The following is a 144,179-nucleotide window of genomic DNA, read 5'->3' on the forward strand; positions in this document are numbered from 1 at the left end:
TCCCTCTTTTTGTCTTGTGATACCTGACTCACCTCAGAAGACATTATATCCTTAGATATTCTATAGGAAAGAATGTAAATTTTTTTTAAATCGATCCCTCTAACTTACTAGACCCAGAGAAAGAGTAGACTGTTATTTCCTGACCTTCCCTCTTCCTTTATCACTACCTTCTCACTTCTTTGAGATTTGCTTCATCCAGATATATCATCCCATTGACATCCAAGTGCCATTTGTACACTGGCCCTAGATCATTCTGCCTCCCTTCTCAAGATGTTCAACATCCATATCTTCCTCTTGACTCTAACTCTTGTGCTTTTTCTTGGGGAATTCAATATACATGTTGTTTTCACTTCATACACTGTACTCTCCAGAATCTTTACATTATATTATTAGCAAACTTCCTTTCTTCTTGGACTTTTCCTGCTAGTGATATTTTTGGCTGCTCATGTTCATAAAGACCTGGCTCCCCTTAGAAGATACTGTATACTTGGCTATCTTCTGAATTCATAAACCTTGTCATCTCCTGTGATCTAAGTCTTCCCCTCACCACAGCCACTCTAGGGATTTTTATCCCTCAATCTCTCCATCACCACAGCCACTCTAGGGATTGTTATCCACTCAATCTCCCCATCATCCACAAGTACTCCACTTCCATGTTTAAGAAATCTGAAATTCCTCCCTCCAGTATCTCCCTGTGCTTCCTTCCTTCTAAACCAATTCTTCATCATCACAGGAAAATCCTATATTCAGATTCTTACTCTTTTTCAAGATGCCTAGAAATTGCCTCTAGTATGAATGAAATGCATTGTTCTCATCTTCTGTCATTATAATTTCCACTTCTCCAAATGACATTTCAAGGGGCTGGTTCTGAGGTACATACTCTCCTCTTTTGTAAAACCCTAAATCATTAGTAACAACTCCAAAGAAAGAAAGATGACATGAGTGGGGCCAAAAGAAATATTCTAGTTTTATAGCAAAATGTGCATTTTTCTAAGCCACATTCAATGTTCATAAGGCAAAAAAAAATGTGGGTGTGTGAGATCTCAATCAGTCAGTCATCACCCTCTCTAAAAGAAAAGTTTCATTTTAAAGAATATGTTTTTTTGGCTTGGTGTCAATAAATAAAATACCAGGGCTAGCAGCCTATATAGTCTTGTAAAAATGTTATGATTCAAGACCTACACAGTTAGTATAAAAGTCTTTCTCTGCTGACCCCAAAGAGATATCCATAGCTCTGTGTATATTTCTATGCCAGTCTTCAGTGGAAAAGAGGTGTACAAAAAGAGACATTCATTTTTTCCTTAGAAGTTTTATTTTTTGACCCTTCCAATAAGTTCCTTCCTTTCTACTCCTTCCTTTCTCTTCCCCTGTATCTAAATCCTACTTAAACAGGAAAAGAGATCTAGGAGTTAGAGTGCAAAGGTACATGAAACTTTCAATTCAATACAAGAAAACAGGAGGAAGATGGGGGAAAGGGAGAGAAATGATAGGAGTCAGGGGCAGGAGAACCAAAGGACTGATTTGTCCAAATGAAATGATAAAAAAATTTTTCCAGATGAATCCCAAATGGTTAGGCTCCACCAAAGATAGTTGCTAACAATTGAAGGGGCATTTGGAGACACTTAAGACATCACAAAATTTTACATTTTGAGCTAGGATTGCGTGAAGAAGGAATAACAACTTCTTCAGGGTGTTGAGAGTCTCCTAGAAATTGAAGGTAGAACTGGAAGTGTCTAACTGCAAAGAGAAAAGCTTGCTCGTTAATTAATTAATCAACATTATTAATATCGCTGAAAAACTATGAGTTTCTGCAAGTATATATCTCTGGATCTTCTCAATTCCCAGGATCTAGTAAATATTATTATGATAGAAACCCACTTCTTTTACCTCTCCTTGGGTTTCCTTCCTTCCACTTGTCAATAGCATCCCTAAAAGCCTGTGTTAAAAGCTTTGTGTTCTGTTCCAGTTTTCTCACCATAAACCATTCTAGGAGAAGACTAAAGGTAGACATGGGGAGTATTTCTAAGTGGGGATGGAAGATAATGAGCACACTCTGGGTTTCCATTTCATAAATGGAGAGAGATCAATGACTTTCCAGAGGTCATATATCAAGGGAGTGAAATTGAACCCAGCCATACTACTCCCTGCTGCTGGCCATTTTTGTTGGTGGATGTTAGCCAATTGGAAGGGTTTTTATCATGTGTACAGCTGACCCTTTAATGAGGACAGCATAGAAAAGTTCTAATTAAGTGCTTACTAAGTCACAGAACAATAGAACATTGAGACATATGGTTGGCTTCTCTTGTCCTTCTGCCTTTGCCTTTGTCACAATGATCGTTGTCTTGCCCTTCTTGGGAGCTTTGTAAACAGTTTTCTTGGAACCTCACCAAAAATAATTCTCTGCTCTCACAGTTTCCAAAGAGATTAGATCTTCCATTCCTTCAAGCTTTTTATAGAGTGTAACATTAAGGATATTCCAAAACCTGGAAATTGTAAAGGAAGCAGTTTCTCAAATCTGAATCAACGAGACCTACCTGTTGCCTTTAATCACCAAACAGACGATTATAAATTCACCCTCTATACTCATGCCAGTGGGTTTTAATTGGTGAGTAATGATGACAGAACTCCTTAGATCACATGCTCCTTGTCCAGCTACAGGTCAAAAGAAGCAGACATGTTTTAAATGCTATCCAAAGATCTTTTATTCTTCTTTCCCATTTCCGTGTGAGATGTTTACAATACTAGGACTAAAACTAATCAGTGATTACATGAATCTACCTCATTAGCCCCAAACTGGATATTATTAATACCCCAGCTCAGCTCTCGACAATAGGCACCCTTCAGGAGATACAATTAACATAATGAATATGCATGAGACCAATGGAAAGCAGAGAGTTTATTTATTTTCATCAATTCATAGCTCATTAGTGTTAACTATAAGCTCTCTTGCCACCAACTGAGAATGAATGTGTCAGGCTTGGCCATTCTTCTGACCTGGAAAGCAAAATTCAAAGATCAAAGAAACATGGAAATTTCTGGGCCAAATTAAAACTTGAATTTTGGACTAAACTTAATCCTATACTGTTCTATCTTTGCTTGGATCCTGGATACCCAGAACCTTTTTTTAAGGATCACAAGCTACAATTTACGCTTGTATTTCCATAAGAGGCATGCATGGAGAATGGGCCAAGTGTGCCTGGTGTGTCCTGTGTACCAGCAAACTTTGGAACAGGCAAAACTATTGACAATTCACCTAAAGGAAAAATTTTCCATTCCCTTCAAGGAAGAGAAAGAATCAGTGCTAATGTGTACCCCAAGTTGTGCCAACATACTTACATGTACATATATGTATACTTCTAATTCCTTCTTTCCTCCAAAATGACCATGCTTCAGATATGTGAAACTCAGTATTAGTTTTTGACACTTCCAGAAGTTCCTTCCTTTCTTTCTCTTCCCCTATATCTTTTCTACTAGGGTTTGTGTCTTCTTAGTTAAATGAGCTTAGCATATTTCCTCCCCAGATCTACCTCTCTCCGCCCTTTTGTAGAATTTCCATATTTTTGTTGACGATGCTACCTTTCTCCTAGTCTTCTGGTTTACAGTCTTGGTGTCATCCTCCGTTTCTCACTTTAATTCACCCTCCATAACTGATGAATTGTTGGATTGTGCTTCCACCTCCATGTTAGATGTTGTTCAGTTGTTTAGTCGTGCCTGACTCTTTGCGATCCCACTTGAAGTTTTCTTTGCAAAGATACTGGAGTGGTTTGCCAATTCTTATTGCCATTTCATAGAGTGGAAAACAGGGTTAAAGCACTTGCCCAGGGTCACACAGCTGGTAATTGTCTGAGGTCAGATTCGAATTCAGGTCTTCCTGACTCCTGACCTGCTCTATCCACTATACCACCTAGCTGCCTTTCACTTCCATAGCATCTCCCATATCCAACTCCTGTTCACTCATACTGCCACCAACTTAGTTAAGACTCTTATTTCCTTTCACTTTGACTACCGCAATAGACTACAAATTGGTCTCCCTGCCTCAAGTCTCTTCCCTCTCCAATCCATCTTCCATACAGTCACCAAAGTGTTATATTACTAAAGCATGGGTCTATGTCACTCATTCAATAAACTCCAGTGGTTCACTCAATAATCAGTCAATTAACATTTATTAAGCACTATTATGTGCTAGGTACAGTACTCAGTGCTGGGGACACAAACAAAAGCAAAAACCAAACCAAACAATCCCTGATTTCAAGGGGCTCACATTCCAGTAGAGAAGACACGCATAGATATGGCTATGCACAAACAAGCCATACCCAGGATAAAATAAGGGTGATCTCAGAAGGAAGGCACTTAGACTGACAGGACTGGAAAAAATCTTCTGATTCTGGGAAGATGGCAGAGTAGGCCAGAAAACTTTTGGCTCTTCAGATTTCCTCCATGCGCATGCAAAAGGCAGAACATCACCTCAGAGTAGCAGAAATAGACACGAGGTCCTCCTAAAACAATTTGCAAAGACCCGACCTCCAGGGGCAGAGAGCCCCGGTGAAATGCAAACACCTCCAGGCCAACTCTGCAGAATCAACAAACAAGCCCTGGGGGCAACTGGGTTGAGAAGCAGCCTCAGACCTAGAAACTTTCATCTCACAGACAACTTGGGGGTCTGAGAGCCGAAAAGTGAAAGACCGAAGGACCTTCTACGGTGGAGGGATGCCAAACACAGCTGTGCTGAGCAGACACACACTGGGCTGGCCTGTCTCTGAGGAGAGAAGGAGCTAGCACACACCTGGTGAGTGCAGTGGTGAGGGGCAGGGACCCTGTTGTTTGTGAGCACATATGGGACAGCAAGCCCCTGGTTTCAGTTCTGGGGCAGAGGACAGCTGTAGTTTGCAGACACAGAAGGGAACACAGGGGATAAGATCATTTGTAGGACAGTGTGGCTGTGGCCCTAGTTGTGGCTTAAAAGTGGAGAGGAGAGACAGACCTCAGAGAAAAAAAACCAATACGAATGACCTGAGGCTTGGGGAATTATTGCCCATACCTTGGGATTACAACTTGATTACACTAATCACTGCTAAAATTAATGAATGAATAAATAAATCTAAGTAAATAAAACTGAATCAATAAATGAAGAAGCAAAGGAGAAAGAACCCAATTATAGGTAGTTATTATGGGGATAGAGAAGATCTGGGTTCATATTCAGAGGAAGATAATGGAGCTAAAAAAATCTTTTTCAATAAGAAATGTCAAATAATCCCAAGCACAAAGAGTTCCTAGAAGAACTTAAAAAGGACTTTAAAAATCAAATAAGAGAGACGGAGGAAAAGTTAGAGAAAAAAAATAAGAACAATCCAAGAAAATCAATAAAATTATGAAAAAAAAGTCAACCAACTAAGAGAATCAAAAACTTAAGGAAGAAAATAATTCCTTGAAAACTAGAATGGGGAAAGGGGAAGCTAATAACATTCTAAGAAACCAAGAAATCATAGAACACAATCAAAAGAATGAAAAAATAGAAGAGAAAGTGAAACATCTCCTCAGGATAAGAACTAATCTGGAGAACAGATGGAGGAGAAATAATGTTAAGAATAGCTAGACTACCTGAAAATTACCATTAAAAAAGAATCTTGATTGCAAGAAATTATCAAGGAAAATTACCCTGAAGTTCTAGAACAAGAAGGCAAAGTAGAAATAAAAAAAAAAATCCACCAATCACCACCTGGAACAGATCCCAAAAGAAAATATTACAGGATATTATAACCAATTTTCAAAGCTTCCAGGTTAAAAAGAAAATATTGGAAGCAATAAGAAAAAATAAAACAATTGAAGTATCATGGAGCTACAAGGATTGCACAAGACCTAGCAGTTGCTACATTGAAGGACTGTAGGTCTTGGAATACAATATTCTGTAGAGGATAAAAGCTGGGCTTATGACTAAGGGTAACTTACCCAGCAAAGTTAAGTATAATCCTGGAAGAAAAATAAAAACAAAATTTAACGAATTCAAGGACTCCCAGAACAGAAAGGAAAATTTCACATATAACATCCAGGAGAAATATAAGGTAAACATTAAAGACCAATTATAAGGGACTCAGTAAGGTCAAATTGTTTACTCCATGTATGTGAAAATATTAGTGGTCCTCTCATGATTGTCATCATTATTTGGGTAGTTTGAAAGAAAGGTGTGGGCTGAGCTAAACATTATGGGGTGATTCTAAAAAATAAAACTGTTTAGGTAGAGATAAAAAGGAAGTAATCCCATAAAAATGAAGCATAAAAGGAAAAATTGATACAGAAGAATCTAGTAGAGGGGAGCAGAAGTTGTGCTGGGACCTTATTCTCATAGGGTATGGGTTAAGAGGGAACAACATATGTATATATATGGATACAAAAGTCTTCTAAATTCAGAAAGAAATAAAAAGGGAAGGTGATAGGGTGGGGCAAAGGATAAGGGAAGGACTTAAAACGAGAGGTAGATTAAGGAATAGAAAGGCAAAGTAGCAGCTAGAAGGAAGTAAGAAGAGTGAGGAGAAATAGGGTAATAGAGTGAGAAGCATAGTAAGGAAAAGTAGGAAGGAGGAAAATATACAAGTAATTGTAGCTTAGCATGTGAATGAGATGAATTTACCCTTCAAGTGGAAACAACGATTTAAAAATTTGAATTCAACAATATGTTGCTTTTAGGAAACATTATAAAAATGAGAGATATACACAAAGATAGGATAAAGGTTGGGGTAGAATTTAGTATGCAAAAATATCAGGGATAGTAATCATGATCTCAGACAAAGTTAAAGTTAAAATAGATTTAATCAAAAGTGAAAAATAGAAACCATACCATGTGTCAGCAATATTATTCAATATTGTTTTAGTCCATTTAAAATACCTAGACAGTATAAAATATCTGAGTGTATACCTGCCAAAACAGACACAGGAACTATATGAATGTACACATAAAACCCTTTATGCAAATAAATTCAGGTCTAAATAATTGAAGTAATATTTATTGTTCTTGGGTAGGGAAGGCCAATATGTGTTTTAAGTAACAATTTTGCTTAACTAATCTATGCATTCAATGTCATCTCAATTAAATTACTAAAAAATTATCTTACTGAGTTAGAAAAAATAATAACAAAGTTCATTTGGAAGAACAAAAGGTCAGGAACTTCAAAGAAACCAGGGAAAAAGATGTAAAAGAAGTAGATTCAGCAGTATGAGACCTTAAACTGTATTATAAGGTGAGAAAATTGCTGAAGTATAGAAAGGATAATTTAGATTATTTTTCATTAAAATTTTCTTGTATAAATAAAACCTGTATAGCCAAGAAGGAATGCAGAAAATGGGGGGTGGGGTGGGGCAGCAGTTAATAGACAGTCTCTCTGATAGCATATGATTGGGCTGGAATACTACTGTGGTATAGGAAATGATGAGCAGGTTAATTTAGAAAATCACAAAAAAACTTGGACTTACGAAGAAAGATGCCATCCATTTTCAGAGAAAGAGAAGATAGAGGAAATAAACATGGTATGGTCTTACATATCTATGTATGAGTATATGCATATCTATGTCTATATGACTCTCTCTCTCTCTCTCTCTCTCTCTCTCTGTGTGTGTGTGTGTGTGTGTGTGTGTGTGTGTGTGTGTGTATGTATCCATGCTAAATTGTAGCCTTCTTTGGGGGTGGGGTGGGGAAAGATGGGAAAAATAAAAGTGCACAGCAGAAAACAAAAGAAAATCAACCAGAAAACTAAGAAAAGCTAGGCAGTTTTGTAAACAATGTATAGTATTTATTATATAGGTTTTCTTGAAATGGAAATGTATTGTTTTATAGTGAATCTTCTCTTGTGATCTGCTGTGCATATGGCAATGTTTTTTTCTTTTTTCATTATGTATTTAAGTTTGTTTGTTTGTTTGTTTTTTTAAAAGGTGAGAATTTAGTTGAGTCTTGAAGGAAGCCAGGGAAGCTAGATGGTGGAGACAAGAAAAGTATGTGCCCTCCCTTAAGTATGGGGAATAACAGTGAAAACACTTGGAGCTGAGAAATGAATAGTCTTGTTTGAAGAACAACAAGGAGACCAGTGTCACTGCAATACAGAATAGGGGAAAGGTGTATAAGAAGACAAGAAAGAAAGGAAAAGATCAGGTTATAAAGAGTTTTGAAAACCAAATACGATTTTAAACAACTTTAACAAATTGGGTTTATTTTCCTAACAGTTAAACAAAACCCTATGTTACCAAAATTCTAGCGCTTAAACAAATTAGTACATATTAGTGCTGGGGCAGCTAGATGGTACAGTGAATACAGCACCAGTGCAGGAGTCAGGAAGATCTGAGTTCAAATCTCACCTCAGATACTTGATACTCACAAACTGTGTGACCTTGGGCAAGTCACTTAACCCCAGCTGTCTCATCCTGGGTCATCTCCAGTCATCCTGATGAATATCTGGTCACTGGATTCAGATGGCTCTGGAGGAGAAGTGAGGCTGGTGACCTGCACAGCCCTCCCTCACTCAAAACAAAGTCTAGTGCAAGTCATGTCATTATTTCTCTGATGGCGTGGTCTTCTTTGGCAACAAAGGATGAACACATATATTAGTGCTATGCATCACCATGACATATTCATAAAAGAAGATGTAATTTAAATGGATTTCATTGCTGTGGATATTTCTTTCTATGTGTTGTATTATATCCAACCCATGCCAACTCACCCTCTTCAATTCTTAACCATGGACTTCCATAAATCTTCCAAAGAACATCAATCCAAAATGCTGGTATGTCCTTTGAAGAATTCAGATAGGTTGGGGTATGAGAGCAAGCAGAATGCTCCAGAAAAAAAGAATCCTTGCTATTCCCAGGTAAGAGGTGGAGGAGTTTCTAGGAACAATGGGCTGGGAAGAGAAAGTGAACAATCTTTCCCGAATTTTACTGGGGGGCCTAAAATCTAAACTCATTCTACTAAATGCTACCAATATTCGTCTTGATATACTTGATAATTAATTCGAAAAAAATCTTCAAATTTGTGATCTGAAGTCACTGATTTCACCATTCAGTAATAAATACAAAATACTTCCCTCATCCCCTAGCTGTGTTTACTAATGCTCTATTTCTCCTTTTCTCTAGAATGGCCTCCCTTTTTATGCTCTCATAAGCTGAGAACTCAAGAAACTAACTGCAGCACATAACAAATTTACCTCCAAAATCAAATCCCCTTGAAAACCAGACCATAAACTTAAAAAAGGAGATAAGGTTTAGGCAACTTGATTTTGGCCTGCTGACTAATTTCCCTGAGGACCATTATTCATTAATTACTTATTCATTTGTTTGTGTATGTGTGTGTATATATATATATATATATACATATATATATATATTTTTGTTTACTCATTAGTGATTTGCTTGCTCATTTTCATCTCAAGCATACAATCATGGACTAAGGTTCTAAGGGGCTGATTATATATAAATGGATCTAAATCTGTCCATGGTAGAACCTGTGTTACCTTGGGCAAGTCACTCTACTTCTGAGAGTCAGTTTCCTCATGTGTCATAGGAAGGGTTTGGATTAAATACCCTCTGAGATCTCCTCCAGCTCTAAATCTATGATGCTATTACTCGTTCTGTTTGGCCCCAGAGAATAGAACTAGGAGCAATGGGTGGAAATTGCAAAGAAGTAGCCTTAGGCTTGAAAATTTAGGGAAAGCATCTCATAATTAGAACTACCTGAAAGTAGAATGGGCTGCTCCAGGAAGTAGGGAGAACCTCCTCAACAGAGGTCTTCCAGCAAAGGTCAAATGACCATCTATTGAGTAGATAGTAGAAAGGATTTGCATTCGGGGATGAATAGGATGAAATGGTTACTCAGGTCTTATAAAATTTGAAATTCTGTGATTCAGTGATACATACCGGTCTGTGAAATTTTTCCATTTTTTTTCTCCCTACTTCTCTAAGGAGGTCTAAGTGTTGATCCAATATTGACTCATTCATCTTCCCCACATCCAAAGGAGCAAAGATGACAAGCAGTGCTATCATGCCACTTTAGAAAATGATGAATCCAAGCTTCAGGGCTTGTGATTTGAAATCATAAAATAATTTGGTGACAATCCTTAGACCATTAAAAAAAAAAAAGAATTTCTTTGTGGTTCAGTTAACCTAGCTATGAAGTAGGTAGATGAGTATTTGTCTAAATAGGGTGTTATGAAGGTTTTATGGGGAAATCCCAAGGCTGGATCAATGTTCCAAGAATAAAGCTGTTGGATCAATATTCCTAGAAGAAAAAGAAGAAAAAAAGCATCGCACAAATAATTATTACATGGGAAAGTCTGGAAGCAATAAAAATCAAAGGGCCCAAAGAAAAGGATTATGCATCTATTAGCACTAAACAAGTTTTAAAAAATTTGTTCTCTCTGATTTTTAAATGTATGTTCATTTTTAAAAATTAATTTAAAATATATTTATTTTTCTTTAAATGTTTAAATTGAAATATGAATTAAAATATTTAAAATATATTTAGGAGGATGGAGGAGGGTCTCTAGATTAGGATTAATCGATAACATGTCATTAAAAAGGAAAAATAAGCAAATCAACCAAATAATATATAAATAAGAGGGCTTCCTATTTACTTGGGCAAAGATCTTGGGACAGTGAGATAAGCTGCGGGATTCCCTTCAAATATTTTAGATAGCTGTTGTGTCCCAGACCTCCACTACTCTTCTCCGAGCTATGCATCCTCTGTTCCTTCAACACATCCTCATATGGCATTGGTGAGCATCCTTTCAACATTCTTCTCACTCTCCCTTTGACCAATCTTTGTCAGCAACTTTCCTAAAATGTTTTGTCTAAAACTGAACATAACACTCCAGTTAATATGTGTGTATGAATATCTAGCATAAATTGGAACCATCCTCTCTGTTATTCTGGACATATGCAGCCTAAGATTTTTATCAGGTGTTTTTGTTTTTTGTTTGTTTTTGCTACATGTATCATACCACTGTCTTATACTTGGTAATTCATTGAAACCTTCAATTTCTTTTGCATGAACTCTTGTATAGATAGCCACATCTTCCTTATTCTATACTTGTACAGTTCATTTTTTATCCAAGCATACAACTTTACATTTATTCCCATTATGTCACCCTTCTAGATTCTGACCATTATTCTAGCCAGTCAAGACTTTTTTTTGTCATGATTTTATCATCTGAAGAGTTAGCTACTAATCACAGCTTTGTGTCATCTACAATTCTGATGACCTATGATTTCCTTTATATCACTGATGAAAATGGTGATGAACACAGGGCCAAATATATCCCTGGAGCACTCCACTAGAGACCTCCTATCAAACTGACATTTTAGTGATCAATCTCTGCATATAATCATTCAAACAATTCTAAATCTACCTGACTATATTCTCATCTTGCCCACATTTTCCCCATCTTGTCCACAAGCATAGAATGTGAGACTGTATTAAATGCTTTACTGAAATTCAGGTATAAAATGTTTGTCATAATACCCTGATAAATAGATTCAATAACCCTGTCATATACTAGGCTAATACGTCAAGAAATAAAACTGATTAGTTTGGCAAAGTCTGTTGACAAAAATCATACTGGCTCTTAGGAATCTTTACTTCCTTTTCTAAATATTCACAAAGTCATCCTTAGAATTATATGTTCTCGAATTTTGCCAGAAATCTGACAAGCTCAGCACCTATGAATGGTAGACCCCATTCTTTTCTCTTTTTTGAACATCAGTACGTTTCCCCATGTCTACTCTTATGGCAGCTCTCTCCTTATCTGTGATCTTTTTTATAGATGACAAACAGTGGCTCAGTAACCACAGCTGTCTTCTTCCAGTGCCTTTCACTATACTTCATCTGGGCCAAATGACTTGAGTTCATTTACATGTTCTCTTACTACCTCCTGTCTTATCTTAGGTTTCAATTCCCTGCTAATTTTTTTTATTCTAAGCTTCCTTGTCCAAAGATTGTTCTCCTTGACAAAGAAAACAAACAAAGAAACAAAAAAATCTCTGATGGGTTTTTTTTATCCTCATCTTATCCACTCTGGGCAATGGTCCAGCCCCTTCTTTGATCTTCCTCATGTCTCCAACAAATCTTTCAAAACCATTTTTGTTATCTTTAGCATTTATAGCCAGTACAGAGGATAGCAAACTTTAACACTTTGGCTAAAGTTCTTATAAGTCTGTGCTATTCTTTTGAAATTTTGTTCCTACTTCTATTTTCTGTTTATTTTTTAGAATTAGTGCTGGATGTGTTCCCTCAGTGTCATGCAATTCTTGTTTCTTCCTCATTCAAATTGCTCATGCTTTTGGACTCCATGCTTTTTAATGCAGTTTAACTTTGGGATTTACTGTGTTTCAGTACTGACTCTCTTAGTATGTAGTTCAAAAGTACGCAAAATTTAGAGTCAGATAACCTAGATTAAAGTCTAACTTTGCTACATATTTCCTGTGTGAACTAGGCCTTGGGCAAGGAACTTCCCCTCTCTATGACTTAATTTCTCCATTTGCAAAATGAGTTGGTGGTATTAAAGGATCTCAAAGGCCCCTAAGATCCTCTTCATCTCTAAAATTAAATTAAATGGCATTATAGTGAAAACACATTAAGCTGAAATCAATTGTTAATGCCCTAAAGTGAACTAACAGGATTCATTTCTTTCTTGAACAAATAAGTGCTAGCTGTGCCTTGGGGGAATAGGTGTTTAGAAAAGGGAGGAAAGAAAATGCGGGTGCTTCCTCAGGAAGAAAAACCTTGCTGAAGCAACATATTGAACAGGTAAAAACCCAGGAAAGGGTTTAGGGTTCTAGGAGAGGGCAAAGGATGCACTATGAGCCTATGAACAAAGTTTCTGCAGCTAAGAATCTTACCTTTGCTCCTAAGTCTTACAGAAAGAGGAACTGATGAGAAACTTGAAGTTCTCTCATTTCTTCCCCTCAAAAAGGATTACCTGAGGTCGCAGAGGACCCAAACCATGATTAGGTGAACCACAAATATGCTAAAGGGAACTGGTTCTATGGCTAGACAAAGGCACCAGGAGATCCATATAGGTGAAGCTCCAGCCTCCTTTTTTTTTCAGCCAACAAGACCTGCTCTAATGGCCTTGTATCTCTCTCTGAGCCTAGAATGGCCTATCTTAAGGGAACAGATGACTAGGGAGAAAAGAGTTCAACTGCCAGGGATAAAGTATTTCTTTCATTAAGCACATAGTATTTCTTAACTAATCAAGCCCACTGGGAGCTCTCCCTGGTACTGCTAAAATCTCATACCAGACCTTCCTTGTCTGCTTGAGCTAATCCTTATTTCTAACTAGCCAGGTCTCTTGTGTAAAGTCTCCCTTTAGAACTGACCAATCTGTCTGGCCAAGTTTCCTATGTCCAATTCTGCTATCTTGACCTATCTTGATTCTAACTACCTGTTTCTGGTCACCAGTTCCAGGAATTTTACTTGGGAATCTGTGACCATCACCCCAACCCAGTTCGTCATGGTCTTGTCATCGTTAGAGGAAGCTCTTTTGCAAAGGGTATGCCCTAAAAAGACTTTCCCTTTTGATTAGGACACTTTAATGTGAGGATAAGAGAAAGAATTAATGGAGTGGCAATCAATGGACAAATCAAACAAGCAGGTGAGCTTGTTTGCATACAAAGTATTGGCATACTGAGCTAATATAATAAAATATTATGAATATTACCTAAATTAATCTGTTTATTCAGTATCATCCCAAACCATCAAAAAAAGATATTCTATAGAGCTAGAAAAAAAGTAACAAAATCTGAAAGAACAAAACATCAACAATATAAAGAGAATCAATGAAAAAATGCAAAAGAAGGTGGTCTAGTCATACCAGATCTCAAACTTTATTATAAAGTAGCAATTACCAAAACAATCTGGTACTGGCTGAGAAACAGAGCAATGGATCTGTGGAATAGACTAGATACAAATTACATTATAGCAAATTACCATAGTAATCTAGTATATGATAAACCTAAAGATCCAAGCTTTTGGGACAAAAACTCATTATTTCACAAAAACTGCTAGGAAGACTGGAAAAAAAGTATGGCAGAAACTAGGTATAGACTAACATCTCACACCATATACCAAGATAAGGTTAAAATGCATACATGATATAAACCTAAAGAGTGATACTATAAGCAAATGAAGAGAGAATAGAATAGCTTATCTGTCAGATTTATGGATAAGAGAAGATTTTAGAACCAAAGAAGATACAAAGAGCATTAAAAATAAAATATATATTTTTTATTATATAAAGTTAATGAGTTTTTGCACAAACAAAACTAATATGGTCAAAATTGTAAGGAAAGCAGAAAACTAAGGGAAATTTTTGCAATAAATATCTCTGATGAAGGTATCATTTCTCAAATATATAGAGAAAAGAGTCAAATTTATAAAAATACAAATCATTTCCCAACTGATAAATGATCAAAAGATATGAACAGGCAGTTTTCAGACAAAGAAATCAAAGTAATCTATAGTCATATGAAAAAATGCTGTAAATCACTACTGAACAGAGAAATGCAAATGAAAACAATTCCAAAATATCACCTCACACAAGAAGGGTTAATATGACAAAAAAGAAAATAATGGATGTTAGAGGGGATGTGAGAAAACTGGGACAGAAAAATGGATGTAAACTGATCCCATCCATTCTAGAGAACAATTTGGAGCTATGCCAAAGGGCTATAAAACTATGTATACCCTTTGATCCAGCAACACCACTACTAGGACGGGCAGCTAGGTGGTGCAGTGGATAGAGCACCAGTGCAGGAGTCAGAAGGACCTCAGTTCAAATCTCACCTCAGACACTTGACACTCACTAGCTGTGTGACCTTGAGCAAGTCACTTAACCTCAATTGCCTTATCCTGGGTCATCTCCAGTCACCCTGATGAATATCTGGTCATTGGATTTAGATGGCTCTGGAGGAGAAGTGAGGCTTGTGACCTGCACAGCCCTCCTTCACTCAAGACAAAGTCAAGCGCAAGTCATGTCATTATTTCTCTGATGGCATGATCTTCTCCAGCAATGAAGGATGAACACATCTACCACTATTAGGTCTATATCCCATAGATATCCAAAAAAAGGAAAACAATCTATTTATACAAATATATTTATAGCAGCTCTTTTATTGGTGGAAATCCAAGGGATGCCCATCAGTTGGGGAATGGCTAAACAAGCTGTGGCATATGATTGTAATGAAATATTATTGTGTTATAAGAAATGACAAGCAGGAAGATTTCAGAAAAACCTGGAAAGAGCTACATGAACTGATGCATGGTGAAATGAACAGAACCAGGAGAACATTAACAGTAACAGTAATATTGTTCAATGAAGAACTGTGAAGGACTTAGGTATTCTCAGCAATACATTGATCTAAGACAATCCCAAAGGACTAATGATGAAGCATACTATCCACCTCCAGAGAAATAAGTGATATTTGAATACAGACTGAAGGCTGCAATTTATTTTCTTTTTTCCTTTCATTCAAGTCTTCTTGTACAAAATGACTAATATGGAAAAGCTTTACTTAATTGAATATGTATAACCTATATTTGATTGCTTACCACTTCAGGGAGGGGGGAGAGGGGAGACAGGGAAGGATAGAATTTGGAACTCAAAACTTTAAATAAAATGTAAAAAAATACTGCTAATAGGCAAAAAGGAGCGATCAGTGGATTAGCTTATACATATAAGACATCACATCAAATGTATCTAAAAGATTAATGTTTAATAGAGCTATGGAAAATAAAAAAAACAAAAAGGAAGAAGAATCTAAGACATGAATAGTTGCTATACCTCCAACTTGGGTAAGATGTGTAGACTCTAGTCTTCAAAAACAAAAAGGAAATTTTTTTTATGTCAAACTAAAATTTACCACTTTTCAACTTCAACTCACTCATCTAATTCTGCTATCCAGGGCTAAATAGATCAATTATAATTCCATTTTTTGAGACAGACATTCAAATACTCAAAAATAGCTACCATTCTCTCCCTCCTTTCATCATCTCCCCCCAAATCTCTTCTCCTCCTGATTAAATAATCTGCAGTTCCTTCAGTCAAAGACTTGATCTTAAAACCTTTCACATAGTTGACCCCTTCTGGACATTTTCCAGCTGTTCAAGCTTATCTTTGATCAACAACCTGTCTCCCATCTCCGTGCCCTTACACAGTCTTTCCCCCATTCTGAGAAGGAGGTGCACTCTCTTCTCATCTCCACCTCTTGGAATAACTCATTTCCTTCAACTTTATCTCAGACACAAACGCCTTCATGAGACCCCAGTTGCTGGTGCCCCATGTCACAAATTACCTTGTATTAGTTTGAATAGATTATGTATACCCTCAAATGTTTACAAGCTGAAAAGAGATCAGATATTATTTTCATCTATGTTTGTATCTTCATCATTTAGCATTGTTTTTGTCATATAATAAATTCTTACTAAAAGTTTGTTGATGGATTGATTGATCCTCTGAATGATTTTCTAGTTCATCTCATCTTGGGGCTTACTGGCTAGATTTCTTTTTTAAGGACCATGCCTTAAACTCAAATCACTCTAGTTCTCATTGATTAGCCAACAATAGGTCCCAGCCCCAACCTCACTTGGTCATTGTTTGGACCCTAATGATTCAGAGTGAGTGTAAATAGCAATTGTTTCTGTTTTGGTCAGAAACACTGAGGATCTTCACCTCCCAGGCTGATTTTTTTTTAACTAGGTAAAAGAGGCCATTTTTTGCCTCATTTCTTATGTAGCTTTAATCACTAAATGGACATTGTCTCTGACAAACTGAGACCTGGGAAAGACTTTAACTTAAAAAAGGCCAAGGTCTCCCATTGCATCTCAAGTTCTCTATTTTACCACTGCACCCAGATGACTCCAGAGGAGAGAGTGAAGCTGGTGATTTTGCATAGCCCTCCCTCACTTAAATCCAATTCACTTGCAAGTCATGGCATCACCTTCTAGATGTCATGGCCATTTTCAGGAATGAAGGTCAAACAGCAACAACAGCTCATCTCCCCACTGAGATTTCACTTGCCTCCATAGCCATGCTTGACCCCATAGTCTGCTACTTTAATGTCTAGAAGCCTAATGTTATGTCCTAGAAACCCTCACCACTATGATCTGCCATTCCTGAACGATAAATTATCATCCTTCGGGAGCTTGCACCAGCTCTGTTATTTCTCCAGGATTGCCAAACATTACACACACACACACACACACACACACACACACACACACCAAGAACATCACTTCACAGCCTACAAATTCATGCTATTTCTTTTGTTATACCTTTGTTTTCCCTTGACTCCATTTTATTGGCTCTACTCTTGTCCTCACAGTAATCGTTAGAAACCATTTCTTCTTTCTTTTCATCACCTCTAATCCCCTCCCCCCCAACACTTACAGAAAATGGCTTAGCCTCCTGTTAACTATTTCTTTGCTGTCTTTATTGCTGACCCCTTATCCTCCAATCTCTTGATATAGATATTTCCAAAGGTCTCTCTTTGGCTCTTTCTTCACACCAGTTCTCTTCTTTGTAGATCTAATTCAAAGCACCACTTCAGTTATCAACTCTATGCAGATGAATGCCCAAACCACATCTCCAGTCTTGACTCTGTTCTGTGCTCCAGACCTGTATCTCCAACTAACTGTAGTACATCACCTGAACGTCCTATCAGCAGTTTAAACTGAACTATCTAAAACCAAGCTCACTATCTCTGTACTTAAACCTGCTCCTCATTCTGACTTCGGGACCACCATTAAATAGTTTGCAGTGTTCATAATCTTAGGCTTATCTTTAGTTCTTCCCTCTTTCTTCCCTCATATCCCATCAATTTCTGAATCCTGTTGATTATAGATCTGTAATATCTCTCAATTACAAATGCAAATAAAAGTATGGCAAACTATTTGAAGTGTTAAAGATTTCTTTTAGTAAAAATCCCTCATTCATAAATCATAATTTTTGTTTTGTAACTTTTGATTTTTAAGTTCAGTTTTATATTACATATAAAACATACTTCCCTCTTCCCACTCGCTACCTCATGATACATTCACCATTCCAACTTTATAGGGTAGTCTCCAGGGAGACGTTGTACAATGACCATGCTTTTCAAAAGAGTATTTCAGACCATTTCCATTTTCTTGGATTGTATTCTCTTCCCTCTCAATCCAACCTATCACTGTAATGCAGACCTTCAATACCATCTCCCTGAACTAGTGTGATAAGTTCCAAATCATGCCACATATCATCACCAGGAAACTTTTTTTTTAAACAAAAATCTACTCATGTTACTCCTCTGTTCAAAAATCTTTAGGCACTCCTAATTGTCTACAATATAATGCTCAAAATCCAGTGCCTCACATTACGGCTCCTCCAAAATCTGTCACCAACTTACTGCTCTAACTTTATCTCATATTTTCCCCCCTCCTCCCATTCACTCTATGATCCAGCCAAAATGGACCATGCCCAAACCATCACTGTCTTCTAACATACACAGTCCTATTTCTCAGCGTTTTCTGTCTAGGAGGTCCGACTCCTTTGCCAAATTCCTGCTTAGTAAGCTTTTGACTAGGTAAAAAGGCCCTGTTTTGCCTCATTTCATACTTAGTCTTAATCACTGAATGGGCATTGCCTCAGACAAACTGAGACCTGGGAAAGACCTTAGCTTAAATAGGCCAAGGTCTCCTACTGCATCTGGGACTATCTCCAGCTGTCCTCATCTCTATCTGGCCACTAGACCCAAGTGACTCTGTAGAAGAGAGTGAGGCTGGTGACCTTGCACAGTCCTCCCTCACTTAAATCCAATTCATCTGCAAGTCATCACCTTCCTGATGTCATTGGTCCTCTTCAAGAACGAAGGGCAAATAAGACCAACTTAGTAAGCACTTTAATAAATATGTAGGCAGTCAGGTGGCACAGAGGATAGAGTGCTGGGCCTGGAGTCAGAAGATTCATCTTCCTGAGTTTAAATCTGGCCTCAGACATTCAGTAGCTGTGTAACTAGTCACTTCACCCTATTTACCTCAGTTTGCTGACCTGTAAAATGAGCTGTAGAAGGAAATGACAAACCATTCTAGTATCTTTGCCAAGAAAACCTCAAATGGAGTCACAAAGAGCTGTACACAACATAAATGTTTATTTTTCATTCTATTCCAGTACAGCTCCCTAGATTGGTACCTTATCTCCTTCTTAAATTGTAAGTTTCTTAAGGTATAAAATACATTTTAACTTGTTTTGTTCTGCCCTTCTTACCTATTACCTCATATGACGGTCTGCACATAATCAGCACTGAATAAATGTTCATTGTATTGTTTTGAAATCAGGAAATGGGAGTCAGGGCACCCACCTGATGCTGAGCATGGTTGCCTGGGTTGGTGTTAGGGTCAGCCATGGGTACTCTGAAGGCAAAGAAGAGACAGAGCCAATTCTGACAGCAGTTTGAGGTAAAAATATCAAGGGGAAAAGGAATGTACATGAAAATAAGAAGCAAACAGTATCACACAGCTTTGGATCCAGGAGAAGGATGTGGCTGAGAAAAGACACTGGGATAGTGGGGTCAGACTTCAGTGAAGGGTAGTTCCAATAATCACCTGCCTTCTCAGGCTGCCTGAAACAGAGCGTTCCAACATATGCCCTTGTTTTTGCATCACTGCGAAGGTAACAGCTGTTGTCATCTCTTCTGAAGCTTATTGAAAATTCTTTGTTCCCTTGGTTAGAGGAAAAAGAGAAACTCTTTCACTATTAAGAGGTCAAGGACCCCTGTATAACATTATATTCTATCTTCCTTACCTGTACCCCAAACAAAATATGAGAACAGGCTCCCTTAGTCATTGTCAAATGCAAAATAAAAGCTTTCTGACAAAGAGAGCTGACTTTTTGAATCCTCCCTCTCTCCCTAAAATAGAGGTGCTGCATGGGCAGCATCTGCTGTGGAATAACTGAAGACAGTGCAAAAAATTTCTGAAAATCTGATTATCAGTGACCCTGGGCTTTTCCTGTACTTAGTCTCTCCTAACATCTTATGCCAAACAATGTCTACAGATTACTTCTGTTACTAAAGGTCATGTTGTAATTCATATATACGGATAAAATGAATATCTTTAACCTGAGCACCTTCTGGGGTTGGAGGGGTTGGAGGGGGTCGGGAGTGTGAGGGTGGGGAGAGTGTATCATCTGCTATACTAGGTCACCTTCTAGAAGTGATGGGCAAGCCTTCATTTATTCACTCTAAGATTTCAAAATTCTCCCTTTTCTGCAAATAATTGTGGATTAGGGCCTCAGAAAATTGAAGTATAATTATATTGCTGATATGCTAATATTTGGGGGGAAGATAATGAGGACTGTTGAAGACAGAGCATGGCAATATGGTGGGTTGGGCTTTTGGCAAGGATAACCTGGAATTTGGAGTCAACTTGTGGATTCTTCAGAGGAGAAAGGAATAAAGAACTTTTAAAATGTAGGAACTGTTTAGAGGTTCTAACCCAGAGTCAAAATGCTGAGAAAAGAAGGAGTAGAGGTGGAGAGGAGGATCCCTTCTTTCCTTTCCTTCACTACCTCATATGGTCATTGTCCTGAGTTGAAACTTAGACTTGAGTTGTCAATAACTCCCAGTAAAACTCACTGATATTTTTCAGCTTGTTAAATGGATGGCAGTGGAGGACTATTCAAAATTAGCCCACCTACCTTCTTTACTCTGTGTTTAACCCTTCCAACATCCAGAATGTAACTAGTAAACATCTAAAGGTGAAGAAAAAATAGCAGAGAAAGAGCTCCTTGTCCTCAGACCTTAGATACATAGAGCTGGAAGGGAACTTAGAGTCCAGGCTTCTTAGTTTGTAGATAAAGAAATAGATCCAAAAACGTGAAATTACTGACCCAGGGTCTATCACCAGTAAATGTCTGAGACAAGATTGGAACTCAGATCTTCCTGATTCCATGTCCAGAATTCTGCTATCTGCACCATCAAGCTAGAGCTGTCAGAAATCACTTCTCTTCCCTAAACTCAACTAGTTGAATTAGCCCTTGTATTCAGGACTCAGCTCCACAAGTAAGACATCTGCTGTACACCTATCCTCTCCCAAGTTACTCAAGTACATGAAATCTTCATGCTTACTGTAATAGAGGTTGTGGCCTCGGCAGAATTCATTGAGCCTTTAGAGTAAAGGTGTTGTACCACGTGGAAGGGCAATCCAGATACAGGAATTTTGTGTTACCAGGTACCAGAAATATTTTTGGGACATATAGAAATAAATTCAGGCATGATGATGGAATGGAAAAATGTGTTTATATTTATGTATATGCATTCATGCTTGGAAAAACCTTAAAGTACTATGTCCATAGTTTACTATTATTATTGTTATTTGTATCCCCCAGGGCTCAGCAAATAACAAAGGTTTAATAAATACTTCTTATCCTGGACTGAATGTACCCACTGCCACTCCATAAAGCCCGAGGTAATAATACATAAAGTGGGAATCCTCCAACTACAGCTCATTGCCTCCTCAATAGCAGGGAGGAGGAACAAGGGAAGGAGAGATTTCTAAATGAGGCTTGGGTGTCCCCAAATTGGGGCAATTGACCCAGCATGTTTATAATTCTAACTGTAGCATAGTTCAAGGAAGAAAGGAAATCTTTCATTTCTGCCTTCCACAAACTCTTCTCCCTGACCTAGGACAGGCTTATCATTAGTCAATGAATTTCTTTTAACCCTGGTGGAGGCAGTGGCCCACTTCTACTCACTCCAATGGTAGATGCTTGGAGTTTTCAAATCTGTGGCTCTTGGTGTCAGAGACTATGAGAGCTTAGGACACCCAGAAGGAGTTTAGTTGTCTATTTTTGACTCCGAGACCACATTAATTGTTGAACAAGAGTCTAATTCATTGGCTGTAGAGGAAAGAAAAGTCTAATTTTCTCCCAAAGGCCTTCATTAACTCTCCTGGACCTACAGGAAACAAGCTGTGGTGTATAATTAGCAGATGACTTTGCTTTAGTTTTGCCTCAGTGTCATTTTTCTGTTTGGCTCTAGATTTTTAGAAGCAGAAAGAATGTAGGAAGCCTGAAGCAGTGATAGGAGCAAGGTCAGTTTTATGCACAGTAAGTAGAAGGAGGCGGCTACCTCTCTAATGGGATTTCAGATTTTCTTGGACCAAAAAAAAAAAAATGCAGAAGTATCCTCCTTCACCTGTGGGTTGTTGAATGAAATTCTACAGTCTTTTAATTTAGGCTCATAGACTGGAATTGGAAGAGATCTTGGTTCTGACTCTGAAAAAATTGCTTTGTCTCTCTATCTCAGCTTCCTCACCTATAAAATAAGGAAGATGGATTAGTAGATGACCTCTAAGATTCCTTCCAGTTCTAAACCTAGGATCCTTGGATCTGCCTACCTTTAGGTTTTGTAGAATTAAAATGTACCTTAGAGACCATCAAGTCTACCTCTCACTTCATAGTTAAGGAAAGTGAGTCCCAGAGAAGTTAAGTGACTCATCCCTGGTCACATAGGTAGAAATCAGTATTATTGTTCAGTCTATATCTAAGTCTTTGTGACCCCATTTGGGGTTTTCTTGACAAAGATACTGGAGTGGTTTGCCATTTCCTTTGCAGCTCATTTTACAGATGAGAAAACTGAGGCAAACAGGGTTAAGTGACTTGCACAGGGTCACAGAGTTAGCAAGTGTCTGAGGCCAGATTTGAACTAAGGAAGATAAAGACAATTTTTAACATTCACTTTTTAAAAATTTTGATTTCCAAATTATCTTTCTCCTTTCCTTACCTCTCAGCTCCCTAAGATAGTAAGAAATTTTATATAGCTTATATATGTACAATCGTGCGATGCACGTTGCCATATTAGTCATGTTGTAAAAGAAGAAACAGAACAAAAGGGAAAAAACATATACAAAAAAGTGAAAATAGTATGCTTCAATCCACATTCAGACTATGAACCTTTCTCTGGGTGTGGATAGCACTGTTCATCATGAGATCTTTGGAAATGTTTTGGATCATTGTATAGCTGAGAATAGCTAAGTCATTCACAGTTGATCATTGTACAATGTTGCTGTTACTGTGTATAATGTTCTTCTGGTTCTGCTCATTTCACTTTGAATCAGTTCATGCCTTTCCAGGTTGTTTTCTGAAATTATCCTACTTATTTCTCATAGCACGATAGTATGTTATAATCATATGGCACAACTCATTCAGCCATTTCTCAATTGCTGGACATCCACCTTCATTTTACAATTGAGAAAAGTGATACAAACAAAGGTTAAGTCACTTGCCCAGGGTCACATAGCTATTAAGTGTCTGAGGCTGGATTTGAACTGAGGTCTTCCTGACTGCATGCATAGCACTCTATCTACCGTGCCACCTAGCTGAATCATAGATTTAGAGTTAAAAGGGACTCAAAGGTCATCCTTCCATCCATTTTTCTCAATTTACAGATGAAGAAACTGAGACCTAGAGAGTACCAGTAACTTACCCAAGCTTACCAACATATTAAATAGGGAGCTTAGATCCAGGTTCAAGTCTTCTGATTCTGAAATCCAGTGTTTTTTCCACCACAACAAAAATAAAAATGAACATCTCTTCTCAATGTGAGAATACACTTCTCTGAATACATTAAGGCATATTATTGTAACACAGCTTCAGTGTACCATGGAGATACTATAAAGTCCTGCTCAAGGACAGATGAATGACCGGGGTAATCCATCAACATCTCTCCCAAACCTGTGATTGCTCATATCTATTATTATGATCAATAGTGGTTGCAATCATAGTAAATCCACAAGGCAGCACATAATGCTGTATACCCTAAATCTTTGTTGTCTGACTGGTTCTATTGCTGCCTTATTTATGGCAAGAACTCATAGGGTGCTGCTGCTGCTGGTTCTCCTAGTGTGGTCCCATCAACAAACAAATGGCAATAAACAAAGACCAAAGACCAATGGACTCTCTGGAGAGTGACAAGGTGTTCCATTTGACCTTTCTCCACTCAGCTGTTCATTTCTTTTCAGTTTTAAGACCAAATAAATGACATCTAACAGGTCCCTAGGGGAAAATGACAGGTTTCTTTTTTTTTCTTCTTTTGCCTCCCCTCCTCAGTCTGAACAAAAAGGAGGGAAAAGTTAATACAATGGAAAACTCCAGGCCTGAGGTGTCAGTTTGTTGACCTCCAGTTTTACACTGGCCTGGCAGGGGATCCAGTGCTAAAGTTTAACAGAGTCAACAGCTGTGTTATTTATTAGAGTTCTTTTTCTTGTGTGGCTTCTCTGGCAAGGATCTTCAAACCTCCAAAGAGTCTGTCTGGAGTTCAGGGAAGAGAGTTCAGCTGCATGTGAATTATAGGGAAGGAGTCATTAACAAGAAGGACAAACCAACATTTCCCATTCTTAGTTAGGAGGTACCTTTTTGAACCTCAAGAGCAATCCAACGAACTTTTATTAAGCTCCTATTACATGGAAGGTACCATGCTACACTCTGGAGTACTGTACAAAAGCAAAATTTAAAAGTTTCTATCCTGAAAGAGCTTATCTTCTGTCAGTGGGATATTGTCATTTGTCCTTCATTTTCAAAGAGCACCAATGACAACACAGGGTGATGTTTGACTTGTGTGTGAATTGGATTTAAGTGAGTCAGAGTTGTACAAAATCATCAGGCTAGCTCTCTTCCAGGGTCATAGAAATGTCCAGTGGCAAGACAAAAGTCAGGATGAATGGTGATAGCCCAGGATACAGTAGATGACCTTGATGTCTTCAATATCTGACTAAGATCTAAGCACTCCACAGCACCTGCTTCAGTCATCTTTATGGTCATTGGAACAAATTATTCTCATCTACCCATTTCACGGGGGGATGTCTTCAAATATTTGGGGTAGACACTCCCTAACTTGCTGATGGGTTTGAGGTTTGTTGGTTACCCTCAACCTGGTTTAGCCTGCTGCCAAGATGATTTACTAGGGTATAGCTGCTGAACATGCTGTAGATTCTTGGAGGCACAAGTGAGAGTTGAGTTCCAGGTAGACACCAAAAGCAGGTGAGCAGCCCTGAAAAAGGTGCAACAAGCCTTCACACCAGAGGTGCCAGTTCTTTTTGAACACCCCATATAGTGGGATACAATTTATATAAATGAGTGAATGAAAAATCATTTGTTAAACGTTTACTATGTACCAATCATTCTGCTAAACAGTTGGGATATGAATACAAAAAGAAGCTGGCCTTCTAATGGATGAGACAACATGCTTCAACATATGTAAGTATATATATGATCTCTTGAGGATGAGGGAGAGAGCAGTAACAATTCAGGGGACTAGGAATGGCTTCTTATTGGAAATGGCATATAAGCTGAGCCTTAAAGGTAGCTAGGCATTTTAAGAAACAGAGGTGAGAAGGATGTGGACTCCAGTCACAGGGAATCACTTATACAAAGGCACAGAGATAGGAGGTGGAGGGCAGAGTTTAAGGAAAAACAAAAAGACCAGTTTTAAAGAACTGTGTAATTGTAAAAAGGGAAGCTATAAGCAATAAGCCTGAAGCCAAAATGTGAACAGCTTTTAATGGCTAACTAAAGGTAATTGGGAGCCACTGAAGATTCTTGAGTAAGGAAATGACAGGATTTGACTTATCCTAGGAACGGAAGATATATTTGGTTCATTCAATCTTCATCTTAGAGTAGGATTTCTTAACATTTTGGCAGTCAAGTGAAATCTATGAACTCTTTCTCAGACACATGTTTTAAATGCATTAAATAAAAACCCTAGGACTAAAAAGGAAGCCAGTTTAATTTAAACAGAGCTATCAAATAACTTGTGCAAGAAGCTAAAATCAACTGAGATGACCTTTTGTATTATTAGTATGTACCTTCACTCACTAATGTCCTTCACTAACCAGTGTATGGTGGTAGCATGGAGGTCACTTTAGAATTTCAAAAGGAAATGCTGTGGAGCAAGCACAAGCCAAGGGAAGTTCAATCGAGGTGGAAAGAATTCGAGTATATATTGCTTTGGCTTGTGTGCCTGTCCTTTAAGCACCTGCTAAGCTAACAGATGCTTTTTGCCAGCAGGTTAGCCACCAGATAATGGGTTTTTTTAGCCTCAGCAACCATCTACCAAGGTTTGGAGAGCAATTTTTTTTGCTTCCATGGACATAGATGAGAGGGTTCCTGATCTATGTCAATCAAGGCAGAACTCACAGAAATAAAAGTTTTTGAAGAAACATTCCATACAGATTCATTATTGCTCTAATTTATGCCTCACAGTTATATACTGTTGGCTTTTCCTTTTTTCCTAGAGAGGCAATGGAACTCAAAGAGAATTGGCCTTAGAGTCAGGATGACCTAGATTTAAGTATCACCTCTGACATGTAGAAGCTGTGTATCCCAGGGCAAGTTACTTAATGCTCAGTGACCCCAGACAATTCTCCAAGGCTAGCCATTGCAAAGCAATTGCTAATCTACCTTGATAGAAAAGATTTCTTACCTGAAAGTTTTCTATTCCAATAAAATCACAAGTGCAATTTTGAAGGGGGGAAGAAGAGAAGAGGAGATTTATTTAAAGTTCATGATGCTTATTCTACCTCATCCAAAGTCTTCTCACTCATAGCTTTATGTACGAAATAAGCAAGGATTTCTGAGTTAACTAAGTTTGAAGACATTCTGAAATTTGTTATAGAGTACACATATTTTTGTTTTCCAACTATAGAAATTGCCAAATGGAACGTGTTCAAACTCCATTTTTAAAAAATCCTTTCTGGATAGAGTTCAAAAAAATGGAAGATTTGGGTCCAAGAAGGATAATTTTTCAGAAGGTCACAATCTTGGAAAAAATAGTAGATTCAAAGGAAAATGATCTTGGAGCTTTCATTATTTGAAGGAACGACACGTCTGGGAGGTGAAATGGTAAATTTTTTTTTAAGAGATTTTGCCAAATTCTCGAAGGTCCCCTTGAGCTTTCTTAAAATTGTCTCCTTTTTCTTTGCCTTCTTGGTTCCATCATCAAATCTATCCCTCCCTCTCGGGAGATAAATGCCAGCCATGAAGGGTACAGTAAGCCATTGTTTGAACAGGTATGCATGGAATACAAAATGAGCCCCATCTGCATGAGGTAATGCAATACCTTCCCTCACCTAAGCCCTAGACCCCTTTACACATGCTTCCTTTCTCACCACATTTTCTCCACTGCTCTTATTTTGAGACAAAATTAAGAGAGTTTGGCACACTTTGAGAAGAGGACTGGGTGAAGTAAATGAAACGCTATTATGAAAAGCTTAGGAACAATTATTCTCATTAGTCAGCATGAGTAGAGCCAGAACAAGAGTACCAAGTGCTGATCTCCATCCCCAGAAGCAGCAGTCTGGAGAAATTAGGTCAGTGGTTGAGAAAATACCTGAGAATAATTGGAAATAATTAACCCTCACCACCTGCTAGAGAGGCCTGGAGAATCAGTGGCTATTTAGTGCTCAGGACTATTCCCATCTACAAGGATGCTGCCTTTTAAACTCCTACTCCAGTGATTCATTGTAGTATAGCTGCGATCCTGATCTTTTGAAGGCTGTGCCAGCTGAGCACAAGCATTGAAGTTCTACCAAGCTAAAAGACTTTAGTTACCAACTGGGGATTGATTCATCAGCAGAGGCAACTATTTGTTTTGACCACAATAAACTCATGAAACTATCTAATTCAATTTAGCATGTATTTATTAACTTCCTACTGTGTGAAAGGCACTGAGCAGTAGAAAAAAAGAGAAATAGTCCTTACTTTTGAGGATGGATAAAGAGATAGGTAGATAGATAAATATGATAAACAGAGATGATAGACAGAGATAGATAGATGATAAATAGAAAGAACATTGATAGATGATAAATAGAAAGAACATTGATTAAGTGCTTAACATATGAGCATTCTTCTAAGCACTGGGGATATATTTACAAGAAAAAAAAGGTAGTCTCATTTCATGACCACCCTGCTAGGTTCAGAATTACTATGAATGGGAGCTTTGTTTTACATATTTGCCTCATAATCACAAGCTAAGATTACACATGAAAAAGAATAATGTAAAATAAGTCCAGAAAGGTAGACTGGAGTCAGAGGGCATAGGGCTTTGACTATCAAGATGAGGAGTTTTAGGAAATCACTAAGGCATGGAAGAGTTATCATTTGTATTAGTAGAATTGCAATCTACATGAAGTGAAAAGAGCACCCATTTACATCTATGAATTCACAGATCTTTTAGAACATTCTCTTATAAGGAAAGTTTCAAGGAAATATGAACCATTTTACTTTTGAGCCATAACTAGCCATTTGGGCACCTGAGGAAAATTTACTTGAATTGGGGATGGAGAAAGTAGGCTCCTAAGGTAGGACCAGTACTCCTGTGCATGTCTGAAGGAGATAAAGACAAAGGTCATGGGAGTTGAGGAGGGAGGTCAGGATGGTCAGAGAAAGCTAGATGGGATGAAGAAGACCTTAGCTGGTGCTAAATTTGTTAGAGAGGAGGAAGAATGTCTTGGAGATCCATAGGTGACCGCAACAAGGATCTGGACAGGATGGAATGAACTCTCAAAAAGGAGGAAACTGCTTGCTGAGAAATGGTGTCAAAGATAGGGTCTTACAGTGGCAATGGAGATCAAGGAGTCAGCAACCCAATTTCAAGAGTCACCTAGGTAGCTAGGTGGTATAGTAGATAGAGCCCTGGGCTTAGAATCAGGGAGATCTGAGTTCAAATCCAGCCTCAGACACTTATTAGGTTTGTGGCTCTAAGCAAGTCATTTAACCTCTGCCTACTTCAGGTTCCTCTACTATGAAATGATGATAAGAACAGCACCTACCTTCTAGGGTTGTGAAGATCAAAGGAGATAACATTTGTAAATGCTTAATGCATGCCCTAATACATAGTAGATATTTTTTAAATGCTTGTTTCTTTCCTATGTGACAAGAGGTATATAAAGGATCATATTACTTTGGAAAGAGTGCCAAAAAATTCAGGGGGAGGGGGAATTGCAAGAGAGAAGGTTGAATCTCAGTGAATACCACAAGGTGGAAGAAACGTGAGAAGTAAAGATCAAATCAAAGATTTAGAGCTAGAAGGGAAATTGGAAATTATCTATCACAATCCCTTCATTTCTTCATTACGGATGAGGAAACTGAGGCCTACAGAGCCAGCTACTGGAAGCCAGGAGTCCTTCAGGCTATAAATTCATGGATATTTCTCCTCCTCACCTCCCCAGAGGCCTTGGTAGAAGTGAAGGGCAGAGAAGAATGGTGACTCGGCAATTAGCACTGGGTTTAGTTTGCAGGAAGTAGGGAAAGAGGGTCAGCTAGCAGTGAGCTGCCTTCACCAGGCTGCATTGGCCTAAGACCTCCAGGCGAGATGACTCAGATACCTTAGGGTTCATCTCGTCTGACATTCTTATTTTACTTAGGTGGATGCTGAGATCCAGCTTGTTCAATGCCAAACAGCCAGCTAATGAGAGAGTCAAAACTAGGACCCAGGTCTTTGGATTCCCACTTCAATTCTCTTTTCCCATCATCAAGTTTCTTAGCATTCTCTTCTAGTCCAAATGTTGCTACCATGATCATTCTCATTATTTTCATTTGGAGCTTAGGGCCTCCAAGTTGATTGCTATATTTCTATATATTCTGGTTGTCCTGTGAGATACATCCGAGTTATCATTGTCTTCTGTGTTGCAGAGACAGAAATGGAAGGTGAGAAAGCTTACACAAAGTCACAGAGCCTGATATCCATTATTGTATAGTGGAAAGAGCAGCATACATGGAGTTCAAGGACAGGCTTGAGTTCCAACTTGAATAATTACTAGCCGAGTGATCTCAGCAAACCATTTTAGCCTTGTTAAGCCTCATTATGTGTGTGGGGATAAAAATTCTTATGCTCCCTATCTCCTAGGGTGGCTAGGAATCTCCCTCCTAGATTGTGAGCTCTTTGAGGGCTTAGCACAGTGTCTGACTCACAGTAGGTGCTTAATAAAGATTTATTACTTGATGATGTCATGTATGTGAAAATAATACAAAGGTAAGCTGCTATGCATACAAAGTAATGGTTTCTTCCTTTGGACACCACTCTGAGAGAATCCCAGATCCCTGTGGAATAAATTGTTTGGCTGTAGGAAGAAGAAAGACTTTTGATGATTTGGCTCGTTGGTCTTAGTGTAACTGACCTAGATACACTGATTCCAAAAAGACTGACTGAATAACTAAAAAAGGATTAATAACTTGAGGGAAGATAGGTATACCACTTGAGTGCACCCTCTTCCACCATTATCTGTGGGCTCCTCAGAAAGTTAGAGCAAGTTTAAAGTACTCTGTAAGTCAGCATTCACTCAAAACCGGAGCTCACAAGTCCTCACCAATGAGTTTATATTTATTAGTTGGCCAGAGGATAAGATAGAATCAGGACTCATGATTCCATTGGTATAGGGACTCCCTTGTGAGGAAATGCTTTCTACCAGTGCAGGTCAGCAATTATTCTGCAACATTTAGCCTTGGAAATTTGCCTAGAGCTCTGAGAGGTTAAAATAATTTGGCTAGGGTTACGTAGCTAGTACATATCAAAGGTATGGATTGAACTCGAGTGTTCCTGGCTAGGCAACATCTCTTGTATTAGTTAGAAAAGATAATTAATTCAAAGTAAGATTTTAAATGAAATAGCACAGTAAGAAAGTATCAACACAGCATTTCCCCATATAAACCTGTTTTCTTCTTCTGCAAATAAACAGTGGGCAGGGTGAGCAGAAATAGGAATCATCCACTGGGAGCCCACACACAAGAAATACATATGGGTGAAACACGTGTAGGGAGGAGGAGGAGGTAGATCATACCTACTGTGATGCAGGGCATCCCACAACCTCTGGTGATGTCATGATGCTGCTCGAGATCTAATCCCTGCTAGGAGTATAGCAGCATCTCTGCTACACAGAGCTACTGGGCAGTTATCACTATTGCCTTCTTTATATCCTTAATAAATTATATCCTTAATAAATTCTTCCGCTACTTCTTTCTTACATGAGGAAGAGTTATCTCTGATACCTCTTTTTTTTCCCATTTAGCTCAGAGGCTAAACTTCAGCATTTAAAAAAGCAACAGCAACAATGGAGACCTTCCATATCCAGTCATCAAAATATGAGTGTATAGCTTTCTCTCTTTTCATAAGAAAAAAGGGCTGTCCCGTCTTCAGCCTGGGGCAAACTCTTTTGAAACATAGGTCAAACAATGAGATGGTTAATTACAGCACAAAGGCATTTAAACTAATTTTTAACTGATTTTCTCCTACCAGAATACACAAAGTCCCTGACCCAAATGTCTGTCTGACTTAGGGTAAGAAAGTACCATTCAATGTGAGTTGATTGCTAGGGAGCTACATTCAAACAGCCAAACTGTTGTTTGTTGAGGTATGTGTGTAGGTATGAGGCATCAGGATTTTCCTCAGCTCCCTCAAGATTCTCTGGATCTTCCATGCAAATAAACAGATAAAACAGCAGTGGCAAGGGGAGATATTCACAAAAAGACTAGGTGGAGCTGCCTAAAAAGTACCACCACAAATATTCTTTTTGCAAATTCCTGCCCTCCACATGCAAATAGGACCAAAACTTCCAAGGTTTGGAGAGAGCCTAAATAGGGTTCTCTTCTGTGTTCTCAATGAGTATACAGACATTGTGATACAATTGAAATTAGTTTCAATTGTTAATGTTTGCAACAGAAGCAATGTAACTTACAACGGAAAGTCATATTAAAAAACATTCTTCCCACTCCCAAATCCTCAAATTATCAATCCAGTCTTTCATAAAAATTAAAAAGAACTAACACTACCCCTTTCTTTCTCATTTTATCAATACTCTGGAAATAATATACCAGACAACAGTAAATGCCAATCATCTAAAGCATTATAAAATTGTTTTGAGTTCTAGTTTTCATTTTAATTTTAGTTCTTCCTTATCTTGGTTTGCTTTCTGTTTATCTTAACCTATTTTTCCCCCTCAGGCTTTGAGGAATACATCCATATTAACTTGCCTGAATGTATTTAGTCCAGATGTGATACTAATAACCCCCATGACTTAGGAAGCTACTTATCATCCTGTGGTATTATTTCCTGACTTCTAAAAAGAGAAATCAGAACCATCCTACGGAAGTGGAAGAAGCACTGGCCAGAAGGTTGGAGACCTGGGTTCTGGGTCAGCTCTGCCTCTGACTTTGGTCACACTTTACACGACCTTGGGCAAATCATTTCATTTCTATAAACTTCTCTTTCCTTAACTATAATGTGAAGGGACTGGAGGAAATGATCTCTAACATCCCTTCCAACAACTGAAATATTCTGAAAATATTCTAATTCCTAAATATCTTTATGAAACACAAAACAACACAGTGACATGTAAGCACAATCCTATAGTGTAATCCACCCTCCTTATAGGGTCTCTCTGTGTGTCTTCTGATAAGGCATCCTTTCTGGTTTTTGTCAACATGGCATTTGTCAACTTCCTTCCAAATGAATCATAAACCTGAGTATTCAATCTAATCTGGAGGAAGGACAGTCAGTTCATGATGAAGATGTTTCAGATTTGGAACTTTGCCTTTCTTGTGTTTTGTGTGAGTGTGTGTGTGTATGTGTGTGATCAATGATCTCTCTCTCCCCTTTTAGAGTGACAAAATCTCAGTGGAAAATGACTTCAGAGCATCTGAACCTTCAATTATCTATTCAACCATCTGGTTGAACCATCTGGTCCAGTTCATACCTATCCAAGAGATAGAAGCCCTCTCTACATACAACATTACCAATACTGCTCATTTGGTCTTGGCTTGAAGATGGGAACCCACAACTTTCTGAAACAGCTCCCTCCATTTCAGGCTGATCTTCATTGTTAAGAAATCTTTCCTTACTTTGAACTAAAATTGCCTTTCCTCCCACAGCTCCTAATTCTGCCCACTGGACCCATCTGGAACAATTCTAATACCTGTGCCATACAATAGACCTTCAAATAACTAAACATACCTCCAATGACTTTAAATCAAGAAGTTTTTATTAAGCACTTACTGGGTGCCACACACTGTGCTAAGTATTGGAGATACAAAGAAAAAGTGAAACTTTAGTCCTAGTTCTTGAAGGGAACAAAAGAAGGGAAAACATGAACTTAGGTGTGTGTATGTGTGTGTATATATATATGCATATATATAATATTTGTGTGTATATATGTCTATAAAAGTTATACATATGTGTATATAAGTATGTACGTATATGTATACATACATATATGTATATAACATATACAGGGTAGTTTACAAGGAGTAGAATACAGAGAGCACACTAGTAATTTGGGAAAAGCAGAAAATGTTTCAGAAAACTAGGTGAGGAGGGAAGGAATTTTTAGGCATATGGGATGAGTCCAAAGGCACAGAGATGGGGAATGAAATCTTATCTATATAGAGCAGGTAACTGGCCATTATGACCAGATTAGAGCATGCATATCCTCATTCTCTTCTTTTCATCAGATTAAACATCTTCACTTTCTTCATTTGATCCCCATATAATATGCTCTTGATGTATTTTACCATCCTGGGTGTTATATAGTTTATTGATCACCATCAGTTCAGTTTCCAGTTCAGGGGGGTCCCTGGAAGATTTGGTTCTAACAAGGATAATAATGCTCTACACATATCCAATACTCTCCATCATAGGAACCTTCCCTTGTGCACACTTCTGCAAATGATTCCTCAGGCTCAATCCCTTAATACCAAAACCACTGAGGATATCAAAGCCATTGAACTCTATGGGTTTCCCATATTCACCCTCACATCTGGAATGAGGGAAAGAGCTGAGCATGGAAAGAATAACTCCAGATTCTTATTACTCCAGTTAGATGTTTTGCAACTGCAAACTCTTTATGGAAAACAATGATTTAAAAAAAGAACCCACTGACTTTGCTTGTTTTGCAAATGTAGTGAAGCAAGACCCTCAAATTATTGCTGATATCAGATAGACCCAGAGACTTCCTGGCCACTTTCCAAAAAGACAATTGTCTGATGGTGTAATACAAAGATAAAACTGACTCAGTAATAAATATTTCCTAAATCCACTCCCTGCTTCCCACCCTGGCTATCCACCCCCATACGGCCCCCATGTCAACTTCTGTTTATCTGTTCCTTTCTTCCTCTGTGGGACTGTATCTCTTGGTCCGGGAAGGAGCTAATTAAGCAGTGCTGGAGGGGAAGAGGTCCATGGTCATTGAACTTTTTTGCTTCCCTCCTCTATCTATTTCATAAAGCAAGGGAGATCCAAGCATAGGATATGGGAATTAGAAGATGGAGTTTGATATTACAGGGCAAATAATCTCCAAAGTGAATTATTTCGCCCCTCTTAGAAAGTGGTGTGCTAGTGTTCCATGGAAAAAATGACAAATGTTTTGGAAACTAATTATTTCACATCCAGTTCCATCACAATGGAGATTTCAATAGAGTGGACCACAGGCATTAGAATGAATTATTTTGAACTTCAAAGCCCTGAGCAAATAGCTGCTATCTCTATGGTTTAGGTATACACACTCTACCCCACCATCTACTTTGAACTATTGCTCCTTATTATCAATATTTGCCAAATTGTGGCTTAAGTGACTACTATGAGTTATGAATTGGTCTAACCATTCTGCAAAATGATTTTGGAACTATATCTTAAAAGTGACAAAGCTATGTATACACTTTGGCCCAGTGAAATATCAGAACTACTAGCTACTAGGCTTATACACCAAAGATATCAAAGAAGGAGAAAAAGGATCCGTATGAGCAAGAAATTAATGTTAACTCTTTGTTGTAGCAAAAAACAAAACTGGAAACTAAAGGGTGTCAATCAATATGAAAAGGCTAAACAAAATGTTGTCTATAATATAAGAGAATACTGTTGTGCTATAAGAAATAACAAAAGGACAGTTTCACAGAAACTTGAGAAGACTTGTTTGAATTAATAGTGAAGTAAGCAGAATCCAAAGAATAGTTTATACCATAAAAACAACAACTTTGAAAGACTAGAACTCTAATCCCCAAAGCAGCTCACCATGGTTGCAGAGGTCTGATGATAAAGTAGGCTACTCTCCTCCTAACCAAAAGACAAGGGACTCCAGCTGCAGAATCAGGTATACAATTTCAGGAATGGCCAATGTGAGAATTTGTTTTGCTTGACCATTCATATTTATTGCAAAGGTTTAGTTTTTGTTTTTGTTTTGTAGAGTATGGGGAAAGGGAGAGAAAGGAGAGTTAGTGATCAGGGTTGCCAAAAAGAGAAAGAAGAAAAAGAAGACCAATGAAGCATTTTTTTCTTTAAAATACACAGAAGAAAACAAACAGATTGCTGGGAGGAAACGTATAAACAAGACAGCTTTGAAAGTTAAAAGTGTTTGATTTATCATGTACTTAAAAGGAAAAAGCAAACTCATATCAGAAATTCATAGTTTCATGTATAATTCCTCTTTTCTCTTCTACTTTGCAATGCTCTTTGTATTTGGTATTTGTCTCCAATTCTCTCACTATGTCCTTGATTTTCTGGTAATAACGTCTTTTGTACTACTTCTAGTATGCCAAGTGACATTCTGATTCCTTATGTCCACCATGCATTTTTCTAATATTATTTGTCATTTTAATTCTTCCAAGATCATGAAGGTCCATAGTACATAGTAACATCAACAGGAGAATATTACAGTTAGAGTTGGGTTTTGTGGCAATTTGCAGTTTGTGATCGTTGAAAACAATGTCCAATTTCTTAAAGGCAATTGAGTCTAGTCTCCTGATAGGCAATTATGAGCCCTAAGGCTCACCATCCATCTGTATCCCCTGGTAATAATATAACTCTATGTCTTTGTCTTTGTCTCTATTTCCCATTCTCTTTCTATCTCCATATCCATAGTCTTTCTATTGATGAACTTATGCAATGGGCCATCCATAGAATTTCATGTCATAATTTAGGTAATATTCATTTTTCAGTCATTTGTTTTGTCAGTGTGAATACTTGAAACCATTTTTTCCCAAGAATTATGGGTTTCACTGAGAAGGCTTTGTAATGTTGAAATCCTTGATACAAAGTCATTTTTATATAGGAGCCTTTGGAGAGTCTTGGCATATAGGTAATGGGTTTTTGTTTTGTTTTAACTTTATTCAGGACATACTGAAAAAAGTGTCTAAAGCCAGATTTGAACTCAGGAAGATGGGTGAGTTTCTGACTCTAGCTCTGGCACTCTATCCACTATGCCACCTAGCTGCCCTATTGCCTTAGATAGTAAATAGTTTAAAAGTCATAGAGTTTAAAATCTGGAGAAGCACTTACTAGCTGTAGGAAGGGGAACAAAGTTAGCTGGCTCTGAACTCCCTTGGACCACACATCCTCATCTTCAACACACTCATTTTCTAGACTATGACTATACATCCTCGCTCCCATCTTCACCTTTATGTCTCCTGCTCTGAATTCAACACCATCATTGCCCCTGAAAAAAGTATGCCAATGGACAGCCTTATTCTACTCACCATCTTTGTGACTTTCCAAATCGTAACTTCTTCTCTGGGGTACCACTCTTCCCCATATGTGTCATTTGTCCCATTCAAGAGAGAAGATGTAGCATAGTGGCTAGAGAACTGATCTCGAAGCCTTGAAGTCTTTGGTCCAAGTCTCATCTCTACCCTATCCTGGCTGTGTGACCCTGAGCAAGTTACTAAACATCTCAGTGCTCTAGGCAACCCTCTAAGACTATAAATAGCAGAGAAGGTGCCACCCCACCAGAGAGGAATCCCCTAATCAGTGCTATATTAATGCTTGAGAGGAAGTGTTATATGGAGCAGAGGTGTCAAATACAAAACCAACTAGCCCCAAGGAGCCTGCAACACTTGCCAGGGTTGCTGGAACCAGATTAAAATAAAACTGGAAAATATTTTACAAAATTAATAAAAATGCAATAAAACATAGATCACATTATATTTTAAAACTAAGTCAATATGTGGTTTGCAGAATCCTTATGTATGGATTAGTGGCCCTCATTTCTATTTGAGTTTGACAGCACTGGTGTCCTGAATAGAAAGTTAGCCTCAGAGTCAGAAACACATAAGTCTGACCTCTGACACATACTGGTTGCATGATCCTGGCAAAGTCATTTATCTCTCAATATTCCAGGTAATTCTCTAAAAACATAAGTTGCAGTGAAACTACGGATCTATATTAGTTGAAAATGCCCCCCTATAACAAAGAAATCACTTATTCAAATGAGAGACAGAGAGAAGAAGGAGGGAAGGAGGGAGGGAGAGAGGGAGAGAGAAAGAGAGAGAGAGAGAGAGAGAGAGAGAGAGAGAGAGAGAGAGAGAGAGAGAGAGAGAGAGAGAGAGAGAATGAGAATGTGTTGGGAGGTACCGTACCAGGCATGGAGTCAGAAAGATCTGAGTTCAAATCCAACCTCAGACACTTACTAGCTATATGACCTTGGGTAAGACACTTTACCTTGTCTGCCTCGGTTCCTCATCTATAATAAGCTACAGAAGGAAATGGCAAAGTGTTCTAGTATCTTTGCCAAGAAAACCCAAATGGGCGCATGGGGAGTATGACAAGACTGAAAACAATTGAACAACAGCACACACACGCAAGCATGGATATGTATGTAATTACATCTATAACATATAATTAATTACACATTACAATTATTACAGAATGTGCTGTCTCCTTTTACTCTATAAGGTAGGTAACACCATTAGACTTGATTTACATATGAGGAAATGAAGATTCAGAGACTTGCACTAGCTCATATTGATGAGAATGGGTGGACCCCGGGCTCAGAACAAGGTCTTCTGATTTCCTTTCTAGTGCTCTTTAGTTCACTCTTTCCGTAGCGCAGATAGCGTCATCCCCAATAAAGAGCTGAGATCTCAGCATTTCCCAGAGAACTAATAAAATTCTCAGGTTAATGGCTTAAGGCAAAGTAAATCATTCTATCTTTATTCTGAGGGAAACAACTCGGGAACTCATCTCTTATTGCTTAATTAATGAACTGCAACCTTGCCAAGTAAGTTTGTGGCTCTCATACTCTCTAGTATTGATACTATTTTGTGGTATTTTGTTCATTAAGTTTCAGAAAGACGTTGGTTTGCTGGATCCTCAAATGTACACAAACCAAAGTACAGGATATTCTCCAAGAGTCTAATGTGTGAACAGTTGTCAATTTGGGCCTAGAGTTCAACTTTGTTGGCACTACAACACTGCCACCACCCCACAGCATATTATGGCAATGGTTAAGGAACAAGAGGTACCTTTAATTGTCAGAGAAAGAGGAAGGAAAAGAAGAAGGAAAAGGAGGAGAAGAAAGAATGGGGGGAAGGGTCAGCTATCTTCAATTTGGGAGCCCACATAGAAGGAAAAATATTTACCAACTGGACTTCTTTCAGAGGGTGGCAAACATGGTAAGGAGTCTTCAAAGCAACATATTAAGAATTGGCTAAGAGAAATGGGGATATTTAGCTTGGAGATGAGAATACTTAGCAAAGACGTGATAACAGTCTTCATTTATTTGAGGGGAAATCAGAGAAGTGAGAGAAAACAATCTCAACTTATTTATACATATATACATGCATATACACTAATCTTCAATGAGGACATAATTAAATAAGCATCTATGTAAATGGAACCAAAAGGGAAAGAAATGAGAATTTATCAAGTGCCCACTATGTGTCAGGGACTATGCTAAATGATTTACAAATATTATCTGATCTTCCCAACAACCCTCTGAGGTAGGTGTTATTATTATCCCTATAGTTGAAGAAACTGAGGCAGACAGAGGTTGATGTGACTTGCCCAAAGTCACACAGCTAGGAAGTGTCTGATGCTGATTAGAACTCAGTTCTTTCTGACTCCTGATCCAAAACTCTGTCCAGTAAGTTAAGACGGTCAATCTGTCATTTTGATGTATAGACTATATGATGTATAGACCGCAATTGCCTCATCCTGGGTCATCTCCAGTCATCCTGATGAATATCTGGTCACTGGATTCAGATGGCTCTGGAGGAGAAGTGAGGCTAGTGATCCATGCAAGTGCAAGTCATGTCATCATTTCTCTGATGGCATGGTCTTCTTCATCAATGAAGGACTAACACATACACATGTGACGTGTTAATATGTGTAATGTAGAATAAGATAAAAAGGCCAGTGCTAAGCACATAGTAGTTGCTTACTTTTTTTTTTTTTACTCATTTACTTAGATGAGAAAAAAAAAGCTGAAATTCAGGATTGAAAATATGGGAGAATGATCCACAAAGTGGATAATCAAGATTGACTGACAAGATTTATACAAATGAATGAAGAGTTTGGTAGGGGACAGTGTGATGGAGTGGAAAGACTGCTGGGTTTAGAGTCAGGAACACCTAAGTTCAAATCCAGCCTCAGACGCTTACTATCTGTGGACCTTGGGCAAGTCATCTCTGCCTCAGTTTCCTCATCTATAAAACGATGATAGCAATAGCACCTGCCTCTTCACAATGATCCTCCCAATGGTTGTGGTGAGGATCAGATGAGATAATAATTGCAAAGCACTTGGCACAGTGTCTGACCCGTCTGTTGTTGTTGTTCATTCGTTTCAGTTGTGTCCAACTCTTCATGACCCCATTTAGAGTTTTCTTGGCAGATATGCTGGAGTGGTTTTCTATTTCCTTCTCCAACTCATTTTACTCGTGGAGAAACTAAAGCAAACAGGATTAAGTGACTTGCCCAGGGTCCCACAGCTAGTAAATATCTGAGGCCAGATTTGAACTGAGGAAGATGAGTCTGTGTGGCACTCTCATGCTCCATTAGCTGCCCCTATGGCACATATAGTAAGCACTATATACATGTTAGCTATTATTAAATTCCGGCTCTACCACTTCCAACTTGTGTGTCATTGGGCTATTACTCTTAACCTCTCTGGGACTGAGTTTCCTCGTCTGCAAAAATGAAGGGGTTGCTCTAGCAATGAGCTGACTTCTAAGGTCCCTTCCTATGATTTATGCACTTTGGAGTGTGAAGAAACCTTTGAGATCATCCTCTCATTTTACAAATGGGGGAACATCTGTAGGAAAGTGAGTTGTCCAAAAATCCCATTGGTAGGTTGTATTAGAGGTAGGTCTAGAATCTATGTCTCCTGACTTCTTGTCTTGTCTTCTCTCCTATACAGAGCTCACACTCAAGAAGAGAAAAGTGATTTTTATTTCATAATATTCAGGGAAACTGGTCATTTCTTTAATCAAATAAAACTCCCTGGGCTCCAAATGGCTCCAACTGGAACGAGATCCACAAAGAGTTTCCTCTTCTTCCTGTTAGGCAGTTGACATGACTCTCATCTACATTATGTATGGTTTTCTTCCTTTAACTCACTGTATGTAAAGCACAGTGTTGGGCCTCTTAGAGGTGTTGGTAAAGAACTAGAAATCGTTCATCACTCAATCAACCACTGACTCCCAACTCAGGATAAGGCTTTCTGCTAGGAGCTGTGAGGGAAGTTAAAAGAGGGAATCTAAACACGTTTAAAATGTTCATCTAATTGGGAAAATGGATACATTTGTAAGCCAAAAGTAACAGGTTAATTTCTATGGGATAAATGCCAAATAAGTGAGATGGATAACAAACAGAATTGTGGAAATTTGGAAAAACTGGGCGGCCATCTGCATTAAGGAGTTTATCTAGGGAAAAACTGGAATAAAAGATTCATTAAAAAGTTGCAAAACACTTATCTAGAAACACGTAAAGAAGTGGAAATTAACATAGTGCAAACTATGTATAAATAAGAGAGCTCCAAAGATAATTTTAAAGGTACCTACCCTATTATGACTGGAGAAAGTTGCTAACTCAGAAGTTAGAACAATGAATCTAGAATCAGGAAGAAATGAGTTCAAATCCAGCTTCAGGCATTTAATAGCGATGTGACTCTGCAAGTCATTTAATCTCTTTCTGCCTCAGTTTCCTTATTTATTAAATGGAGATGCTAATAGTTCCCACTTTCCAGGTTTATATTGTGGGGATCAAATGAGACATCTGCAAAGTGCTTTGCAAATCTTAAAACACTCTAAAAATACTAGTTATAATCATTATTAAATAACAACTTACATTTAAATAATGCTTTCCTCAGAGAGTACAAATATAATTATTCCCACTTTTTGAAATGAGATAACTGAAGTCAAAAGAAGAAAAGTGACCTTTTTTTAGGGCCTTACAGCTAAAAATGTTCTTTTTGATAATTTATTTTATTTTTAATTTATGGAATAAAACAAGCATTTCCATAACAGTACAATAAAAAAGATGATTTCATATGAAACTGTAAATCTACTATGTACAACTTTCTATTCCTTTCAAACATATAACAAAATTATCATATAAATCTTTTTTCTTCTCCCAAAAGATGGTTAACAGACACAAATAAGTATATATGTGTGCAATTATTCCATACTATTTCTGTTTATCAGTTCCTTCTCTGCGTGCAGATAGCCTCTTTCTTCATACCAGAGCTGTTTCCATTATGTCTCAGTGAAAAGAGCAAAATTACAAAGAAGGATATGTTCCTCCCTGGTACCCCAGCTTTCCACTATCCCTCCTGATGTTGTGTATTTTGTTTCAAAATCACCCCAAGATTTACACCAATACCTCTCATCGGGGTGTTGATCTGATTATAACAATTGACACAAGAGTGTGAATGATGCATAGGCTTAATTCTGGGGCAAAGGGAGTGTGTGTAGGAAAGGGGAGTGGGGCTGTGTGCTTCTAAAGGAAGACTTTTTGAATCACTAGTTGGCCAAATTTTTTAAGAGGACAAGGTCTAGTAGTCATACTACATGCCTAATCCAGGCAAGGCATACGCTTTCTAGCTCTCCAGCCTCCCATTGCTTAGTAGATTTACCCTCCTCCCCATGTCTTGCTCCTCAGCAAACACCTTTATAAACTGGACCTCCACCCTCTGAGGTTCAGGGATGGCCAAGAGCAACGGCAGAGGGAAATAGTGTGGGTGGGCTCAGGAATTTTGGAACTGGAAATTGGGAGGGGTCTCCTCAATTTAAATTCTGCATGTAAATACAAGGGGAAATGCTGTGGGGGGAGGTGGAAAGGCTGGCTCTCTCCCCTCCCTTCCCCACCTCCCTGCTAATTTCCAGAGACCTAGCTAGTGCTCTGTGGGAATCAATTGGAATTGCAACTTTAAACATTTGAAGTCTTGCTAGAGCTGTTATCACCCAGAAGACTGACATTTTAATGACCATCTCCACAAGCTGACCTCGGGAGAAAATACTCCTGCTCTGATTTATCCAGTATGTCATGTTGCTTTGATTCTAAGGAATATGTGGGAATGGAGCCAGTGTCAGACATTTGGCATGAGCTCCTGCCTGGGCCTTGACTAACTTCAGCTGTGTTGTGTCAGCAAACTGCAAATGCAGCCCAAATGCAGCCATGGGGATGCTGAGCCCATGAAGAGAGAAGAAGGGTTTGGGGAGGTCTGCCTAGGACAAAGTCCTTCCCTAAGGCTAAGAGGTGGGAAAGAGCTTCTTCAGGGAAATATCCACGGGATATTTCTTTAGAAATGTCTTGGGAAACAGCTCCATCCAAGGACAGATGCTTGCTGAAAAGATCAAACTTAGTGGTTTAAAGAGGGCCAGGGATTCCAAGGCTTTTCTTGGGTTATAGAGATTTCTCTTAAGTTCCTTGAGAGCAAGTATTTCTGATACCTCTGTTCAATCAGCACCTAACACAGTATGTACTCTCTGTGGTGTAGCCTAGGATGGAAAGTCAACATATGACAAATACTCAACAAATGAATAAAGGGATAAATCTTGTGAATGATTGATTCTGAAGTGTTATTAGCAACAAGACTGATACCAAACTCAGTAATTCCAGCTTTAAAACCACCCAAATGATATTTCCTATGGGGAAGAAAAGGTAGATAAGACAAGCAATTTTTTAAAAAAATCAAGATTATTTTCTGTAGTGAAGACCAGCTAGGCTGACTTTATTAAAAAATAAAGTGGTCCAACAGTGATCTGCTTCCCCAGTAGACAAATTAGTTCAATGGTATGATTTCTGAGGTCAAGTGCTTGGAGCCCTCATTTTGTACTTGATGCCTGAGATTCTACAATTAGAAATTCACTCCATAGGATTGGGGGCAGGGAGACCGAAGGGATGCTAGGTGTGAATCTGACCTTGAGATTCCTGGAGTACAGGGAGTTTCAAGTATGGAAATTATGCCCTTTGGGCAAATCAGCACCTCAGTCTGTAATTTACAGAATTGCCTGGGGCAGCTGGAAGTTAAGTGATTTAGGCAGCTCTATAGATAGGGCAAGGGACCTGGATTCAGGAAAACATAAATTCAAATCCAGCCTCAGACACTTAGTAGCTGCGTAACCCTAGGTAAGTCATTGAACCTGTTTACCTCAGTTTCCTCTTCTATAAAATGAGCTAGAGAAGGAAATGGCAAAGCGCTCCAGTATCTGTGCCAAGAAAATTCCAAATGGGGTCATAAAAAGTTGGACACAGCTGAACAACAGCAACATTTCATTGGGTCTCTATCTCCCATAGGCTGAACTGATCAATGAGACCACTGAATAATTAGTAGTGAATACCCAATCCCTGAGTTCTTCAAATAGTGACTGATGAACCCTTGCTGAAATGTTAGAGAAGGGATTTCTATTTGGACTACATGATCACTGAGGTTCTAATTCTGATCCTGCAAATTCCGATTCTGAGGTTCTTAAGCAAATACATGTGTTCTTTCCTAATAGAAGATTTAGACCCTGAGAATCTGGGGGTGGGGAGAAGGGAGGAATCACATCCCTAAGAGTTTAGGGAGAGACTGCTAATTCCAAGGACAAACTTCTCCTTGACAATTTTGCTTGGGACTTGCCTTGGGGACCTAAAGCAGAGGTGCCAAGTAATCTGGGAGCCCCAATCCTTATCATTGTGATTAACAGATCCAAAGCAATCTGTCATCACATACTCAAGGGGTATTAGGTTGAAACCAAAAGCAGAGTCTTAAACAGAGAAACTTCAGTCATTTAGAAGATGGGTTGAGAAATACAAACCAGATTTGAATTCCAAAGCTTATCTATAGCAGCTTGTGAGTGGATTTCCTGGAAGCTCTTAGATTCAGAGTAGACAAGGTTTCACTCAGCATTTGAAGAGTCAAGCACAGATTTAGCATTATAGTTGCCGCATACTACTTACTAACAGAGCACTAGCTGAATTTCTTGGGTCTTGGGGTTCCAGTGGGTTCCCTCACGAGAACAGGGAATAGGAGGGACAATTACTTCACACTGTGGGTTGTAGCTATCACATTAGGTACCAAAAAAAAAAGTGTCGACATTCCCAAGGAGGTCTAAAACAGACAACAAAGATCTCATAAATACCAGAAATAATCATAGGAACACTTTTCATGTTAACAAAGAACTGGAAAAAAAGTAAGCACCCATCAATTGGGGAAGGGCTAAACAAATTGAGGGGTAGGAACATAATGGAATATTATTTTGCAGAAAGAAATGACAAATAATGAGGAATTCAGAGAAACATGGGAAAGATGGGAATGAGCTAATACTGAGGGAAATAAACTAAACCAGAAGAAGAATATACACAATAACAACAATGATGTAAATGAAAAGATCACTGACAGGAAGTTGACCTCACCATTTATAATAAACAATTTGGATCATGAAGATCAAATAATGCAACCAAGTACAGAGGCAGACCATTGCATTTATTCTGAGATGCAGTCATTTGGGTTGTTTTTGCTCAACTGTTTTTCTTTGTTAGTGAAGGGAATTAGGGAAGAGATGTAAAAATTTACTTAAAACAAGCCAAATGTGAGGATCTTCCTGTCATCCTCATCCTTCATATACTGAAAGGTTAGGGAGTTATAGGATGCTACTTTAGCTGTACCTTGCTTTCAGGAGATGATAATAGTTTACATTTATGTAACTTGAGGATTTGCAGAGCACATTTAATGTTTTATCTCATTTAATAACGATGACAAGCCTGTCAAATAAATTTTTGTTGTGGTTGTTCAGTTGTTACAGTCATGTCCAACTTTTCATGATCTCATTTGGGGTTTCTTGGCAAAGATACTGGAGTGTTTTGCCATTTCCTTCTCCATCTCCTTTTACAGATGAAGAAAATGACACCAAAAAGATTACGTGACTTGCCCAGGGTCACACAGCTCATAAGTTTCTAAGGCTGGATTTGGACTCACTCTAGGCTCAGCAGTCTATACACACTACACCACCTATCTGCCCCTAATACAGGGTTTACTGTCCCCTTTTACAGGTAAGGAAACTAGCACTTCAGCAAAGTAAATTGCTCAAGTTCAGATAGCTGAAAAAAAATATAACAGCTGGGAGCCAAACTCTGCTTAGCTGATTATAAGTTTGGAGTGCTTTTCCACTTTACCATGGTGATTTAGTCACATGAAAATGTGATGTTCTCTTTAGGATTCCCAGGAACTAAAATTGTGCATACAAGCCAAAGAAACATATTTCTCAAAGTATGGTCCAAAGACCGATAGGGGTCCCTGAGAAGCTTTCAGGAGGTCTGTGGGGTCAAAACTATTTTCATCAAAATACTAAGATGTTATTTATCTATTAGAATACTTCCCCCCTTCCAACTATATATCTGTGAGGCTGATTTTCTTCATATACTTCAGTCAAAACAACATAAATGCAACAGATTGAATGCAGGAGCAGACATGAGACCCCAGCTGTCTTCTATTAAGCCAGACATTAAAGAGATTTTAAAAATTATGTAAGACATTGCCAGTCTCCTCACTGAATTTCCTTGGAAAGGACTGAAAAACAATTTTTTGCATAAAATGTAAATATTTTACACATGAAAAATGAAAATAAAAAATATTTTTTATAAAATGTTATTCATATTTATGGTAATTGATTTATTATTTGTAAGTGAATAAATAATTTAAAATGTATCAGTTTTAATTTCTAATAGAGTAAATATTACTAGATGGGACCCACATGAACAAAACCTCTTGGGGATGGAGTTCTCCATAATTTTTAAGAGTATAAAGGGGTCCGAAGACGACTGATTTTGAGAACTGTTGCTAATTATTACCTATACCAAAACAGTGCTTCTACACATTACTTTCCAATGCTCATTTTAGCATCAAATGCTAGTAAACGTGAACATTCACGAATGAAAGAGTCTCCCTGTGACATCAGCAGAAACTGCTAGGAGTGACTCCTAGGTCTTAGCCATTTGAAGGGTGAAGGGTAAAGGTCCCCCCTTCTCTAGGTCCCAGGGTCTCCTTGGGAACCCTGTGCATTTTCCCAGTCTCAAGAACCTTTCCTCTTCCAGTTACAGTAATAACAATAATAGCTAGGATTTATGTAGTGCTTTTAAGTTTGCAGAGAAAGAACTGATAAATAGAAGTATGTGTCGTATGGTTATACATACATACAAACACATACACATATGTATCTAATGGTAGCCTTCTCTAGGGCAGCGGGGGAGGGAAGGAAAAAATAGAAAAAATTCACAGCAGAGAATAAAAGAAAATTTAGAAGGAAGCACAGAGAACAGAGTAACTTTGAAAACAATGTGTAATACCAATATGGTTCTTCAAAAGCATTAAACCATATGAAATGTAAATTTGTAGTTTTATAGGGAATCCTCTTTTTTGTGTTGTGCTGTATACATGGAAATTTTTTTTTTGGGGGGGGGGGGTCTTTATGCATTTAAAAAAGAAGAAAAAAAGTTTGCCAAACATCTTACATATGTTGTCCTAATCAGTCTTCACAGCACCCCTGTGGGGAAGGTGATATTATTGTACTCTCACAGCTAGGATGACCTCAAGTTAAATGACTTGTCCTGGATTATGAAGCGAGCATGCCTCTGAGGTCATATTTGAACTCAGGCCTTTCTGAAGCCAAATTCTGTACTCTATCCACCACTACACCACCTAGCTGCCCCCGAATGTACCTTCTCATTGAGTGGGGGTGGGGAAAAATCAGGAGGTTGGAATAAAAGGACTCAAGAGAACTCAGGCATAAATTAAGCAAATTTAGGAGCTCAGGAGGGGGAAAGTATTACAAAAACATTGTAAAACCCTTCAAGTAAGACACAGTCCACCACTGTGAAGTGAAAAAAAATACAGCCAAGCCAAAAGCTCACTAAATTCACTTTATTTTCTGTCTCTATATCTCAAGTGAGATTATTAGCATCTGGGGAAAAAATATCTGGGGAAAAAATTCCAATCTGGTGTGGAGCTTTCTTATAAGCAATCAAATATGCCATGTGAAGGGTTATTTGTTTGTTTGTTTTTTTTAATTTTCAGCTCAAAAAACACACTTCTAAATTACCTAAGTTAGTCTCTCTCTGTTAGGCAGCAAAGTAGATAGAGCAATGATCTGGAAATCAGGAAAAACTCAAACTTATTGAGTCCAAATGCATCCTCAGACACTTAACAAGCTGTGTCACTAAACCTCAGTTTCCTCATCTGTAAAATGAGATGGAGAAGGAAATGGCAAACTACTCCTGTGTCTTTGCCAAGGAAACTCCAAATGGGGTCGTGGAGAGTTTGAAACTGCTGCAACCAGTGTCATTTATAGAAAGACCTATAGAACCATAAGATTAAGTAATTTCAGTGACAATGTTATTTCATAAAAAGAGAAATTAGTAACCTGAGGTTTTTTATCAACTGGCAATTTCTTTTTAAAATTTGTTTCGATATCTCTTGTTTATCCATCACACTCACTTCCAAATACATCCCTACGACCCAGAGAGCTATTTTTCTGTAACAAAGAATGAAAATATAGGTGGAGGTGGATGGGAAGGGATGGGGAGTAGTTTTTAAAAATCTAATCAACACATTGATTAAACATAGTGAAAGCCTTGTTCTACTCCCAGAGATTCCTTGGTTGAACCTGAGAAAGACATCAAAGAAGTCAAAGAAAGAAAGGTCTCACTAAAATGTTTAGAGCAATATTTTGTTGTTGCTACTGTTGTTATTGTAGCAAAGAAGAAGAATAAAGCAGATTGGGGGAAATGGCTAAAAAAATTGTGGCACACCAATGTAATAGAATACAGTTATTCTGTAAGAAACAATGAACATGAACAAAGAGAAGCTTGGAAAACTCATATGAACAAATACAAAATGAAGTGTATTTTCTCAAATCTTGTTCAGGACCAAACTTGGTCATTATAATTACATAGTATTCAGTTTTGGTTTTGTTTTTAGCTATAATTGTTCTGTTACTCTTTATTGTAGTCATTGGGTATGTTGTTTTCTTGGTTCTGATTACTTCACTTTGCATCTATTCATGTAAATATTTTCATGCTTCTCCTTATAGTCATTATTTCTTATAGTACAATAGTTTTCCATTACATTCATTTGTCACAATTTTTAAATTATTTTATTAATAATAATTTAATAATTAATAATAATAAAATGTTTCCATTCCCTATTGATGGGCATCTGCTTTACTTCCAGTTCTTTGCTACAACAACAACAAAAAATGCTACTATAAATATTCAGTATGGCCTGTCTTTCTTGGACTTCTTTGGGGGTATATTACTAGCAATGGGATCTTTAAGTCAAAAGGTCTCCAAGTTTTAGTCTCTCTCTTAGGGTCTCCCACCCCACCCCCACTTTTCAGTAATTAACTTCCTCCCTGCCCTACATATTCTTGAATTCATCAACACTGGCTTCCTTGCTGTTCTTGAAATAAGACATTTATTTCTCTGGGCATTTCCTCTAGCTGTCTTTCATTGGAGAAGTGTTCTCCTTCCTCACTTGTACCTCCTAGTCTCCCCAGATTCCTTTAAATTCCAGTTCAAATCTCATTTTCTTCAGGAAACCTGTCCAAATCCCTCTTAATTCTAGTGCTTTCCCACTGTTGATTATTTCCTACTGATACTGTCCATGGTTCCTTGACCATAGTTATTTGCATGTTATCTCCCCCATTAGGCTGTGAGTTTCTCATGAGCAGGGACTATCTTTTTCCTTTCTTTGTATCCCCAGTGCTCAGCACAAGTTTTTTTGGGGGGATATTTTTTAATGGTATGACTTTTAATATTCTTGTTGCCTTGCCATTTTGAGTATATTATGACATGCAGAAAAGTAATAATTTAAATAGAATAATAATTTCTTTTTAAATTCTTAAAAGTTAAAATATTATTTGAGTTCCAAATTCTTTCCCTCCTTCTTGCCCCTTCCCTACCCATTGAGAAGACAAGAAATGTTATACCAATTATACATGTGAAATCATGCACAACATTTTTCCATAATAGCCATGGTACAAAAAGGAAAAAAAAGCAAGAAAAATACAGTGATAAAAGTATGCTTCAATCTGCCTTCAGACTCCATTAGTTTTCTCTCTAGAGGTAGACAGCATTTTTCATCATAAGTCCTTTGGAATTGAATTATAGAATTGTAGTATTGTATTGGAGCACTGTATTGCTGAGAATAGCTAAGTTATTCACAATTGACCATAGTACAATATTTCTGTTTCTGTGCACCACGTTGTCCTGGTTCCGCTCACTTCACTTTGAATCACTTCATATAAGTTTTCTCAGGTTTTTCTGAAACCATCTTGCTCATCATTTCTTATAGCACAATGGTATTCTGTCACAATCTATACCACAGCTGATAATTTCTTAAAGCATCCCAGACAAGTCACTTCATTAATTTCTTTTGTATCTCCCATAGCACCTAATACAGTGCCAGGCATGTAAGAGGTACTCAATTAATTTGAAAGAATGAAGCTCTCCAAGGGCCAAGATCTGCTATCATTCCCATCAAGAAGAACTAATTCATTAATCCATTCATTTAACAAAAACTTATCCTGATTTTAAGTTTCTTGAAGACAAATCTTTTTTTCCCCTTTAAGAAGATCGCTTTCAATAATAATAGGTAATGATATTTAAGTCCCCAACAACTAGAATTGTACCTTCCTAACAACTCAGTCAAAACTATGGCAAATTCAATTGTGGGGCATGATACGTATAGGAATATAGGATACACCTATGGGAATAGGTGTAATCATTGAGAAGGAAGGGGTGGGTAACCTGTCCTTCAGAGGATCCCACAAGGGAAATGACACCCTGTCCTTCCGGAGGAAATTGATAGGAAGTTTAAGGAAAGGCTGTAGGGATGAAAGATTGTGAAAACCTGCCCTCCCAAGGGAGAAGAGAACATCCCAGGGAGGATGCCTATTCCCTCCATCTCAGTGCTCTGGGTCCAAGCCGCATTCGCCCTGTGCTAGTTATGGCTCTGCTTTTTAGACAGTTCCCAGCATTAATGATAGTAAAGTCACATAATCAATACTGAGAAGAGGAAAGTGAGTAAAAAAAAAAAGTGGGAAAGGCTTTTACCATAAGGGCCACAAAGACTGAGGAAAACTGAGGTAAAGGAACTGGCCCTTCCTAAAAGGTTAGATAAGCAAACATCCTGGATTGGGCAGAACAATCTTGGATATTCTCCCACATGGGACAACTCTCCAAATACCTCTTGTTAACACATTTTGTCCTTTGCTAGGTCCCATTCTTCATTCTCTCTCCTCCACTTTCTCTCATTAGTCATACCTATTTGAGACTTCATAGATCTAAGATTTTTACCTTTTGTAGATCTCCCCTCTCTGATCAATTATCTCCTCACTGGCTCCACCCACTTTTCCTTGGCTAGATCTCTCTCCCACTAAGCTTAATTTTCTAGTTATGCCCCACCCACAAATGACCAGATTTATCCCCTGTCCTCTTTGCCTGTTCCGGGCACAGATCTCATGAGGTTTGTCCCTTGTATTCTGTAGCAAGTGTCTAACATCACTCACTTTATATAAAGAAAATGTGTTCAATAGGGAACTCAAACTGAGGGAGAAGGGCCAGAGGCTATCTCCAAAGGAAGTAGGCCAGAGTAGTTTCCATGGCAATTTCTTAGTCAGGAAGCTTCCAAGCTGACATGGTGACCTCCACCTCCAGATGGATGTAGAACAAAGTGACATCATTTTTTTTTCCTATCCCATTCCATCAGGTTAGCGTGAAGCCTCCTCAGCTTGTCTCCTCCCTCCCTGGGTAGCCTGTCACCACATACTGGCTGCTTTAGGCTGGGTTGATGCACACCGGGTGAGGTTTTAATTGCATCCACATGGCTAGGTTGACAACCCACCAAATTTACTTCCTGCCAGCAGCCTTAGGCTCACTTTGGCTCCATGAGGAGAGGGAGGTCTGACACTAAACAAAAGTGGAGAACAGAGTTCAGCATCCAGGCCCAAAAGGCTTCATTAGTCCAGAGAACAATGCAGTGGAGCCAAGCTGAGCTAAGCTTTGGTGAGAGGTTGGGGAGGGGGGAGAAGGACAGGAGGAGGAGGATAAACACCTATGGACAAAGGGAAAAGGGCAAGGGGCACTTGGGACCTAATGTAGTCTCATTAATATTTACCACAGGGCTAATGAAAACACCTCAGGGGCCTTAGAGTTCTGGAGAGGTAGGATGAGGGGAGAGAGGCTTTCATTTGGATTTCTATTGATGATGGCTAAACTGCTCCCAGGTCTACTCTGAGTTAGAAGAGAGGGTGGGATTAGGTGGGTCAATGAGGGAAACAGGAGGGGGCAAGAACCTTTGATTGTAGCGTAGTAAGCATGAAGAGGTTGAATAGAGAGACCCCAGGCATAGTATTATAAACCATCATAGCTGTTCCATTGACATTTTGCTTGTGGTCTTGTCTCTGAGAAGCAGAACGTCTGGCTTTGGCTTTTTGGATTCCTAATCTTTGGGTCCATTTGGTTCAATGCACACCGAGGCCAGCGGAAAGTGAAGGAAGAAAGGTTAAGTATGGTAAGTCAGTTGCAACAAAGGAAAGCACAGAGACTCCAATTCATGCCCTGGGGAAGAACAAGGAAATGAGAGGTTAATCAGACCTGGGCCAACAGGTCTGTGAGAGAAGGAAAGATCCAGATCTCTCCTTAAGGGAATCCCTGAAGAAGCCAGTCAATGAAGAAGTATTTATTAAGCACTTAGTGTATGCCAGGTACTGTTCTATGGTGTTGTGATAGGCCCTGCAGAGGCAAAGAAAAGCCGAAACACAGACTGCCCCGAAGGAGCTCATCCTCTAATGGGGGAGACAACAGCAAAACATCTGTGTACACATAAGGTATACAGAGACAAAAGGTAATTTCAGAGGGAAGCCAGACCACCACAGCCACAGTGTGGGCCTGAAGTGATGAGGTTGCATCTCTGCGAGCAGACGAGAAAGGCTGGCTGAGAGGCCTCAGTGCTCTGAGGTTGGGCAGGCTTTGTCAATAAAGAAGCTGAATAGTCAATTATCTTCTCATTGGCTCCTTGGCCAGATCGCCCTCCCTTCAAGACCACTTCTCCAGTTATAGCCCACTGTAGCAATTCAGAACCATTTCTTTGGTAATGGTTTCCATGAGTTTCCTGGCCGAATATTTATCATTTAGTGACTAACTTAATGATTACGAGCCTCATTCTTTATACTTAATTATGCTGGTTATCAGATAACAAATACAGTTTAACCCCAAGACCATACTCAAAGTCTTTCCAGCTTAGTTGAGATGGTCACAGCTCGGGCTCTAATGCCTCTGAAGGCATAAATGAACCTTTTCCTTTATCTTGCTGGGAACTAGACTTGCTGGACTACTGCCACTACCTGTCTCCTCACTGTGTCCTCCTAGCCTCTACCTACTCTTTTGACCTCTCCACCCCCACCCCTTTTCAGTTGTCTTCCCATAGGCTGCCTGAGGACAGGGATTTTCTTGTTTGATTTTATTTGTATCCCTAGCACTTACCACTGTGCCTGGCATGAGGTAAAGTACTTAAGAAATGCTTTATCTATCTTTTCCCTCATTTTCCTCCCGTCTAAGAAACAGAGTCAGTCAATCAGTCAGTAAGCATTTATTAAGTGCTCAGGATTCAATGACCTTTGAAATTCCCTTTCATTCCCAGAATTCTATGAGTTTCATAATACTTAATGATGAAAGAAGAGGTTACCATTCTCTGTCCTACAGAGAAGGATATTAAAACCCAAAGGACCTAGGGAAAGGATAAATTGATTTGGACACATTGTTGTAAGTCCAGAGGCAAGATAGTACGGTTTCCCAAAGACAGACTTCTGAGCAAACCCATTGACAAATCACTGAAGTGAAAACCTAGTCAGCAAATATGGGGAAGAGGAATTCAGTTCTTAATGTCTCCTCTATCTTGAACAAGCCAGTTACATTTGGCATTACTCAGACTGACTACAAAGCTGAGGGGGGAAGGGTTCCCCTCCAATCAATTAACCAACCAATAACCATCTATTAAGCACTTACTGTGTGCCAGGCACTGTACTTACCCCTGAGGAAAAAGTGAAAATGGTGTCTGCCCCCATTCTAATGAGGAACACAACGTGTTTCTACATGAGTACAAAAAAGGTACTTATGAAGTAGATACAAGATAGCCTTAGATTCGAAGACACCACTATCTGGGGAGACCAGGAAAGTCCTCCTGCAGCAGATAGGCCTTCAGCTTCCTGAAGGGAGACAGGGATTCTAAGAGTCATAGTTGAGGAGTGAGAACATTCCAGGCATGAGAATTCAAGAGATGTTCATACCCAAAGGGCTGAGATCATACACTATGACTTCTTTAACAAAAGATTAATTTAGGTAAGTAGGCTATAATAGGTCACTAATGTAGAGAATAACAGATTCATCTTGTTTCAGTCCTACTGACCTAAATATAATGATCCCCAAATAGAGAGTATCTCTTGAAATTACAACTCTTTGAAAGGAAAAAAAATAAGGCAGACATTTAAAGTAATAGCAATACACAATTACCATAGTCAAATATACGTTTTCAGCGGAGTCACATTTTACACAAGGGCTAGGTTCTAAAGTCAGCACATATGGCAAAATTGAGTAGAATAAAAATTAACCTTGAAAATCACTTAGACTGCACAGTGCAGTCTCTTTAAATATTTGTAGGAGGAAAGGTCCTCTTTTAAAAGAAGTCAGACCATACGAGAAAGCTGATGAACTTAGCTGATTGCTGTGGAAACAATTAAATGTATATTTTTTTCCCCCACAACACTGTAAGGTATAGATCAGGAGAAAAGCTCAAACCTGTAATTCAATTCAAATAGAAGAAAACAGAAAGATTTTTTTCTGGCAGGAAAAACGATGATTTGAAAAAAATTACATTTTTTGAAAGGGCTTTACAAAAATTGTGATTACATTAAAGGATGTTCACATCTCCACATAACCATTCCTCCTTATTTACTTCACCAAAAAGTCAAAGGGAATGCAGCAGGAGTCTTCTAGTTGAACAAGAATGTTCAAAAGACTACCTTAGGGTTGTCCAAGACAATGACCTCTTCCTTCTGGCACTTATCATCTGTACCATTAAATTACATACAATATGGACTATATAGTATACACTCTGTACAAATGAAGCCATTATGTGGGGGGAGTGGATGATGGAATATTAGCAAGACTGAGTTCTCAAAGGCAATGAGGGCAGAGTAGAAGCTCTGACAAGTTCAACCAAGCTAGAAATAACTTGAAAACTAGTATCCATCCTTCAAAGACCAACTTATATTGGGAGAAGCTCACCACCCAAAGATGGTTCAAGAGAAGGGTACAGTCTTGCCCCTAATACACTAAAGGGACTTTTTCAGTTGTTGATTCTCTGTGAGTAATAATGTCAACCAGGAGACAGTGCTCCCCCCCATCTCCTCTCTGCAGCTTCCAAACGTACACCTTCTAGGATTCCAGGAGTTCCTGAAGCCAATAAAAAAAAAAATGAATAAATGAATAATCACCTAATGGCCATTTTAATTAGTGCGAAGTGCCTGGAAGGTTTTATGTTGTAAGGTTTGGAGAGAATTTTATTCCTCTTTCAGTGTGTTACTCATAAAAGGAACTGATCAGCAAGAACACTCTTGGATATGTAAATATAGACTTATCTGATAGAAAGTAAACTCTCTGAGGTCATGACAATTTCACTTTTATATTTTTATACTCAGTGCTGAGCACATGGTAAATTTTTATTTTAATATTTATTTTATTTTATTTCAAGCTTGTTGCTTGACTGTCTCAACTTTGTGACTCCTGACAAAATGTATACTGTTATGGGCCTCCCCAAGCACCTCTAGGTTACCCTACCCCCATCCTTTCCTTAGTTCCCTTCTATACATACATAATTAGTCATTAACATGCCTTTGGGCATGGAAATTTCTAGTACTTGGAGGTCCTAACACTTCTTCTCTCCCACGCCCTACAAACCCCCATTTTCACTTGTTTGATCATCTCCTCTTTTTTTTCCTTATTCTCTTTATCTTCCTTAGTATCTGGTCAGAACTAGTTTCCCACACAGCGATCTTAAGATCCAATCTTTTTTTCAAAAGTGAAGTACTCAGCCAATCAACGAGGATAGTATCCTTTTAGATAGCCTTAAGATTAAACATTTATTAAATTTAATGTAGACTATCTTTATAATGTAGGCTACTTCTCTATTATCTATTATAAGCAAGATTTCCATAGAAAATTCCCCTTTCACAATCCTACACCAAATCTCAATACTAAACCCTGCTATACATCTTCAAGGTGTTTGACCTATTTTAACAAAGGTCACCTTCATACTATCTTGAGACATAAGGAGAGGATTTTTTAGGAAGAAATGTTCCATAACATGGAGGGGGTTTTTTTTTTTTTTAACCTTACATAAGTGGCTTCTGCCCATCCCAGCTCCTTCCAGGGCAAAAATTCTGTGTGTTTGGGGAGACAGAATGCAAGTCTTGCCTGGGTTCTGGATAAACAATGAAGTATTTCAGAAAAAAAAATGCACCACATAAACAAATTAGAGAAAAGAAAGAATTTATCCTGAGCTAGGTAAATGAATGAAGTGTGGATAAATTTGTTTTCGTCCTGTATAGATGCAGGGAGATAGGTATATTGAAAGATGTAATCAGATTCCTTTCAGCTCTATGTGAAGCCTCCCTGAGCAGTTAAAGCACCATTTGTATGGCTAGACTCACAGAATTTCTTGGTATTTTGAGTGAGAAAATACTCACTCAGGCTAGGTGACCCGTAATCTCAGTCTGAGTTACTCTTTTCTTAGTTTGCCTTTCCCAGGACCCTGAAGTATGCCAGTTTACCCTAAGGTTACTTCTTCAACAGTAGAAGAGACATATATGTACATATGCCCAGTGGATTCAGTGGAAAGAGATTTTTAGATGTAATTGAATGGTCGGAAGAGAGGGATATGACTACATTGCTTACTGGGGGAAATGCTGTACACCACTTCCACTGAAGCAACAGGACATGAGAGAAAATGCATTTCTGGTCAATTAGACTGTGCTTTAAGTCAAGGCTCTGAAACGTGAGGCCAAAGGCCCAAGGAGCACAGTAATCCCCGAGGAGATCCTTGGTCGCAATGCCTTATTGCTCTTGCAAAAAAGAATTTATAGTTGAGACTGGGAGAAGAACCAAGGTCAGATGATATGCCAGGAAGTACAAAGTGTTGCTGAACATCATTATCATTGACGAAAAATAGCAACAAAAATTATTTACTGGAAATCATCAGATAGTATCAGTGACTATCACAAAGCCCCATGGTCAGCTAGCTTGGCGCTATTTTATGTGTGTGAGCATGTGTTTTAAGGACTGGATTTCCCGCTCTCACCCAGGTTGGAAATAAAGGGGCCACTCTTAGCACCTTTCCCACTCTAACTGGCATAGAAACTTTGACCTGCTCCATTTCAAACCTGGACTGCCTTATTCCTCTTTAGGTGGTGATCCCTCTTCCCTCTCCCCCAATACTCCCAGCAACTCATCTTGTTCATGACCTTAGTACAGACACTGGAACTGTAGCCCAGAACTTTTAAGCTCAAGAAATCCACAAGCCTCAGTCTCCCAGGAAGCAGCGATTGCTGAAATATACCACCTATGTTTTTCTTGTCCTTAGAATGATGACAGGTAGCAGGATTTCTTGGGATGCAAAATACTGCTTTGGTATGACTATAGGCTGCAAGAACCCTCTCTGTCACAAATCAGAGCTGTGCAAAACCTGAATTCATTACTTGTTAGTGAGAGAATGACAATGAAGGTTGAAATAATAGAAATAATATATTTTATTTAAATGTGAAGTACTGGAAACAAAATTTAAAAAACCCTTTTACTGTATGTTGAAATTATATTTGACTGTCTTGAGGCAAAAAAAGAAAAACAGGAAAAAATTATATAAAAGTGCAAATATTCCACCTATTATACTCAATGAGTACATGACCTATAGAGAGCATAAGATGGGATCTGTAAAGCTATTGTTTTCTCAGTGAGTTTCAGTTCTCATATGCCTTTCATAGTGTAGGCATTTCATCATGCTAGGTATGATTCCAGTGTATCAATGTTCTATATTTGCTCTCTCACATCCCCCTGCCCCAGACACACAGAGTAAAGCCAGCTACATCTCACCTCAGGATTCTAGGATATCCCATGTCTCGTGATTGGCTTGAGTCTCCACTTCAGTGTATTTCCCCCATTGTTGTCATTGTTCAGTTGTGTTTCAGTCATGTCTGACTCTTCATGACCCTATTTGGAGGTTTCTTGGCAGATGAGGAAACTGAGGCAAATAGAATTAAGTGACTTGCCCAGAGTCACACAACTTGTAAGTGTTTGAATCCAGATTTGAATTCAAGTCTTCCTGGTGCTCTGTCTACAGCACCACCTCACTGCCCTTATTTCCCTGATTTATAATTAGCATTGACTGATTATAATTAGCAACCCAATTCCATTGAACCAATGAAGTCACATTTGACTCTCTATGTTGGGGTAAAAAACTGAAACAACAGAATAGGACTTTAACTGAAGAAGTGTTTCATAACATAGTATTTTATTTTAATGTCAATTAGTTTTTTTACAAAGGAATAGTTATTGCAAAAAATGTAACAAAGATCAAAAGTACAAACATTCTCCTTCACCCTAAAACTTAATGGGGTCCTGGGGAGAAACATTCTCCTTTATACCACCTCAATCTCTGGGGAAGATAGAGGCTGAATTTAAAGCAGTGTCTTCATAGCATTCACCCAACCAAGCTCACTTCCAAAGATTAACTGCTACAGTTGTCTCTTGAGTTCCTCTATCTGTGCTGGGTCAAACAGGTTGCTAGGGACTTTATCCTTTATATCATCTTGACTAGCTACAAAACCCATCATGGACTCAGGCTCCTGGGAGTCTTGTGTCTCAAATCCAAGCATGTTTTCTGGCCCCTAGACTACCATTCTGACCTTTCAAAATTCACAAAAGTCATAGCTGTCACCAATATAATACCTTCACCTAAACCAGGCAAGAATGGACTTGAAAAAAGCAGAAGTAAAGAAGAATCAGGTATTCATGAACCACATGGCTAGCAGTAGCCCTTGTCAGAAGAGGAAAAGGCCTGAAACCTCTCTCCTCACTCAGAAGTTTACAGCATTCTCTGCCTTTTGACCTCAGTCAGGCAAGAAGAAACCAGAGCCAAAAAATTCCCTTTGACTGGTTGGTGCCTTTGAACAAATCCCAGTTCTAACTTAACAGCAGTGAAGAAAGGGCCCTCTTTATCACATGGCTAACAGGCTGGAACCAGTTAAAGGCCCCAAAGGGCTCCCTGAAAGCACACAAAATTTCCTTTTCACCACCAAATCTTCCTGATGTGAGGGCAAATGGACTAGGTGATGCAAATGGCTTATAATTATTTTCAGAAACTGCAGCAGGGCTGTCCCGTCATCATCCCTCATGTCTCTTCTGGCAGCATAGATACATGGGCATAAGAAATGAGGCCTTACAAGTGCAGTTAGGAGCAATTAATTTTAAATTGGGCCCACCATTATTTTACTTCATTGAATATTCTATCCAGTGATGGTGAGTATAAAGAAGCTTGATCTATGTTTATGGGTAAAATTGTTTAGACTTCTGCCGGAATTCAGCTGTGTTTCAGAGATAGTTAATGCTCCATTAACATGTTAAGTGCCTTTTATCATTATTTATTCATCCAGCATTAAAAAATGATAGGGCTTTTATAAAGGGAACTGTAAACTGAGACTGTTCTTGTTGGTAACAATCACTAGACATCATGAAATGGGAGTCTGCTTAGTTTCTGCCTCCCTAACTTCATTCTCTTCCTTTCCCATCAGCCATACAATTAGTTCTGGAACCTATGATTCAGAAGCAACAGGGAAACGCAAGATAAAGACCATGTCTCATTCAGTTTTGCCCAGAAATAGAATACTAAGACAAAGCTAAGCGATGTACCCATATTAAATTAATCCACCAGGATCTAGAGCCTTAATAGCCCACACAGGTAGAAGTGAGCTAGAGAACTGAATAGATGAAGAAGAAAGAATTGGACTTTATCTAGGAAATTATTCAGTGTTTTCTGCTTCCTGCTGAAAAAGTCCAACTCTTTTTACCAATGCTTTCCCATAGCCCAATATGGCTATGAACTACAAAATATTGTGACTGTGTAATAATTAAAATTCCCAATAAGCCAAAGGACAATTTTAAAAAGATACATGGCAGGAATAAGTAGTCTGAAACATGTATGTTCCTAGTACTATCTTCTATGATAAATTGATTAAAATATATTATTGAACATGTATGATCAGAAAAGGAAGTAGGCTATTCAACAGACTTTGTCAATACTTCCTAGAATTTAGGAACCCCCAAATGTCCTTAAATCTCTAGGAGAAAAAAACTTTGCAAACCGTAATCTAATGAGCTTGATTTTTATTCCTGGGAAAGTTCTAGAGCAGATCATTAAAAAAATGACTGACAAAGATCTAGAAAAAGAAGTGGTGATTACAAAAGGTCAGTCTGGCTTGATCATGAACTAGGCACACCAACCTGATCCTATTTTATTTTTTTGATAGTATTACTAAATTAGTAAATGAAGGAGAAGGTTGTGAACAGAATTTGCCTAGATTTTAGCAAAGTATATAAAATATTCTTGGAGAGAAGATGGAAAGATATAAATTGGGTCACAATGCAAATGAATGTATAAACTCAAAATATAGTTCAATGTCAATGTGGCAGGGGGTAACCTGTTATTTGTTCTTGTTTCTGTGCCATTCAACATTTTTTATCTATGACTTGGGTAAAGGCAGAGGTGGAATGTTCATCATTGCAAATCATACAAAACTGGGAGGGAAAACTAACAGTGGATGACAAAGTTAACATCAAAAAGGATCTTGATAGGGTAGAATATTAGGCTAAATCTAATAAGATGAAATTCAATAGCAATAAATGTAGACTCTTTAGCTACAGAAATCATTTGCACAAGTGTTAGATGGGGGAGACAGACAACCATTGTTCTGAAAGGAACCTACTGAGATGAATGGACTGTCAACTCAATATGATTCAGTAGTGTGATGGTGGTCACCTAAAAAGCTAATTTGATCTTGGGCTGCATAAAGAGAGGAACAGCTTTCAGGAACAGGGAGGTGGTGGTCCCACTGTATTATGTCCATGTCAGATCTCAAGTTCTCTGTTCATTTCTGGGTGTCATAATTGAATAAAGACATTGATTAAATTTGAGAATTTTGAGAGGAGGCAATAAGGGTGAGGAAGGTCCTTAAGCTCATGTCTTAGGAGGATCAGCAGGATCCTAGAGGAACTGGACATTTAGCTTGTAGAAGAAAAGACTTAGAAGGTGTGATGATGGCTCAAATACTTAAATTGCTGTCTTGTGGAAGAAGGTCTATACTTGTTCTGTTTGGCTCCACTGGCAGAATTAGGTGAAATGTGAAGAGACAAATTTGGACACTATATCGGGGTGGGGGTAACCTCCTAAATATTGAAACTACCAAAGTGGACTGGACTTACTTGAGAAGTGGCATGTTCCACTTCCTTGGTGGCTTTCCAGCTCAGGCTAAAGGACCATTTGTTGGGTATATCATTTGGCATGGGTGATTCCTTTTGTGTATAAGTTGAGCAAGATGAGCTCTGAGTTCCTTCCCAACTCACCAATTCAATGCAGTTCTGTACTAGGAACAAGCAGAATGGGTAGGCATGGATGGATTGCAATCTGTATCATTGGAAGAAAATCTTGAATTTATGAGATAACAAATCCATCTGAACATACACACACACACACACACACACACACACACACACACACACACACACACACACACACACACAGCAAATGAGTCCTGACAGTTAGGATGGCAATATCCAGGATCAGTTATTAAGAGTCCTGCTTCTTCACTGTTGAATGAGATAAAGGAGACCACTCAATGAGCCACCATTTTGGAGTAGCACAGTCATTGAACAGTGTGTGCAGGCTGGAATATAGAGACATTTATGTCAGCCTTAAGCCCAATATATGCAGAACAGAATCCATCTTCTTCTTTACTAAACCTGCCCTTCCTTCCAACTTGCCAATGTCTGTTGATAATGCTACCATTCTTCCAATCACTCAGGATCAAAATTTTGAAGTCACTTTTGACTCCTTTCTCTCTCTCATCCCTCACAATCAATCATCTCTTAAATAGTCTAAAATATCTCTTGCATTCATCTGTTCACTCATATTGCGAATGCATCAAGAAATCTAATGCCTCTGAATCACAGAAGACATGGAAGGAAGTAAAGTATAAGAAGAGTAGAAAGGTTGGCAGGTACCACATTACAAAGTTCTCTAAAACCCAACCCAGGGATTTATATTTGGCCCAGAAGTAATAGGGAGTTTTGGAGTTTTTGGAGTAATTGGAGTTTGTTGAATAGTGATGTAACATGGTCAGATATGAATTTTAGAAAAATTACCTTGACAGATGAATGGAAGATGGATGGGAATAGTGAGAGATTTAAGGCAGGGAGACCAACCAGAGACTTTTGCAATAATCCAGGAAACAGGTGATGAAGGCATGCACCAAGGTGGTGGCTATGTGACTGGAGAGAAGGGGACATATTCAAGAAACATTCTGAAACTAGAAATGACAACTCTTGGATATGTGAGGTGACTATGAAGGAGATATCAAAGCTGACACTGAGATATTAGTCCTGGGTGACTGGGAGGATTGTAGTGCCAAAAATAATAGCAAAGAGGGGAGAATTTGGGGCAAGGGGTAGTGAATTCTATTTCGGATATATTGGAATTGTGATGCCTAAGGGACAGCCAGTTTGAGATGTCTAGTGGGCAGTTGGTGATTGTGAGGATGGAATTCAGAGAGTGCTTAGGGATGGGTATATAAACCTGGGAATCATCTGGATAGATATTGTGACTGAATTCGTGACATTTGATAAACTGACCAAAGAAGAAAGTTTAGAAGGAGAAGATTAGAATCAATGCCAGAACTTTGGGAGACACCCACTGTTAGAGGGCCTGACCTGGATCCAGATCAAGCAACAGGGACAGAGAAACAGTCAGGAAAATAGGAGAAGAACCAGGAGAAAGCAATGACATGGAAACCTACAAAGGAGAAAGTAACTTAGGAGAAGAGAGAGATCAATAGTGTTGAAAATTGCAGAGAGGTCAAGAAAGATGGGACCTGAGAAAAGACAATCAGATTTGTTAATGAAGAGATCATTCATAATTTTAAAGAAAATAATCTCAGTTGAATGATGAGATCGGAAGCTGGATCGCAAAAGGTTTAGAATTGAGTGAGAGGAGAGAAAGTGGACTCGCTGCGTGCAGACAGCTTTCTCTCACATGCTAAGGGCTTAATAAATATTTGTTGAACGAATGAAATGCATATTGTTAATGATGAATCTAACCCCAGGAGCTACTCTATTCCATTTACTTTGTGTCAGACCCCTAAATGCAGGTCCAACCACCAGTTGGGTCCTTTATATCAAGAAAGAACGATAATGACTGCCAGGATCCCTGTCAGTCCCTACTTGAACTTCATTGACTTTCCAGTTATTGCCATCATCTGTTCCTCTGGCAAGACACACTGAGGCAAGCCCCTAGTGGCTGACTTTAATCAGGTCAAAGATTCTCCACTAGGTTTTGCCCATAAAGCTATATAGGTTGAGAGGAATTGGGTTGGTTTTTTTCTCTTAAAAAAAATTGGGAACAGACCCCAGAACTTTCTTTCGCAATTAAGTTATCACACAGCTGTTGCTGTCGCAAATACCAGATCACGGCTATAAAAGTGCAGCTCTCATGTGCAGATATGTTCAGAAGAAACACAGGAAATGTCCCAAGAGCCTGAAATTCATTGGCTTTTCTTCTAACCCTTCTCCAGGCCTGTTCCCAACATTCCCCCTTTTTATGTGCAGCATCCTGTGACAACAAACCTTCTCTCATTACAGAAAATTGACTATTTTACATATTACTCTATGGTCCCTTATGCTGAAATGTGATGCATTTTATACTCACATCCATCTGCAAGGACTGCTGTCTCAGTCACACTCTCTGTGAAGCAAAACCTAATGTTTCAAAGGACTGCAAGTTCTCCATCTGCCTTTTTTTTTTTTTTATCATTTCTTTGTTGTTCCTTTTCCTCTTAAGATCTAATACTATTTAACCATCTAAAGCAGTGTAGTGAATCCTGGTTATGAAGAGCACAGTAAAGTTCAGAGGCCTTCTAGCCCAACTCTTCCATTTTACAGATTAGGATAAGTTATTTATTCAAGGTCACACAGGAATAAAAATATCAGAGAGACAATCTGAGTCCAGCTAGAGTCTTTCCACTGGATCATTTTGTCTATCCTTAGACAAATAGCATAGAAATGGAACATGGAGAGAAAGAGTTTATAATCTCGTAATTGTAGTACGGTGGAAAAAAATGATGGAGATGGGGTCAAAGGACCTGCGTTTGAATACTGTCTCTTCCACTTACTATCTTAGCTAAGTTGCTAAACTTGCCTCAGATTCCTTAAATGAGGGGCTGGACTGAATGAGCTCTAAAGTCCCTTCTAGCCTGAAATCTGTGATTCTATGAACTAAAGAACCAGAAGACTCCCTAAAAGTCATCCTATGCAATCCCTTTATTTTATAGATAAGAAAGATGAGACTCAGAGTTGATGCTGCTGTTCCGTTGTTTCAATCACATCTGACTCTTTGTGACTTTATTTGGGGTTTTCTTGGCAAAGATACTGGAGTGGTTTTCCATTTCCTTCTCTACCTCTTTTTACAGATGAAGAAACTGAAACAAACAGGGTTAAGTGACTTGTCCAGGGTCACACAGTTAGTAAGTGTCTAAGGTCAGATTTGAACTAAGGTCTTCCTTACTCAAGGCCTGACACTCTATCTACTGTGCCATTTAGCAGAGACTCAGAGAGACTCGGGTAATTGTAGAAAGTCACAGAGCAGCTTAGTAACAGCCTGGGGGTTACAATTCAGATCTTCTGGCTCCTAAGTTCAGTATCCTTTCCTTTGGCCATATTGTTTCTAATTTTTATTTGTACTGAGAATGCAAATCGGGGTTCTAGTCCTTAGTTTCTCTGAGTATTCAGTTTCCTTATCCATTAAATGAGGGGATTGAACTAGATGTATCTTACAGTCTCTCCTCTGTGGAAAATTCTCCAACAATCAATCAACAAGCATATAGATGCTTGCAATGTGCTAGGTACTGTGCTAAGCTCTAGTAATACAAATACAAGAAATGAAACAAGTCCTCCCCTCAAGGAGCTTACACTCTCTTGAGGTAGACAATATGTACTTATGTAAGTCTACACAAAATAAATACAAATCAGAAAGAGAGGTCACTAGTAGTTGGGGGAATCAAGATAGGCTTCATATAAAAACTGTTGCTTAAGCTATATCTTTTTAAATAATTTTTATTTAATATTTCATTTTTCTCCATGCGTCTCTCTTACACGCAAAAATAACTTTCAACATTTGTTTTTAAAACCTTGAGTTCCAAATTCTCTCTCTTCCTCCCTCTACCCCCATTGAGAAGGCAAGCAATTCCACATAAGTTATATATGTATATATATATAGTCATGCAAAACATATCTATAATAGTCATGTTGTGAAAGAAAGACAAGAAAACTCAAGAAAAATAAAGTTGAAAAGTATGCTTCAATCTGTATTCAGACACCTTCAGTTCTTTGTCTGAGGATGCGTAGCATTTTTCATCATACGTCCCTCAGAGTTGTCTTGGATCATTGTATTTCTGAGAATAGCTAAGTCATTCACAGCTGATCATCCTACAATATTGCTATTACTTTGTACACAATACATTTTACTTTGCATCAGCCCATACAAGTCTTTCCAGGTTTTTCTGAAAGCATCTGCTCATCATTTCTTATCACACAATAATATTCCATCATAATCACATACCACAACTTGATTGGTCATGCCCCATTTGATGGGCTTTGCCTCAACTTCTAATTCTTTACCCCCAGAAAAGAGCTGCTATAAATATTTTTGTACGTATAAGTCCTTTTCTTTTTTGTTTTTTATCTCTTTTGGGATACAGACCTAGTAATGGTATTGCTAGGTGGCTTAAACTTTATCTTAAAGGAAGAGATGGATCCTTTGAGGCAGAAGTGAGGAGGGAATGTATTTGGGCCATGGGTAATAGCCAATAGAAAGGCACAGAGATGGAAGATAGACAGCCCATATGGGTACTAGAGGTGGCCAATTTGACTGGATCATAAAGTAAGGAAAGGAGATTAAGATATAATGAGACTAGACAGGAGTGGGGAACCTGTGACCTACAGACCCCATATGTCCTTCTGGGTCCTTGGGTGCAGCCTTTTGAATGAGTCCAAGTTTTATAGAACAAATCCTTTTATTAAGTGAATTTTGTTCTGTGAAGTTTTGATTCAGTTAAAGGGCTGCACTTGAAGACCTAGAGAGCCACATGTGGCCTCAATGCCAGGTTCCCCACCCCTGGACTAGAAAGATAGATTGGAGCCAGGTTGTAAATGCCTTTAAGAATCATACGCTGCAGTTTATATTTTATTCTAGAGGCAATATTCTAAAGGGGTTTGTTGAGGAGGGAGAGATACAATCACATTTGTTTCTAAGTAAAAACCATTTGGTTGGAGGGACTGGAGTGAAGAGAGACTTGATGCAGGAAGACTAATTAAGAGACCATTGCAATAATCTGGCAGGAGTAAATAAGAGTTTGAACTAAGTTGGTAACTGTGAGAAAATAGAAGAGATTTGATGCAACAGATGTTGTGGAGGTATGAAGGACAAGATTTGGTAACCAGATGACTATGTATGGTGAGAAAGAGTGAGGATAATGCCAAGAAAACCTGGGAGAAAGGAAGAATAATGGTTTCTTTGACAGGAATAGGAAAGTTTGAAGAGTGTTGGGTTGGGGGAAAGATCATATTTTTGGTTTTGACAGGTTTTCCTGTATCTCTGGGATGTCTAATTTGAACCATCCCTATGGCAGTTGATGACATGAAATTGAAGCTCAAGGGAGACCTGGGACTACATACATGTATGTGTATGTATCTATGTATGTATACCTGTGTATACACACATATATAAAAATACAAAATATAATGTAACATATAATACATATATAATAAATAAGAGATAGTGAGTCATCTATATAGCAATGATACCATGATAATTAAACCAATGAAATTTGATGAGGTCATCAAAAGAAATGTGTCTGGAAAAGAGGAAAGGGCCTAGCATAGAACCTTGAGGAAAATCCATTCTTAGGAAATAAAACATGGAAGATAAGCCAGTGAAAGAGAATGAAAAGAACAGTCAGATAAATAACAGGAGAACTAGGAGAGAAATGAGTCATAAAAACCCAGAAAGAAGAGACTATCTAGGAAGAGAAGGTGGTCGGCAGTGTTAAATGTATCAGAAAGTCTAAGAACAATGAAAATTGAGAAAAGATCATCCGATGTAACAACGATGAGTTAATCAGCAGCTTCAGATAGAGCTGTTTTAGTTAAATAATGAGGTGAGAAGCCAAAAGGCAAAGGTTGAGGAGTGAGTGAGAGGAGAGGAAAGGCAAGAAGTGTAGACAGACTTTTTTTTTCCTAGGACTTGGGCTTGAGAAAGGGAGGAAAGATACAGCATACAGTTTAAGGGTATGGTGTAATGTTCAGTTATGTGCAAGTCTCTAGAACCCCATTTGGAGTTTTCTTGGCAAAGATACTGGAGTGGTTTGCCATTTCCTTCTCCAACTCATGTGATGGATGAGGAAACTGAGGCAAACATGGTTAAGAGACTTGCCCAGATTCACACAGCTATTAAGTGTCTGAGGTCAAATTTGAACTCAGGTCTTCCTTTGGGAAAAGCCTCAGGGCTTTGGTCCCACCACTCTGTCTATCCACTGTGCCACCTAGCTGCCCAGAAGGGATGTAGTTTTGTTTTTTAGTTTTGTAGATGTTGGTTTGTTTGTTTATTTAAAAGATGAAGTTAGTTGGAGCATAGACCTATATAAACAGTAAGGGTCAAATGAGTGGCATAGAAAATCCATGAAAGAGTTCAAAGTAAAGGGAGTCCACTGGCCTGGAGTTCAAGGAGTATTCCATGATACAAATAGGAATTTAATTCTAAGTAAGAAGTTCTGACCAGCACGTCCTGCTCCCTCATACCTACCCACATCTGCCCCATCTTGCCAGGGTCCCCATTCCACACTTCGCAATTCATACACCATGCCCTCTATTTTATCATTAGCAAACTGTTTCTCATCCCAGGCTCTACCCTCCTCCCAGAATGATTTTGTTTGCATTTTGTTTTTACTTACATATGTATAGCTTTTATTACCCTAGTAAGATGGAAACTCCTCAGAGGTAAGGAGCTTGTTTTTTCTATGTATTCTTAGACATTTAATAAATACTGTTGAATTGAATTGAATTGATCCTGACAGATGAAGAGGAAGAGTCTGGTGTGGTGTGTTTCAGTGGAAAGAAGACCCAACTTGGAGTCAGGAAAACAGAATTGCAATCCTGGCTCTGACAGTTTGACCTGGAATGAGTCACTTAAATTTTGGGGACTTCAGTTTCCTCATCTGGTTAAAGGAAGGAGAATAAATTAGATAATCCCCAAGGTCCTTTCTTACTCCAGATCTGTGATTCTCTAATAATATTACAGGCAGAGGGCAAGAAGTAACAAAGACTCAGAGAAAGCAATAGACAAGGAATACTTAGGAAACTATAACTAGACATTTTGCTGGTTAGAGCAGAGGGCTCATTTTGGTAAATCGTGATCAATAAAATTGAAAGGAGAGTGAGGCCAGAACGTGGAAGGTTCTGACTACCAAGCTATAGAGTTTGACTTTTATCCTGTAGGTCATGGGGAAACATCAATGATTTTTGAGCAGGGAAATGACATAAAGAAAGCAGCATATTAATTAAATAAATCTAGCCACAGAGAGCAAGATTGGAGAAAAAGAAGACTGAAAGTGTGGAGAAAAAAACATTGTAATAGTTTTACATATATATGTATAAACACATGTATATATGTATGTATGTGTATATATCTCTATATACACACATACACACAAGTATATATGTGTATATATACATACATACATATACATATATACATATTGTTCTTTGTTGTCGTTATGTTCATCCTTTGTTGCTGGAGAAGACCATGCCATCAGAGAAATAATGACATGACTTGCACTTGACTTTGTTTTGAGTGAGGGAGGGCTGTGCAGGTCACCAGCCTCACTTCTCCTCCACAGCCATCTGAATACAGTAGCCTGATATTCCTCAGGTTGACTGGAGATAGCCCAGGATGAGGCAATTGGGGTTAGGTGACGTGCCCAAGGTCACACAGCTAGTGAATGTCAAGTGTCTAAGGTGACATTTGAATTCAGGTCTTCCTGACTTGTGCTGTATCCACTGCACTACCTAGCTTTCCCAGATTTCCAATAATTGCCTGGTTGGAGTGAGCTTAACTAGGTAACTAGTTGACTATGCATGGAAGGCATAGGAGAAGGGATAAAAATTGACCCTGATCATGTAAATCTGAGTGATGGAGCGAATGAGAATACCACTGATAAAAAGAGGGACATTGGGAAGGGAAAGTTACAGAAAAGCTCCTCATAGTTATAGAAAATTTGTGCACACTGAAGACAGAGGGGCATATTGCCCAGTTAGTAAAGAATTTTTCTATCCATGATTCATAAGAGTCTTACCTATTCATATGAATATGTGATTCACATGCTCTAATGCAAGTCCTTCACTGAGTCTCAGTCAGTCAATCAACAAGTATTTATTAAGCACTTACTACGTACCAGGCACTGTGCTAAAGCATTGCTGACATAAAGAAAGGCAAAAACAGTCTCTCCTGACAGAGAGATGGTATTCTAATGGGGAACGCAGCCATAACAACCAGCAATAACTAACTAACTGGATGGATGGATGCATGCATGTGCTTGGATGGATGGATGGACAGACAGACAGACAGATCTGTGCACACACACACAAGATGTGTCCAGTGAAAATGGGAGGCAATCTCAAAGGGCAGTCACTAGTAGCAGGGAAGGGCCTTCTGCAGAAGGTAGGGTTTGGAGTCTCTAAGGAATCCAATAAGTAGAGATGAGAAAGGAGAAGATTCCAGGAATGGGGGACTATAAGGACTTCAGTTACCTACCTGTCCCACTAAAGGAAGAAGCTGGGAAATCCCAAGTTCCCAGAGTCATCCAGAGCGAGGCCCATAGTACTTCCAAGAGATGATTTTCTCAATGATGGGGACTTTGTATGTCATGTAGCTGTCAATTTGCCAGGTGTTCTCCTTATTATGAATCAGTTCTACGTCTGGAACTATGACCTGCATTCCAGGTCCAGGCTTTCTGCTCTTTCCACACAATGTCCAGCCTTGCGTGACCCAAATAAGGACTTTATAACAACCCAATAGGCTTTACCAGTTTTGATCCTTCCACTTCTGTCAGTGACCCGAATGGACCTTATCTATTCCCATTCTCCCTGACTGCCTCTCCTGATGTATTTCACCTCAAAAAAAAGTATGTTTGTATTACCTTTTCTCTACTGCCTTCACTTCCTTGCACTGCACCCTGGAGTCCTGAACCTCACTCAAACAACATTAAGATAGGGACAGCCTGTAAAATTTTATAGTCTTAGGAGACAGAATTTATAGAGAGAAAAACAGCAAGGAGGCCAAAGGTCATTGGATCATAGAGTATGTAGTGGGGAGTAAGAGATAAGACTTGAAAATGTAAGAAGGAAGGAGTCAGGTTGTAAAGAACTTCTGAGGATTCTATATTTTATCCAAGAGGTAATAGGGAGCCACGGGAGTTTATTAAATAGGAAAGTGATGTAAAAAGACCTATGCTTTAGGGATATCACCTTGGTAGCTGTGTGAAGGATGGGCTAGAATGGGGAGAGGCTTGAGCCAGGAAGACCAACCAGTAGGCTGTTGTGACAGTTGAGTTACTCTAGTTTGAAACACATCTAGCTTATTATGTTTTTTCAAACTGCCAGGAGATTTTGAGAGAGAAGAACCAGAAAAAATACAAACAATTGTTCTTAGGCTTCAGATGCTGAAATGTTCTAAACCCTCAATAGGGTATGATAAGGGTGGAACTGAGTGTCCCTGAATAAAGAGATGAATAAGTCTGTGACTCAGTGGATAGAACACCAGGCCTGGAGATTCCTCTTTGTAAGTTCAAATCTGGCCTCAGACCCTTACGCTGTGTGACCCTGGGCAAGTCACTTAACCCTATTTGTCTCAGTTTCCTTATCTGTAAAATGAGTTGGAAAAGGAAATAACAAACCACTGCAGTATCTGCCAAGAAAACCCCAAATGGGGTCACAGAGATTCAGATACAACTCAATTCTGGAAGCAGGGGAGTGAAAGGCCTATTTAAGAATTATATTCTTGCAGGAAATAGTTCCCTGGAAGCCCTAACTTCGATTTTGACTTATTCTGAATCAGATCCTCCCTTAGTGGCAGGCAATTGTCCAGAAAAATGCAGCTTTGTTGGACTGTGAAGAGATAACTTGGTGGTGAAGCTGCAGAATTCATCTCCCTCCTCATTGTGACCTTCCTTCTCATCCCCACATGCTGCGTTTCTTCCCTGGCTCTTCTTTCTTTTCTTGGCTTGTTCATATGAGCCAAGAATTGTCTGCATTACAGCTGCCTACATCCATATAGGCTATAAAAAGTTAATGAACCTGTCTCTGTGTTACTCCAGAGGGAAGGAAGGACCATTTATTTTGCAAGAGACAAGAAGGATAAATGTTTCACTCTGATCTCTTTGCACACAAATGGAGGGGAGAGGGGGGGTCTGTGCAAATACATGTCAACATGTATACTCTCTGTCTTTTGAAAATCAAAGACACTACCACCTACAGCCCTGCTTTCTGTGAGTCAGACTGTGGCTGAAAATACCTCTGTTTCTGCTCGTCAATACTTACCACACTGTCTAAAGGGAAGTTCAGGACTGTGCCTGTTTTTTTGGAGCCTGAAACAGAACTAAATTCCTTCCTATAGCAGCTCCCAAGTTTTTCAAGAATGATAATCCCTTTGGAAATGTCTAAAAATGTCACGAGTCCTCACATAGTTGCAATAATTTTCATTTATTTAGAAAATACATGATGATTAAAAAGCTATTATGAATTTTGTGACACTTTTAAAGGAATTTTATTTTATGCATTTTATTATTCACAACGGCTTTGACTTTCTTAGAAAAAATCTGACCTGTGATTTCATTGAGAAAAGGGAACTTCTAGTAAGGAAACTTCATCTATTATGCAAATTAGTAACTATTTTGTACCTTACAGCATGAAGAGTTGCCTGAGACACAGGGGCTAAGGGATTTGCCTGGGGTCAAATAGCTTGTATGTGTCAGAAGTAAGCAGATGGAGAAGTCTCTTAGCATAGCTGGGCACATGCAATAATCATTTGAATAATTCCAACCAACCTCCTTCCCTCACTTTCTGTGGATTGTAGATCATAGATTCAGAGCTGAAGAGTCCTTAAGTGATGGAGATGAGGAGAGATTATGTGGATTGCTTGAGGTCACACAGGTATTTTAACCCAGGTTTTCTGACTCCAAAAATAGTACTCTTTTCCAAGTATGAAGCTCTTTCCTCATCTCTAAATTTGTACAGAATCAGCTTGATGTAGTAGAATGGGTCTTGGATCTAGAGGCAGAAGACCTGAATTCAAATCTCATCCTAGATACTTAGTAGCTATGCAACCTTGGGCAAGTCACTGAATCTCATCTTAATTTTTCTTATCTATAAAAGGGGATAACAACAGCGCGTAACAGTACTGTTGTAAGAACCAAATTAAATAACATATTTAAAGCATTTTGTAAATGTTACCCTTTATTATTCCTGATTCTGAGGTCAGTTCTCTAACCACTACACTATACACCTCTAGGAGCAGCTAGGTGATATAGTGGATAGAATACCCAGAGCTTGAAGTCAGAAAGATCCATCTTCCTGAGTTCAAATCTGACGTCAGACACTTATCAGGTCCAAGACTCTGGGCAAGTCACTTAACCCTGTTTGCCTCAGTTTCCTTACCTGTAAAATGAGCTGGAGAAGGGAATTGCAAACCACTCCAGTATCTCTGCCAAGAAAATCCCCAATAGGGGTCACAAAGAGCCAGCCAGGACTGAAAAATGACTGAACTACAACATGCTGCCTCTCAGCTGTAGCCATATAGCTTTGAAAAAGAACAATATGGATATCTGTGAGGTACATTATTTATTAAGTCTGTAGAAGTCATGTGTGTTCATTTATTCAGCTGAGTCATTGAGTGAGATTGTAGTTAAGGCTCTTTTGTAGTTTTCAGAGACTGGAAGTCTGATAGAAGCCACAATGGTTTGTAGTGCTAAAGATCCAAATGCCATTGCTTGATGTACATCTGTATTAGTGGATCCCTTAAAATAATTCAGCAAGTATTTCTTTAGCACCCACTTCGTGCCACACATTGTACTAAATGCTAAAGATACAATGAAAGGGGAAAAACTAGTTCCTGTTCTCAAAAAAAATGTAGTCCAATGGGGAAGACAACTGGCAAACAACTATTTACAAATAACCTATATACAGGATAAACTGGAGATAACCAGTAGGACAAAGGTGCTAGAGTTAAGCGAGATCAGGAAAGTCTTCCTGAAAAAGGAAGGATTTTGTTGTTGTACATCTTTCATTTCTGGACAGGACCAATGAGATGATGGGTGATATCTTACTTGATTTGTGTGTGCGTGAATTGGATTTAAATGAGACAGTTTCACAAAGTCATTAGCCTCATCCTCTCTTCTAGAGTCACGTAAGTCCAGTGGTAAGACAAACGTCTGGATGACTGGTCATGGCCCAGAATGCAGTAGATGACGTTGGCATCTTCAGTGTCTCACCAAGCTCTAACCCCCCCACAGCACCTGCTTCAGCCACCTCCATTGCCATTGGAATAATTTGTTCTTATCATCCCATTCCAGTGGGGGATGCCTTCACATATTTGGAATAAACATCTACCCAACTCACTGACCAGTTTGGGCCCTGTCAGTTACCCTTGACTGGGTTTAGCCCATCTGCTAGGTGTGGCCACTGTATGTGCTACAATTTCTTGGAGTCCAAGGCAAGAGTTGAGTGACAGGTGGACCCAAAGGTAGAAGAGCAGCCATGAAAAGGACTTATCCACCTATAAATTATATATTTATATGTAATTATAAAATGTAATTACATATGAATATATTACATAAATATTATGTAACAAGGTATAAAACATAATTATATAAAATAAAATATATAATTATATATATATGTATTTTAAAATTGCTTTCTAAGGTAGGCAAAAGGTAGGAGAAGAGATTCCAACCCAGGACATCTAACTTGAAATCCAGCAAGCTTTCCAAGACATAAGATCCTAGGTCTTGAACTAGCAGGAACCTCACAGGCCATATAGTCCAACCTCTTTATTGAACAGATTAGTAAACTGAGGCCCAAAGATATTAAGTAACTTGCTCAAGATCACACAGTGTCAGAGACAGGATTTAAACCCAAGCCTGCTGACTCTAGAGTCAATATTTTTCCCACTCTACTTCTGATCTGTCACAATCTCTGTGAACTTCAGTTTCCTAACTTGTAAAATAGGCATAATAATATCTGCCCTTCTCACATCACATAATTTTTGTGAAGAAAGAACTGTGTAAGCCCCAAGGAGTTAGAAAGATGAATAGTTATTATAAAATTTGGTTTTCAACGGCCAACTCCCAGACAGGGTGATGTCCAGACAGAACTCAGTGATAACTTTTCAACTCCATTTATTTATTTATTTATTTGCTGGATCAAGTTATGGGGTGGGACAAAGTTTCAAGCCACACCTCAGTGTCTTGTGAATTGAAATTCTGGATCTGTCTTTTACTGCCTTCTTTGAAAACCTCCCCCTGCTTTCCCCAGCTGCTCATGAGAAGTTCTGCCTTTTCAAGTGCTTTGACTTCCCTGAATATTGCTTTCAGGAGTAAAGAGAGTTGGTTCTGGACGTGAAAGGAGGGAAATTCTCAGCCAACAATTACCCTCTTCAGGATTTCAAACACCCTGAAGGTTATAGGAGGGGAGACGCTTGGCTCCCTGAGCGCTCAGACTCCACTTTCTTTGTGACAGCTTCCCCCTCCTCTTCCACCCACTTAAGTAACTGAATAACTGACAGAAAGGAACAAATAATTTCCAGAGAAATAGTCCCAGTGAAGTCCATATGCTCAGCTCAACCTTTGCCTTAGTTTTCTTCCCTAGTTATCGAGCAGATTTGGAATATTGTGTTTGCATTAAAGGGGGCACGAGCTTTTTTTCCGGGTTGGGGGTGTACAACGCTAGAATCGCTTACTTTTGGATAGAAAACAATGAAAGCTACTGATTTATCTGTATCTAGTTCCTCCATGTCATAGGCAACTTGGTCCTTTCACATCCTTCCCCCTGAATGGTTATTTATAATGTTAACCTTGGGCTGATATCTCTTGTTATAGGAGCAGAGAAATTAGAACATCCGCTAAGGGCCACCTTGGACAATTCCCACAAGTGCTGTTCTGTTCAGTTCTGTTTAGGGATGTTCATTCATTTCCTTGCACAGCCCCTTCTAGCTTGATTCCCTCTGCCCCCAGAAGGTTCACCTGTCACTCTTTCCTAGTCAGAATTCCAGGTGGCTCCCAAAAGTGGCATGAAGTGCAGGCTTTCTCTCTTTTTCAGAATGGAGGCAAAGGCAGTGTGGAAAGTCTCCCCCATGGAGAAGACCCCCCAATGGAAACCTTTGGAGGACTGTGAAACAGACTAAAATTAACTATAATTAGCCTTGCTCTTCAATTCAACCTGGCCACCAGCCAACCAACTGTATGGAAATCCTTGTCCTTCACAAGAAGTTGTGGCAGTTAAGACATAACATTTAAAAACAAAAACAAAAAACCCTCCTTCATGATAGTGTCCCTTTAGGACTAACAGCCAACTATATTTATTACTTGGGAACTTAACTTGTACTTAGACATAGTGTAGAGAGTCAGCTAGGTGGCACTGGTACAGTAGGCCTAAAGTCAGAAAGACCTGATTTCAAATCTGACCTCAGACATTTACTAGTTGGACAAGTGATCAGGTAAGTGATTTTCTGGCTAAGTGACCTTAGGCTTAATCTATGTTTACCTCAGTTTCCTCAACTTTAAAATGAAGATAATAACAGGACCTGTCTCACAGGGTTGTTGTAAGTATCAATATCGTGTAATATTTACTTAGCACAATGCATGTCACGTAGTATATATATGTATATAAATACTTATTCCCTTTTCCTTTTGCTACAATGAATTATATAATGGGTTTGGAGTCAGAAAAACCTGGGTTGAGATTCTGCCTTTTTCACTTACTAGACATGTGACCATAGGGAAGATATCTAACCTCACTGAATATCATTTTCCTCATCTGGAAAATATGGGGATTGGATTAGATGACCTGTTTAGCTCTAAATCTATGCTTCAGTTTTCTGGTTAAAAAAAAAAAAAACCTAAAACAAAAGACCAAAACCTTTCTCTGAAGATGAGTTAATTTTACTTTAGAAAAAGCATTGGTCTTTATCAAGAACCCTGGATTCAGATTCCTGCTCTTCAATTCAATAGCTCCGTGATCTTAGATACATCACTTAGCTTGTCTGAGATGCAGTTCTTTCCGTTGTAGATTGGGGATAAAATCTGTGCTGCCTATGTCACAGAGCTGCTATGTAACGATCCAATGGGATTAACGAATAAAAAGCTGACCTTAGAATCAGGAAAACCTGGGTTCAAGTTCCATCTCTGTCAAATATTGGCTCTGTGACCTTGGACAAGTACATAACATTCTGAGCAACTTTCTATATACATTCTAAAGTGCAGGTAAGGTGTTTATCTGTACTATTAGAGGGAACTCTTCACAGGGAGTTCCCAATATTAATTAATTAGATAGCTTGATAATTCAATAGAGAGATAGATAAAGAGATAGATCAAGAACCTGAGAGATGAATAGATAGATAATTTCAGAAAAACCTTGAAAGACTTACATAAACTGATGCAAAGTGAAGAGAACAGAACCAGGAGAATATTGTACACGGTAACAGGAATATTGTTCAATAAAGAATCGTGAAGGACCTAGCTATCCTCAGGAATACAATGACCCAAGACAATCCCAAAGAAACGAGTGATGGAGCATGCTCTCTGCTTCCAGAGTGAGACCTGATATTGACTGAATACAGACTGAAGTGCTATTTTTCACTTTCTTTTTTTTCATTTATTCGAGTCTTCTACAAAATGACTAATGTGGAAATGTTTTACATAACTGCATAAGTATAATCTATATCTGATTGCTTACATTCTAAGGGGGGAGAGGGAAGGGAGGGATCGAATTTGAAACTCAAAACTTTTAATAAAAATGTTTTAAAAGGTTTTTTTTTAAAAAGGGAGGGGAGGCTGTATAGTGTGGACTTGGCCAGGAAGTGTCATAGGGACCTGATTCTAAGCAAAAATAATAAGAAAAAAAATTCACAATTTAAACCTTGGAATTTCAGGAACTGAGTTTCTAGCTCTAGCATTTGTATGTGGGAGGGTATAAAATGGGAACTATGTCCAGAGAGGAAGCAACATGGTATGGTGATGGCTGGGAAATACCTTCCTTTGCTTTTAAAACCTAGGGAGAGAGAAAAGGAGAGGAAGTGAGGGAGGGAGGGAGGGGGGAAGATAGGAAGGAGAAAAGGAAGGAAGGAAAGAGGGAAAGGTAGAAGAAAAGGAAGAAAGGGAGGAAGGAAGGAAAAAAGAAAGGAAAGAAGGAAGGAAGAAGGAAAGGTAGGGGAAAGGAAGGAAGAGAAGGAGGAAAAGGGAGAAAGGAAGGAAGGGGAAAAGGTCAAATAGAAGAAAAGATTAAATGAGGCAGGTAGTTATGATCTGGAAAGCTGTTAGCCTATATATTTTTAAAAGCATCATTAAATCATCATCATTATCATCATCACTTAAACTGGTGTGTCAATAAAGACCTAAACAGAAGTAGGACTTGTCACTGTCGTCTATATTCCCCTACCCACCTCTGGAGTCACAGAAGAGGAAATATGATGGTAATGATTAACTTGGAGAGACACCAGGTAAGGCTTTGAAAGATACATCTTGATTAGATTGGAAAACTAGGGCTTTCTGACATAAAAAAAGGACCTCAAGCACAATGAGGAATGTACTTTCCTTATCTATCACATCAATGCTTCTCAACATTTAAGAGTATGAGAACAGCTTTTAAACATCAGAGAAAATCACAGATACCCATGTGATGTTATTTCCACTATTATTAGTATTTATGGGTTGAGAGACTACAGGTGATTCAAGTCAACAAACATTTATTAAGCTCTTACTATTTTCTGGGCACTTTGGAGAGGCTTGTGTGACCCCACTGCCATTCACTTTGGGTTTCAGTGGCCCAAACAAATCTTTGCATCTATGAATTGCAGAATGGTTGTTAATCTTCACTGATAGTTTTCTTTGTGAGTTCCCTATACTGATGAAATCAAAGCTTGGGCCAGGAAAAGAAACGTTGCCATCCCTGGGAATTTTGTTTGATCAGCACTTGTGATTTCATTAGTATGGGGATCTGACTCTTGTTAAGGAAACCCCCTCTATCAATGCAGATTGGCAACTTGCCTGTCATTTATAGCTTCAGATAGTCATCTGGCACTGAGAGGTAAGGAAGGTATGTATAAAAGGCAAGATTTGAACCCAGGTTTTCCTGCCACCAAAGCCAATCCTTACCTCTCTAGGCTCTGGGTTTACAAATTCAAAAACAAGACAGCCCCTACCTTCAAGGAACCTACATTCTTATCATGATAAAAAGCTACTAGGGTTTCAGGAATGTTCTGAAGTGACTTTGTGTTTTATCCATCCCAATAGGGACTATGTTCATTTGAAAACCATTAACAAGCATATTGATTTCCAGATTCATAGTGGGAACTGCTGTGCTATTAATACTGCCCCATGTCCATAGGACACATGCTGGTTGCCTTCTTTCTTTAAGCACCAAAGGCTGAAGTAAATGCACTTATTCCCCATTCAGTGAAAATTTTGGGAAGACATTCTAGAGTTGAGGCTTAGAATGCTCACCTCCAGCCTCACCCAAACCCAGATCAGTGGGAAGTGTTGGATCAGGAATAGTGGGGAAGAGATGCTTAGGATCCACAGTCACATTCAACAGGCTCCTCCTTTTTCCTCTTTCCCTCTAAATTTGTTAAAGTTCAGAGTGAAGGGACCCTCCAGCTTCGAGTGAAAGGCAAAGTTAGGATCTTTGGGTTTATTCAATTAGGCATTAAATGCTTGGAACAAGGTTTCTGTTGCCAACAGCTGTGTACAATCATTTGTGGTTTTGAGGCCAGGGTAATTGGCATGTTATGAGTTTTTGCTTCAGCTTTTGGCATTCAGCTGAAAACCACACTGAAGAAGGATGGGCTTTGAGCAACTGGGTTGTGTATCAACTTGGACTTGGAAGCCTAAATCAACTTTGACTTACAGGCCTAAGAGGAAGGCCAAGCCTCTCTTGAGAGAGCTTAGGGTCTTTAGAGAAGAGCTGGCTTTATGAAGGGTCATTCAAAAGGATAATTGGAGAAAGGGATTTCTAGATTTTTGTCTCCTCCTAACTTTTCCTTTGCATTTTTCTTTTTAAAAATTCAATTGTATTTAATTTTTAATTTTTAATTCTTGGGAAAGGGATCTCTTCTCCCCCTCCCTTAGAGAAGGCAAGAAAAACAAATCCCATTACAAACATGTATAGTCATGAAAACTAGCCTTTTTTATAATACACCCAAGTATCAGATAATCCTAAAATGTGAAAAACAAAGTGAGGGGGAGGAGAAAGGAACAAGCATTTATTAAACACCTACTTTGTGTCAGGCACTATGCTAAGTGCTTTAGAAATACTAGCTCATTTGACAAAAGGGCTCAAAGAGAGCATCTAGTTTCCTTACTGGCCCCCCTTCCTCCCTTGTTCATAGGTGAGTCTGAGCATCAGAGGGTCACATTCACACAGCTGGTGAGGGCCCAGTCAGGACTAGATCCAAGGTCTGTAGATTCCAAATACTCTTTCTAACACAAATGCTCTGCTTCTCTTTATGGCTGGGCAGTTTTCACAAAGCAAAACCCATGGAAGCTCAGGCTACTAGGCAGTGTTTCTAAAGAAGAAGAATCTCTACTATCCCATTTCATTCCCAGAAAAGTTCCAGTATGGATCATGTCAGCAGGAAAAAGTCTTATAGCTTTCTGGAGCAAACCAAAGGTGACCAGGACACATCTCCATCAGGGAGATGAGGGGACCATTTACTAACAGACCTAAGCAAACTATAAATCTAATAAGTAGCAATGTCCGGAGAAGCCAGATAGGATGGAAGAGAAAGGCAGGAGCCCCTGGTGACCCAGGTTTTTTGGAGAAGCAGACCCTAAAGACTACAGCAGTGGATTAGGAGTCCGAACTCCTTGTTCTGTTCAGCAAATACCAATTTTGAGGTGGTTTTTAGGTTGTGGTAGCTCAAGAAAAACCTATAGAGGAGACCCATCATCCCAGGTGATGAAGAAAGGATATGTAAGAGATTGCCTTATAAGGACATATTTAAAGGGCTGAGAGTTTAGTTTGGAAAGACAAAAAGCTGAAAAGGAATATGATTAAGGTCCATAGAATCACAAGTATGAATTACATTATTCCTTCAAGATTCATTGGGAGGGAGTGGGGGTGAGCAGAGCAGAACTCAGGCCTTTCCATGATAGAAGGTAATGCCTACTGGGGAAGGAAATGAGAAAAGGCCACGTCCTGGAGGTTTCCACTCAGCAAAGGGCCAAACTTGGGAGCAAACTTCAGAGTCAGAGTTGGCATTCAGAAAGACAAAGGCTGAAATGAGGGTCGGAGACAAGAATAGGAATCATTCACGGGATCAGAGTCTGAGAGGCAATGAAAAGAAGCGGTCCAAGGAGCAGAGTCGTGGGTCTGATTTCAGAATAACCGTGAGGCTCTGAGATTCCTAAAGATTTCTCACAATTTGCTGCACTCAATTTCTTGCAGACACAAGCATGCTTTTGTGCCTAGCCATACTTTCTTCTCAGATTTTCAGCTTGATGCTTTGGTTCGTTAGCAGACAATTCCTTCTTCCTTTTCAATGAGCACATGAACTGGTCTGGGTTGGATTACCCCCAGAGAAATTTAGGGTACTTGTAGAACTTTAGTGTTAATAAGGCAACAACAGCAATGTTCTGACATCACTAGGAATCTTTCTAGTAGCCCAGGTCTCAGTGGGATTTCCTTCATAGAGTTCTCCCAGTCCAATCAGAGAAGCAATGTTTTTAATGAGGTCTGGCTTGCATGCTAATTTCTTTTAAATTAGTCTCAGCTGCTCACCACTATTATTACTCATCTCAGTCTCCTGGAAAATGCCTGTCCTTAAGCACTGGTGGAATTTGATAAAGTGGGTAGACATGGACTTGTTCACCAAATCTGGCTACACTAGAAGAAATGAGCGCCCCCTCATGAAGGTTCAACAGATGGTTTAGTACAAATAAACAGAGGTGCTATTTTACTATTGAAACTATTCAGCATGGTTTTATATGGTCCTTTCTCCAACTTGGACTGCTCTGAACCTTAATAAAGAGCCTTTGTAAGTTGCTGAGACCAAAAAAGTAGGTTGGATGGGGGGGAATTGGAGGGGAATCATATGTATGTGCATGTCTGTGTGTTTGTCCTTCATTGCCAAAGAAGACCATGCCATCAGAGTCAATGACATGACTTTCACTTGACTTTGTTTTGAGTGAGGGAGGGCTGTGCAGGTCACCAGCCTCCCTTCTCCTCCAGAGCCATCTGAATCCAGTGACCTGATATTCATCAGGATGACTGGAGATGACCCAGAATGAGGCAACTGGGGTTAAGTGACTTGCCCAAGGTCACACAGCTAGTGAGTGTCAAGTGTCTGAGGTGAGATTTAAACTCAGATCTTCCTGACCACTGCACTACCTAGCTCTGCCCCATGTGCATGTCTAATAGTAAAGGGCACAGTGCATAGAGTGCCAGGCCTGGAGTCAGGAAGGACTCATCTTTATGAACTCAAATCCAGCCTCAGACTCTTGCTAGCTATGTGACCCTGGGGAAGTCACTTAACCCTGTTTGCTTCAGTTTCCTCTTCTATAAAATGAGCTGGAGAAGGAAAGGGCAAGTTACTGCAGTATCTTTGCCAAGAAAACTCCAAATAGGGTCATGAAGAGTTGTATATGACTGAAAAATGACCAAATAGCAACCATGATAGTAACATCTAGCATTTATATAATAGTGCTTACTAAGTGTCAGGTACTGTCCTTAGCACTTTACAAATATTACCTTATTTGATCCTTACAACAACCTTGTGATTCAAGTGCTATTATTATTCTCATTTTATAGTTGGGAAAACTAAGGCAGACAGAAATTTAAGTGACTTGCCCAGGATCACACAGCTAGTAAGTGTATGGGGTAGAATTTGAATTCATATCTTCCAAACTCCAGGCCCAGTGTTCTATGCACTGCCTTTCCCTCATATACATAGGTGTATACACACACACCCCCACACACATATACACATAGAGAGAGAGAGACAGAGTGTGAGAGAGCATATGTCAATTTATATGCAATGTAAGATAGATGATCAGTCATTTCAGTCATTTCCGACTCTTCATGACCCCATCTGGGGTTTTTTTTGGCAAAGATACTGCAGTGGTTTGCCATTTCCTTCTCCAGTTCATTTGATAGATGAGGAAACTGGGACAAACAGGGTTAAGTAGCTTGCCCAGGGTCACACAGTTAGGAAATATCTGAGGCCAGATTTGAACTCAAGAAGATGAGTTGATAGATGGATGGATAGATAGATAGATAGATAGATAGATAGATAGATAGACAGACAGACAGACAGAGGCTGGATCTGTCATTTCATTGGTATAGAGAATTCCCCTTCTACCAATGCAGGCCAGCACTTTCTTTGAAAATGATCTTCTTAGAGAGTTGTCAAGGGTACCAAAAGTTTACGTGATTTGCCCAATCATATAGTCAGTATATGTTAAAGTCAGGACTTGAGCGAGGTCTTCTTGGTTCCAGGACTAACTCTATCATCTATGTCGAATTGCTTTTTATACATCTGTATAATATAAACACTTATATACCCACATATAATATGTATTTTGTGGCAGTGTAAACATATGTGTGTGAATATATACATATATGAAATATATATGTGTGTGAAAGTATCCTGTCCTGTCTCTCCAAAGAGGGTAGAGACTGTTTCATGCCTCTTTGTATCAGCTCAGCACAATATGTGCTCTAAAAATGTTCATTTTTTGTTAGTCTCTGTTGGATTCTTTAAAAGAGAGCATTCTATAAATATAAATGAAAAAAATGAATCATCTCAAACCTGGCTTCTTGCCATTTGCTTTTCTTTCTTCCATCTGAATGTCCTCCCAAATTAACTTTTCTTGGAGTTGATTATTTTGCCCACTGGACTTGTTCCAGGGTCTGATTCATGACAGAGCTTAGGTTTTGAGGGTACTGACATTCTGAGCTGTCATACCATGGGAACAGAGCCAAGGGTGTCATCTGCTCCAATGACACAGAAGACTGTGACATCTCAATGTTTTTCCCTGAAGCCCCATTTATACTCTGGAAAGGATAGAGCATACTGTCAAGAATACTTGACTTAAATGGATAGCAAAGAGTTTCTGACCACCAGGTCCTATCTTCTCAATCCCACCAAATGAAAAAAAATATGTAGATATCATAGGATTTGTTTTATTTTCTCCAGACCTCAGGGATACATCTCAGGATGAACAGAATGGAAGAATGATAGAACCATAGTGTTATATAGGTCTTTAGAACTGGAAGGGATAGTGGAAATCACCTTGTCTAACTCTCTTGTGCTACAGGGGAAGAAACAAGTCTTGAGGAAGTGTAGGGATGGACCCAAGGCCACAGAAACCAGATGTTTTAGCCTGAATAAGTAAGATTCACCACTCCCTACAGAAGCCACTCTGTGCTGATTATTGTCTAGGTGTTAAGGGAAGTCACTATCACTCTCCCTCAGTTTCTTCATCTGTAAAATTGAGATTACCCAACTCATAGGCTTGTGGTAGGGTCATATGAGATACTAAGACATGTTTGTTGAACTGAATTGCATGACATAATGGAGGCAAACATGCTTAGGAAAATTAAAAGCACTAAAATTCTATATGCTACTTATCTTATCTTGGCTATGTGAATTTTTAGATCTCCAACATTGGATTATGAACTAAAAGGGGACCATTGAATACATCTAAAGCAGTCACCTCATTTTACACTTGGGGAAACTGACCCCTGGAGAGGTTAAGTGATTTGCTCAAGGTTTTATATATATATATAATAAGCATCAATGCCAGTTTTCTGACAGCAAATCCTACTCATTACACTGTGCTGTTGGTGGAAAAATGGCTCATGGGATAGAGCATTAGACTTGGAATCAGGAATATTTGAATTTGAATCCTGCCTCAGACACTAACTAGCTTTGTGACCCTGGGATGTCACAAATCTCTTCATCTCAACCTTAGTTGCTACAATTTTGATAATAACACCACCTACCTCACAGGATTGTGAGGATTAAATGAGATGACATATGTAGTATTTTGCAAACCTGAAAACACTTTGTAAATAATAACTGTCATTATTATCATTGTTTACTGGAGATCAGTTGATTTGGAGGAGTCTGAAAACAAAATGAAAAGCCTCAGAAATGTTTTCCCATGACTATGGCAGCAAGGCATGGTCACACAACAGGATAATGACAAAATAGACAAATGTAGACAGGCACAGTTCTGCCTCATTTAGCCAGTCTCATTTTTCAAACCAAGATGTAATCTCTAGAAATAAAGAGAAAGTACATTCAAGGTGTGGGAGACAGCCTGTGAAAAAGTATGAAAGCAGGAGATGAGATGCTAAATTCATGGCCCAGCAAGGAGACCAGTCTGGCTGGAATGTAGAATGTGTAAAGGAAAGCCATGTGAAAGAAAGCTAGAATGGCAGACTGGGATCAGATTGTGAAGGGCTTGGATAAGGCAGGTTTGCATCTTGTCCTAGATGGAAGAGGAAGCACTGGAATTAATAGTCTCTAAGGTCCTTTCTAGCTTTATTTTTACAAGCCTGTGAAGATGCCTGAGCAGAGGAGGGACATGGTCAGACTTGTGCTTCAGAAAAATTATTTGGCAGCTGTGTGGAAGATGAATCGGCAAGGGGGAAGACTGGAAGCTAGGAAACCAAGTAAGAGGCCACTGCAATAGTCTAGGCAAAAGGTGATGAAGGCCCCAAATATAGTGGTAGCCATAGAAGGGATGGAAAGGGAATAGATGGAAAAGAGATTGTAGAGGTTGAATCAACAAGATCTGGCAACTGACTGGGTATGAGTAGTGAGGCAGAGAGAAGAGTTCCATATGGTTCCTTGAATATGAACCCGAGTGCTCTGGAAGGATGGCAGTGCCCACAACAGAAATAGTGAGGTCTGGCAACAATTCCAGTGGCCTTTGACCAACTCTGCTTAGACAACTCTATTTATTTCCTCTTCATTCCCCTGCCAAGAGGAGTGATTTCAAGACCATTGTTCCAATGTGCAACTCCTACCTTCCCTGTGGCAAGAACAGAAATCACAAAGTGACTCCCACCCACTTTTACTTTGTAATCTCATGTTTCACTCACTGTTGAAAACAAAACAAAAACCCTGGAATTCTATTTTTCCCCCATTTCAATCCTGTTTAGAAGAGAGTGAATGTGGGAGAAATGTCTCCTAAGGTCATCTTTCCTGTTTTTGATTCATTTTGTCCTCTCTTCCTGCCCCCTTACAATCCTCCCTGCCCCCAGTATTTATACTTCTCACTTCTAAGTAAACCTGCATCTTGGATGGAAGACTTCAAGATGGCCAAGTTGAGCATACACAGTGTGCATTCATTAGGAGCAGACCTCCAAACTTCTAGCCAGGAGGAGACAGACATGGAGAGTCATGCCACATAGGGAGCCTCCAATTTCAAACCTAAATACATGGGTGTTAAATTGATGGAGCCCAGGTTCAGGGCTGCCAGGGAGATGAGCTTGCTGTGAAAATATTGCACTCCTGCTCACTTTCTCCCTCCCCTGAGCATCTCCTCTCTTCCACTGTGGAACCTGAGCCAGAAACTGAGCTGCACAGCACACCCAAGCTCTAGCCTCTTAAAGTTTTGTTTTGAAGTTCTGCAGGGCCAGAAAGCAAGGATACTTCAGAGAAAGAGAGCCTCCAATTTGCTGGGTGGGTGGGGGGGGTTCCCTTTTTCATGGGGCAAAATATCCCAAAAATAATTATAGATTGTCCTGCTAGGGTGGGGAACATTCTGGGAGTGATTCAGTGAAATCTCTCCTGTCTTAAAATAGTATTCGATACCTCTGTTTCTGAAATATCACATTATACTTCAGAGCATGGCAATCTGTGTATCCTTTTAAACTGGAAACCCCTTGAGGGCAGGAACTATATCTTTTTCCCCCCTTTGGTGTCAATAAGTGTCTTTGTATTGACTTTCCATATAGATAAGGATAAGGATTGGATCTATGATTTTAGTGCCTTAGGAAACTCTTGGGTAAGGAAACTCTTTTTTATCACTATATGTCAGCATCGCTGCAATTTTTAGTCTGAAGTTGCCACTTAAGATTAAGTGACTTGCCCAGGGTCACACAGCCAATATGTGTCAGAGGTAGGCCTTAAACCCAGGTGTTCAGAATCAGAGGATCCTAGATTTAGAACTTGATGAGATCTTGAAGGCTGTCAGGTCCATTTTATAAATGAAGATCATTCAGTCCTATTTAGGAGAAAGTAAATGTGGGAGAAATGTCTCCTGAGGTCATCTTTCCTATTTCTGACTCATTTTATCCTCTCTTCCTGCCCTGCACAATCCCCACCCCCAATATTTATACTTCACTTCTAACTAAACCCACATTTTATAAATTTCATTATATATTATATTATATATTTATTACATAAATATAAATTTTATAAATGAAGAAAAAGAGGCATAGAGAAATTAAATGACTTACTCAGGGTCATATAGCAACTAATTGTCTGAGGCGCTTGAACTCAGGTCTTCATCACTCTAAATCCAACTTTCTACCAAATGCCATTGGCATAATAGTTGCTTGATAAATATTTTTTGAATTGAATAATAGGTTCCATGGGATTAAGAATCCTTTGTATCCCTTTATTAATTAAGATCAACATCAATGTCTAATAAGTATATTTCAAAGTGTAAATGCTAACACTGCGAGGACAGCCTCAAGCAACAGAAGCATTTTCTTTAGCATGCAAGTACCCATTGTGAATTATTTGAAAATAGTATCATACTATAATTAAATCTGACCAAGCCAAGTGTTTGTATACATAGGATAGAGAGAAATACTAAAGCTGAGATTTCATACTATTATTTGATTTCTCTGACTCCACCATGCCAGACTCAATGGGCCTTACTGACCCACTTTGAGAGTTCCTTGTCCCCCCTTTCACTTTTGATTGATTTCTGAGTTAGAATTGGGCCAGTATTCAAAGAGCACCAACCTGACAAAAATAGCCCCTCTCTCTTTTCTTCCTGATCCTAACTGAGGTAAGGACTGTTGTAAGCCTTTGGGTGGGGAGAGAGGTAATAGCAGTGACCAGAGGGGTTCTTCCTCCTGTCCACAGTCCATTTTCCCACTTGAGTTGACTTGTGGCTGTAATTTAATAGTCTGAAAATAGAGGGTATAGATAAAAGACAGAGAAAAGAAAGACAGAATTTCTGGAGCACCAATTGTTGGGAGAAATGAGTCAGTTTGGAGATTTTGAATCTCATCCTTGCTCTGTGTGACCTTGGACAAATTAGGTCACCTCTGTGAATCTCAGTTTCTTAATTTGTAAATGGAGGGGGTGATTAATCCCCCAGTGTAACCCCCCCACCCAGCTTTAAAGTTTAATGGCTAAAGGAAACCCAAAACAGAAGTTACAATAAGTCTGTCTATTCATAAAACAAATTGAGTAGAAAACCAGTATATATGTGTGTGTGTGTGTGTGTGTGTATGTATACATACATACAAATATATGTGTGTGTTAAATATTACATACCCTTAGGTTCTTCCTCCTCCAAAGTATACTTGAAGCAACAGTGAGTGCTGCCTTCAAGAATCAAGGGATTTAGGTTAGGGTTAACTGGGACTGAGGACCAAGGTCTTCCAGTCAGGCATACAATTCAACAACCAACACTGATTAGCACCTATGATGTGTCAATCTATTACGAGGCAGCTAGGGGGCCCAGCGGATAGATTGCTGGGCATGGAGTCAGGAAGACCAATGTTCAAATCTATCCTCAGACACTAGCCATGCGAACCTGGGCAAGTCACTTAACCCTGTTTGCTTCAGTTTCTCATCAGTAAAATGAGCTGGAGAAGGAAATGGCAAACAACACCGGTATGTTTGCGAAGAAAAAACAAAAATGGGCTCACAAAAATGCAGACATCAATAAACAATAATAACAAATGTGTCAAGCCCTGTGCTTGGGGACTCAAAAACAAAGAATGAAGCAGTCCCTACTCACAAGGAGTTTGCATCCTCATGGAGAAGCAAGTTCATGGACCCTTTTTGAATAATGTCAACAAAAGGTTAATACAAGATCTGCCGGGAGAGTGAGACCAAAAACCACATCTGTCTTCAAGCAGAGACTGGATAGCACCTGTTGTTAAATAGCTTCAAAGCTCCTGAATCTGAGACCTTATTAGTAGGTACAGACCCTTTTTGCTTCTTGATGTCAGGGCTCAGACCTCCTGTCTGACCTCTGATGATAGCTCTGTAAAGGCAGATTAGCTCAGCAGGAAATGAAAAGGGAGGGAATGAGCATTTCCACAGCACCTACCAAGTGCCAGGCTCTGCGCTAAAATTATCTCATTGAATTTGAAGGGCGATAGAAATTGTAGGTCAATAGTACATCATTTTATTTGGAAGAGAAAAAGTGGCATAGGGCAAGAAAATCAGTGTTTGATTAGTTTAAGGAAGAAGAGGGACAGGAACGAATAGGAGGAATCCACTTACCAAAACATCCTGGTACCAATTATTATGAATAGTAGAGGGGAGAAAGAAATTAATTTCTGACTTTTGCTAAATATTTTAGACACTAAGAAATTTGGAAAGAAAAAAATACAAGTTCCATTTCTAATAAACTTAGACTCTACATGGTTTTAGTCACTACAGATGTTTTCATTCATCCATGTGTTTTCTCTGAAATAATATAAAAGAGGACAGTAACCACTGTATTTGGTATCTGAAAAGACTCTGTAGAGTGTCCCATATAAATGGAATACATCATCATCATACATATATGTACATTTATAATTTCAGAATTTATTAAAATAATGCAAACATGGCAGAATGAAAATGTTTCTTTTTATATGGGATTCTCTAATATCACTCACAGATTTAATATCTCACACTTTCTCTCCTGTCGTTGGAAATATTTTCTCATATTTAACCAGCAGTGCTATATGGATATGGATCATGAAACACCAGGATTAAAAAATATCAAAATTACAGGTTAACTCAAAGGACAATAGAAAGGCATTATAGTCATTATCACTCAGGGCTGTTGGGAGTTTTTTATTTTGTCATGTTCTCTCTCCTAAAACACTGCAGCATCACGACCCTAAAGACTGCATTTATTATGTGCCTACTGTATACAGAGTCCTATGTTGGGTGCTAGAGGAGATAGAATGTTTAGAGAAGACTCACTGCCTATAATATGTGATATTATATAATACGCACATTAAAAACATAAAACAAAGTGCCATGTGAGATCTCAGGGGGAAAGCTGTTACTGACCAGGAGGAGGATTGAGGCTGCCTAGAAGAGGTAGTTTATGGTTGAGAATTAAAGGATAGGTAGAAATTCATTAGGTGAAGAGAGGAAGGGAAGGTGTTCCAGACATGAAGACACAGAGATGTGAGAGCAAAGCATGTGTTCGGGAAGAAGGATTACATGTTTATAAATAAGTAAAGACGGGATAAATGCAAAATAAAGTTATTTGGAGGGTAGGGATGTGAGGAAGGGAGTCACTACCAACCAGGGAATCATGAACAGCTTCTTGATAGAGATGGCTATCTGAAAGGGGTTGGAGAAGCAATATTGCTAGTGGATAGAGACCCAGCTTCAAAGCCAAGAAGAAGTGGTTGAAATCCTGCCTCTGACCCATATTGGCTGTATGATTTTGGGCAAGTTACTTAACCTCTCAGGACTCCACTCAGCTGTCTAGAACTTTAAGTTGTTCAGAAGGTACAGGTCTGCATATTGGAAGTCTCCTTATGCCAGGAATGCCTTACACCAGTGAAATCACAGGTTCAGTCTATAGCCCCATCCCTTGAAAGAACCTAGAGATTCCAAGAAATAAAAATAAGGAGTGAGAGAAAGATCCAGGAATGAGGCATAGCCTGAGTAAAGGCTGAGGATCACATTGTTCAATTATGAAGAGACAAGACTAATTAGTGAAGGACAAAGATGAGGTTAACCTGTGTAGAGTGGAAGGTTCGCACAGTATTAAGAGAGGTAAAGAATGAGATGTTTTGAGACATGACCGACGCAGGAATTTGTTTTGCTTGACTAAGTATATTTGTTACAAAGGCTTTGTTGTATTTTTTTTTAATGTGTGGGAAGGTTGGAAGGAAAGAAAATAGGAAAGGAAAATAAATCCTTGTTAATAAAACTATATACTTTAATTTTTGAAGAAAAATTGAAAACACTTCTATACTCAGAGCAAGTTCTTCACAAATATTTGTTGAATTATTGAGTGAGTAAACACATTTGGAGCACCATGAATTCTTAACAATTGTTACCTGACAGGTAATTATTATCCCAGTTTTTCAGCTAAGGAGAGCCTTCACACCATTCTATTTGGTTTCATATTTTTTTTAAGCCCTCCTAAAACTTCTAAGCCTCAGAGCAGCCCTTACTGAGCCCCCCCAATGTTGAGACTTTGGCACTGTTCAAGGTGCTCTGGGGCATTACCTAGGCAGAAAGTCTCTTTGGTGGAGCTCTTGCTCGTCCTGACTCTTCCTCAGAATTTTAAGTGTATTCCTCTTACAGTTGATTCAAACATGTAGGTCAGTTCTACAGATCTTATTTTTACAGTATGCAAACAAAACACAAAGCTACAGAGGCATATTTGAAGTTGCAACTGTATAGTGCTTGATGCTGGCCATTATGTCATAGGCTTTAACCTTCCATTAGGGCAGTAACCACTTCCAGAGAGTCTTAGCCAATCAGCCACAGGCAAGGTCCAATTAGGCCCAAAAAGACCTTGCAGGAAGATACTATATGCGTAGAAGGACATCTATGCTGAGCCCTTGGCTGATTAGCTCAATAAAGGGAGGGCATTTTCTAGCTATTTCATGAATCAGCTTAATATCTCTGGACAGGTTATCTTCCTCCCAAACTGTAAAGGGGTAATGAGAACCAAAAGAGGTCTTGGTTGGAAGAAAGAAAAAAGAATCCCCTCATTCTCTCCTTCTCATATGCTCTCTATTTCTTTCTTCTCTCACTTTTCTTCTCTCTTCCCCCTCTATCCTACCATATAACCATATCCATATGTCTCTCTCTGCCTTTCTCTCTCCAATTCTATTTAAGAAGGAGAAACTGTCCTTGAAGTCCTGAAGTAAATCATTTTTTCCCTATATAACAATGATAATACATCATATTTTCATGACAGCCTCCTCTAGAAGATCCAAATGTTGGCAATTTGTCATTACAATTTTTCACAAAGCAGAGAAGCAGGGCATAGTGAAGTTAGAGGATTTGCCCCTAGAGACCAAACTAAGGCACTGGGCACCTTATGTCTCTGAAGCATGTTACAGGAAAACTGAATTCTGCCATTTGATATGTAAATAATGCACTATGCCTGCATATGCCTGAGTTTTTTTATTTATAAAATGGGGGAATTGGCATTAACCCACCCCTTTGGGACATGATAAAGACTAATAAGAGGTCTGTCAGTTAAATATGCATTTGAATCACAGAATAATAGTTCATATACTCTCTCCTTCCTCCCTGTCTCTCTCTTTTCTCCATTCTACCCTTCCCCCTTTCTTTTCTTTCTGCTCTCCCCTCCCTCTCCTATCCCCTTTCCTCCTCTCTTTTTTCCTCCCTCTTCTACCTGTCTGTCTGTCTGTGTGTCTGTCTGTCTGTCTATCTATCTATCTCTCCTCTCCTTCCTCCCATTCCCTTCCAAAATTGGAGATTTTGGAGTCAAATTATAGCGGATCACCATTATAACACAACTCGGTATTTTGTAGATTTAGATTACCTTTGGGCAAACTGTGGCCTCACATAGCCCCCAGACATGACACCAAGACTGGAAGGGAGGTGAATGCCTATGATAGCTGAGATTGTATGTATTTTAATGTACCCCTCCCCAACATCAGCATTATTGAAAAATTGTACTCTACCTTCTGTCAATTAAAATAATGAAGATAATCTAATTTTTCCCTCATAGAATTCCCTCAAATTATTTCTTTGGACATTTTGCATTTTAACAAATTCTCCTAAATATGACTTGCCAGAATTGACCTTGACATTCAGCAATACTGCTGAGGGAAGGAAAGAAATATGAGAGTGAAGATAGACAGACAGAGCAGGGCAAATATCAAAGAAATACAACAATGAAGAGAAACTGAAATACTAAGAAATGTGTTTCTTAGTGATGCCCTGGACTTCCTCTCCTCAATGCAGATACCATTCGGGCTTTCCAGAACAAAGAGTTTTTTTGTTTGTTTGTTTGGATTTCTTTTGCTTTGGTTTTTAATGTTCAACCGTAACTACCTCTCTCTTCCTGATTCTCCTATCAATGAAAGCTACTGAGATGTAAACCTATAAGTTTAAATTTTACAGTTATCAGAGGGCAACTATAACAATTATTATTGGAGCCAATAGGGGGATACAGGAAAGAGCAGTGTTTGAAAGAGGAGCATATTTTCACTTTTTCCAGTCCCCTAAACTTAATACCTTAAACTTCTCTCTTTACTGAGAGAAGATTGAGATCATTATTCCTCCTCCCCCACAACCCCAAATTTCTCTGCTATCTTTTCCCATCTAGTTCTTCCTTCCAGTCTCAGAGAATAAGGTAACATTCTTGCTTGGCAAAGCCATCGCCTCCACCTCTGTTTCCCCATCATGGGGAACAAGTGTGGTAGTACAGATTTTAGAGTCAAAGGATTTGTGTTCAAATACCAGCTGTGCCATTTAGTCGCTGGTATGACCTTGAAATCAGTTACTTAGCCTTTCTGAGCTTCGTTTTTCTCAAATGTAAAATGAGGGTGTTAGACTTGATTGCTAACTTCTAGTTCTAAATCTACAATTCTCTGTCTTTTCCTGAAACTCACTTCCACCTCTAGTCTCTCATCTCTCTACTCACTACTTACCCTCCACTACAAAAATGCTCAGGCTTCCTCTAGCCAAAAAAAGAAAAATAAAAGCCTTCCCTTGACCTTGCTTACTCCCTCAAGTCATCATCTCATTTCTCTCTTTCCTTTCATTGCTAAATTTCCTCACCATCCCACTTACTTCAACAAAATAGCATCCATCTCCATGAGTCTACTGAAACTGCTCTCTGCAAATATACTGATAACTTTTCAATTGCCACATAAATAGACAATATTCAATTCTCATCCTTCTTGTTCCTGCAGAATTTAACATTTCCCCATTCTTTGATAAGACACTTCCTTTGTTGCTGCTTTCTCCTGGGTCTCTTTCTATCTCTTTGATCAATCCTTTTATTTCCTTCGCTGATTTTTCTTTATCCCAACCCTAACATCTGTGCATCTCACAAAGTTCTAGCTTCAGCTTTTTTTCTATCTACAACCCACTCAAATTACTTTGTCACCTCTTTGCTCTGTACATTTCCTTCTAGACATCTCCATCTGGATTTACTGCAGGCTTCTCCAACTCAAAAGTGCCAAATCATCATTATCCTTCCTAAATCTATCCTTCCTCCTAATTTCTGTTCTGCCAGTCATCTATGCTCAAAATTCATGTCATTCTTGACTCTTCCCTCTCACTTCCCTACCCCCAAATTCAATCAGTTGTCAAGTCCTATAAATTCTATTCTGCAATAGCTCTCACATATGTCCTAACACTTCCGCTTTCATTGTAGCTACACTAGTTTGGGTCCTTGTTGACATTTGCTTGGACTATTGAAATAGCCTCCTAATTGGTCTTCCTCCTCCAGTTTTTCTCTTCTTCCACCTATCTTTTACATCAGAGGTGTGAAACACATAGTCCATTGACCCACCTGTGGTGCAACACTCCAAAGTGCAGTCTGAGCCAGATTAAAACATAATTGGGAAATATTTGAGAAAAGAAACAAAAATACAAAAAAAGAAACATTTCATTTTAAAACTAAGCCAATATGTGGTCCAGAGGGATCCTTACATACAGATTAGTGGACCCCATTTCTATCTGAGTTTGACACAACTGCTTCATATCATTGTCAAAGTAATCTTTCTATTGAATTGGTCAGAGCTCATCATATCCCTGTTGAAAATCCTTTGGCAGCTCTGCACTGCCTAGCAAGTAAAAGAGAAACTCTTCAGTCTGCTATTTATGGTCCTCTGAAATCTCAAACCTGATTTTTTACGTCATGGCATTATTTCATGGAATATCTCTACAATTGACCAAAGTGGATTCCATCTTGTCCTGTCCAATTTTTACTCTATTTAGTCACATAGGCCAGCTCCACTCTTTATTTTGACTTTCCTTCATCGACTATGAAAACCATCCCTTTCCTTTCCATTTCAGGTGTTACTTCCTCTACGAATTTTTCCTGATCTTCCTAGCCTGATGTGATCCTTCCTTCCTATTCTTATCTACTTTCCTATGCATTTTTTGTCATTTTCTTATTCATATTAAAGTTATTTGTGTTCATGTTTCATACACACATACACATGTTAAATTCTAAGCTCCTTAAGGGTAGATTCTATGATGTTTTTAAAATGTTTTATTAATCCAGCTCCAGCTCCATGACTCTTTCATAGTAAGTTCTTAATAAATTCTAGTTGTTTTTGTTAATTAAATACTTAAATAAGGGGAGCCATAAACCAATAGCTAGGGCTGGAAAGAGGCTAAAGCAAGTTTAGCCTTTCTAATTAACCTTTACCCTGGATCCTTGTCTCAAGGTTTTCCAGATCTGATTTCTTACCTAACAGAAACTAGCATGTTCTATTCCTCCAGTGCCCTTTCATGTTCTTTTAATTCCTATCCCAAGAATGGTTTGACTGACCACAATGTTCATGCATGACTCTAACATGTCACTGATTGTCCCATCATGTGTCACAAGAAAGGAATTGCCTGCCTCTTAGAATGAAAACGACTTTAATAGCATCAGAAATACACACACACACACACACACACACACACACACACACACCCATGAAGTCATTTCAGCAATGTGTTATCCATGAGGAGCAGGCCAGATGGCTAAGATCCAGGAACTGACCTCCTGGGAATTTGCCCAATTCCTTTTGCAGCCTGAAAAAGCCCCATTGGTTTCTTTTGTTTCACTCTCTCTCAGTCTACAAGCCGCTCCAATCTAGCTTGCCTTCTCTTTATTTTTTTGTATGAGCCCATGGTGTGTCTTTGTGGTTCTCCTATTTGTTAAGTGTGTCTGAGATGAAGATGGAGGAGCTCAAGGGGAGGAACATAGAGAAAGAGACAGAGATAACATAAAGGAAGGAAAAAACCTTAGATTTCCCTTGAAATCATATCACTCAGTTTCACTTACAACTTTTCTGGAGGAACAGCCAAAATCAGCAATAACCTAGTTAACAAAAGGGGCAAGTGTCTGGTGGGAATTACACCAGAATTTCACCTCCCACTCCTCTCTGCCTGTGTGTCCTCCCTTCTTCTGGCCTCCTCAGCCTTGTCACTACATTGTTTCAACTGCCTTATAACTAGGCTGACCTATCACTCAGCTCAAAAATGAGGAAACTGACCCAGATGAGAATAATCTTCTTAATAGCAAAGGGAGGGGGTGTAGGAGGAAGGAGAGATGATGTTCCATTTCTTTTTCCATCTGTTCTTAGTTTAGCCATGCTCTCCCCAACCTCACCCCCCTTATAGACACATGAAGCAGAAAGATTTGTTATCACTTAAAAATGGGAAGGGACAAAGGGAGGGGGAAGGTTGTGGCATAACATCTCTTTGCTCAGCTCCCCCATGTTAGTGGTATTCAAAGTGAGGTTGAATTCTTGGGTGATAAATTAGGAGCTTTGCTCTGAAATCAAGCAGCCTGTTTGAGGCCTGAAGAAATTTCCTTTATCTTGCTCCTTCCTACCTTCCTTTTAACCCACAGCAATCCTTTGGTTTTGGAGTATTGGACACTCCATGAAAAAATGTCTTGTTGTCATTTGCTGGTAAGAAAGGTGAAAATAAGCCTTCTGTAATAATTCAAGCATTCTCAACCCCAAAGAAAAGAGGAAAAATATACCTCTCATCCTTCTTTTTAGAGATGGAGTACTGTCACTCAATCTGCAAGCATTTATTAAGCATCTACTGCATACCAGGAATTGTACTGGGTGCTGGGGATACATATAGAGAGAATGAAACAATCCCTACTTGCAAGAAGTTTGCATTCTAACAGGAAAGATGAGTATATGTATGTGTATATATATATATATGTATATATATACATATATATATATACACACATATATATGTATATATGGAGAAAGAGATTAACTGTAAAAAGAATTAATTTAAGGATCTTTTTTAAAAGGTGGTTAGGGAGAGAAGCCATTAGTAGTTGGTGGGCCTCAGGAAAACTTCATGTAGATGGTAATGTTGAGCTGTGGACTGAAGGAAGAGAGGAATTCTAGGGGGTGGAAGTAAGTAGAGAATGCATTCTCGTCACAGGTACAGCCAATGTGAAGGCATGCAATGGGATACTGCAGGATCTGGAGGATCTGGAGTTGGAGGGACCTTAGAGTCTAATTCTCATTTTACAGGTGAGGAAACTGAGAGTCTGGGAAGTTAAGTACTTTAAGTTATTACCATCCAGGTAATAACCACATAGGTGATGAACATCAGAGATTAAATCTAGGTTCTTGGACCCCAAAGCCACTACCCTTTGGTGTGTGAGGAGCAAAGAAAAACCCAATCTGACTGGATCTTCAAGTACAGAAAGAGCAGTAATGCATAACAAAGCTGGAAAGACAAGTAGGGTCCAAGTTGTGAAGAGCTTTAAAAGCTAAACAGAGGAGTTTATATTTTGTGCTAGAGATAATAGGAAACCACTGGATTTTATGTAGGGGAGTGACATGGCCAAAATGCTGTTGTTTGGTTTTCATTTTTAAAGGGGACCAATGGAGTCATAAGCTGATGTCTTCATTCATGTGTGAATTGGATTTAAGTGAGGCAGAATTGCGCAAAGTCATCAGCCTCACTCTCTTCCTCTTTGAAGTCCAGTGGCAAGACAGAAGTCAAGATGACTGATGATGGCCCAGAATGCAATGGCATCTTCAGTGACTGAACAAGCTCCAATAGCTCCACAGTACACCCCTCATCTACCTTCATGGTTGTTGGAACAGGTTGTTCTCATCCACCTATTCCACAGGAAGGAAGTCTTTATGTGCTTGGGGTAGACATCCCCTTAATTCATTGATGGGTTTGAGGCCCCTTAGTTATCCTCAACCTAGTTTAGCCCATCTGACAAACTGGTTGACCAGGGTGTGGCCACTGCAAGTGCTACAGCTTCTTGGAGCCACAGGTGAGACCAAAGATAGATGTGGAAAAGGGCTCAACAAACCCTCACAACAGAGGTGCTAGTCCTCTCTGGATGCCACATAAGCCCCATGGCCAAACTACATGTAATAAAAGTCACTTTTGTAGCTGTGGAGAAGATGAACTGGAACAGGGACAGACCTGAGGCAGGGAGAGCAGTTAGAAGCAATAGTCTAGGAGAGATGCTGAAGGCCTAAATTCAGGTGGTGGTTGTGTAAGCAGAGAGATTAGCATCAGATTCAAGAGATGCTGTAGAGATATACTGTCAGACTCAGCTGATGTTTTGGTACATTTTTCTTGTACTGCTTTTGTCCCTTTCTGTCTTTCTTTGTAATTCTTTATCACAAGGGGGATGGTTCTTTAGGGACTAAACGCAAAAATGAATATGTTTGGAAATGAAGGTGGAGCCACAGCAAAAGATGTCAACAAAAGAATTCAAATACTAATTTGTGGAGAAAGATCAAGACCTGATTCTGTCAGCAAAAGATTAGTCTAAAGAGCTGGGTACTAGATTGATCTATGACATGAAAGATAGTATATCCTTATTTCTAAGTTATCTCCACCTTTTTCCATCATGTGAATAATTCTTGCCCTGTCCTCTGTTCTCATCAAATCTTTTGAGATCCCTTTATGGAAGATGACTGAATATAAACAAATATACTGAAAGTCTATTATCAAGTGTTCTTTTCCTATGATGTATTCAGATAAATCATTTACCAACTATGCAAAAGGGTGTGGTGTGTTAGTATAGTTCATTAGGCCATAAGCAGCCTGTATGTGGAATGTTTTTGGAGTCTTTTGATATATGGCCCATTGTATCAGGCTCCCACTGTGCTTGACCAGCATTTTTGCCCTTCTGTTTCCTTCATAACCCTAATCCAGTGCTTTGCTCTTTGAATGAAAACGGTCAAATATTCTCATTATTCAGAGGTCAAATATGTACCAAGCTCATGCAACAGAGAATTCTTCTATCCACCTCCCATTACAAGGGTAAAGAGCCTCTCCAAAATAAAAACTACAGCTCTGAAAGCAAACTTGGCCACTGCGATGAAGCTTAAGTTACATTTACCAAAGGACTTTATGGACAAATCTTCATGCTAAGGATTGCTAGATGACTGAAGAATCAGTATGTGAAAACGTAATCTTCCAGAGAAAACAACATGGGTTAGGAATAGGAGTGCCATTCTCATTATATTCATGAGAAAACAAGCCCTTATTGCTTCACCATTGACCAGGGTACTGGATAGGTTCTGGTGACTCTTAACAAGCTTTAAGATATGATCTGATGTGAAGAAAGTCACATTGGGCTAAGAGCTCAGTGAATGAATGAGACAGCTGAGTGTGCATATAGTTTTATACTGTCTATCCCTCAACAAATACCAGCTCAAAGCTATTCAGAGTTAGAGGAAGAACGGGCAATTATTGAAACTAGTTTTGTTGGAAGATCAAATATATTAGACATGAAGAATTTGAGAGTTGATTGAGTAGTAGAGAAAACTAACAAAAGAAAAAGATCCACAGAGGTAATTATCACTTACAATCTAAAGATCAGCTATTCAAGGTTGAAATCAACCTGTGAAAATGGCCTATGGGCAGCTCAGAGAAGGGAGAAAGATAAGCAAGTTGTTAATTAGGAAAAACAAGAGATGATAGCAAATGTTATCAGTGCATTAACATGCATTCTTAGGAGGTGGATTTTTATGTTAGTTTTGATCTAACTAGAGCATCTCATAGTTTATATTTAGAAAGTGAAATTAACTGACATGTTTTGAGAAATGTAAGATGGGAAAAGCAGCAGTACTAGTCTAATAATATACAAAGGAGGTCCATGATAAAAGTGACACAGTATTGGGTACATTGAAGGATTGAACATTAAGGTATCTGAAAGAAAGGAAGATACTAAAAGCAAGGGGAAAATTGCCAGTCTTATTATTACCCAAAAAGAGGTTGCTGAAAGAACATCAATAACTCCCGAGCTATATGTCTACTTTCCCATCTACATAACTTTTTGTGAGAATAATCTGCAAATGGATTCTTATGAGGGCATTATAAGGAACAGGCAGACTTCTCCAGTGATAATCTACAATAGATAACATGTTTACTACCACACAATTACATAAATATAGCTAAAAGATATAGAGAATACAAGATTTTACTGTTTCATTTGTTAACTATTTTTAAAAAATCACTTGATTTGGCAGCATAAAATCCGTCTTAAAGGCTCTACTCCAACAATGTGGCTCACACATAAGACAAAATTGTACCAGATTCTTTGAAACATATAATATCAGAGATAACTTTATTCAAAGTCATTTTGAACATTTTATCAAGTGAAGCACAAGACAGAACTATATCCTTGCCAAGAGTGTCCTCCTCCACTGTCATGGACAATACAGCTCAGCATCCACGTGGAAGAGGGATTCCCTAGAACTGGAGATGTTCTCCAGGTTTATTAATAACACTTTTCCGATGACATCAAGCCTTAAGAACATTGCAGAACCTCCTAAGTGAAAGATAGAATCTCTCAAAAGAATTTGGTCTAACTATCCCTACAAGAAGACATAAGTGGATGAAGAATATTTATTACCTATTATCTTTTAATAATTTTTTTGTCATATTTTAAGCTCCAAACTGTCTCCCTCCCTTCTCCTGCACTCTGTGCTAAGGCCACCATTTCACTCACACACACAAACGTAAATGCAAATGTAAAACCGAAATGTGTAAATATGTGCATATGTAAAATGTGTGCTTATACATGTATAGAAATGTAAAACCATGCTATGTATACTTCTATTTGTTATCCAGAGGTAGATAGCATTTATAGGTTCTTTCTAGCTGATCTGAGTATTATAATACTCAAAATAATTAATTGTTCACAGTTTTTCTTCAAAAAAGTATTGTTGTTACTGTATACAACTATCTCTTGGTTATTGCTGGGTCAAAAAATCGTAGTTTTATAAGTCTTTGAGTATAATTCCAGATTGCTCTCCGAAATGGTTGGATTCATTCACAATTCCACAAATAATGTGTTAGTGTCTCAATTTTTCCACATCCTCTATTATTATCTTAAATGCTATCTTATTATGAATGATTATAGATCACATCTAGGAAGTTCTGTAATGTTCAATATCATTTCCACTGTTTCATTCTGAGAGAGGGAGGGAGGGAGAGAGAGACAGATAGACAGACAGAGAGACAGAGACAGACAGACAGAGACAGAGAGAGAGTCAGTCAAGAAGCATTGATTTAAGTATTTTCTATGTGCTAGGCATTGTTCTGAGTTCTGGGAATACAAAGGCAAAAACACAATTCCTACATTCAAGGTGTCCACTTTCTAATATGGGAGATAATGTGTAAACAATGAAGTATATAAAAGATATATATATACATACATATATATATATATATATATACATATATATATATATAGAAGGAAAGCACTGAGGGAGGAGGAAGAGAGGATTGAGAATGATCTTCTGTGGAAGGCGGGTTTTGAACTGAGTCTTGCCAGGAGACTGGAGGTGAAGAAGGAGAACATTCCAGGTATGAGGGACAGTTAGTGAAAAGATGGAGGGTAGGAGAGGACATATTCTGTGGGAGAAACAGTAAGTGTTATTCCTTAAGTGTTATTATCTTATTCTGAGTGATTATGTATGTCTATATGTATGCACATTATACATGTGTGTACATACATACATATACATAAATATGTACATACATATTTATATAAAATTTAGGAAGCTCTGCAATTTTCTGTGACTTGATCTAGTCAGCCCAATATCATTCCCAAACAGAAGCAGCTAGAGGACCTCACCATAGGTAAGGAATTGCTTTGCAATTTGAACTCTGCATTGGACATCCCTCTATGATGGTGGCAGATACCTTTTTCAGTATATGTCACCCTATTCAATATGTAACCATGTTAATAATCAAAAGTAGGCAGAATAAATTTGTCTCTTTGTTGCATCATATAATTTTAACAGGTGCATGGGAGACATCTAGTTGGAAGATTGCATTTAGGACTACATTGTTCTATGAAGTCAAATGCTCTTTTCCAGCAATAAACAAACCATGAGGACAGTAGAATCTGGCTTTCTTGGTAACTTTCAGGCAGCTGTGTAAGCATGAGTTCTGCTGGAGGATGTAATTTACAAAAATTTGTCTTGACCCAAATCATCTTTCATTGAGGATGTCCTCGTTACACGGGTAGACAATGTTCATGAAGATACTGTAGCGGTAAGAAAGTAGGCAGATGTGTTGGTGGTTACTGTGATACTCGCAGTCTCCTTTTATTTGTAATAATACCGTCTGTGACTCTAGTCATTTGGAATCATTTTACTCTTACAGATGTCATGAAATTCATTCCCTCACTGCCTTCAAAACTCTCACCTCCAGCATAGACCACTTCTGTATATCTATACTTTGGCAGGTCCAGTTATTCTCTCTGTCTTTTTTCCCTTATATCATTTCCTTCCTTTGTGCAGCACATAGGGTATTACACAGTCCAAATGTTGAGGCTCCATAGTCATTGATAGAAAAAGTAGTTTGTTATATAAATATGGCATAGTTCTTTTTTTTTTATCATATATTCACCAACATAAATCTCTGCCTCTCTGTGCTTTCCTATCTTGTCCAGCTCCCACAGATCCCCTATATAGAAGCCACAGAATCCACTAAAGGACTTTTTTTGCTGCACAGGGATCCTTTGGGAGCTATTTATACTTTCCCCCTCCCCAAAACCTATGCAGGGATCCTTTGGGAGCTATTTATACTTTCCCCCTCCCCAAAACCTGTCTAGGGAGAAATAGGAATAATGGCCCAGTCTCCCTGGAACCCAAAGGACTGGAATTATGACCATTTACCCACCTGCTTTGTAAAGATGGGCTTTAAGGTCTAGGAAGCTTCTCTTTGTAGTTACTGAGGCTAACTCTCCCATCTCCACACCTTTGCATAGGCTGTCCCTCATGCTTGAAATGTACTTGTTTTTACCTTCTCCTCTTAGAATCCCATCTACCTTCAAAACTTAGCTCAAGCTCCACCTCTTATGTGATGTCTTTCTGGATTTCAACTGCCTGTACCTCCAACTTCCCCCTTCCTATTAGAAATGTGTGTTTCTACATTTTGTGTGTGTAATGTTGTTTGGGTTAGCAGGACAAGAATTTCTCAGAAACTTCCCCTAGGCCAAAGGTACATCATAATTTGCTAGCCCTCGTGCTTAAAAGCTAATCCATGCTAAGCATTCAGGAGAGAGATTGCTTAGATACCAAAGGTAGCTTGTCAGATTCCTCTTTCACTTTAACAGCACACTTCAGAAGAACCCAGTGAAATGTGATTCATCCTTTTGTGATTGTGACTAATCGCGTATGTGCAGATGCATGTAAGGAGGATGGACTGTTGTAGGAGAAAGAATGGGGAGAGGAGAACTGGCTTGTGGAGAAATAGGGATCAGCTGTCTTTTTCTCCTTCTATAGATAGACTCCCTGGAGACTGAGAAGGTCCTTGGGGGGCAGGGAGACTGAAATGTAGAACACAGGATGCATTTTCAGTCCTCTGTGACTGAGCTCACTCTCCCCTAGACCAAGAGTCAATGCACCTGATCCAAAACAAGGCAGAGAAGACCTCTTATGAAGTTGTAACTTCATTACATTGCTCTCCATAATTGATATCCTGAATCAACTCAATTTATGAAAAACCCTGCATGTTGTACATGTAGATTTTTAATTTTTTTACTCTGCTGTATTCACTAATTCCAAAGCCAGTTTCGTTTCTGCATATACACATGTATGTATATTATATGTGCATATATGCATGCATGTGTATAGTCCATATATACATGCATATGTACATGTATGTACAGGTAGGTGATGCAGTGGATAAGAGTGCTGGGTCTGGAGTCAGGAGGACCTGAGTTCAAATCTGACCTAAGATACTTACTAGCTGTGTGACCCTGGGCAAGTCACTTAATCCTGTTTGCCTCAGTTTCCACATCTTTAAAATGAGTTGAAGAAGGCAAATCATTCTAGTATCTTTGCCAAGAAAACCCCAAATAGGTTAATCAAGAGTTGGATGCAACTGAAATGACTAAACAATAACATATATTTGTGTGTATCTATATATAGAGGGATATGTGCATGTGTGTGTGTGTGTGTGTGTGTGTGTGTGTGTGTGTAAGTCTTGGATGCTCTTTTGCCCAATTCAGTGCAATCCTTTTAACTTTGTTTTCCAGAAACATAACAGTTTCATGGTATTAAACAGACTCTATCAAGGCAAGCGAGCCATCAATCAATGGACAAGTGTTTATTAATCACTTACTATGTGCCAGGCATTGTGTTAAATGCTGGGGATACAAATTCAAAGAAAGAAACAAACCTATTTAAAAGGAAGTACATATATAAGTGTATGTAAAATAAATAAAAAGAGAATAATACAGTCAAATACAAGGTAGTTGGGGAGGAGGTCTCTAGTAGTGGGGAGAGGGATTAGGAAAGAGTTCATACAGAAGATGGTTCTTGAGCTATATCTTGAATTAAGAGAAGGGTTCTATGAAAAGCACATGAGGAGGGAGTGTATTCCAGGCAAGGTAGATATCCAGTGCAAAACATGGAGACAGAAGATAAAGTGCCACATGTGAGGAAGAGAGAGAAGGCCAGTTTAATTGGATTCCAGAGTGCATGAGGGGGAGTGATGTCCACTGAGGCTGGAAAGATAGTACGAGGAATGCACTAAAGTGAAAAAATAACAAACACAGAATGGACTAGATGATCCCAAAGGGCAATACACACACACACACACACACACACACACACCTACACATACACACACGGGTGTATGTATGTATATACACATACATATATGTGTGCATATGTAATATACACACATACATACACATATGTATTGTGTATATTGAACCTAATATTATAGCAGGGGTCATAGGGACTTCAAAGAAATTGAAGAAAAGAAAACGTACAACCTCCCCAGGCATCTGCACAATTAGCAGGTTGAACCTGCTGACTGCTAAGACTCCTTTCAGCTCCAAAGAAGTGACATAAGGCATAATCTTATCACCCTAACAATAATGTGATACAGAGAATATAACAGGAATAAGGAGAAGGTTGGGTAAGTAGAACAAGACATTCTACTTCTGGTTTCTTTAGAGGAAGATTGTCAGAGGAGGAGCCGGTGAGAAGGGCCTAAGCCAAATCAGGAGGCAAAGGAAATAGTGTTCAGAGGTGTCAAGACCACCAGACCAATGCGTCCCACAAAACTCCCCACTGTGACCTGAATCAGATTAAAATGTAAGTTGGGAAAAGTTTTCAAAATAAATAAAAATACAATATAATATAGATTATGCTAATTTGTGGCTTTCTAAATCCATATGTGGCCATTAAGGATCCATTTCTAATTGAGTTTGACATCCTTGAAGGTTGTTTCGCTGAGTTTTGACTAATAAAGCTGGTCAGAGATTAAATTTGGGGAAGATAAATTTGGCAAAATTTGGGAGAAATTGAATAGAAACTCAAGGAGATTGATCTTCAGATGTTGGTATATCTAGATCAGGGGTAGGAACCTGTGACCTTGAGGTCATATGTGGCCTTCTAGGTCCTCGGGTGCAGCCTTTTGCCTGAGTTCAAGTTTTACAGAACAAATCCTCTCATTAAGGGTATTTGTTCTGTGAAGTTTGGATTCAGTCAAAGGGCTGCACTTGAGGACCTAAAGGGCCATATGTGACCTTGAGACTGCAGGTTCCCCATCCCTTGTCTAGATATTGGTCCAAATTTTTATTGTTCATTCTCAAAGAGGACCAATGACATCAGGAGGGTGATGTCTTGACTTTCAAGTGAATTGGACTTAAGTGAAGCAAGGCTGTGCAAAGTCATCAGCCTCACTCCATCTTCCAGAGTCATTGGAGTCCAATGGCAAGAGAGGTCAGGATGACTGGTGATGGCCCCCAGATGCAGTTGGGAGACCTTGGCCTTTTTAAGCTAAGGTCTTTCCCAGGTCTCAATTTGTCTTAGGCAACACTCATTGGTAATTGAAGGCTAGGTAAGAATTGAGTGGTCCAAATTCTACTTACTGGCTGAAAGAGGGAGATCCAAGACAATTAAGGAGGCACCAGGATAAAGAAGGTCAATGGAGATAATAGAATCTAAAAGTGTAAACTTGAGGAGGAAATGGTAGTGGTAAGGATGGAAAAGGAAGGGGAACATTTTAGACTATACATTTTTAGGGTTAACCAAGTTGATAGAGTGGGTTGGTGGGTGGGATAAATTGATGAAGCAGAGAGCAGGTTGGTACAAGGCTGAAGGGGTTTGTGACTGTGGAGTTGAGACAAAGGAAAGGAATTTGAATGAGGTTGTAATCAACTTATTAAGAGGTGATAATTGGCTATAAACAAAATTTAACCAGGTGCTTAGCATTGAGGTGTAAACACCCATAAGTCCTTCAAAGAAACACTTTGGAGAGCTACACTATGTGTAGCGTGTATAGTGTGTACAATGTAAGCATATCTGTCCCAACCCTGACTCTTATCCAAGGGTGTGCTGGCGCCAACTGGAACCAGCTCCCAAACTCCCCATGCTATAGGCTCAATGTGAACATTTACACGTTAGAAATCAGTAAACTACAAATTAGGACTTGATTTATTGTTTTGTTGATTGTCTAGACATAAGAAAGTGGTGGAAAAAATGTTAATAATGTAGCTTAAACTTAAGTGTGTCATGCATATATCTCTCTTGTCCCCGCCCCCCCCCCACACACACACACCTAGGGAGCTGATGGTTAAACATTTACTAACACATCCCTTATCTTCCAAGTGTAGAATGATTTCCTTCTAGGTGGAGAATGAATCAATCCATAAACATTTATTAAGCATGTAGTATATACCAGGCCCTGTGCTAAGTCCTGGGAGAAAAGGTGACAAGAATGCCTTCTCTAGTTTCTAGGCTGTAAGGGAGAATAAAGCTTTCTGAAAAGAGAAGCAAGGTTTCAGGGGAAAGTGGGAAGAGAGGAAGAGATGTGAGGGTGGAGTAGGGGAGGCAAGTTTTGTTGGGATGATGGAGAAAAGAAAAATGTTACACAGAGGAAAAAGGAATGGAGTGGGACCACTGTGTAATTCATCTTTAAAAAAAGAGATTTGAGGTTCTTCCTGAAGAGGAGAGGCTCCTAAGAAGTTCTTATGTGAGAGAACATCCAGCAAGGGGCAGAGGGTAATAATAATAGGAGGGTAATAATAGTTGGTGCTTCCCTGCTCAAGGATACTGAGTCAGCTATTTATCAGCCTGATGAGAACATAGAGAAGTGTGTTGTCTTGCTTGGGCACATATCCAAGATACAATGCAGAACCTTCCAAGACTTATCAAAATGGATGACAACCAACTATTTATGGTGATTCACATGGGCACAAATGACATTTCCATAAGAAAATTTAAAAAATAAAACCAAACTGCAAGCCATTATGAAATCTTTATCAAGAAACTGAAGACCACAGGGGCAGAGACTATGTTTTCTTTACTCTTGCAATGGAGACAACAAGAAATTCACAGAAGGTGAAATTTAAGAAAGGAACCACTAGGAATATTCATCGTTTCAAATGTCAGAGAGAGACAGAAAGATGGAGACAGAGAGAAAGAGAGACAGAAAGATGGAGATAGAGAGAGAGACAGAGACAGAGAAAGAGAGACACAGAGAGACAGACACAGAGACAGAGACATAGAGAGACAGAGAGAGAGACAGAGATGAAGAAGATAATGATAATGAAAGACAAGGAGGAAGAGGAAGAGGGAGGAAGGGAAGGAAGGCTTGGCTGGCCTACTTGGGATGGAGAACCTGCAGCCTTGAGGCCACATGTGCCTCATGGTTAAAACCACATGAGGCCACCTCTAGGTTCTCAAGTGCCACCCTGTGACTGAATCCAAACTTCACAGAACAAATTCTTTTATTAAGGGTTTACTAAACCCATGATTAGACTCTGTGATAGAAGATCTAATTTTCATCAACAAGGAAAAGTTAGTTGTTGAGATAGAAGTAATGGAAATCCTGAGAAAAAATGGTCATTGTATCCTAGAGTTTATGGTAGAGGAGAAGAAAACTAGTTATGGTCTGATATTCACTCCAGATTTTGGGAAAGCAGATTTCAAAGAATTCAGAGGAAAAAATATCTAGGATATATTGGAGTAAAATGTTTTAGGAAAAGTTAGCCCAGGAAGGAGAGGAGATACTTAAGAATTTAATTCTAAAGACACAAAGAGAATGAATTCCAATAAGGAAGAAAAAAGTGGAATTTGTCTAAAAATGGATACACAGGGAACTCAACTGACAACTAAGATGTAAAAAAAGAAATGTAGAGAAGATCGTTCATGATCTGGTTCCAAGTTACCTGCCCAGATTTATCTCCTATTGCTTCCCACTGAATATGTTCCAGAAAACTTGGACTGCTCTTTGTCCTCTGATCTTGCTCTTTTCTGTCTTTGCGCGTACAATCTCCATGCCTGGAATGGGACTCCCCCATCTCAATTTGTTGCAGTTCCTCATGTTCTCCAACACCTTACTCAAATGCTACCTTCTACATAAAACTTTCCCTTTCAGACATCCACCCTACTAATCCTTAAGTGAAAGTGACTTCACTACTCAAACTTTTCATGGCACTTTGCATGGCCAGTACCTTGGGAGCTCCTTCAGGGCAGGTACTGTCTTTTGTCTTTCTTTGTCTCTCCAATGCTCAGCGCTGTGCCTGCTTCATAGTATTTGTTTTAGTAAATATTTCTTGCCTTATTGACCTTGCCCTGTATAATTCTATCACTCTTTCTGTGCTATAGTTATCTCTGTGTTTGTCTTTTCCCAACATTAGATTGTAACTACTTTGTAGTTAGTAAGACCCATCATAGAAGGGGTTCTCAACTTTCTATATATACCCCTGGGGGGGTATAAGAATATTGTTAAGAGGGTATAGGAAATATTTGATACCTATCTATATTGTCCTATGGAAACTTTGCAAAGTAGTAATGTTAGTGGGAGGGGGAATCGTGAATGGGACAAATTGATAAATATTTAACAACTTTATTATTCAGTTGTTACTGGTGTGTTTGATTTTTCATGACTCCATTTGGGGTTACCTTGGCAAAGATACTGAAGTGGTTTGCCATGTCCTTCTCCAGCTCATTTTACAGATGAGGGAACTGAGGCAAGCAGAGTTAAGTGACTTGCCCACGGTCACACAACTAGTAAGTATCTGAAGCCAGATTTGAACTCAGGAAGATGAGTCCTGGCACTCTTCACTACGCTGCCTAACAACCCTAACTTTATCATACTAAAATGTTATTATGAGCCAAAAAATTTTCTTTATGGAAAATTAATCTTTTTCATTTCTTATATGCATTTTCATAGCAAACTCTAGAATTTATTTCCTTTATATTGAGTGGAGGGATACAGGAAGGTTTTAACAGAAGTTAAATAGTATAGAAGTGAGAAAATGTTGGCAAGCCTTGCACAACACATTGCTGCCTCTCTATGCAAAATATATACAAGATGATTCATTTGGTAGGGGTGGGAGAGGAGGAGAAGCAGGGGAGATTTGACAAGCTAGGGAGATCAGAAAAGGTCTGAAGATGAAGTTAAGCTTTGAAGAGAATCAGAGATTCTAAGAAGTAAATGGTTCACTTAAGGTTATCTAGAGAGAAAGGGAGCCAAGATTCAAACAGACCTCTGATTCTGAATCCAGTGTACTTTCTATCACTTTCTATCTAGCTTACATCTAGAATATTGTCTCTCTGCCACTTAGTATGGCTGCAAGTTACAGTTGATATATTCTTAGCCAATATAAACTACATCAGAATGAATAATCCAGTGTGGCTAAAAGAACTGTATTGGTGATCCTTTCCCTCCTATATACAAAAACTACCCATAAAATAATATCTTACATTTAAATTGAGATAAGAATTGGACCTGTCATTCCATCTTAGAGAGTGTCCTAGAACACCAAGAGGTTAAATGATTTGCCAGAGTTACACAGTATGTGTCAAAAATGAGATTTGAATCTAGCTTGAGGCTAACTCTCTATCCACACACACTATACCACACTACCTCTCCTATCCTAATTTATATAGTATTTAATATTTTCAGTCAAGAGCCTGGATAATTAATACACTAATCAGGATCTGAGTAATAGAGAGCAAGGTAAATACAGAGTACGGGAACCCAAAATCCAAATGGAAAGAGAAGTTAATTGATATACAGGAGATCTTGGCTTCAATGTAGGTGATGCAGTGGCTAGGATGTCAGGCTTGGAGTCAAAATTGAACTGAGTTAAAATCCCACCTCCAGTTATTTATTGGCTGCGAGACCCTGGGCAAATCACTTAATCTCTGTCTACCTCAGTGTTCTCACCTATAAAACAGAGATAATAATTACACTTACCTTCCAGGATTGTTGTAAATGAAAAATTTGGAATACAATAAGATATTTGCAAAATGCTGTGCAGATCATAAAGCACCATTTGAATACTAGCTACTATGATGATGATGACGACACCTGCTTTGCCCCTACCTACTGTTATGTATCCTTGAACAATTCAATTTGCCTCAAATTGGGAGAAAATACTGTAAAGCACTTAGCACAATATCTGGCACATAGTAGGTACTTATTTCCTTCCCTTTCCTAAATCCTGTTCCCTCATCTGTGAATATTTTTGAAGCTACTTTAATGTTGATAGTTTTCATCAGTGCTTTCCTTTTCCCCTTCATCCTTTAAAGCTCCTGGTCTGTTCATCCTGAAGTCTGACTTCAATTGCCCTGAACTCTGGGTAACGCATTTCTCCAGTGGAGTAACAAATGAAGAAAACATTGCCTTTCATCATGCTCAGGACCCTGGAGAAGTTCAGGGAGGAGTCAATTATTTCTTCTTAACTGATCAGTTTTTAAAAACACAAGCTTTCCAGATCAAAGGCTCCCTTCATTTTGTGGTTCTTCATCATGTGCCACTTATTCATGGGGATAAATTAGTGAGGGAAGCTTCAAGGGTGGTAGAGCAGCTTGGTGATGAATGGAGGCTGGGTGCTACAGTGATGCCTTATATTTAGGCAACATCTTGCTCCAAAAAGCTTAAAGTGTTTCTTACTCATTAATCGTCCTAGAATCCCTGGGTGGTAACTGAGAGAATTAGCATTGATTGACCCTGTGTTTATAGTTACAGAAACTAAACTGAGAAGAACACTCTGAGAAGACAGATTAACAACAGATTGGACCTGGGATTCCAAGCAAGTTGAATAGGAGAGCAGCAAGGGATAATTAATTGTTTGACATCACCAGCCATGATTTTATCAGTCCAGGAACTCCCTCCATCAATTCCATTAAGCAAGCCATTGTACCTTAGCCTTAGAGAATGAATGTCAGAGGTAGAATTTGAACCCATGTCTTCCAGGTGTAGCTCTCTCCATGGTAGCTTGCAGCTTCCTATGTGAATTTACTGAGCCATATGAATGGCCTTTCTGGATTAATATGATTATTCTTGCTAAAACTGGATAGACTCATTCCTGAGCCTGGAGGACAGAGACTTCAACATTCCTGGCTATTTCATCATTGTTATTATTATTCCTTTCTAGACATTGAAAGGAATTTTCAAGCCACTGTTTTTCACTTGTCGGTAGAAAAGATTTACCACAACTTCATGACTCAAAGGCAGATAAGGGGATTTTTCTCACAATCTCCATACCAAGGATTGTTGTATTTTGGAAAGTCCAAGCCCACAAAGAAAAGTGTTTTCCCCAAAAGTCATACCCAGTTGGAAACCATGAGATATAACCATAGGAGATCCATAACTGGGAAGGACAAGCTGGACTGTGGTCAAGGGAGCAAAAATTTTAGAAATTTAGAAAGCAATAATTATACTTGTTTCTTCAACAAATATAAATAACTGAGCTTAGCACTTGGTTAGCAAGAATAATTAGCTAAAGTAGGAAGTTACCAGATGTCTCAGTTCCCTCCGGCAGGTTTAGCCTGGCCCCAACTTAGTCCCTTTCTAGGTAGGAAGCCTCTGGTCTTCTGGGATTTTCATTTATACATCTTTATGTACTGAGATGTTTTCCCACTCCCACAGCTGGATTTGCCTTAAAAACTTTGATTGTGTATATTTTCTTCCTGTATAGAAAATAGGCTTTCATTTTTTCTTTTGTGTCCCTAGTGCCTGCCACATGGAAGGTACTTAATACGTGCTGTTGATTGGAGGCATATTTCTTTGTGATATCCTGGGCACCAGAAACGTTACTTATATCTCTGATCTTTAGTCTATTTTGCAATATATATTTGTCATCAATCTTCCATTCTCTCTACAAAAAAATTTTGAAAACTATAAAGCCTTTTTTAAAATCTCAAAAACTATATTAATAATATCAGGGGTCAAAATGCTATCTTGCCGGATTTGGTAAGTAAATAAATAGAAAACGTTTAATTTATTTCACTTGTCAGTATACTGCCTTGGAGGAGAGTAGACAGGTAAAAAGAAAGCAAAATTGTATGTGGGCTGATAAATTTTCTGTGCTTATTTTCAAAGTTACTTTAACATTTTCAGAGAGTGGATTACCAACCCCCTCCCTCCTACCCTCATCCCACAATAGGAATAAATTCCTCTCAAAAGGATCCAGGCTCTGCCATTTTCTATGTGTGATCTTAAGTGAATCATTGTGATTTGCAAGTGAGCGCTCTGAGTCTCAGTTTCCACATTTGTAAAATTAAGGGGTGAGGAAGGGAGGGAGTTGGACTAGAAAAGGGAGTAAAGTTTAGATTCAGTCAAAGGGCCACACTTGAGGGCCTAGAGGGCCACATGTGTCTCTAAAGCCACCCCTGGCTCTAAAGAGGATGTGCAACAATTCCAGAGGGTCAGTGATGTAGCATCTACTCAGCTTCTGAATAATTATGGACTCAAGGCATAAGGTACATTTTTGGACTTGGCCGATGCAGGAATTTGTTTTGTTTAATTATGCATATTTATTACAAAGGATTCCTTTTTTCCTTTCTTTTCAGCGGTGGGAGGTGGGAGTGAAAAAAAATATTTTTGTTTTTTGAAAAAATTAAATAAAAAAATAACAAAGAGAATATGCAAGACTGTCTTCTGGGGTACACAAAAAGCAACCAAAAAATACAATCGAGAAGAGCAGCATAGTTGTTCAGCCTGCTTATAGACACTGCTTGCCCATGTCTCCTCCCTATCTTTGCCTGGTACAGTCTACATTGGATAGTTCTCTACATGATAGACAGGTAGGTGGGCAGACAGACATTTCCTGTTTTATTCTCCCTCTTTTTGTTTTCCCTGGAACACTTGCACATTGTATGGTCTCTGGCCCAGGTTCCTTGTACTTGAGCCCCTTGACACTCTTTCCCTCCAGCTCTGCTACTTACCCTCTACCTCCAGGGGGGAAGAAAAGGAAGCTTGTGCTAGGCCTGGTGGGCTGGAGACTTAAGCAGCCAAGGGTGGAACTCTCTTAGACTTGAAACCTTCCTCCTAAGATTGAACCTTACATTCTTCCCCTCCCACCCCCATCACACTAGATGGCTTGGAAACAAGTGAAGGTTATCTACCATGAGGAAACCAAGGTCTACCAACATATCCCACCATCTTCCATGCTGCAGACCCCTCCTCACCTGAAATAGCTACCCTCTATCCCTGGGATCTGAAGCCTAGAGGCCATCACTCTTTCATCCTCACATCAGTGAAAATAGAAATTACCAGACAAATTAAACAAAAACCTGTGCATAATTGCTGAGTAGGGTAAAAATGATTAACGTCGTTTAGTAAGCATAGCCAATAATACACTTTTTTATTTGGCTCTACATATCTTTGTGAAGTATCATTTTCAACCATGACAACCCTTGAAACTCAATATTGAAGCAATATAACTCAATATTGAACCAAGATTTTCATTATTCAATTTTATTTTATTTTGTTTTCACTTCCAAATTCTCTCCCTCCCCCACCCATTGAAAGGGTAAGAAATACAAAACATATGACAAACATGAAGTCATGTAAAACAAATTTCCATACATGTACTGTTCTGAAAACAAAACAAAAAACAATAAACCAATATTTTCAAAAATAAAGAAGCACATTCAATAACCCTACTCTTAACAAAATTATGTAATTATTGTGAGACAAAAAAAAGCTTTTGTATTGTTAATAGACAAAATAACTTCAGAAATAAATTGAGAAGACAAGCAAATATATTGTCTATTTTCTCCTGTAATTGATTTGGCTTTTTTAAAAAATTTGGATGCTCTGCAATTTGGTGCATATATGTTTAATATTGATAGTTCTTCATTGTCTATGGTTACTTTTAGCATTTTAATTATACTTGTGAAGTCATGCATTCCATATTAGCCATATTGCAAAAGAAAGTGCAAAACAAAACAATAAAAATAAAATTTTAAAAAGTATGCTTTAATTTGCATTCAGATTTCATTTATTCTTTCTCTGGAGATGGACAGTATTTTTCATCGTGGATTCTTTAGAATCATCTAGGATTATTGTCTTGATCACAGTAGCTAAGTCTTTCACAGATGATCATCCTTACAACATTGCTGTTACTGTGTACGATGTTCTCCTTGTTCTGTTCACTTCTTTTTGCATCAGTTCATGTAAATTTTCCCAAGTTTTTCTGAAATCATCCTGCTCATCATTCCTTATAGCACAATTATATTCCATCACAATCATATACCACAACTTGTTCAGCCATTCTCCAGTTGATGAGTATCTCCTCAATTTCTAATTCTTTGCCACCACAAAAAGAGTTGCTACAAATATTTTTGCACAAATAGACCCTTTTCCTTTTTCTTCATTGTCTTTGGGATGCAGACCTAGTAGTGGCATTACTCAGTCAAAGGATATGCATGGTTTTGTAACTCTTTGTGTACAGTTTCAAATTGTTCTCCAGAATGGTTAGACTAGCTTCTCAAATCCATCAACAATGTATTCATGTTCCAGTTTTTCTACATCCCCTCCAGCATTTGTCCTTTTCCTATTCTGTCATGTTAGCTAGTTTAATGAGTATGAAGTGGTGTCTGAGAGCCGTCCTAATTTTCATTTTTCTAATCAGTAGTCATTTAGAGCATTTTAAGTGGCTATTGATAGTTTTGATTTCTCCTTCTGAAAACTGCATGTTCATATCCTTTGACAATTTACCAACTATGGGATGACTCTATTTTGGCTCATTTCTCTATGTATTCAAGAAATTAGGCTGTTGTCAGAGAAACTTGTGATAAATTTTTCCCTAGTTTCCTGTTTTAATTCTAATTTTGGCTATATTAGTTTTGGTTGTGCAAAAGCTTTTTAATTTCATGTAATCAAAATTATGTTGTTTCCTATAATCCTTTCAATCTCTCATTTGGTCATAAACTCTTCCCTTATCTATAGATCTGACAAGTAAATTTTTCCATGCTCCCCTAATTTACTTATATAGCCCTTTATGTCTAAATCATTTATCCTTTCAAACTTATCTTGGAATGGAGTGTGAGATGTTGGTCTAAATCTAGTTTTTGCCAAACTGCTTTCCAGTTTTCCCTACAATTTTTGTCAAAAGTAAGTTCTTTTCCCAAAAGCTTAGATTTTGTATTGATCAAACATTACTATGATCATTTACTATGTGTATTGTGTACTTAATCTATTTGACTGATCCACCACTATATTTCTTAGCCATGTGAAGGAAGGCAACCCACCACCAGTAGCACATCTCAAAACTGTATTACAAAGCAGTAATCATCCAAGCAATCTTGTACTGGCTAAGAATTCATTATGAAAGTCACTCAGCCAAAACCATCCCACTGAGGTAATAGATTTCAAAGACCCTCTCAGGCTCTAAACGATTAAATGAGTTTTTTTGGTCACTCGTAAATTTCAACTTCACAGTCATATAAATGCCATCCAACAATTCTTTTTTTCTTATTTTTTTGGGGGGACAGGAAGGCAAGACAGTTAAGGTTAAGTGACTTGCCCAAGGTCACACAGATAGTGTCAAGTGTCTGAGGTTGGATTTGAACTCAGATCCTTCTGACTGCAGGGCCAGTACTCTATTCATTGTGCCACCTAGCTTCCCTCCTCTAACAATTCTCCACAAAGTCTGCTGAAGCTTTTAACATATATTAAGTTTTTAAAATGTACCTTAAGGAAAAAAAAGCTTGAAAAAATGGCACTGAATAAGTACATTAATTTAGGTAGAATTTTTATTGTATTAGCTTGATCTACCAACTGATATTTTTTCCAAATATTTAGATCTGACTTTATTTGTGTGAAAAAAGTTTTGCAACTGTGTTCATATAGTTCCTGGGATTGTTTTGGCAGGTAGACTCCCAAATATTTTATAATGTCCTTATTTGGAACTTTAAATGGAATTTCTCTTTCTATCCTTGCTGTTGAACTTTGTTAGTAATATACAGAAATGCTAATGGTTTGTGGAGGTTTATTTTATATCCTGCAATTTTGCTAATGCTATTAATTATTTGAAATAGTTTTTTAATTGACTCTCTAAGATTCTCGAAGTATAACCATCATATCTTCTGCAAAGAATGATAGTTTTGCTTCTTTGCTGTCTATTCTAACTCCACTTTCTTTTTCTTGGTTTGCTATAGTTAGCATTTCCAACACAATATTAAATAATAGTGGTGATAATGGGCATCCTTGTTTTATCTCTGATATTATGAGGAAGAATAAGGACCAAATAAATTCAACATAAAATGACCAGATTTCAAATACACTACACATGTGGGACATGGGAAAGAAGCTAATGTGACTCATATAATAATATTCACAGGTTAGAATTTTTTTTAAAAATTACATTTAAAAAATAATTCTGAAAATAATATTAAAATAATATTTTATTAATAAATTTCATTTCTTCCTTAAGCTATAGTTCCCTACATATCCCTCTACTCTCTCCCACCTAAATAACCATCTCCTGACCAACAAAAAAATTTTTTTTAAGGGAGGAAAAGTCCAGTAAACCAGTGATAAGCTGGAGTCAGCGGCATAGTTTTCTAACTATTAGATTTTCAGTGTAAGCATTTATACCTCAAAAATCAGCAAAGACTACAAATCAGGGTTTGATATATTATTTTATTGATTTCCTAGACTTACGAAAGCTATGGGGGAAATGGTGATAATGCACATTAAATTTTAAAAAGTGTCCATACTTTTTGGATTTGGGGGTTTTTGTTTTTTGTTATTTTTGAAAACTGGTTGTCAAACATATACTAGCATACTCCTGGGCAAAACTATAGAATATATTTTAAAAGTCTGCCTTACATGCCAACTTTCTGTGCCTGGAACTCTCTAGCTCTTCAGAGAAGCAAGGAGAAATGCCTTCTCATAGCCCTCCTTTGGTGCCAAGTTTTTTCATGACAATTTTGAAGCATTCAGTTTTGATTATTTTCTTTTTGTCATTCTTTTCTTTGATACTTTTGAATCACTGTGTATATTGGGTTTTGTTTTTTCCGTTTCTGAGGCACTGTGCCAGGCACGTACTGAGGTTAAGTTAAAAAACAGCTCTTGGTCGTTAGGACTTTACATTATTTGGGAATGATTCTCTTATGACTAAAATAGGATAGGATGAGGTCTAGACCCAAGATTTTATTGATGTAGGGAGCTCCTAATGAGAAACTTCCTCTACCAAGGCAACTCATAGTTCTAGAGAGAGATCTACAACATTGAGAAGTTAAGTGACTTGTCCAGGGTCACACAACCAGCATGGGCCAGAGGCAGGACTTAAACCTAGGTTTTCTTGGCTTTAAGGTCAGCTCTCCATCCACTATGCCAGGCTGCTGTTCATTAATAAAATACGTAAATCTTCTGGACTTTGGTTTTTGTCTCTTTCTTAAAATAATATTTTATTTTCCCCCTACTCAATTACAGGTAAAAACAATTTTAACATTTTTTTGTTAACTTTTGAATTCCAAATTCTCTCCCTCCCTCCTTTCTCTCCCCTTTCCCTAAGATGGCAAGCAATCTGATATAGATTATATATGTACAATCATGTAAAACATTTCCATATAAAAAGAAGGAAAGAAGGAAGGAAGAGAGAGAGAAAGAAAGAAAGGAAGAAAAAGAAAGGAAGGAAGGAAGGAAGGAAGGAAGGAAGGAAGGAAGGAAGGAAGGAAGGAAGGAAGGAAGGAAGGAAGGAAGAAAAAGAAAGAAAGAGAAATAAGGAAGGAAAGAAAGAAAGAATGAAAAACAGTATGCTTCAGTCTGTATTCAGACAATATCAGTTCTCTCTCTGGAGGTGGGATAGCATTTTTCCTCATGAGTCATTTGGCATTGTCTTGGATCATTGTCTTGCTGAGAATAGCCAAGTCATTCACAGTTCTTCATCATATAACAATGTTGCTAATGTGTACAAAATTCTCCTGGTTCTGCTCATTTCACTTTGTATCAGTTCATGTAAGTCTTTCCAGGTTTTTCTGAAATCATTCTGTTTGTCATTTCTATTACAATAATATTCCATTACAGCAGATGCCATGACTTGTTCAGCCATTCCCCAATTGATAGGCAACCCCTCAGTTTCCAATTCTTTGCTACTACAAAAAGCTTCTATAAATATTTTAATACATGGACTTTGTAAGATGAATTTGGCTGCTCAGAGAACTTACTTGTTCTTGACTATCTTCTGGAGAAGTGGAATTGCCACTGCATTAAGGTTCTGCATTAAGTGAAAGGTTATTATTGCATAGGCTACCATAACTCCTGCATATGTTTTGTGACAGGATTAATCTCTTTGGACATTTATATTCATTTTAATACAGATATTTTATTTCCCTTTCATTATCAATTCTCAGGTGAATGTCCCAGGGTTTGTGATGTAAGCATTCAGAGCATAGAGCAAGGTGCGGTCTGACCTAGAAAACAGAGAGCCCTGGACCCCGGTGACCTTTTTTGAATTTTTTAAACCTTTTTGATCAGTTTTTCCATCTGATAAATTGGAGAATAAATCTGCCCCTTAGTTCAAAGGCTCATTTTCTTCCCCAAATTCCCTTCCATCTAGCCCCATAGAACTATCTTCAGACATCAGAGCATATCTGAAGGACAGAGAATTGAGGTAATTACCCAGACCAGAGTAAGGAGGTAAAAATGTATTGATGGGTTTTTGGCAGGGAGGACTGGGATAATGGGGGGAGGCAGATGTTTGTTTTTATTTTAATTCTCCCTTAGAGGGGTCTCAAAACCAATTCTCCTTTTTACTTTGACCTAGCCCAGGGAGACAATAAGAGCTCCACCTCTGGAGAAAAAGATTGACCCAGGAGGAATTAGACCCAAGGCACTCTCTTCTGCCTTTGTCCTTCACACATGTGCCTCACTCCTCTAGTGCAACATGTGTACCACTACGCAATCGCCACAGACCCTGGAGTCAATAAATTACATACACAGAAAGAAGACGTGGTTCCTTGGGACTGAACAAATGGGTAATCCATGTGCATTCTAAATGTCATTTCCTCCCTTTTTATTTCACTCTCTTTCTACCCATACTAGCTCCTTTGGATAATAAGAAACAAAAGCCCCCTTCCCCTAGCCAAGGGAGTCGCCTCTGTCCCAGCAGTGGGGCTCTCCGTTCCAGACAATGCAATGAGCAGCTGGCAGAAATGGAGTAGAGCAGTGGGGGGGAGAGGGGGGAGGGGAGGGGGGGACCTCCTGAGGGACAGATGAACTAGATTGCCATGCCAGATCAGGGCAGAATCACTGTTGTTGGAGAGAGGAGGAAGAACAATCTATATTTTCGATGAATAAAACATGATCGTGTTCACTCTGGGAAGTTGGAATAATGAGAAGGTCCTGCTCTGGTTTGTAAAAATATGTATTTTCCTGGCCAGGCTTTCTCAAATTGCTCTGCCTCTCCTACTTTAGGAAGAAGGTCCTGGCAATTATAATTTTCTGCAAGGTAGTAAGAAATCAAACCCTAGAGCAACATCATGAGAGACCTCATTGATGCAAATGGATTCTGGATCTGGAAGGCCAGGTCAACAGTCACAAAAAGATGTGTACTACTTACAGAGGCCTGGACTATGTGGCATCAACTAATATTTATTGAGAAGCATTTATTATGTGCCTAAGGCCCTGTTGGAGGATTTGCAGTAACACTGGCCTCTTTGCTTTTCCTGGAACAAGGCATTCAGTTTCCCAGCTCTATGTGTATTGTCCATCAATCGATAGACTGAGATCAACTTATTTACAAGGAGACAATATTGTGCTAAGTATTGTAGGGGATACCAAATAAGTATGATTCCTTTTCTCAAGGAGTTTATTATCTTGTTCAAGAAACATGACCAATATATATTAAATAATTACACAGGTGACAATAAAAGTTAGCATCATGGTATGGTAGAAAGGAAGGCAGCTAGGTGGTGCAGTGGATAGAGCACTGGGCCTAGGGTCAGGAAGATTTCTTTGCCTGAGTTCAAACCTAGCCTCAGATACTTATTAGATGTGTGACCCTGGTAAAGTCACTTAATCCCTTTTTGCCTTGATTCCTCATCAGTAAAAAAAAAATGGGGACACATTGGAAAAGGAAATGGCAAACCACTCCAGTATCTTTGCCAAGAAAACCCCACAAAAAAAGAAAAAAAGAAAACCCTACAAACAAGCCCATGAGGTCATAGAGTCAGACACCACTGAACATTGACAACATGGTAGAAAGGGAACTGAACTTAGAGGCAGGAACCTCTGCCTTAACTCTCTGCTGACTCTTCTTCTTCAGTCCACTTCTTACACTGCGGAGTTCTCAGAATCTCCATTTGGGGGAAGGGTCCAGAGCAGTCATCTTTCACCATCTGACCTCACTCTGAAGCATCCTTCCATTCCTGCCGCCTTCTCCTATTTGTGAGTCCTTTTGAGGTCTCTTTCATTCCCCTTCCAGCTGTGCTTCTGACTCTCTGGACTTTGCCATTACGTTTCCCTTTCCCCCTCCCCATTAAACTCACCTATTATGTATTGTGTTCCTCAATTAGAATTTGAACTTCTTGAGGACAAGGAATGTCTTTCTTTTTGCGTATATTTGTATCTTTAGCAACTAACACAGTACCTGGAACATATTAGCTCTTTATAAATTTTTATTGGCTGACTAGATGAGTTAGAATTCTGTCACTCATGCCTATTAGCTATGAGATGGTGGGTAAGGTACACCCTCCTTGGACCTGTCTGATTATCTGCACAATGAGGATACTAATACAGGTGCTACCTGCCTCACAGGGTTGCTGTGCAACAATTCTCGGAAGAGAACCCAAATGGCATCACTTGACTCCAATGCTTTGTAAACCTAAAGCCCTATATAAGTTTTGTTGTTTTCATTCAGTCATTTTCTGCCATGTCCAATTTTTCATGACCCCATTTGGGGTTTTCTTAGCAGAGATATTGGAATAGCTTACCATTTCCTTCACCTGCTCATTTTATAGATGAGGAAACTGAGGCAAACAGGGTTTGCATAACTAGTAAGTGTCTGAGGCAGGATTTGAATTCAGGTCTTCCTAACTCCAGGCCCGGTGCTCTCCATACTACCACCTTGCTGCCTTCTATTTAAGACGGTTATTAGTTAAGTGCTAAATTCCACGTAAAAGTAATGCCATCATTTTGAGGAAGGGCTTAGGCCAACCATCGTTTCTTCTCCAGACTTTGCCACCATATTCTTCTAACTCCCTTTTCAACCCCAGTTCCTTTTCATATATTGTCTTTGCCCATAAATTCTGGAGGACAGGGACTTTCTCTCTTTGTTTCTGTATTCATTCCCAATGCTTAACATAGTGCCTGGAATATAGTAAGGACTTAACACATGCTTGTTGACTACAAGTGCTAAGTTCATGGGATCATATATTTATGGAAACCCTCTGGAAACCCTCGCTAATTTAAAGAGGAGGAAATAGAAGACCAGACAGATGAAAAGACTTGCCCATGGTCATACAAGTCCTCAGCAGCAGAGCTGAGATTTGACCCCAGGTCTTCTAACCCTAGATTCAGTATGCTTTCCATTACTTCATACTGGTTAGTCTGATATTACTCAGAGAAGGGAGAAATGATTGTGGGTTGGAGAAGTCAGAAATTGCTTCCTGCAGCAGATAAGACTTGAACTATGTCTTGAACTTGATCAATAAGGCTTAAATGGAATGAAAGAAGGACACATGATATCAAGGGTATGTGAGGGCTTAGGACAGCAAGGATAAGGAGGCCTGAATAAGTTTGTCATATGTAGAGAACATTAAGCAAACTGGCCTGACTAGAGTGGAGGATGCACATAATGGAGCATGGGAAATAAAGACCATGGTACGTTCTTGAGCAAGACAGTGACGAGACAAAAACAGTATTTCTAATGATTTTTCAATTTTAATTATGTAAGAACTCCAGTTGTGATTCTACATTCATATCTCCCTCTGCTTTTCCATCTTGATACCCTGTTTCAATTTCTATCCCAATTTGAGGAGAGGAAGGGGTTTGCATTCTTATTGGTCCTTTTTACCATTCCCTGGAAAGTCCTCCAAATTCATGATATGTCAGGGGAGATCCAGGACAAGGTATTCCTTGTGGTTCCTTCACAATCCTTCCCCAAGTGACTACTTCTCTTAATGTTCAACTGGAACATTCTCTCCTCAGTTAGAACTGCTACTCAACTTTGCATTGGTCTGCGATTTTATAGAAGACCCAGGGTGTCAGCTAATCTGAGCATTCCTCCTGTGCAACATCACTTCCAGTTCATCTATTAACTCATCCTCAACATCTAAACTGATCAAGGCTTTTTCACACTTACTTGGAATGCTTTTGATCAGTTTGATACAACAAAAACATATTCTTTCCTGGTGGTAATAGTTTATCACTTACTTTAGATGAAGTAGGGTAATCTGATTGATTTACTCAACCACCCCTCACCATTACATTTCAACTAATTAAGATGGAGACCTTTCCTCAAAGGTTTTTTTCTTTCAGATTACTTTAAAAGGCTGTGATTCATGATGAATCTTTTCTTCCTAATTAATTCAATTTATTCAACAAATATTTATTAAACTCTTACTGTGTGAGAAATAAACACAAATGGTCCCTGCCCTCAGGAAACTTGTATTTTGCTCAAACTAGGGGAGGGCACAAATAAGTAAGTAAAATATAATTTGGAGGGGAGGGGAGGGAAGGGGAGAAGAGAGGAGGGGAGGGGGGGAGCAGGGGAAAGGGGAGGAGGGGAGAGGGGAGGGGAGGAGAGGGGAGGGGAAAGGAAAGGAGAGTGGCTCAATTCACTTTCTCTCTTTTCAATTCTATTCTAAACCCTCTAAAATCTTGCTTCTAATCTCATCATTCAATTGAAACTGGTCTCTCTAAGGTCACCAATGATGTAATTGACAAACCTAATGGTCTTTTCTTGGTCTTTCTTGACCTCTCTATGGTCTTTGACATTTTTTAGCTCCTACTGAATACTCTTTCCTTCCAAAGTTTCTATGACAACCACTCTCACCTAGTTCTTTTCCTATCTACTCAATTACTTCTTCTTAGTAAGTGTCATATTCACTAACTAGTGGCATCTGCTTTTCTTCTATATTATCTCACTTGATCTTTTAATCAGATCCCATGGGTTCAGTTATCATCAGATAATTCCCAGATCTGTATATCTTCTTTCCTAACCTCCAGTCCTAAATCACAAGCAGTGTTTTGGACATTTTGAATCAAATATCCCATAGACATCTCAAACTTAACATATCCAAAATAGATGTCATTACTTTTTCCCTAAAACCTTCCCTGTTCCCAGCTTCCCTAAATGCTATCAAGGGCATCACCATTCTCTTCACCATCCAGGTTTGCAACCCCCTACTTCTGCTCCTCACAGGACACTACATCCTCAAAGGACACTCCATCTCCTGTACCATGGCACTGGCTGTTTCCCATATCTAGAGCATCCTGCTTTCTCATCTTCTCTAATCTTAGTGTCTCTGGTTTCCCTTGAGATTCACTTCAAACCCCACCTTCTGAAGAAGGCCTCTCTTGGTCCTTCCAGATGCTAACAACTCTCAGATTGCCTTCCATCTACTGTAAGTGTGTCTATACATATGTGTATGTATATTGTATGTAGTTAGTTATTTACCTACTATCTTCCTATTAGAATGTAAGCTTTTCAAGGGCAGAGATTGTTTTTTGCTTCTCTTTATATTCCCAGCTCTTATCACAGTCCTTGACACATTAATTGTTCAGTCTTTCAGTCATGTCTGACTCACTGTGACCACATGGACTGTAGTGTGTCAGACTCTACTATCCATGGGGTTTTCTTTGCAAAGACACTGCAATAGTTTGCCATTTCCTTCTCCACTGGATCACCCTTTTGTCAGAACTCTCCACTATGACATGTCCATTTTAGGTAACCCTGCGCTGCATAGTTCATAGTTTCATTGGGCTGCACAAGTTGCTCCACCACAACAAGGCAGTGATCCAGAAGGGGACCTGGTACATAAGAGGGGCTTAATAAATCCTTGATGATTAATGGACTCACTACAAGTCCAAGAAGAGGGAGATCAGTCCAGTTAAGGGTTACAACTTGCACAAAAACTTGGAGGCAAGAGAAATGATGAGTTCAGATAACAAAAAGGTCAGTTTATCTATCACACATAGGGGCCTCCCTCATCTTCACTCCAGATCCCAAATGAAGATCTGCTTCCCTTCCTGACCTGTCTCCCTCAAGTCATGAAAGTGAGCCCCACATGGTAGTTCTGCAATCCATATACAATTTGCTGACCATTAGGTATACAGAATCGTATGATGCAGATGCACTTGGAGGCCCAGAATTACTTTTGTGAAAGTTCACTCTTCCTTCTTTCCCCTCATCTTCCAGGTCCCCCTATGTCCATGTCCTGGACTATCTGTGCTAGCTGCTGTCACTGATGTCCTGCGGGTTATCCTTCTGGCACCACTCCAGAGATCATTTTCCACTCATTCTGTTATCAACCGTCCCCTCCCTTGGGTCTTCTCCTTTCTCCTCTCCACCATATCTGAAACTCATTAAGCCCCTGTGCAAGTGTTTATTTAGACATTTTTAGGGGCAAAGAGTTATAACTTCCTGTGGAATAGAAGGATTATTTTAAGCCTCTTCTGTAGACATGCAGAGAATCATTCAGCAGTGGAAAATTTTGGTGACTAGGGCAGCTTTGCCAGGCTTATGGACTTATCAATTACCATTCACTGAGCCTGATTCTCCAGGTGACTCAGCTATGAAGTTTTGGAAGCTTCATTAACTCTTCAAGCTTTGCAATTGGATGCACGGAAGCAGGAAGGTAAATTACTAATAATTTATTTTTATTTTATTTATTACTGGTTAATTATTAGTAATTTATTTGTTTGCTAACTAATATTTATTAGCAAGTCCTTGTTTATAGAGGCAGTATTATGAAGTAGATAGAGAGAGATACAGCTGCAATCCAGTCGATCTGGGATCAAATCTTACCTTTGGCATTCACTAGTTGTTCCTAAACATTTGTTAACTGCCTACAGTGGGTTGCTAGGTGCACCAGGCTTGGAGTCAGAAAGACCTGAATTCAAATTTGGCCTCAGACACTAGCTGTGTGACCCTGAGCAAGTCACTTAACCCTGTATACCTCAGTTTCATCATTATAAAATGAGCTGGAGAAGGAAATGGCAAAGCAGTTCAGTATCTCTGCCAAGAAAACCCCAAATGGGGTCAGGAAGAGTCAGACATGACTAAAAAATGACTAACCAACAACAACAGCTACGTACCAGATATTGTGCTCAGTACTGGGGTTCCCAAGAAGACAAAAAATAGTCCCTAGACAAAAAAAAAATCTCAAGGAGCTCATAGTCTAGTGGGGAAAACAACATGCAAACAACTATGTAGAACAAGTGTTATAGAGAGGGGAAACTGGAGGTAATCAGCAGAAGGAAAGCATGAAGTACGTGGCTATAGGCAGGTAGCCTTCAGCCATTCTCTGTTTACAGATGGGTCACAACATGCTTCAGCAGAAGGAGCTCTCACATTGGTGAACTCATAGATCGCTGATGGATCAGTAAAGCTTTTTATGAGATGTTGTAGTAGGGAAGGGAGACTAACCAATCAGTAAGTATTTACTAGATATCTGGATACTAGCACAGATTCTCAAGGATGATAAGACATCACCCCTGCTGTGTAAGGGCTTGCAGGCTCCACTGCAGACAAGTACAATAAACAACCAGGGAACAGCAAAAGGTAGCAAACTAGGTCTGTGGAAAGTCCCTGTGCAGCTTTCAGACTTTTTATTTCCATGATTGACATTTCTATTGTGGGCAGGACTCATAACTACCCCATGGTCTTTTGGGGAGCCCTATCTCCCAGGCACTTGTGTGTAAGTCAGCAGCTTTCAATTCACCCATTTTGGAATGAGAAATTACTTTCGTGAGAAGGAGAAGAAGGGAAGGGGTGGGAAGTAAGCATTTCTATTACACCCTATTATGTGCCAGCACTGTGCTAAGCACTTTACAAATATTATCTCATTTGATCTTTACAATAACCCTGTGAGAGATAGGTGCTATGATTAGCCCATTTTACAGTTGAGGAAACTGAGGCAAACAAGCTAAATGACTTGCCCAGGGTCATACAGATAGTATCTAAGGCTAGATTTGAACTCAGGTCTTCCCAAATTTTAGGCTCAGTGCTCTATCCACTGTACCATCTAACTTAGAAAAGGATGGGGAGAATGAAATCTATACTTAGGAAAAGGAAAACAGGGAGCTGGTTCAAATATCACCAGTGCTCCTGGACAAAGCAGTGGCAAGAGAAATTTTCCTGTATCAGGTCCTGGAAGGAAGCAAGATGGCTCCCTGCAGTGTTTTAGCATTACAGTCCCAGGACATATCAACTTCCAGGTATTGACATTCATTTAATAGGCAAATCCATAACCCCCATTTTTCATTCCTTCTGGAAAACAGCAGGAAACATGGAGGCAAGTGGACTTACAACTTCCAGTACCTGGCAGCTTGGGAGAAGGTAGTTTGGGAAATGGGTAGGGTGGGAACTTGCTCCTTAAATCTTATTGACTTTTTAAAGAATCATCACTCTTGTTTCTAAATATATCCCTTTTCTTCTCTACTCATTGAATCATTTTTTTGTTTGTTTGTTTTGGGAAACCTGCCAAAGAGGGCACAGTCTTTAAAGCATGTTCAGATTCTCTCTTCCTATTGGGTTATACAAAGCATATGCAGATATTCCCTGGCCACTGCCAGTCCAACATCTGGAACTCTAGGGAATCAATTTCTAGTCATGAGCAACTGAGGGGCTATGAAGACTATGTTGTAATAAAAATTCTGATTGGCTGAGGAACCGGAAGGACCAAAGATTCAGTAGAGGCTGAAGAGGAAATGAGCATGCCTGCAAAAGGTCTGAGGGGACAATCTCTTGTTCTCTTGAAAGTCACCAGGAAAGAGATTGGCAGGAAACAGAACACTGCTCATGGAACACCTTTGAGGAAGGGTCAAGCTACACATAATCTAATGACTGGACCCTTCTTTGGTCAGTCCCCCATTGCACATGAAACAAAGATTTTCTAAAAGAAAAAAAAGTGGTTCAGTAAAACCAATCAATGCTTCATATGTATAGAACAGTATGTGCAAAAAGCCACATTCATAATCCATCACCCCCAAAATAGGGATAAAAGCTACTGCCTGATTTTTAACTCTTTGTTATTTGTTTTGGATCCTCTATTACTTTATTCCCTATGCCTTCCTTTAAGACAAATATTAAGCATCCTCAAGAGATCATAAAAATGGGAAAAGGTCCCACAGGTACAAAAATATTTATAGCAGCTCTCTTTGTGGTGGCCAAAAACTGGAAATCAAGGGGATGCCCATCAATTGGGGAATGGCTGAATAAACTGTGGTATATGAATGTAATGAAATACTACTGTGCTATAAGAAAGGAAAGACTTCAGAGAGGCCTGGAAAGACTTATATGATCTGATGCTTATATGATATGACGCTGAGTGAAAGGAGCAGAACCAGGAGAACTTTATACACAGCAACAACCACAGTGTGAGAGGATTTTTTCTGGTAGACTTAGAACTTCATTGCAATGCAAGGACTTAAAAAATTCCCAATGGTCTTTTAAGGCAAAATGCCTTCCACATCCAGAGAAAGAACTATGGAATTCAATCGCAGAATGTAGCAGATCATTCTCTTTTGTATTACTTTTTGGTTTGTTTTATGAGTTCTCCCATTCATTTTAACTTTTCTATGCAACATGATTATGGTCAAAATGTATTTAATAGAAATGTATGTGTAGAATCTATATAAAATTTTATGCTGTTTCAGGAAGGGAGGGGGAAGGTAGAGGGAAATAATCTAAGTTATATGGGTGTGATTGTAGAACACTGAAAATAAATTTTAAAAAAAGAAAGAAAAAAGACAAATATTAAGCATGATTTTCTTCAGGAAGCCTTTCCTGATCCTTTCAACAACTGCTTTTGTTCTCAAATGTTCTTTTATTTGACCTCTTTGGATATATTTGTGTTTAATAACTTTATATAAATATATATGTATATACTCACACAAATACAAAGAATGAAACAATCCCCTCTCAAAATGACCTTACATTCTAATGGGGGAGATAAGTTTATGTGTGAATATATGTATGTAAAATAGAACCTTATACAGAACCATATTTGAATATGATAGATGTATACACACAAACATATATATAATTATCTACAAATATAAGATATATAATATGTGAATATATATATCTGCGAGATAATGTCAACAAAACTATTTTTAAAAAAAGAATTATCTCTTAGGTGTCATAACATGAGAAATAGTCAATAGGAAGTCGCATTAGGGAGCTGAGGTTGCTTGAATATTATGAAAGATCTAAGTGACATTTAAAGACAAATTGAATTATTTTTCTTTCCTTGTAATAAAAATTTCATTCTTGTTGCGTGTATGTATATGTACATATACATATATATGTAAACACATACATATATATGGTTTACATATGGAATATATGTATACTTTCATGTGTGTATATACTCTTCTCCTCCATTAGAATGTCGGGTCATCTGGAGAAGGAATTGTAACCAGTAAGTATGGTGCTGGTCAGACTGGGATGAAAAGTTCATGTTGAGGAATAGGAAAACATAGCACATAAAAAATAAAGAGACTTAGATCATTGCCCTAAGCAATTCTTTTGTTTTTCAACATGCAGAATTTTATTTGATTCAGAATGGGCATGAATACCTAACAAAGTCATTTGTTATTTCTGACATTCTAAAGATCATTAACACAATACAAATACTGACGATTGTTTTGTCTTAGAAAATAAGGGTTCTAGTAGCCAAACTTACAGGTACTGTCAAAAATCCTAGTCTACTCCCAACAGGTCATCTCTATTAAGTTTTGAGTTTAGTCTAATTCACTCATGTTAAAGTGAACTACAGATGATGCTACACAGTTTCAAGTTTTGTTGGCCTTAGGGGGTTGGGTTAAATCAGAGGTGGGGAACCAATCACCCCCATCATATTAAAGGCAAATAATACAAAGTACAAGTACCTCACATCCCGTGCTCAGATCTCTGCCACTTGGGAGCAATTTTTATGAAGGACAAGTGAGAGGAAAGGATGAAATAGCCAGAAAAGGAGTCAGAAACTCTTTATCTAGAGTTCCACAAGTAATGCCCTTAGGCATAGGGAAAGAAGAAAGAAAAAAGAGAGGGAAAGGAAAAGGAGAAGAGAAAGGAAAAGAAAAATATAAATGATGATGGGCCACCAACAATTGCCTTCACTGTCCCTGGCCCTCAGAGTACTGATGTCCCCAGTTACTTCCACCTAATCTATGGGGACAGACTTTGGATTGCAGTAAATGGTGCTCCTCATTATTTCTTGCTGCCTTCATTAACACAGGGAACAGAGCTGACCTTTAAGCATAGTCTGGAATTAGTAATTTTAAAAGATCTCCAGTAGTTAATAATCTGACTAATTAATCTAGCATCTACTAGATTACTTTTAAATCCTTAAAATGCACACCTCCTCTTTTAGGAAAGGGAAACCCAGAACCTTGGTCACCAAAGAAGCTTTAGATGTTTTCCCATTGTTCATGCTCTTCATCGTCCAACGTGGATGTCTGCAAGTCACAGAAAAATTGAACCAAGTAGTGTGATTATCCTCTTCACCTGGACGAAGCAGTACACAAGGAAAATGTGGCTTGTTGACTGCATCTGGCCAGTTCTTGGTCTCAAAGAAAAAACCTGAGTGTTTGGGGTACACAGCACACCCTTTCCTTTCAGTGTTCCATCTAGAAAATTGGCGATGTAAAACTGAACCCCAAGCTGGGTTGTGTGTACTTCTAGCTTCCATTCAGTGGGAGGGATGATAGACCCTTGAACAAAAATACTTCTCTTGCGTATCCTTCGGACAGAAGTTGTGGTGAAAACCATTAATCTGGAACTTCTCTATGTGCTTTCCAAGTTCCACAGGCTTCCTCAGGTTGAATGCAGTCCCCTGCACAGATTCCACTTTTCCAGTAGTGATCAGGTTATCATTGACCAGCAAAAAAATCTTCAGCATCTATACAAACTTCACGATCATATATATTTGGAGAACGCTGGCCTACCAGGTTGAAATATGAGTGGTTGGTCAGACTGACCAAGGTGGTGTTGCTGGTCTGGGCTTTGTAACTCACTATTAACTGCCCCACATTAAGTGGGTACATGACTCAAACTTTCAGCTCTCCAGGATAACCTTCCTTTCCATCTGGACTGATCCAGGAGAATTGAACACCATTTGGTACCACTTGAGGGGTTCAATGGACCTTGTCAAAAACCTTTTAGTCCTCCATGTAGACTATTAGGTAACAGCCAGCTTGTATTCTTTCCCATCCGTGATGAATGTCCCTTTGGCAATTTGGTTGGCCATTCGTCCAACTACTCCTCCAAAGTATGTATACTTCTTGAGATATCCTTCCAGTTTAGCCACATCTGAGAATTTCCCAACCTAGTCTTTCACCTCCAAAGTGGTGATGGTGCAGCCCAGGGAGATAATCTACACCCTTACCTGGTCTAGTTGTAGATGAAACTTCTCTACAATCCAGGGAGGTTGCCAAACACACTCCTGGTCACCGAAGCCATGGGCGGAAGGGGAAGGTAAACAACCAAGCCCACAAAACAGAGCTGCAGCACAGGTATGGGGAACACCCATCCTACGCAATTCTTGACTAACTTCCAGTGATTTATTTTTAACATTCATTTTTTTAAAAATTTGATCTCCAAGTTCTCTTCCTTTAGCTCACCTCCCACCCCACTTCCTGCACTTCGAGCCCAAGAAAGGGTTGGCCTAGAGGGGTGGAGAACCTGCAGCCTCAAAGTCACATCTTTTGGTTCTGTGAAGTTTGGATTCAGTTAAAGAGCTGCACTTGAGGACCTAGAGCACCGCTTGTGGCCTTGAGGCCGCAGGTTCCCCACCCCTGGTGGGGAACTTCCTGTGACTAGGAAAACCTTTTTTCAGGACCTCTCCCCATTCCCCAAGCTGTATGATTCTGAGTGTGGAGAGGGAGGGCTAGAGGCAGAGTAATGGATTGTATTAGAGGCTCCGACGACAACTTGTAGTCAGAAAGACACAGGTCCATGTCCTGAGATGATGGACAAATCACTTCTCTTCCTCATCGATAAAACAGGGGTGAAAACAATACCTACAGTACTTGCCTCCCAGGGTGTTTGTGATCAAAGGAGATGATATATGTAGAGTACTTTGTAAACTTTAAAACACCATAGAAATGTCAGTTATTGTCATTATTGTGCCAACTTTTCCTAACTTAACAGTACAGAGTTGAAAATGCCCCCACATACTCCCAGGACTTTGCTGAACTATGGTTTCTTGTGTTCCTTCTTCACAGAAAGCTGGGAATCCATTAGCCTCCCTTTACTGAGATGGAAAGGTCATCTGTTCAAGTAGTTTCAGTGACCATCCCTTCAGCAGAACACCCTGAAGGGAAAAAGACACGTAGAGAGCATAGGAGGGAGGAAAGACAGTAAAAGAAAAACTGGCTGATTCCCTGGAACATTAGACAAAGAGCTCTGTCTTTGGAATTACTTGACATAACCCCTAATAAAAGAGTTGAAGGCGTGTATAATCAATATCATATTGCTAGCTTTCTCAGTGTGGGGTGGGAGGTGAGCTAAAGGGAGAGAACTTGGAGCTCAAATTTTTTAAAAAATGAATGTTAAAAATAAAATAAATAAATGGGTTTTTTTTTTAAGGGAAAAAAGAATTAAAGGGTGAGGCAGATGAAAAAGGTATTATAATTTACTGCCCTCCTGCCACAAGATGCTGGTGATGGGATTAACTGTCCTGCTGCCCATGGCTACACTCTCTTGTTACACCTCCTCCTCAAGCACACTCTTCACCCTGGTTTTTGTAGTGGAGAGAATGCTAGACTTGGAATTACCAAGACCAAGTTTGAATCCTACCTCAGATGCTTAGGCAAATCACTTAACCACCTTCTGCCTCAGTTTCTTTACTTAAAATGGGGACAGTGCATTTATTCCTATTCATATTTTAAGCATGAATCTACTTCCCAATATTTCCAACAAATGTTAATAAGGTGATTTTTAAAAATTATTTTAAGCTAAAATATCCTTCTCTCCAGCTTCATTTGTCGGTCCCCTTTTTGGTCTTTGGGGTCAAGCAAAATACGTCTAAATCATTTTCCAGAAAAAAGTTCTTCAAATACTTAAGGACAGAAAAGATGGGGTCGGAATATATAACAAAGCATACTGTTTTCACTTTCTTCATATTTTTCATGTTTTTTTTCTTTTGGTCTGTTTCTTCTTTCACACCATGGCTAACACAAAAACATGTTTTACATGAGTGTACATATATAACCTATTTAAAATTCTTAACTTGTTAGGGAGGGGGGGAGAGGGAGGGAGAAAGGGAGAAAATTTGGAACTCAAATTTTTTTAAATGAATGTTAAAAGTTGTCTTCACATGTAATTGGGAAAAAATACTATTTAAAGATAAAGTGGGGATAGTAATAGCACCTTCTTCATAGAATTATTGTGAGAATCAAATAAGGAAATATACATATATGTCATCCTTAAAGCACAGCTCAGTGGGACAGTGGATGGAGTGCTGGGTTTGGAGTCAGGAAAACCTGAGTTAAAATTTAGCCTCAGATTCTAACTAGCTGTGTGATCCTGGAAAGTTTATTGTAAGTAAAGTATGCTTTACTTAAAAAATTTAAATCTGTCACAGTTTACTCATCTGTAAAATAGGGACAAATAATAGCATGTACCTCCCAGAGTTGTTGTGAACATCAAATGAGAATATTTTAAAGTGTTTAGCACAGTGCTTGGCACATAATAGGAGTTACATAAATGTTAGCTAGTAGTAGTAGTAGTATATAGATGCTAGATTTTAATATTATTATTTAATATTAAATTAATTGCATTTAATTTAATAATTACATTTGTAATTATTTAATTTATTTATTATTAATTACATTATTTTTATAATTTAAAATAATTTAAATAATTTATTTAATTTAATTAATTGTATTTAATATCATCATTATTATTATTATTTAAAGGGAGCCTACCACATGGGTTGGGTTGGGTTCAGTGCAAATATATAACTAGGTTAGGGTGACAGGGGGCTTTGTGGAGGGGTAAGGAGGGCAAGTTTCTTCCCCCAGGGAAGTTTTCCAACCCACCTACCCCATACCTTATGATCCACTAGCCTTAGCTAGGAAGGTCCTGGCCTACCTCCTCCATACCCCTGCCTTCTCCCTCTGAAGGATATAAAACCCCTTCTTGTCTTGCAACTGAACCAACCTGGGCTGGACACTCATCCTCCAACAGAATTGGTTAAAATGCTTTCATTCTATGTTGTTACAGTTTAAAATGTAGGGGAGAAACTAAGTCCATGTATCTTTTCTAGTTAGTGTGGATAGAAAGAGCAGGGAAAGATGATATTGGTGTAAAAGCCCTATCAATCATTCAAGACCCCCCCCCCCCTTAACACCCCCTGGAATTTTCATAGCTTCCTGTTATTGCAGAAGACATTTCATATAAACACTGCTCACCAGTGAGAAGAATTTATCATCAAGCAATTCTATCTTCAACCCTACCCGAGGGGTTTTAATTATTGTTGTAATAAAAGGACCTCATTAGACACTGGTTTCCCCAAAGACTGATCCAATGGAAGAACCCTGAGGACATGGTTGTAGTGAGACTTCTGTGTACTTTAATATCAGCAAACAAACTCAACTCTTCATCTTGCTCTGTCTCCGTACTACTCCTTTCTAATGAGATTTGTAGGGTTTCTGCTAGCATGACGCTGAGGTCGGAAGTTTGGGCTGGTTCTGATTTTAGCTGAATTAGCTTGCTTAGCCTGGGTTGGGAGTGGGACCCTGCTGAATAGCTACGTGCCTCACCTGAGCAACTGCTATCTTCTTTTTTTCCTTTGGGGAAAAATGACAACAGCATCAAGCCGTGGCAGTGGCCCAAATGAAACAGCATGGCGGAGCAGTCACCACTGCCAGATTTCTCTGGTTATTCATGGGAATTGAGAATAAACGGCCAAATATAAATAGTAGAGAAGTGCCAATTAGTCCTCTGGTGAAGCCAATAAACTTTGACAGTATAGAACAAGACAGATTAGAGCACCCCACCCTTACTCTAAAACAATCAATTAAGAAGAATTTATTAAGCACCTACTATGTATGTACCAGGCACTGTGCTAGGCACTGGAGATACAAATACAACAATCCCTACTCCCAACGGGTTTATAGAGGACAATTTTGGCACTGGTATTTTGTACCATTAGATGTAAGGTCCCAGAGGAAGGGACTATTTTGCCTTTTTTGTATCCCCGATGGTTAGCACAGTGCCTGGCATATAGCCCTTGAAAAATGTGTATTGATTATTGTTTGACCTGACCACTACCATTATTCAAGGGATTTCTCTTTCTTGGCCCTTGATCTCAGGACCATAGTCTTTCCCTTTATTTCTCTTTAGTATTGCTTGTCTGTGGTGGGCCGTCGGTACAGCATATTCCCTGCTAACCAGTCAGTGACAAAACTCCTTTACCATGAGTTAACAGATCTCAGAACACAAGATAGAGATGTGTAACCAATGGCAACTCTTATGCTTTGTGGGTGGTAAGGACATCAGCAGTCCAATACTAAACATTATCACTTGTTTGAAATCTTTCCTATGACAGCCATTGTAGGAATGTGTTATAAAGTAGTTTAAAGTTCACAAAGTCCTTTCTATATACCATGTCCCAAAAGCCTTAGTGCAATTTTAGGCTTTAATAACTTCAGAAGTATAAATGCTACAAACTTACCAAAACATAATTTGAAAGTCGAATTATTTAAGTTTCCTTTATCCTTATTTAGTTTTGTGAATCTCAAATAGTAAATCTTTTAATTTTAACATTAAGGGGCACCCTATCATTGTGCATCACAAGTGCAGTGAATGACCAAAACAATTCTGTTTCAGATAGAAACCCTAAGGGTCTTCCCTTCCTAGATCTATTTTTTTTCAAACAGGCCATTCTTTGCCTCATTTTTTTTTTTATTAAGCCTTAATCTCTGGGTGTTGCCTCATTCAAACTGAGACCTGTTAAAGACATTAGCTGGAAAAGGTCAAGGTCCCCCACTGCATCCTAGGCCATCTCTGGTTGTCCTGTTCTATATCTGGCCACTGGACCTAGATGGCTCTGGAGGAGAAAGTGAGGCTGGTGACTCTGCACAGTCCTCCCTCACTTAAATCCAACTTACTTGCATGTCATGGCATCACCTCCCTGATGTCATGGTTGTCTTCTGGAACAAAGGACACACAACAGCATGCAAAGGATGGCACTTTCTCAGACCAGTGGATTGGCAGACAATATCTTCTCACTTTGGCCACCTCAATCACCTGATCTATCTCCAAGAGATTTTTTTTCTGATGAGAGTTACATCAAAATGGTTGCAAGGAGATCAAAACCTTATTGATTGAATGATCTTAAAGCCAGGATGACGAAACGCAATCCTTTCAGTCACTGAGTAGCCACTGTTGAAAATTTTTATAAAATCTGAGAACTGACTACAGTGATCCATAGCACAAGATAGGGAATTATGTTGAATTTTTTATTAGAAAAGATATTAACATTTTAAAATTTTAAATAATTAACTTTTTTGATCAATTTGCAGCATTTATATATTTGAAGATATTGAAGCTTAAAACTGCACTGAGACTTTCGGGATAGGTTGTACGTTGTCTTATTTGATTTTCATAACAACCTTATGAAATAAACACTGTTGTTATTATTCCTGTTTTACAGATCAGGAAACTAAGGCTCAGAAATATGTCTTTTCTCATCTGTGCAATGAGAAGGTTAGGCTACATGGCCTCCAAGGCCCCTTCTAGCTCTAAATCTACCATGTTATGACCCCAGTTTGGTCAGTCACTGTGGATCAGGTAAAAGCTCTCTCACCACAATCTCTTCCCCAGCTGCTTTTGAGCCATTACTGGGCCTGTTGGAAAGCAAGACGGATGTTTACAAAATGTTACAAACTGCTAACCCGTGTGTAAATGCTTAATGCCAAACAGGTAGTAAAAACAACGGGGATGTCTCAGGGAGCACGTGCAACAAACATTTCTCAGCCCTTCATCTTTCAACGACTTCTGTTTTTTCTGTTTGGCGTCTAAAAGAGGGAGGGGGAAGAGGAGGGTAGAGGAAAGAGCCTGACTTCTACAATGCAGACAAATGAACTTGTCCAAATTCAGGAATTATTTCTCCCAATGTAAATTCACACTCACACATACATCCCATAGTCAGTTTTATGTGCAAACGTCTTTTTTTTTTATTATACTATATTATTGAAATGTCTATTTCATAAATTAAAAATAAAATAAAATATTTTTTAAAAGATTGTTTTTACATTATTCTAGCTTCCTTGGGTGGAGATCTTCATCACTATTGTGGCAAATTGCTGATATTTTGAATGTACTTGAATTAACATGAATCTGGTGCAGTGATAATTTAAAATCCATCATCCTCATTTGTGCATTTTTTTTTGGTTGGGGGAAGAGTCTTATTTTGAGTTGCAAGGACTCAGAATACTTGGATTTTTTTTTCTTTGTTCACTTTCAACCTGGTAGAAATTTCTGGAGCTGTATGTTCGTTTTATGCCCACCGGAAATGTACTTTGCAAAAACAGTCAAGCTAATAATAGTAGCTTAACTTTAACCAGTTCCACTAGAAAGAACTTCGGCAGAGAGGCAGTATTTTATCCCTTCAGGAGCCTTGGAAAAACTCTCTCTGGTGGCCATGATGTTAGATAATGATCTCATGCACCTTAAATGAAAACAGACTGCCTGTGGGAGTGAGAAAAAGCTCCATCAGGGAACATAGCCTTATCCAACAAAGATAGCCCTGTGGAGGAAAAAGCCAATATGGAAACCCCCAAACTGCCCAAGCAGCTGATCAAATCATCCAGCTGGCTCCACTGTCACTACAGATTCTGCTTTGCCCATCTAGGCTTGGTGCCCATTCTGGGCAGCCATCTCTAACCTGCCCATTTTGAAAGCACTCAGACTACAATGCACTTGAATTCTCCACAAGTGACAAATCAAATACCTTATTGCATGTACCAACAAATGGTATAAGGAGTCAAAGAAGGACTACATAATTCCATAATTCAGAGAGAAGAAGGAAATATGACTAAGGCTGATAGCCCATGACCTGGTCCCAAGAGCCTGGAGTAGTAGCTTATCTCCTGACTCATTGAATGACCCTGGGAAAAGTCAAGATGTGCTAATGATTTTTCATGGGTAAAAGTCTTTATCTCTGTAAAGATAGCCACTACTCAAATATTCCTTAGAGGCTTGGAGGTCCTCAAGATAACATCTGTACCTCATCCCCACACCCCATAGGTTCAATTGTTATAGTAAAAAGAAAAGTTTATTAGGAGCCAGAGAGTCTGGCACACCCTACCACTGTGACACAGGACAAGTTGTTCAACTTCTCTGGGACTCAGTTTCCTCACTTGCAAAGTAAGAGTGTATTAGAATAGGATTCCCTACCTTTCTGTGTGTGTGTGTGTGTGTGTGTGTGTGTGTGTGTGTGATGGAACCCTATTCACAATAATATTTTGAGTAATTAATGAAAACATCATTAAATTTCAGTTAGAGGTTAGTGAAAATAAAGATGAATTTTGTTGGTTTTTTTCCCCAACCAAGTTCACAGACACACTGAAATCTATCCATGCACCTCAGGTTATGATCACCTGTACCAGATGTTCTCTAAGGATCTTAGCTGTGGGGCTGGAAGAGACGTCAGAGATCAGCTAGGTCAGCCACATGATTCTAAAGTTGGGAAAAGACTTTCACCTTTCTGAACCTCCATTTCCAGATCCATAAAATGGGAATAATAATAGCTCTTACCTCATAGGGTTGAAGTGAAGATCAAATAAGAAAATGTACATAAAATACTTTGATAACCTCAAGCTGCTTTAAAGTGTTTTCTATTTCTCTTATCCATCATGCCTAAAGCTGTGGAAACTGAGGCCAAGGGAGAGCTTGTGAATTGCCACACAGGCGGTAAGTATTAAAGGCAGAACTCGAACCCAAATTCACTGACTCCTCAGTCAGTTCTCAGGTTTCTTCTAAGTCTGTGTTCTAAGTCCAGTGGCAATGTGCTAGAGAGAGGCAGTATGGCAAAATTCTGCATAGAGACATTGAAATTATCACTACTGTCTACTACCCATCATTCTTTCAGAAGTCTTCAAGAGATACACCCTAATTGATAAAGTAGCCCAAGTTTAAAGGTTACCTACCTGCATGGCCTTGGACCTTGGCTCACAAGGGGCTGAGTTTCCGATAATTAGATCAGATGATTTCTATTTTTTTTCCAAATCTCACATTCTTTAGTTCCATGGGGTGCTTTGAGATCCCAGATAAAAGGGATTGATGCAGACTAATACTATTTATCCTTTTCTTGACCCTTATTCCATGTGCAACACCATCTCCACCTCAACACTTCATCTCCTTTCAAGTTGAAACTTAAAATCTTGGCTCCATTTCCACTCTTTTCCCCCTTGGTTTCTTCACCTGTCATGTAACAGGATTGGACTACATCACTAAGGTTTCTTCCAACTCTGATATTCTATGGTTCTGTGATTCTATGATCCCCCCTCCCTCCCCTGCCTATATTTCCAATTTCCATTTCTCCTGTGGGGAACTCCAGACTCTAGCATATGAATCACTCAAGGAGGGAGAAAGGGGAAAAAGGAAGGAAGATATATGCTCTCAAACTTAATTTTCTGGGACCAGTCTGATCTCGTTTTTTCCCCTTGTACTTTGCCTTTTTCTTAATATGTGTTTCATTTTTTGTAAATTTTTTTCATTTTAAACAAATACAAAATAGGAAAATAAAAAAGAATTGCTGTATGCACAGCAAACAGTAAGACAGGATTCACTATAAAACAATAAATTTACATTTCAAATTTACATTTATTACATTAATAAATACTACATATTGTTTTCAAAGCTGCCCAGCTTTTCCCATTCTGATTTCACAAAAAGGAAGCAGACTGTAAATGAGGCTATGCAAGAGGACCATCCATTGTCAAACTGTGTGTCCTGAATTTTGGTTTGGAAAAATATGGTCCCTGTCTCTAGCTCAGACTCTGAACCACTAGCCTTAACTTCCATGTGATTTCCCCATTCCCAACATGTTCAATATCCTACCAGAATTACCAGCTAATTATCAATTCCTTCAAGCTAATCCCAGTCTCTTTAATCATCTTGACACCTCCCACCCATGACACCCAATAAAAATCCAGAGGCATTCCTGCAAACCACTGATACAGTTGTCATTCCTGGGCTCTGAACCTCTCACTCCATGTTTATTCATCCCTTGTTTATTTATAAAGGAGAAATTGTAGTCCATTAGATGGTTCTCATTCATTGCAGTCAGAAAGGATGCTTTGTACTTGGGAAGTTAGATAAACAGTGGTGAGCACCACTACCAGTACTGGGTCCCTGCTAAGCCCCAGTCAGGGCCCCCACAGGGCAGCCAGCTGCACAGCAGCCTCTCTCTCTCCATATCCAGCTGTGCCAAATAGGTCTGTAACTAAACTTTTCTGTGAAGCCAAAGACAAAAGCACAGAAGTAACAGAAATCAGAAGGGGAGTTGTAGACTATCTTCCCCATAGAATGAATAATGGAAGGTCATCTAGTCTAAGCCTCTCAGTTTATAGATGAGGAAAGTGGGACTCAGAGAAGTAGTGTCAGTAACAGGGTTTGAATACAGGGCCTTTGACTATAAACCCAAAGTTCTTTTCCACTGTACCATGTTTAAATAGATGGAATTCTAATATCTTCATCTTTTTATCCCCAGAGCTCCTGAGATGGCCTCATTCCCAGACTTCTCCCCATACTGCACTATCATTTTATTCCTTTTCATCTCCAGCTTCACTAAAAGAGAGAAGGATCTAGAAGTGAAAATTTGAAAGACCCCAAACTACTGTGGATGGGGAATGATGGGGACACAAAAACTCATCAGGAATCCTAATTCTAATCTAAGAAACATTGATTAAGTGCCTGCAATGAGTCAGGCACCGTACCTAAGCACTGAGGATACAATTAATTAAAAATAATCCCTTCCCTCAATGAGCTTACATATCTAAAGGGGGAGATAATACACAAAAGGAGGCAAGAAAGGGGAATGGAGCAGAGAGTATGGACCCAGGATATTCCTTAGAATTCCTTAGAGCATCAGATGGAGTAAATAGGAAAGACCTATTTCTGCCCCCTATAAAGAAAGGCATTGGGAGGAGTTTGGGCACTCCACCTTCTAGCCTTTCAATCAGAGGAGTTAAGAACATGATGGTGAGTTTAGAAGTGATGAGCTTATCCTGCAAGGTGCACCTTGTTCCATAAAGTTGAAACCAGGTAGGGCAGCAGATACAAAAGGGAACTGAAAGGAACAGAGGCACAAGATGGAGGGAGCAAGTTCTTTTTCAGGAATGACTAAGGCTATGGAGTGGGACTCAGTCTCAGTTACCTCGTCTGTAAAAAAAAAAAAAAAAAGCTAATAATAACATCTGTCTCATAAAGATGCTGTGAGGATCAAATGAGATAATAGATGTGTTTTGCCAGCTTTAAAGCACAAAATGCTAGCTATTAATATTTATGTCTCGGTTTTTTATTGGCTTTTACAATCTCATCCTATATCATTCAGTAATGCAAGATAGTGTCCCATGGTAGTCAGAGATATTCATTAGAAATGAACGCATGGTATAGTCAGCCATTTAGCCTGGAGGTTCTAGCGTATTTGTTTTAGGAAAATAACTATCTACGAAAGCATGCTCAACTTTCCAAGTCAGTTTTCTCCTGGTGGAGACATCCTGATTCTAGTCTTGGCTACCACTAGCTAATTGTGGAACCTTGGGAAAGTACTTTTACCTCTCTAGATAGACCTCAGTTAGAAAATTAGGGGTTTGGACTCATTTCCAAAGGTCCCTTTCAGCTCTAAATTTTAAGATCTTATGATTAAATATGCTCTAAGTTCACTATTATGATTTCCAAGCTGATCAGAATAGAAAAAAGAATAGTAATTTTCCTTTTTCATAGCTCAGGAGAGGAGCTTGGGCCAGTGGGGTGATAAATACATATACAAAAGGTGCCAGTGGGAAAGCTCCATGTGCATGTACCACAGTGTATCAAATATAAAATACTGGTTGGCATTCAAAGCTCTTCACCATTTGACTTCTTCTCAGCTTTCATGTCTTCTTACACCTTCCTCCTCTATGCCTTACCTCTGCCTCCTAGCCTCCCTCCAAGACTCAGCCCAAATCTAACCACCTGCAGGGTACCTTTAACACCACTCCGAGCCCCTTTTTGCTGCCCCCTGCTAGTGCCTTCCCTCTGAGATCACCTTCCATTCGTACCATATACATCTCATGCATGCATAGTAATTTATTATGTTATCTCACCCTTGAGGCAACGAGCTCTTTAAGAGCACAGATTGTGTTTTGGTTTTTGTCTTTCTTTATATTCCCAGAGCTTAGAACAGCGCCTAGTATACAGTAAGGGCTTAATAAATGCTTATTGATTAGTTGGCTGCAAATTTTTGTTGTTGACAGACTATCGACAATAGAGTAGGGGTGTTGTTTGATAGCAGATGAAGGAATCACAGGTTTTTACCTTGGAAGGGTATGGTCTATGGTCTACGGTCATGGTTTTTCCAAAATAATATAAGGCAGCATACATTAAGCACCTACTGCATATGTGCTTGGTGACAAGAGAAGCAAAAGTTTAGATAAGCCTTTTTAGGTAAAAATTATTTTGTTTTCATTGAATGTATTCTAGTTTTTCATCTCCCTTTCCAACTAGTAATTTTCTATTTTCTCCTATAATGGTACACTTGATGTGTTTTGAATCCAAGTGTTGGAGCTTAGATTTATCCTGATAAAGTTCAGTCTAATTCTCTAACTTGAAAAGTTCCTTTGGGTTCCTAGTTTTGTCCTCTAATATGGACTACCTAGTCCAACCTATACTTGGCCAAGAATCCCCCTTACAACATCCCTAACAAGTGGTCAGTGTGAAGACTTCTGGCAGGGTGAAAACCACTACCTCCTAAGGCTGCCCATTCTACTATTGGAGAGCTCTAGTTGTTAGGAACCCTAAATCTGGCTCCATAACTTCGGAATTCATTCTTTCTTCCACATACCAGCCCCTCATATATTTGAAGACATCTCTCATGTTGTCTCTAAGTCTTCTTTTGCCTGATCAAACATCCTCACATCTTTCAACTAATTCTCATATAATATGAACTTAAGACCCTTCACTAGCCTGGTTGCCCTCTTGTGGACACTTTCCTGTTTATCAGTTTACCTCCTAAAATGTGGTACCCAGATGTGAATATAAAATTCCACGTGTGGTCTGACCAGGACAAAGTACAACAGAACTATGAGTGCTGGATGCAGCCAAGAATCAAATGAACTTTTAACAACTGTTGTTCTCACCCCTAAACAGCAATTACAAGTCAACACTCATTTTACTACCACTAAGTAAAGTTGGCACGATACTGAAGGCAAAGTGCAAGACCGAGAGTCTAGAAGCTAGACAGGTTGGCTCCTGACTCATGGTATAATCCCAGGAAACAGGCACTCTGCCTCTCCAAACATTATCTACCTTCACCTTTTAGATAGAAAACAATAAAACTGACCGATTGACAAAGCTAGAGATGAATTATTAACTGATTTTTAGCAAGCATGCAGTCTGATGTATGAGAGTTTTTTTAAACCTGTGGAGCCCCAGGTATAGTTATGAGGGATATAAAAATATAAGTGACTTGAAGACCTCTAATGGAACCATATCCTCAAATGTTTTAATGGGCTTATCACCTTGTTTGAAGTACATGCACTAAACATAAAGGATTATATCTGAGGTGTGCATCTATTTCATTTCCACTAGGGTATGATAGAGATAAATAATGTGTTATGGTGGTTAGTGTCTTGAGAGGCAGCATTATGTCATAGAAGTATATGGAGTGTTCCGGAAGGATTAGTGTGAGGGCTTACTGAGCCCTTTTCAGGGCTTCTCATCCACCTTTGGTGTTCTACCTCTCACCCAACTTTCACCTGTGACTCCAAGAAACTGTAGCATGTACAGAGGCCACAACCTGGCAAAAATCATCTCAAAAGACAGGCTAAACCAGGTTGAGGGTAACCTACAGACCTCAAACCTTTTGATGAGTTAGGAGGATGCCTATTGCAAACACATGAACACTTCCCCTGGTGGAATGGGCAGATGAGAACAATTGTTCTGTTGACCATGAAGTCAGCTGAAGCAGGCACTATGAAATGCTTGGAGAGCTTGGTCAGACCTTGAAGATGCCAAGGTTGCCCACCACATCGTGAGTCATCACTAGTGCTTTTGACTTTTGTCCTGCCATTGGACTTCGATGACTCTGGAGGAGAGAGTGAGGCTGACGGCTTTGTGCAACTCTGCCTTGCTTAAATCCAATTCACACACAAGTCAAGGCATCACCCTTGAGGTATCATTGGTCCTCTTAGAAAATGAAAGATAAGCAACACCAATGTTGTAGAAAAGTAACTGGGCTAGGAGTCTGAAGACTTAATTAGTCCTGACTCTGCTACTAATTAGCTGTTTGACACTCAATGAATAACCACTTCTTTGGGTCTCAGTTTCTTCAAATGTCAAACGATAGAGTTCGAGGACCTTTTACTTACTTCATTCTACTGATAATGTTCTTTGTGGTTACCAATGACTTATCATAGGCTGAGAGAAGAAAGGGACCTCAACGTTATTGTAATTCAACTCATATCTAACCAGGGATCACCTCTACAAAATATCCTCAAAATGATTTTAATGATTATCCTACCTTTAATGGAAGATCTCATTTGGGTCAACTTAAAAATTGCTGTCCAATCCATTCTAGCTCTGTTTGGGGTAGCTCTGTTATGGAATGTTACTCACAAAGAATCAAAAACTGTCTCTATGCAATGTTCACACATCGCTTCATTCTTTGGACCAAGCAAAACATGTGTGATTCCTGCTCTGTGTACAAATCTTCATGCATTTGAATATAGCTCTCATATTCCCATCAAGGAAATCCCTAATTCCTACAACCAGCCCTCTTGAGGAATGATTTCTAATTCCCTCACTGGCCTGGATTTCCCCTGATGAACAGACATTCCTTCTTTTTAAAGTCCTTCCTAAAATGTGCTTGTCCAAAAACTAATCTCAATATTTCAAATGTGGTCTGCTAGGGCAAAATACAGCAAGGTTATCACCTCCCTTTTTCTGGAAAGAATTGCTATTCTTGCAGTCTATGATCATGGTTTTTCCAAAATAATAGAAGGCAGCATGTATTAAACACCTACTGTGTATGTGTTTGGTGCCAAGAGAAATGAAAAGTTTGGATAAGCCTTTTTAGCTAAAATTTTCTTACCTTCTTTCCATTGAATATATTCTAGCTTTTCATGCCCCTCCCCCCCACTTGTAATTTTCTATTTTATTCTATCTATAATGGTGTACTTGATGTGTTCTGAATCCAAGTGTTAGATC

General features: G+C 38.9%; 2 long non-coding RNA genes and 1 pseudogene across 2 annotated transcripts; all 3 read right to left on the minus strand.

Moving 5' to 3' along the window:
* Positions 1-2,883: 2,883 nt before the first annotated feature.
* On the minus strand, positions 2,884-22,365 carry LOC140529077 (uncharacterized). Its single transcript, XR_011975412.1, has 5 exons — positions 22,198-22,365; positions 19,607-19,723; positions 19,363-19,414; positions 9,895-10,255; positions 2,884-2,994 (listed from the first exon to the last, which is right to left on the minus strand). It is a non-coding gene; the product is annotated as an uncharacterized lncRNA (long non-coding RNA).
* Positions 22,366-51,645: 29,280 nt separating this feature from the next.
* Positions 51,646-53,483, minus strand: LOC140529076 (uncharacterized). The gene is made up of 2 exons (XR_011975411.1): positions 53,322-53,483; positions 51,646-51,852 (listed from the first exon to the last, which is right to left on the minus strand). It is a non-coding gene; the product is annotated as an uncharacterized lncRNA (long non-coding RNA).
* A 75,616-nt stretch (positions 53,484-129,099) lies between these two features.
* Positions 129,100-130,220, minus strand: LOC140523126 (galactose mutarotase pseudogene; annotated as a pseudogene).
* Positions 130,221-144,179: the final 13,959 nt, after the last annotated feature.

This window comes from Notamacropus eugenii, chromosome 2 (assembly GCF_028372415.1).
Source record: "Notamacropus eugenii isolate mMacEug1 chromosome 2, mMacEug1.pri_v2, whole genome shotgun sequence".
Taxonomy (NCBI): Eukaryota; Metazoa; Chordata; class Mammalia; order Diprotodontia; family Macropodidae; genus Notamacropus; species Notamacropus eugenii.